Source organism: Calliphora vicina, chromosome 2 (assembly GCF_958450345.1).
Source record: "Calliphora vicina chromosome 2, idCalVici1.1, whole genome shotgun sequence".
Lineage (NCBI taxonomy): Eukaryota > Metazoa > Arthropoda > Insecta > Diptera > Calliphoridae > Calliphora > Calliphora vicina.
In genome coordinates this window covers 12777130-12921308 of record NC_088781.1, presented here as the reverse complement: position 1 = coordinate 12921308, position 144179 = coordinate 12777130, and the positions used below count along the sequence as shown (strand labels likewise).

Here is a 144179-nt window from a genome sequence, read left to right as displayed (position 1 = left end):
ATATTGAAGAGGCTCTATGCTACTCAAAAAGATAAGCCGATAAGAAGTAAATAAAATTTGATTTGAAACACCAAGATCATCAAAGGCTTGACCGACCATCAAGCGCTAATTTGTTATGACTAAGAAACCACTTAAATTTAAGAGTTTCTAGACCGACCGCACATTCTATTTAAGAATAATAAACAAATTTAGGCTCGTAAATTCTGCTACGCTCAAGAGTTTCCCATAATACTTAATCATTGGTTTTATGGTCATACACATACAAATCCTCCTCGTAAATATTAATGAAATTGTTTAAAAAATCTATTACGAATGAAATGAAGTGTGTGAAGAGCAGACTTTTCTCTGATAAAGATATTTACGGGATGTGAAACAATTATTTTCTAATACGCTGGAGCGTGTGTGAGCAAAAGTAAGAGTAAAACAGTAAGTGTGCACATTGAAACAACTTAATATGATCGAATGAGGGAGTTTGTGTGTGAAAGAGAAAGAGGTAGGTGGGTCCGTTCATTTATTTTCAAAATTGTGTAATTGGCCGTAAAATTTTATGAAAAGCAAAAAGCATATGTTGAACAACAAGAAACAGCCAGCAATATTGTCATCGTCAGCAATCATTTATATAGAACGTTCACCCAAAAGCAGAAAGAGAGCAAATCTAATGCGTTATTAACACACGATTTGTGTCTGTTAGATTGTGATTACTTTCTTTATATTTTTGGTTCTGCGAAATAATATTTGTGTAAGTGGATGGATGGCATCATAAATCATAATTTGAGTTTAATGCTCATTCTGTGAGAATTGCCATGTAATATGCTTGGTCGCTGTTAAAGCACGGATTTCTTACCACACTGCTGCATTCATTCACTCACTATACGTACCACCCTCACAAACATTCAATTTCATTTCGAAATCCATCCATATTTTCTTGTATCATTCTGATATTTGGTGGCTTCTTTTGTAATGTTTAGTAGTAGAAAAGAACAATAGAGGATACGAGGAGTGTAATATAGAAACGATTTTCAAACAATTTGTTTCATTTAGAGGATAATGATGTTAATGCAAACGTTTAAATTTCACCCCAAATACACAACGGTGGCAGTAATACTTATGTTTGAGTTTATGTAATGCAGGAGGCAAGAGAAGAAGCCTTCAACGTTCGTTCGTTCATTCATTCAGCAGCAACTACAAACATTTCTACTTAAGGTTTAAGCAAACCACTGATTCTTCCTTCCGCTACGGATGTTTAAATTGTTGTTGCTCTGTACTCTGTACTCCGTACTCCTCTAAATATGTAGTACATATTTCCATTTCAGCAACGGTTTTTATTATATTTTTTTTTTTTTCTTCTTTTTAATATTTTACAATTTGCGTCTGTGTTTGTTGGTTTCATTTAAAAAGCCCACCAGTACAATATTTTTACACACATTCATTCATTCATACCTACATTGAGCGGAACGGAAATAGCATTGTGGTCTTGCTTGACATCTGTTTTTGTGGATAAAATATCATCATGATACCAAATAATCATCGTCATCATCATCATCCACAATATTGCAGTTTGTTTTTTAAGTGAAATTGAAATGATTATTGTAAATTGTTTTGCAAACTTATTTTGCTAAATTATTTATAAAGGGAGTCACAAAATTCATGCAATATTTGAATTTGCCGCCATTTGTGGGGTAGAGCCAGTTTGATTGCTGACAGTTTGCCACTCACAGCCCCCAGGGACCGAAGTTGATCGGTTAATTACTGTAAACAATACAAATGATTCATAAAAAATATCAAAAACTAAACTAAATTAACAATTACAATCACAATTGTGAATCTTTAAAGTTGCAGATACATATAAAGAAACTTGAATCCTTTGCAATATGGATTTATCGAAGAATCCTAAAAATATCGTGGACATCATATATGTACATTTAATTACGAGAGAAAAATAAACCGAGGACGAGAACTATTAACTCACATTAAAAAACGAAAACCTGCTTATTTCGGATATACTTATTACACTGTACAACACCAACAAAAATTACAAGGGCCGACCAATAAATTTTGATAGAGGAGACAAAAACAAAAGACACGTGTATCGGCGCTTTGAAAGTTTACATCTGAATTTCATTTGAGGGGGGTTTAAAGTTTCCCAACTCTGGCACATTCTTATTGTTAATCGGCATAAGAAACCATGTGATCCTCAGCAAATTTATGTAATATATTACAGAGAACATTTTTGTAGAATATGTTAACCCTCTAAATCCTCAAGGCATGGGTCTTTTTTGTACTTATTTTAAAAAAGAGCAACAAACTCTATTAAAACTGGGATTTAAGGGGTTAAAATGTTTTGCAAAATTATTATCCGTGAAATTTTACTATAAGTCCCTGAATACACCAAAACGGAAAATTCAACCAGAAAGTCAGAAATAAGACACGACAATAGAGAGCTTATTTTAAAGTACCCAAAAATTTAGCATGAAACCCATGCCTTGAGGATTTAGAGGGTTAACATATTCTACAAAAATGTTCTCCGTAACATTTTACATAAATTTTCTGAACACATATTATACCTAAAATATAAGGATCACATAGTTTCTTATGCCGATTATAATAAGAATGTGGCAGAGTTGGGATGAAAACTTTCAAAACGCCGATACACGTGTATTTCTTTTTTGTCTCCTCTATCAAAATTTATTGGTAGGACCTTGTAATTTTGGAAAAAATTTGATTTTGTTCTATAGTGTTTAAGAAACCCAAACAATTATTCAAACCAAAATTAAAGGAAACAGTAGCAGGGTAGGAAGGAGATGTCCTGGATTAAAAATATACAATAATGGACCAGATATCAGAATGCAGAATTGATTTTTGGTCAGAGATACTAGTGATCAAAGATGGCGATCCTTTTTTCTATTAAATGCTTATTTACAATGTTATTGAGGATTTTAGATTTTTATGTTTTTTCATATGAAAAATTGATTTTTGTTCCGAAAAATTAGTGATCACAGATCGAGCTGCTATTCTCGATTAAACGCTTTTTTAGAATGTTATTAAGGATTTTAGATTTTTGAGTTTTTTCATATGAAAAATCGATTTTTGGTTAGAAATATGAGTGATCACAGATCGATCTCCTTTTTTCGATTAAACGCTTATTTACAATGTTATTAAGGATTTTAGATTTTTGAAGTTTTTCTTATGAATAATCGATTTTTGGTCGGACGTACGAGTAAGAGTATTTTCATATGAAAAATCGATTTTTGGTACGAAATATGAGTGATCACAGAACGAGCTCATTTTTTCGATTACACGCTTATTTACAAAATTCAAAGGTCAGAAGTACGAGTGATCACAGATCGATATCCTTTTCTCGATTAAACGGTTATTAACAATGTTATTAAGGTTTTAAGATTTTTTTATATGAAAAATCGATTTTTGGTTAGAAATATGAGTGATCACAGATCGAGCTCCTTTTCACGATTAAACGCTTATTTACAATATTATTAAGGATTTAAGATTTTTAGATTTTTTATATGAAAAATCGATTTTTGATTAGAAATATGAGTGATCACAGATCGAGCTCCATTTCTGGCTTAAACGCTTATTTACAATGTTATTAAAGATTTAAGATTTTTAGATTTTTTATATGAAAAATCGATTTTTGGTTAGAAATATGAGTGATCACAGATCGAGCTCCTTTTCACGATTAAACGCTTATTTACAATGTTATTAAGGATTTTAGATTTTTGAGTTTTTTTTTCATATAAATAATCGATTTTTGGTTAGAAATATGAGTGTTCATAGATCGAGCTCATTTTCTCGATTAAACGCTTATTTAGAAAGTTATTAAGGATTTTAGATTTTTAGTTTTTCATATGAAAAGTCGGATTTTGGTCGAAAATATGAGTGATCACAGAAAAGGTTTCTTTCTTGATTAAACGCTTATTACAAAGTTATTTAGGATTTTTTTATATGAAGAAATATGAGTGATCACAGATTGAGCTCCATTTCTCGATTAAATGCTTAGTTACAGTGTTGTTAAGAATTTTATTAAATCGATTTTTGGTTGAAAATATTTTCAATTTTCAAATTTTTTCAATTAAAGGTTTATTTAAAAAGTTATTAAGGACTTTGAGTTTTTTCATGTGAAATAGCAATATTATTAAGGATTTTTGGTTAGAAAGATGAGTGATCACAAGATTTAAAATTTTTGAGTTTTTTCATATAAAAAATCAATTTTTGTACGAAAAATGAGTGATCACAGATCGAGCTCCTTTTCTCGATTAAACGCTTATAAACAAAGTTATTAAGGAGTTTAGATTTTTTAAGTTTTTCATATGACAAATGTATTGAAAGTAGATAATTTTAAAACTTTAACTATTTCAATGTTAGTATAATTTAAAGATTCATATCTGCTGGTCTGAATCTGAAGCCTATTGTGTAATTTTTGGTCATTAATCGATCCTAGTTTATTTTGTATAAATTTTAGTACAACCTTTGCATGCATACATATCTTTAACAATTTGAAATTTTATTGCAATCGAAATAGTTTTACCCAGCAATCTTTAGATTGCCAAGATCTCTTGTAAATATCATTTATTTAACCATCATATCTTTTTGCATATCTTTTCGTTTTAATCCATCAAATTGATTTTAGTTTTAAATAATTGATTTTTAATACATTTTAATGATCTCCCGTTTTTAATTATTCATAATTTGCTAAACCTTTTTTTAAAGGACAGCAAAGTATCAATGTCATTTAACGCTTTTGTTGACGAACAGGGACTTAACGTTTATGAGTGACAGCTGTAGAACATCAAATTTTTATTGACAAACAAAAAAAAGAAAGGAAGAAAATTTAAAACACAAAACCTCCATATTTACATACAAATTTATGTAAATGACACCAAGTTTCGAAAATAATGTTTTACATTGGAGATTTCAGTGTCAAAAGTAACAAGTAGCTATCATAACAAGCGTATTCAAATGACAAACCTTTATGAATTATTTACAACTTTATGCAGGAGATTTAAATACAAATAGCAAATTGATTTGATTGTTAGATGAATATTATATTTATTGAAGAGTAGCTAATCTTAGATGGTTACAAAAAGAAGAGCTATTAGTTTCTTCCTTTTTATTTTTTGTTTATTCAGTATAATCAATAAAATTGACATTAACATTTCCATAAATAGGAAAAAAGTGGTCGTTTTTTTAAAATTATGCTACGAAAATGTGCAAAAATTTAATTTATTTTCGTGAGAGATTTTCGGAAGTGGGCCGAAGGCAGTTATTATGAACCGATTGCCATGAAATTAGGTCGCGTTATTTCTAAGATTTTAAAGAGTTTTATGCTCCTTAAAGTAATTTTCGGAAGTGAGCCTTATTTGGGAGCTATGTTCAATTATGGACCGATTACTATGAAATTAGGTCGCATGATTATTTTCTATATGAAATTGCTTTCTGTTAAGTTGTATTTGTATATCAAAATTTTTAAGAGATTTAAGCTCCTTAAAGTGATTTTGGGAAGCGGTTCGTACTGGAAGATTAAACGAATTTTCTTTTTGGCTGTTACATTTGTTAACTTTGTGTGATGATCCTAATTTTTTTTTTGCACATTTATTTAAATTTTTTACAATAGAATGAACAACTCTGGGGTAAATCTAATGTACACTTAAATGAGTGCAATAAAATCAGTTAACCACTAAACAATTTATATATTGTATGAGTGCTGGAAAGAGATGTGAAAGAAATAATAATAATAATGCAAACATTATTGAGGGGGGTTAAAACATGCAAATAATGTTTGTATGTTTTGATTGTGTCATGCATGTTCAAACTCGCATATGTACTCTCGGCCGGATATTCATTCAAATCGTGTTAAAGTTGTATTGTCAAAGGCTCTTTCATGGACTATAGAAAATTGCATGTGTATTAGTATCATATTTTATGCATTTACTACCCTCGTACCTTCTTATAATTCTTGTTTATTGTGTCTATTGTTTAATGGGATTTATTTGAACTTTCAACCTTTTTAATTGATTCATTTATATATGTACGTATAAATAGAAATATGAAACATTTAACAACTCTCCCACCACTTAGTTTTGAAAAAGTACCTAAATGTTGGGATTTATTGTAATTAAACGAAAATCAAAAAAATTGGAGAATTTGACTAAAAACCGGGGACAGTTATTTTGTGACTTTAAAACAATAAAAATCCATCTAAAACAGTTATTATTGATGTAACGTAAAAATTAAAGTTCTCTTAAAAAAAATAGTTTTAAATAGCCGCCATAAAAAACTCATTTGAAGAGTTTTATTTTTCCCTTCAGAAAAAAAACTAATTTTATGTAAATTGACACCTAAATTGTTGTTGTTTTTTTCTTAAACAAATAAATTATAACACACATTATATCTGATAGACTCAATAAAGGAAGATACTGAAAAGATGTAGAAAATAAACGAAAAGAGTTTTATTTTTTGACAGGAAATATAAAACTCCTCAAAAGAGTTTTTTTTCTGACGGGAAAAATAAAACTCAAATGATTCTGAAAATCAATACGAATCTATTAGTAAGAGTTTTTGAGTTTGTTTTGGTGAAAAAAATCGTGTTAAAAAATAATTTTCCCGATTTTGACCCATTGTCCGAACCCATTACCCCTCTTGGGAGCACAAAGCATCTCCATCATACACGATTTGTTGCATTTGTTTTCGCGTTTTCCCATGTAAGATTGCACTGTCCTAGTTCTTGGAGTGTCGTGCGTCTCCATATATTCTTTGGCCGACCAAAGCCTTGAGGATTCCACTCTAGCGCCATCCTTGTTATACTGTCAGGATTCTTTCTGATAGTATTGCCAATCCACCTCCATTTCCTACATTTTATTTGTGTTAGTATGGGTTTCTCGTTGCTAAGGTTCTAGAGATCCATGTTGCTGATGTTGTTAGGCCAGAATATTCTGCAGGCACTAGTTGATGAATACTTGTAGCTTTTGCGTGATGGAGTTTGATACTAACCAAGTTTTACTTCCGTACAACAGAGTAGACTTTACACATGAATTGAATATTCTAAGCTTGGTTCGTCAGAATATTTGTGTGTTTTTCCATACTGGTTGTAGTCTTCCGAATGCCGCTCTCGCTTTACGGAGCCTGTTATTTACATATGTTTCAGCTAAGCCATTCGTTGATACTGTAAATAGCAGAAGTTTTCTATATATTCAACTGGTTGGCCTTGTAGCATGATGTTATCGGTGTTAACGTTGTTGGTTCTCATAGCTTTGGTTTTCTTGATATTTATCTCAAGTCCAACATTGCGTGATAATCTTTTTAAATCTTCTACTTTTGCTTGTATGTTGGAGATCTTGTGCGAGAGTAGAGAGATATCATCCGCATAATCCAAAACCTCGAGTTGGCATGAGAGGCTCCAGGCTAGAGACTTATATTCCCGTTGTAAAGAACTGATAGTACTGCTTCCTCGTACATAGCTCTGATGATTCGAATTATTTTCTGGGTACTCCTTTTCTTCTCCATGCTTTCCATATGGCAGTCCGTCTGATGGTATCAAAGACTTTGTTGAAATCTACGAACAGTAGGTACAGGGGAATACGCCATTCTTGGGATTATTCTATTATAATGCGTATAGTGTTGGTCTGGTATACGCAGCTCCTGTTTGACCGGAAGCCTGTCTGTTCATCTCGTAGAAGCCATCCCTGGATTATGGTATTAAGCAGAGTAATTCCTCTCCAGTTGTTGCAATCTTTCAAGTCGCCACTTTCGAATGCTGCCATTCTTCCAAGTTGGAGGTAGCCTTTCCTCCACACTGACAGATGTTATGTGCGGTCGTAGAAGTTCAGCTGTGGTTTCAATGTCAAACCGAAGTTCTTTCAGCTGATATTTCATCTTCGACTGCTGCACTGTTATTTATTCCCGATGGCCTCTTTTATCTCAATTATTGTGGGGGCTGCTTGCAGGGCTATCGTTTTAAATTTCGTTGTCCTCAGTAGTTGCTTCTATGGCGACGTTACTAATTTCTTCGAAATGTTCTCTCCATCTTTGTGTCTGTGCATAATTATTTGTTAATAGTGCACCACTGCGATCAGCGACTGGTTGGCTCCTGTTACACTTTCGATTGGTGAGGCAGTTTATTGTCTGGTGTAGTTTTCTCATAGAATAGTTCTGGCTATTCGCTTCTTCTGTCGACATTGCAAGCCTTTCTTAGAACTTTCTTTTGTCTCTTCTTGCAGATCTCTTTACTTGTTTTGCCAATATTTGGTACTGCTTTTCACGAATTGCCACCGCTATCGAGTTCTTTGCATCGTTATTCTGGAGCTGTTGTAGGTAGAGCCGTTTTCCTCTTTGCCATTTCAGTTTGATCTTTATTTCGCCTGTGATGAGCTCATGATCACTACCGAGGTCAGCACCTCTTCTGTTGCTGGCATTCGTTAAGGTGCTTCTCCATCTTTGAAGCTTAAATTTTGAAGCAGTGATTTTATTTCCATTCACACAATAGTAAGGAATATAGTAGACACTATAGTCGACTATAATTTGTAGTACGTTTTATAGTGTCGTCTATAGTATGTAGTCTCGTCCGAAGTATCGTCTCGTCTTCTCTATTCTTTTCTCTTCTTTGTTGTTTCGTATATTGTTCCGCATATAGTCTCGTTTACAGTCTCGTCCATAGTCTCATCACCTCCTCTCGATTCCCTTTTAAAGTATCATCTATTGTATCATTTGTAGTCTCGCCTCCTCTTCGAAAATTGTCTCCTCTGTCTAGTTCATAGTCGCGTTTATAGTCACATCTCCTTTATAGTCTCGTTTATAGTAACATCCACTATGTCGTCTGTAGTTTCTGCTATATTCTCGTAGTATCGTCTATTGTTCCGATTGCGTGAGTTGCCATTACGTGATGTCCACGTGTATTTGTGTATCTCCTTATGTGAGAAGATGCAGCCACCTATGCGAGTTTAAATGTCTGGCAAATTTCAATTAATCGCTCTCCGTTGTTGTTTCCAACTCCACAGCCTTGCGTTGCAATAGCAGTGCTGATGTTGGTATTTTCACTTCCTATCTTCGCGTTGAAGTCACCCATGAGAATTGTGATATCTCCTCTTCGAAACTCATTGATTGTGGTTGTAAGTTGTCCTTCGAATTCATCCTTCTTAGTATCATCAGCGTCTTCTGTCGGGGTGTAACTCTGTATTATGGTGATATGTCTTACACTGCTCTTGAAGCGAGCCATTATTATTCGGTCTGATATAAGCTTCCATGTTTGGAGGGAGTTTCTGAATTTCTTTGATATTATGATTCCAACTCCGACCTCTTTATTTCCACTGTAGATTACAGTATTACCATTTACAGTGATAAGTTCGCTATTATCATTCCATCTCATTTCGCTTATGCCTAGGACTTTGATCTTAACTTGATGCTTGTTGTTGCCATAATATCCAGCCTTTTGTCAGTTTCGTTAATCAGTTGTTGTTCCAGCTAAGACCATTTATTTGATGGACTTTTAATGAAATTTACAGCATTAAAAGTTCATTTTCAATGAATTATCCTTTTTATTATTCTTAGGTATTCTTAATCCCATTTACAATTTCTTTTTTTATTTGCAGTTAACACAAATGGACCTAATAAGTGGACTCAAGTGTGTTGCCCCGAAATGTGGTTATATTTGAACCTTACCTATCATAAAACTAGCACAATTAAAAACTCACTTTCTTTGAATTTTTTTTACAAAAGCTTTTCTTTTAAATCATTATTGAAAAGAAGCCCTAATTTCCTTTCCCCTGATATACAATATGACTAACTTATCTTAATTTACATAACAAATGAATGGACACAAATGTTGAGATAAAATCAATTTATTTATTATATTTTTTGTATAAAATTTTCCAAAAGTTTTTAATAGGTTGCTTTGTCAATGCTACAAAAGACTTTTAATTATCTAACATTTGTCACAGTTACTTTAAAATTGTATTTTATTGTTGAAAACTCTACGATATTCTGCAACATTAAAAGAAAATTGAAAGGTTTCCTGCTTTCCTTTAGCAAAAGACAAACACAAAAGGCCAAAAACCAAAAAACCATTACCATCAACTGTCGTCATCTAAAGTACGAGTATAATAATAATAATAAAGTCATTCAAGTTACGCTACAGAAATCTCACTAAATCATTAGTTTTTGTTCCAAAAAAAATATGTAACAAGAAATCTAATAATAAACAAGTAAAAGAGAAAGAAGCCCTGGCAAAATATCTTCTCACTTAACTAATTGAGTTCACGTCTTGGTTATAACATAAATTTAACAAAAGGAGTTTCATTAAGACAAATTATTGTCTATCAATATGTTGCCATACAGTAGATTGTGCCACATGAAATAAAAGCAAAAATGAGCCACTAAGTCAGTCACTATCACTCACCCCCTTGGCCCACAACCTAGAAAAGACAATGGGCTGTGTTGTGTAGCAAGTGTCGTTGGTGGCAAACACAAAATTTACCCTTCTGTAAATTACGATTTTATTGTTTTACCCTTCAAAATGTAAAAGACTCAGACTGAGACTTTTGTTTGGCAGCATGCAGGATGCTGTTGCTACTGCTGTTATTGTTATTGTTTTCGTTATGGTTATAAGGAAATTGTAAACAATAATTGTTAACAACTTTACAAGTCACCTTAAAGGTATATTATCTTGTAAACCTGCCACACGTTTAGACGAAACCAAACAAAACAACCCTCCCTTCCTTGTCAGTTTCCTGATTATTTATGTATTATTTTATTAGCTGGAAATGTAATTAGTTGTTAACTGTTCAAGTTTATTTATGTACTAGAAAATAAGTATTGAAGATTTTTATAATAAATTTAAATAATATACAGTTTCTTGTAGATAACTTTATTCAATGAAATGTCTATTCAATGTCATGCTTCTTTCAGCTGTAAATATAGTCTGTAACAGTCATTGGTTTAACAAAACTTGGAAATTTTGTGTTTTCTTTTCATAATTACATTAATATTTAATGATTTTTGCTAAACCGTCGCAGTAGTCAATTCGTTAAATGTATTCTCTTCGCCACCACCTCTATCGCTGCCTTTTGTGATTTGTGATCTAAGGTTGACCCCTCGAAAGTGCTGCTGCTGTTGTTGTTACATTCAATTTTGTTGTTTATTATATTAATTATACGAGGGTTCGGTGGAAAATTTCACAGAACAGCCAAGTTTCATAAACAAATTTCTTATAAAGGGTCTTCCGAACTTTGACAATTGATAGCGGCCATATTGTTGAAGCTACATCTGTCGAATAGGCTGTCATTTATTCAGTTTATTTTGCCAAATCACCATTGACGAATATAGCGTTCAACAATACGTGCAAATGATAACATTTTTTTTATTAAAATGGGCAACGTTCTCTTCGCCAATTTTACGCGAAGTAGCATCATCTTCATTAACTATTACTCTTATTACAACCGATCTCAATTCTCAAAAAAGTTACAGTTACATATCTCTATATCCTTCCCTCGATGTCATCCACATTTGCGAGGAGAATGTTTGCTTTATAATCCTCAGCTTTTTCCAATATTTTCACCCTGCTGTCACGCTTTTCGAGACCTCTTGTAGTAGTGAATGGTTTGGGTAGATTGCTTCCTATCTACCAATTATATAGTTCCGTTAAGTGTTATTCTGCAAAACGTACAATATTTTCAAACTGTTTTTTAGCACAATTCTTACTATAATTCTTTTTCTTTTCGGATTATCAATCGATTTAATATTCGTGGGTATTTTCTGGCATTTGACGTTGGTGGTTTTTTCTGGCCACACTGATAAGGTTGAATTATTTCAATGTTTCACACGTACACTCAAGAGAACAATAACAGATGATACGTTCCATGTTCTCAATCTCGTACATCCTAGAACAGTAATTGGACTAGGGTCAACATACAAAGGACAATGTAAAATTTTCAATTCCAGGGCTTTCAATACCGCCTCTCAGCCTGGAAAATGCTGTAGCTCTCGTGAAGAATATATGACATCCAAGTGTCCTCTTAGGAGACATCATGATCCTGTCATCATCTTAGATCTATCTGTGCTAATAGTATGTCCGATCCCCTTCTGTTAACAGATGATATATAATCGTCAGGAATTTGCTTTAAGTACCTTAATTAACGTTTGTTGTATCTCTTATAAAATTTGTGTAAAGGGACTCAACATTTTTGCACACTAAGCTAACGATTTGAATTATTTGTTTAGACGATGAAATTGTATTATGGTGCATAAGTGTTTGACAAATATTCAGGAAAATGTGTCTCTATGGGTAGTGCTGGGGTTACAAGACTAGATTCTTTCTATGAACCATCTTCCCTTTGAATATTACCGAGAAATCTGGGATCTTATCGATGAACTCACGGTACTATAATCATTACGTTTTCGCCTTTTGAAGTCATCTTACTGTGGCACACTTTTCACCTGTTTTAATACTGAGATTGTTTCTAATCGATATTTATCCAGCGAACTGTGTCTCCATGAGTAGTACTGGGGTTACAAAGCTAGATATATAATCACAAAGTTTTCCGGCTTTTCAAGTCACCTTATAGTGTCACACTTTACAGCTGTTCCAATCCTCAGATTATATTGAATCGTTATTTATCCAGCGAACAATACGTGTATATGACTACCTGTTGGTGGATAAGAGTTGCACCAACAAATTGGGAATTTTTTTTAAGGAATACAATTTTTAATTCATTTAGATTCATAATAGCAAAAATATGAAGTTTCTTCAACTATGGATTTGAATTAGTTCCACAACAATGTAATTTAAAACGAGCATGCATTCTAGAACTATCGTCCAGACCAATGATTTCTGATTGACATTTTTACCTTTATCACTTGTTCTATGACAGCAAAAAAAGAAACGATTTTGTAACCAGTTCTTTAATCAATGATTTTTATTCGCAATTCTCGACCTCTGAACTAGTTCTAGGTAAGTTTGACAGAGCATACACTCCTTCTAAGCTTTATTTTGTCAGTAACGCTTGGAACTAGTTCCTAAAAGCAATTGAACAATTTTGATTGATTCTTTGGTTGAATTATAGAATTAGCTGTAAAAGCTTTAATTTTACCATTTTTAGATTCGAAATCTTAAAGCGTCTACTTTCCACTTGTAAAAGTATTTACAAACATTAGGGTCGATGCGGGTACCTGTTAATCACACATAGAAAACAGATTCATTGTGATGATTCTAGTAAAAGGATGTCAGTTTAGAAAGAAGAATTATGATTGAAATATCCGAATCCGACCTAAAATATAAATATTTTTTCTAATTACTTAATACTAAACGCACAAATCTGCGAAACATTACAGCAAAAACAGATGCTGCTGTTCTTAAGATAAAAACTGCTTAAGACCAAAACCCTCCGAGTTAATGTGACATTCCAAGAGTTATTTAAATTTATTTTAAGAGTTATTTTGCTACCTTGTGTGTATCATTTCAAAAAACTGCGGGTCGGGTGAAGACAACCGTGTACAGAAAGTGCGACAAACTTTCGGCCGTTTAAGACCTATTTGGTATTCGTCATCCCTTTTCCAGTACAAAGTTAACCATTTTTAACACAAATGTAAAATTCACTCTTTTTACGGTTGTGAGACGTGGAACGCTGCCCCTCATTCAAAAGATCCAGGTGTTTGTGAACCAGGATCTTCCGAATATTCTGGCCGAGGGTGATATGCTTTGGGAATAATCCAAATCAATAGCCCATAGCCTCAGAAATAAGAAGACGTAAATGGCGATCACAAAAAATTCAACTGAGTGAAATCCACAAGGCAACAAAAGAAGAGGATGCACCGCTCATACGTGGAGAAGGCAAATCAAACGCAGAAATATCCGGAATGGATAAGGGCTGGTGCGAAGTTAGAGCATTAGCACAAGACAGGAATATGTTCAACCAATTTATTGAGGCCCTACGCTCCTGAACCACTTTCCTAAACTTTTCCTTCGACACTCGTATAATTGTCATTGCTGCTCTCTTACTCTTTGTCCCGTACAAACACACACATTTCATTCAACCGTTTGTTGCACACGCTGACATTTAATTAAATGCGCCTAAAGCTATGTATATTATATCCATCATTCTGCTACTAAATCCACAAGATACATAAACATACGCATACAAGTAGTAGTACATACATTTAAACATACAATATGTATGTTTATATGTATGTATCGGATGGATACAAGTACATACTTACTAAGTATAGTATGTGTATATTTGTGGTTTGTTACATTATTGCTGTTGCCCAATGATGCCTGCCTTACAATTTCTCAGCATTTTGCTAAATATAAACATCAACCATCGACCGAACGAGCGACCGCTTAAATGTTTGCTGGGCATTTACATTATGTGGCTTATTGTGAGTTTCTATTGCCGTTTTCGTTTAACCTGCAACACACACTTGCCGCACATAAATACATACTACAAACATCACAGTCTTTCAATTATTTGCATTTTCTTTACAAAACAAACAACATGCCGTCGGCTATTTTACAGGTTGTTATTGTTGGCTGTTGGTTGTTTATGCAAAAAAAAAAGACAGAAAAACAATTATTAGACAATTGTAACACAAACTGCAATTGTTTGTCTTTAGAAAGGTGAAAAGAGACGGGGATTTGAGTGAACGAACCATGTGTTGATGCGCATTTAGTGGACTTTTACATTAGATTATTTATGCATACAAACTTATAAATATTCAATAACTCTGGTTTTACAATGAAATTGAAATTAACATAAAACCTGATTTTAATTAATGGCATATTTACTATAGATCTCCGTATACTATCGGAAATATTCCGATACTTACGATAGAATATAATTATAGGCATTTTAAAATAATATGTGAATAGCGTTATTAAATTCAAATGTGAAACTATAAATCGAATTTACATTGTTGCAAATTTCTAATTTTAGCTTTGCTGGGAGGAAAACTTTAAGTTACAAGCCAAGAGTTGGCTTTCCCCAGAGTTCTAGATGTTACTGTAAATACAACTAACGTTGAAATTGATAATGATCAGATATTGTAACCATAGCTGGTTATCTATAATATTTGAAATTGAGCTTAACACTTTTATGCCCGAATAATGAAAAAAGTACCTTTGCTTTTGAGGTTATAAAAATTTACAAAAAAGGAAATAATTCTTGTTTTCCTCATTTAAATATACACAGAGAAAACATATTCGTAATAGCAACCGAATTTGTTGTTAATCAAATGAATCGGTTGCATACATAGATTTTTTCGGTTCTAGCAACAGAATATCAGTGGATGAAGAAGAAATTCGATTGAAGCAACCAAACTTTTGTTTACACTTCTAAACTTTTGTTGCCACAACTGTAAAATTCGGTTACTAAGGCAGAATCATTCGATTGGCAACAAATTCGGTTGCTATTACGAATCTGTTTTCTCTGTGTAACTGAATCAAAATCTTTACCTACTAAATTTTCTTTGTAATAAGGCATCAACAATTAAAACCAGTTGACTAATATGCAAATTATTATAAATTTCCTGATCATTATCTTACTCACTCCTGTTTAATAAGAAATGATGATTAAATATGACAGGTTTTTCTAAATTTCTAAGGAAACACTATTTTTACTTTATGACCAAACAATGTAAATATTTTTTAAGTATTTTGAAAAATGTGTATTATAAGTGTTGTTAAAAAACTTTTATTATAAAATTTTATTCAGGATATTCGTAAAAATACAAAATATGAATGAATTGTATACTTAGGGAAAATGCCATTTTGCTGATTAAATACACTAACATATTTTCTTTTGCCTTATATTCAGGCACTGATCCAGGTCAACAATTACAAGAAATAATAATAATTTATTTTACATTTTTAATGTTTTCCTTTTTATACCCTTCACCATGAGTGGCAAGTGGCTTTCCCCAGATAGGCGGAGTCGATATTGTCGTGTCCGTCTGTATGTTGAAATCAACTTTCCATAGCCCCCAAATAACGTATTGTTACGTTTTAACCTTTCCAAAACGTTAGTTTATTTCCTTTAAATAAATCGGATACTTTTGATTGCAAATAAAAGCTGTTTAGTAGTTTAAAAATTGTAACAACTCTTTATTTATTCAAAATGTACAATAACCACAGAATTAAATAGCCACTCAATGTTTTTTATACACGTTTATAAATTCTCAGAAATACAGACACAATTTATAATGTACACGAATTTACTTGAAAAACACAACACACTTTAAGGCACTCAGTTGATGTTTATTCGAAAAGCGTCTCAGATAAACTGACTCACGACTGCAACCTCTGCCACTATCTATAACACTGCCATCTGCACTCTAGATTGCTCTTTAACTGTCAAAGTTCGAATATTCTAGATCTTACTAATACATACGCCATCTGTGGTGTACTTTCTACAATGTTCTTTAACTGAATATTCGAATTCGAATACAGCGTTGCCAACTTACGATCAAATCAACTGAAAGCTTTTATTTAATAATGCCCACAGATATGTTACAGTTTGCTATTACAGCACTGTTATTTGAAAGCATTATGCTACTTTTAAATCAGCCCTTAAAATCGTTATATTTGAATTCAAGTACAATTTCGTAACAGTATATACACGATTCATACATCAATATTAGGGTGTCCAAAATTTGAAAAACCGGTTTCAGGTTTAACCGAAAAAGTGGGTTTTTGAAAAAACCGGTTTTGATTATTGTCTTTTAAAAAAACCGATTAAACGGTTTCGGATTTTGTCTTCAAAAAACCGGTTAACCGGTTTATATTAAATTTTTTTTATTTAATATAAAAAAGGTCTCATTAAATTTATTTTTATTTGTGGACGCAAATAGGAAATGTGGTAAGAATTGTGTATGCAATGCTATAATTTTCTATAAAATAAATCAATATTTTTACAAATGATATCAAAGTTTTTTATAAATAAGTTTGAGTGAGCTTTAGAAAATATATTTCATTAAAACTGGTTAACCGTCTTACAAAAACCGTTTGACAAAAAATTTGAAACCGGTGGAGTTTACAAATCTATAAAATCGAGAACAACCTCGATTTTTTACCTATTTTTGATTTATATCTGGATTGCTAAGTCATTAATATAGACAATATGGATGGATATCTAATGATATATATTTCAAAGACCTTTACAAAGTCGTATATAAGGCTATAGCCTACGGACCTACAATGGCTCAAAATTTGGGAAAATATTTTTTAAACCAAATAAAAAAAAAAATTTAATTTTTTATTTCACCAATAAATTTAAAAAAATTTTGAAATACATTCTTTTGTTAAATTTTGTTTACCTACAAATATTTAAAATGTTTATTTTATAGTATAATTTGGTGAAGGGTATATAAGATTCGGCACAGCCGAATATAGCTCTCTATCTCTATTCATATTAAAACTTTTCTGTTTTGGGTAGGAATTTTACTTTTTTCACCCCCTGGATCCGCGCATGCTAATATCAATAAAACAATTTAAAAATGTTATGCCAGATATCTTCAAACAAACATATAAAATTTTTCCAAATTGAGCAAATGTAACCCTTTCAACATCGAGTTTAAATAATATTTTGAATAAGTCATAAAAATATAATGAAACTTTATGTATTTGTATCAAGGCTGGTTACCGTTAATAAAGAGTATCCCAAAATTCACGAAACATTTTAATTTGACAATATGTATTTGTCTAGTAAAGTGTTGTCAGTTCTGGTTCAAGTCTTGCTACCGATTCAAAACTGTAAAAAGGTAACGGTAACGCTAATTTGGATTATTTCGGTGGCGGTGATTTGTTTGTAACTTTATATTGGCTTATTTCAAAATCATCGTAAGCAATGAAGTACATTCAACTTGATAGCTCTGGTAATCGTCATAATTGCTGCATTTGGAGTTCAGTGATCCCACACGTGATCGTCGAACAAGAAATGGATCTATAACCGGGCACTGTTTGGGACTGAATTTGTGCTGGAGGTATCATTGGGCCACACTTCTTCGAAAATGAGGCTGATGCATGCTATTGATGCTTGATATCGCGACATCATAAAGTAAATTAGATTATATTAATGTGAACGGCATGTGGCCCGTAAAATCACATGATCAATGCAGTTAAAGATCTATGCCACATCAACCCGTATATTATGATATCACAGTTGTCTATTTAAATTAAATACATATTTGTATTGCTATATCTACTTGGTGAATAGACGACATTATGCTTGAGAGAATGCTGTAGAAGTCTACATTATCTGCAAGATTTGATTTTGCTATTGGGCAATTGTGAATGTTTCCATTAAAGTCCGGTTTTCAATCGATTAGCATATTTCGGACATTTCTCGAGAGTAACAATGCGACTTCAGAATAGAAGAATCTGATTTTGCTTAGTCCCATAAAAAACAGCTTATAGTTTTTCCTCTCTTTGTAGAGTTGAACCAGTTTGGTTTGGTTCAAAAAGTGATGGTACGTTTCGTTATACAAGTTATTACAAAGGAGTCCATCCAATGGAACTTTTAACATGGATTTGAATTTAGGGAAATTAAGATAGTTTTTCTTGCGACCTTTACATTTCATATCTGGGTCTCATACAATATTACTTGTTTTTTGAAAACTTGAAAATATGTTTTCAGAAAAAAGTATTTTTCACAATTAATTAAAAGCTACTGTATAATTACAATAATTTTGTGGATGAATCATCAGGATCTTAGGGACTGAACTTAAAACTACGAACGTAAAACCATGTTTAAATTTTTGCAAAAAAACAAAATTTGAAAATTGTCCTAAATCGTGTTATATACTGTTAGTTCAGCATTAACCAGCGAAATTATTTTTATTTGAACCGAAAACGGAAAAATAATTGTCGGTTTAGGTTTTTAAGAAAAACAAAACGTTTCGTTAAAACCGAACACGAAACTCTATATATCTTTTGTGCAGCCTTATATTTTTCATCCTAACAGATTTAGGCTACGTATGAAGCCAAGTATTCTATTTGGTGAGAGATCAATTACGTCCCCCGGGGCCATTAAGGCTCTTCCGAACCATCTCGACAACAAACGGAGGTTATCGACAACAACGGAGGTTATGCAAATTAATGCTTTTTGGAATCAAAAATATTTGAAAAATTCTATAGAATTAAAAAAAATCTGAATGTTCATTATCGGAAATAAATAATTGTCTACACCATTTGCAATTGAATTTCCGAAATGTCTAATATTCATATTTTAGAAAATTCCAATTGAATTTCAGAAATTTCCAATTATATTTCAGAATTCTCCAATTGTATTTCAGACATTTTCATTAGTATTTCAGAAAATTCTAATAGCAATACAAATGGAAAATTCTGAAATTCAAATGCAAATTCCTAAAATACAATTAGAAAGTTCTGAAATACAATTAGACATTTCTAAAATACTGTCTAATTGTATGAAATGGAAATGGAATCTTCTGAAGTATAATTAGAATTAGCTGAAATACAATTCTAAATTTCTGAAATACAATTGAAAATGATGTAGAATTTGGCACTCTTAAAAATTTGTTTGTTTTTTATTTCTAATTAAATCGTTAGGTTAAAGTGAAATAATTGGAAAATAAATTTAAATTGGAAACTAAATTTTGCTGCATATTTACATCAATGAAGCTTCGAGTAAAAGTTTCGATAACTAGTCACAATCTTGATTTATTAATAATGAATAACATATCTGTTGTCTGTCTGGATTATTCAATAACAATTCTCAGCTCTGGCGTCTACTAATTAGCCTGAAAATTAGAGATGGTTCGGAAGAGCCTTAATGGCCCCGGGGACGTTTCAAGGTCATTTACAGGGGGGAAGTTTCAAGGTCATTATATTCTTTAAAATTCTAGAAAAATTTTCAAATATTTTAGATTCGAAAAATATTTATTTTGCATAACATTTACTTGTTGTTAAATCTCACTTCAAGTGGAAAGTTTAAAGGTCTAAGAATTAAATGTTTATAACATCTTTATCTTTAAGAAAATTATCCTTAAACATACTTTTATTTTAACATAATTCATATTCGAATTATTACAATTTGTTGTCAAGAAGCCAGTTATTTTACGGCACATGTCATCTGTCATAAATAATAACAACTCCTTGGAAAGGTGGCGCGCAGAAAACGCGTAACAAAGAAATTATCTATGAAAATGTGTTTATTTTTTCTTCTTTATAAACTAATTTCATATTAAAGCAACATTATTTCACAATGCGCGTTATCTTTTTTCAAAAGTCTTGGAAAGACATCTAACTGTATGGTGATGGTAGGAGGGCGCGACTGAAGTAACTCCTTATTTTTGGCAGGGAAATAAAAGATTTGTCGCAGCTTACTTCTATAACACGTTCTTCAGTGCAACCACTGCTTAACATCTGTCGGAAGTTATTGACATTCAATTTTTGTTAATGTTGGTGGGCTCTTCTTGAATAAGTATTTTCTGAAGTTTCAATTTACGCAGGGTGCAGGAGAGTATGAATAAATGGCAGCTCGTGTTAAGGTGAAAATAATAACGAAATAAATTCATGAAATCAACCTTTTTCCAAAAAATGAAAACCTAATAAGTAAGGAAGTGGCTGCTTCAGTAGTAGATACAAAAACAAAAACACACGGAGTTTATTCCTTACTTATTGGTACAATGCAATTGAAATTATGAAAATTATATATTATTTTGACATTGTCACGGGTGTTTTGAACATTTACAGACACATTTATTACTTGTCCTATCGAATATTCTCTATTGTCATTTTAAATTTTAAGGTGGCTGTAGATGTCGGCATATCTCTATCTGACTGCCTGCCTGTCGTAATGTAGATGTCATGTTATGGTATGTCTGCCAGCCATAGCCATTTATGTTGGGCGTTCAAACATTCATACATATTTTGTTAGATAAAGACCCGTACAATTTGTTTTTATGTTTTTTGAGAAACAGAGAGTGATAATCAGATGTTATCTGGCAGCAATAAATATTGTTTTCTTTAAAAAAAAAAATAAAAAATAAGGGTTGTTAGCCAATATGTATCGGATTTACTAAAAGCAAACATCAAATAACATAAAAACAATCATTGTTACTTATTATTACTTTATCATTATAGAGTTTTTACCCTTTAATTTTGGCAAACTAGACATATGTTTTCCATCATTCACAAAAACACATCCATCCTTATCCACACATTTCAATATGTCAGAGAGTCAAAAAGTAAACGAACAACTTTCTCGCTTAGTCATTTGCAAATATTAGATAAAGTTGGGGAACATTTTCCGAAACTAAATGTTTCTAGTAACCTGCATCCATGTGTTGTTGGCAACATGAAATTATAAATTAAATGTCATCACTCATATTTCCCTCATCATTTCGTTTCAATTCATTTCATTTGGTTTTTAACTTTTTATTGTTGTTGTTTGAAATTATCACTGTGATAATTGTTTTTTTTACCCAAAAAATAAACCCTCATTTCTGTTGTAATTTGGTTGTATTGTAACAAATAATATTACATTTTATTATATTTAATAATGTTCTTTCGTTTAAATGTCCTGTTTGTGGAAACCGTGCAAGTGACATTCAATTTTTTTTTAAGTGCGTTAATACAAAGGACACCTGTGGTGTTGTTTTAATTACATTTGTTCAGTTTATCTCGCTCTGCCTTCTCTTACCCTCTCTCGCTTTCGCTACTTCAGCTCATTTAGCTCTCGTTGACATAATGAAGTGGAGTGTGTTGTGTTTGTGTGTTTATTGCCAAGTGTTAAACTTAAAAGGTCGTTATGACAGCTTTGTAGATACGAACTTTTGATTTCCTTGATAAGTCATCTTTTTTTTTTGTCAAAGTGTGAACTGTAATCAATTTCCTGTGGTGTCAAGAACATACAAAATCAATTTAAAGAAAATGTACAATATTTTAAATGGGAAAATTGTTTTCTCTATTCTTTTAAGATGAGTTTTAAAACAGCAATGGGAAAAGTTTTTTTTGAGGAACTTTTTTGACATATCTAAGAGCAATATGAAATTTTTATAAACAGCCTTCAAATTAGCTACATTTATAATAATTACTGATTTTAACACATCAATAATAAGTATTTTTTCAAGAACGATAATCTATTACTATCATTAAGAAAGTTACAATAGGTCAGTCAGCAATTTCCGAATAAGTTCCGGTGAAATCAGTACAGAATTTATACCGCAATTATCCCCATAATTATTCTTATTACTGTTAAACCTCACATATCACTAAACTGTTTACTAACACTTAGATTTTAATTTCCAGGATAATATAAACCTATTAGAAAACAAATCAGAGAGCTATATTCGTCTGTGCCGAATCTTATATACCCTTCACCAAATTATACTTCAAAATAAAAATTTTAAATATTTTTAGGTAAACAAAATTTATTTTTTAAATTTTTTAAATTTTTAAAATTTTTTTACATTTTAATTTTTTTTTTTTTGTTTTTTCAATTTTTTTTAATATTAAGCGAAACAAAATCTTGGTGAAAAAAATTTGGGTAAAAAAATATTTTTTCCACTTTTGACCCATTGTAGGTCCAACTTACTATGGTCTTATACACGTCGTTGCAAAGGTATTTGAAATATCTATCATTAGATATCCATATTCTCTACATTAATGACTTAGTAATCCTTGGTCTGTCTGTCCGTCTGTGTGTTGAAATCAACTTTCCGAAGCCCCCAAGCAATTTACATACACAATTCATACATCAATATCTCCGAAGTTCTTCCGGCGCGGAAAAAATTTAGTTTTTTATTAAAAACCTACTTTTTTAATATAAAAACAATTTTTTACTAAAAACCCGATTATGTACCGAAAACTTACTTTTTTAGCAAACCACCTATTCTTACTATAAAACCGATTATTAGCAGAAAATCCCATCAAAGATTATTTTTCTCCAAAAAAACGTTTATAAATATGTTACAGCGACATTTAGGAGTATAAATATATTGCAGCAACACTTCCTTGCTTGCTTTAAAATGCTTACTAAATGCAGCACTTTTTCACTGTATATACATATGTTGCAGCAATGTTTTCCTTAGCAAAATGTTCACTACCAACATGTTGCTGCAACATTTTTACTAGCAACATTTTTACTAGCAACATTTTTACTAGCAACATGTTGCTGCAACATTTTTAACAGCAACATGTTTCTGCAACAGTTTTACTACCAACATGTTGCTGCAACATTTTTACTACCAACATGTTGCTGCAACATTTTTACCAGCAACATATTGCCGCAACATTTTTACTAGCAACATATTGCTGCAACATTTTTACTAGCAACATATTGCTGCAACATTTTTACTAGCAACATATTGCTGCAACATTTTTACTAGCAACATATTGCTGCAACATTTTTACTAGCATTCCGTTTTTCTTTCGGTTTTTTGTGAGCCGTTTAATTTGAAATGTTGATTATCGGCTAACCGGTTTTTTATTTTTTTATTTATATCAAACATTTGGTCATTTAACATTTAAACTGCTGATATAAAAAGCTCTTATATACAACTTTTCAACCATTAGAATAATTCTAACTAATAGAGGACAATGAATATTCGGGCTGTGATGCATTGACATTCCGTATAATTGAAGAATATCAATGCTAAATCTACTAATGTATCCATTAGTTAAGGACGGCTGAAGAATTGTATATGGGTGTAAGTCCTAGAGATCCTGGTCATGAGAGACCTTAAAAGGCGATTTTGTATGTCTGAAATGCTACGATATAAAAGAAAATCATTTTGTAAAAGAAAATCATTTTGTAAAAGAAAATGTTTTTTGAAGCGCGGCCAACCTGCCAAATATCCATGACGCTGCTGCTGAAATCTGGACAGACCAACACAGGGAACCTGTACCGAACACAACTGATTCGTTTGAGGCAAGCATTGACCAAAAAGCTCCCAGAATATGCGGACAGATATGAAACCTTAACCTTCGCTTTACCAATACCCACCCGGGTGACCACATCGTTTTTATTGGTTTAATATTTTTTTTAATTTTGTTTCGATTTAAATGAAATTTTTACTCACTGAACAAATTTTAAGGTTCTATAGAAATTAATAGAAACATTTTAAACTTTTTATAAGGTTTTTTAAATTTTTTAAAATTTCATTCGTCGCATATATTTATAAAATTGTAGTGTCACCCGGGTGGGTATTGGTAAACCATGTACATAAAAAACCTTTGGTAAAGCGAAGGTTAATATTCCGTCATGACAACACAGCCACCTGTTAAGAACCATAGTGAATACACATAGAGCGGAACAGAGTATTCGATATTGGCTTGATTCGTAATTGGTCTCAAAAGATGAGCTGATCTTATGACTCGGAATCCACCCAGCAAAAATTTTGCGAATTTTTGTAATGACATCTAGTTATTTCATGCATTATTTTGTAATGAGTGGTGCTTATCCAGCACATTATTTTATTTTCTAGAATAAGTACTTATTTAAATACATTTTCAACTTTTTCTGAAGAGCATCATTTGTTATCGTGTAATATTATTTTGGCAATTCACCAAATTATTAAAAAACAAGTAAGAGTGCTATATTCGGCTGTGCCGAATCTTATATACCCTTCACCAAATTATACTTCAAAATTTTAAATATTTTTAGGTAAACAAAATTTATTTTTTTTTCCAGCTGTTTTTTGAATTTTTTGGAAAAAAAATTTTTTTGATTGTTATTTAAATTTTTTTTTAAATTTAAAATTTTTTTTTTTTAAATTTAAAATTTTTTTTTTAAATTTAAAATTTTTTTTTTTTTAAATTTTAAAAAATTTTTTTTTTTCAATTTTTAAAAAAAAAAACAAAAATTCGGGTTCAAAATTTTTTTCCCGATTTTGACCCATTGTAGGTCCAACTTACTATGGTCTTATATACGTCGTTGCAAATGTCTTTGAAATATCTATCATTAGATATCCATATTGTCTATATTAATGTCTTAGTAATCCAGATATAGGTAAAAAAATAGGTCAAAAATCGAGGTTGTCTTGGTTGTTTACTCATATCTCAGCCATTTGTGGACCGATTTTGCTGATTTTAAATAGCAAAATTCTCGAAAGCATGTCTGACAGAATTATTGAAGATTTGGATCCCGAAGATATCTGGGGTCTTCAGAAAACTGATTTCAACAGACAGACGGACAGACAGACGGACAGACAGACGGACATGGCTTAATCGACTCCGCTATCTATAAGGATCCAGAATATATATACTTTATAGGGTCGGAAATGCAAAATGTAGAAATTACAAACGGAATGACAAACTTATATATACCCTTCTCACGAAGGTGAAGGGTATAAAAAGAAGTTAAAACTAATAAAATATTGTAGATCTGGAAATGTTTCCGTAAGAAATGATTGTGAAATTTTATTTTTATCACATTGACAGTCTTAGGTTTAGAAACTTTTCAGTTTGCAAATAATTCGGTAGTTCATGAGCGATTTGAGATATCTTAAAGAAATGTCACACAGTCAGTGCTGAGGTGATTTTGAGTTGATTTGTATTTACATAGATTCGCTGTTGTAATGGGGGCTAGTAGGTGGACATCCAAATTTGTTCTGTTCAGGACTTCAAAAATCTAAAATCCTTAATAACTTTGTAAATAAAAAAACTCAAAAATCTAAAATCCTTAATAACTTTGTAAATAAGCGTTTAATCGAGAAAAGGAGCTCGATCTGTGATCACTCATATTTCTGACCAAAAATCGATTTTTCATATAAAAAATCGAAAAATCTTAAATCTTTAATAACATTGTAAATAAGCGTTTAATCGTGAAAAGGAGCTCGATCAGTGATCATTCATATTTCTGACCAAAAATCGATTTTTCATATAAAAAACTAAAAATCTTAAATCCTTAATAACGATCTGTGATCACTCATATTTCTAAAAAAACTCAAACATCTAAAATCCTTAATAACTTTGTATGATCACTCATATTTCTAACCAAAAATCGATTTTTCATATGAAAAACTCAAAAATCTAAAATCCTTAATATCTTTGTAAATAAGCGTTTAATCGAGAAAAGGAGCTCGATATGTGATCACTAGTATTTGTGACCAAAAATCGATTTTTCATATGAAAAACTTAAAAAATCTATAATCCTTAATAACTTTGTAATAATTATTATAATAATTATATGCATATGGTGCAAGAAAGAACTTTGAATTAATTTATTAATACAAATGTTTTAAAATAAAAGCTAAACATTTAAAAATGTTTAAGACATACACCCAATATTTCAGAATTTCTTAAATGTCTTTCAGAAATTTCCATTGGTTATAATTTTTAGAAATACAATTAGAAATTTCGGAAATTTTATTGGAAAATGCTAAATTCAATTGGAATTTTCTGAAGTTTAATAAAAAATTTCTGAAATATAAATGGAAGTAGATTTAATACTTCCTTCTCATCATTATTACACTTAATCTATTTACATTTCAATACAAACTGTTTTTAAAGTCAAATGATTATGTATTGTAAAAAATTTATAATAAATTGTTTAAACAAAAACATTTTGCATGTGTTGCAAAAATTGATAAATTGACAAACATTAAAATCCGTACAATTGACAAATGAAAGAAAAAAAACATTTTAAACAGAAAACAAATAAATAATGGGAGATTGCAAACAGTCTGACACACTTTTCAAACCACTAAAGGCACGTGACAAAACAGCATATTCTCTATATATCAATTTTAAGGTTTTTTGGCAAGGATTGCTTTTTAGATGTGGGAAACGAGGAGTTGTAAATTCACTTGTTTCCACAAAAGAAAAGCCCCAAAACTGGAAATTGAAAATAAAGATAACACACGCCTTTAATGTAAAGAAAAGCAGGGCACGTGTTGAAACTAAAAGTGAAAGATTGAGGACGAAAAACGGACAATGGTTTAGGTTTTAAGGTTAAGGTTTTACAGCTTTCACAAAGTGTGAACGGGAAAAAAAAAAGTTAAAAGGTTCTGCTTCAGTGATAATGATGAGTAAATTAAGTAAATGAACGAACGCTATTTTACAGTAATAGGGATGAGTTGTTATTGTATTGTTCATTAAGGAAAAACGTAACGAATGTAATTATTTATTGTAAAGTCTAAAATGTCAGTCTGTCTATGTGACACATTGCAGAAGGGTGGCAAGTCAAGTGTAAGTGTTGACAACAGCCCATTATCTTTAATTGTGGTGCAAACAATTAATTTTTGTTTTTTCATTTCAGAAATAAAGACAACAAGTGTATTTTATGGCCACTATTAATATTTTTTAAACCTTTTATACCTTAAACCGTATTGAGTTATAAATGTCACGAAATGAAATCTGGTTTGAAATTTTAAATGAGAAAAATTATAATAAAAATTTCAATTAATACAGTTTTATTAAATGCAAGAAAATAAAAATACATATGTATGTACAAAAGAACTTAGAAAATAAGTTTTATAATTTTAAAAGAATCACTACATCACTAAGGGTCCTGACTAACTGCTATATGGGGTGGGGTTTTCTTTTTTTGTGCCAAATAATTATGAAGAAATTTAAGTGAAAACTTATAAATACTAGATTAATTAACAAAAATGCAAGCTATTAAATTTATCACGTTCATTGCGCACCATATTATTGTACTTCCATTTGTCATTGTCCGAGGCATTTTTGGACCAAGAGTTATTTGCTGCTGTGGCGGAGCTTGAGCTAGCATTGCTGTGAGAGCCATAAGAGGATTTTGCAGCTGATGAAGAGCTCTTGGCTGCATTTGGTTCCTGAGTGGACAAACACTTTTCGGTGCGATTGGTGTAAACCATTTTGTCAGAAATTTTAAAAGTCTTTTAAAAAAAATCTAAAGTAAATTATGCTTCCGTTAGGTTTCACAAAATCTTAAACGATTTCAGGGCACGTATTGTATGTGTGTTAGGACTTTAAGTTCTAAATTGTTGGCGGAGTTACCAGTGCGGGAGCCTCGGTAGCTGGCAGGAACCTTAGTTGAACTAAAAAAAAATTTATTTCATTAAGAAATTAATCACTTTATTGTATCTAATTTAAACTCACCGTTGTTTACGTGATTTTGTTGACAAGGGTCTAAACATTGACACCAATGTTTATCTCATTCCACTTAAGTAAAATTTTAAACAAATGTTATTATTAAGTTGTGGCTTTTTAGGTTCCGAAAATTTATCCAATTTTTGTTATAAAATAATCCTTGTTCTTTGCTTAGCAAATTATTTAATTTTTTTAAATGCTGAAATTGTCTGGCCTGGTCAACAACTTTCTTTATTGAATTTTGAACCACAACTAATGCACTCTCTGTGTAAATTTGTTGTTTAAATAGTCGTTATGCTGAATAATAAAATACAAAACTCTCCTCTGCATTTAAATTTGTCTGAGATTTTTTTTTTATTTTATTATAAATTTTTGTCGTCTCAAATATTCTAATGAAATGCAGTTGAAACACCTGCCTAGTGTTTTATTTGTCTGCTGAAATGTCTGTCTGTCGTTGTTGTTTTTGTTCATAACGATCTGTTTTTTTAATCTGAACTGGTTTGTAACTAAAACCACCAGCCAATTTCATTTTAAAAATAATAAAATTTTTGCTCAAAAAACCTGCTTATACTCACGTACTCTACTCTTTAACGTTTTAAAGTGTCTGAAATATTTATGGCAAATATTACTGGTTTTTTTCTTTAAGTGCGCTAAATGCCGGTAGGAATATTATATCTGCCAGTTTTGTAAACACTTAATTGGGAGGTTTTTAGGCTGAAAATAAACATGTTTCATTTAAGAACATTCAATTATGTTTTTAGTGTAAATTTGTTTATTGTCTTTTTTTAGAAATTATATAATTAATTAACGATTAAATTAAATAAAAATTTGGCTTAACAACAATCGTTAAGAGCCGCAAATAAATGATCGCAGCATATACTTTCATTACCTAATAATTAAATAAATTATTTAAGTCATACAAACTTGCGGATTTTTTTTAAAATGTTTAGCTTTTATTTTAAAACATTTGTACAATATAAATTTATTCAAAGTATTGGTCATTGTTAGCTATGAACTTTTCCCATCTTTCTGGCAAAATATATGGATTCCAAGCCAAAAGAACTAATCATCTTTTGAGGCCAAGAACGAATCTATCCAAATATCGGATACTCTGATCTAAAGTGAAGCGTATCCCAGAGGGCGTGTTCTGCATCGTTCGAATAAATAGTAGTCGGACCAGGCAAGGTCTGGACTATAAAGCGGGTGAGGCAAAACTTCCCAACCACTTCTTTCTAAATAGTTTTTAACTGGTATTGCATAATGTGTCCGATCGTTGTCATGATGGAATATTACGGTCTAATGTCTAGTAGCATATTCTGGGCGTTTTTTTTGGCGAATTCTCGATTAAAACGAATCAGTTGCTTTCGGTACAGGCTCTACAGGATGGTCTGGCAAGATTTCAAAAGCTCATAATAGATAGCACCCTTTTAGTCTCACCAAATACAGAGCATTACATTAGTGCCATGAATATTTAGCTTTGGTGTCGATTCGACTGGTTGACTGGGCTTCACAGACGATCTCATACGCTTCGGGTTATCGTAATGGATCCATTTCTCATCGCCAGTAATAATTCGATGCAAAAATGATTTTATTTTATAGCATTCAAGCAGCATTTCTGACATACAAAATCGTCTTTCAAGGTCTCTCAGCTTCAATTCGTATGTAACCCAATTTCCATCTTTTGGATGAATCCTGCTGCTCGCAAACGTTTTTAAATTGCTGATTGAGTAGCTCCCAAGGATTTTGCAAGCTTTTGTTGAGTTTAGCAACAATCTTCATGGAGTAATGCTTCCAATTCTTGGTCTTGAAACTTTTTTGGCTGGCCTGGGAGATCTTTGTCTTCCATGTCAAAATCACCACTACTGAACAGCACAAACCATATCTCGCACGTTGAAACCGATGAAACATATTCACCATAAGCTTCGAGCAGCAATGCTTGGAGCAAGACCTTAGAGTCCAATTGACAGGTCTATTTCTCGAAATCAAGTTATGGAGATCGTTACCTCCGGCCTAATTTTTGAAGAAATAAGGGTATGATTCCGCCAAAGTTAATAAAACAAAGTGTGTGTGAGATATCATCGAAGTTTTTATTCCTTTGATCGGCCTATCGATGCCATTATGTATGGAATATAACATCGTGCAAATGTCCGCCGCGGCTTTGTTGGGTGGCGCGCATCCGAAATGTCCCCTTTTCCAGACATTGACGTATAAATCAGGCTTAATTTTACTGATTGTTGTTGTTAGTGGCTTATTCGCATATAACTGCGACTTATGAAAACCCCACAAGAAAAAGTCTAACATGATCTCGGTGGCCAGTTACATCATCTCCACCTGAGATGACCATGCCCTCAAATCGTTCGTGGAAATGTCCAATTGGACATGAGCTGAGTAGCATATAGTGCCGTCTTATTGAAACCACATGTCGTTGGTGTCCATATCTAGTCCATGAGCTAGCCAATGCCAGCCCAAAATCCACACCAAACAGCGACTTTTTCGGGATACATTGGACGCTCTTGGATTTCATATGGATTGGTTTCGTCCCAAATTCGCCAATTTGGTTTGTTGAAGTACTGATTCGTAAAATGGACGAAGCACTCGGAACGTTGCCCGAACAGAACGCCCATTTTGATTAAACTATTTTATCATTTGTGATTTGGCAAAACAAACTGAATGACAGCCAAGTCGATGGATTTAGTTTCAACAATATAGCTGCTATAAACTGTCAAAGTTCGGAAATTCCTTTTTGAAAGATCCTTTATATAAAAATTTTGATTTTTTGTTTTAAAATTTATAAAATCGAAATTGAAAAAGGTATAAAATTTAACTAAAAATATATGTGTGTAATTTCTTTTTTAGGAATCATCATGATTTAGAGATTATTTTAGCAGATTTAAAAATGTTCCGTAAGTTTGTGGGACAATGTCAAACCTGTGAGTCCGTCTCAAAGAGTTTGTAGCTTTTGATACAATCCTTTCTTACGTTGTGAGTCAAAAAGAAGAACTAGTTGACCCTGGTTAAATCTCTTGAATACATGGACTTTAATGTTTACTGGGATGAACACAGTAAGAATTCTAAAGAATACCTCTAGATTCCGTCAGATAGAATATTTCCTCAGATGTTCCTACCCTGGTCAAAGAGTAATTCTTAAAGAAAACCAAACCAAGGTGCTAGGTATGGAACGCATATACTTGTGGACAGTTGCTCAAATAATCACAAGTTGAACGTAACGATCTTGTTACAGTCATCGGCTATTCGCTCAATACCAACTCCGATTTTGAAAAATAGTCCTTCACAATATACGAAGCTGCTCTGGAACTCCTGCATGATGTGTATGGTCTGGTGTCATGAATAAATGGATTCTAACTGAAATCAGTTTTTCGCAGGGAGTGGCGAATTTTAAGAGTCGACTTTTTTAATGCTGAATTCACAGTTCTGAAGAAGCTTAATCCAATGGTTGATGAAAATCCGGTTTTACGGTGAAAAGTTTGTTTCGTGATTAAAAAAAGGGGTTTTTGGTTTAAAAAGACTTTTTTATATGAATCGTTTTATAAAAAAAAATAATAGGAAAGATCTGTGAAACATCCTAAGTCCAGAAGTTATTTGAGCATAAAAAATCATATGGAGCTGTGCTTTTTATAGCTTTTTATATTGCTGATTTTCAAAAGCAAAACTTTATCGAGTACCCAGTAAGCACCAAAGCCCCAAAAATTCAAGCACTTGAACATTTTGTTGGAATTTGATTTGAATGCAAATGTAATTATACATTAAACATGAAAAATATTTGAAAATTTAATTATTTTTCAAACAAAAAACATATGGCTTGAATTTATGTTTCCTTTTTACTGGAGAATGGTATTGAAATAAAGTGCAATACAACTATAATTCAATTGCTTACCTATAATTCAAAGCTTGAATTACACTTGCTTTCAACATGAATTCCAGTAAAAATGCTTATTGGGCATATTTCTCAGATTGATACTACATATGAATCCATAAAATATCTAGAATATCGGCCACCAACTTATAATGGTCAGTAATGAATATTGGGAAATTAGCATCTAAATAAGTATATAATCGTATCCCGAATAATCGTTATATATCTGATATATTTACATATAATATATATGCTGGCATTACCTAAAGATTTACTATTTTTACTAACTTAAATCCCATTACTTTTTCAGCTAACTGTACTTCGCTGAGCATTAAATTTAACAAAAAAAGTTCTAATCTACTTCTAAACTACCCAGTCATGCAGCCAGCCACCCAGACATACTTTCTTTTGTTTTTGTTTTAATAACCGAATAAAAATAGAAATAACCGGCTTGAAAACATTGGTTAATACTAACATCATTATTGTCTTAATTTTTGGCTAAACCCCATCTAATGCAATAAATATTTGCATGTCTCAAGGTCATGCGTTGAATAAACCAATAATACTTTTTATTGTTGGCAAATAATTAAGAAGATCTTAAAAAATAACAGCAATGCACTACAAAAACATAAAATAAAAACATAAAATCGGAGCATAATTATTAATTTAATGGATTTTTTGCGAATAAAATTAAAAAAATTTGTTACATTTTTTTACTTAATTAAATTTCTATTGGTTTTTGCATTACATTTAATTAAGGTATTTAGTGATTATATTAAATAAATGTACCAGTTTTTCTCTTCTCATATGTAAAACTCTCATGTCAGCGTGATTTTTGTAAAAAAATTACATTTTATTTTTCACCTGTTTGTACCCGATAAGAGCCAACACGACTATTGATTGCCTGAGTTTTTTTTATTTTTTTTTTTTTTTGTATTTTGTGTAAGAGAATTGGCTGATGCAATGAAACTTGTACTTTTCATCAGTTCTCACAAGACAGATTAAAAAAAAACAAGTCGCATATTATAAAGATATAAATACATATATTATCGATATGCAAATCATTTAAAGTGTAGAAATTCGGATATAACGACCCAAATGCATATGAATAATTTAGAAAATGAAACGGGCAGAAAGAACCAGGTGTGAAGTAGTCTCATAAGATGATCTATTTTGTATCTTACCTAGTACTGACAACCTTCTTGGTATAAGGCTTTTAGTTTTTCTGTACTCAAACCTGAAAGAAAGGCAAAACTTGGACCAGTTTTATCTAATGCCTTCACATGCTGCTTCATAAGTCCCAATTTGATGTATAATAGAGGACAAATTATCATATCTCTGGAAACCAAATGCGGTTTTATATCATTTGGTTTTCCAACCGTCATGTTTTCTCTCAGAGGCCAGTCTTTCTTGATCCAATGGTAATATTCTGCTCTGCTGTTCCATAAAAAGATGAAATATGGATGTTTAAAAAGTTAAAGTATTTCAAATAAGTGTTTCTCACTAAGTCTGTTATAGGTTTTCTAAACTTTTTCACTCTATTTTCCAAAGATGTAACAAAACACATTTCGGTCATTGTGAAAACTTTTAAAATCAACTTATTTATAGAAATATACGAGTAAGACTACGAAACTGGCACACGAATTTACTTATGACAGCCAATATTAAAAAATGAAGGTAGATCCAATGCTGCACTTAGGGAATAAATGTAAAAACATTATCGGTACAAAACCATTAAAGTTATCACATTATCAAAATTGTTTTCTTTATTTGTTAACTTGTGAAATAATGTTTATAAAAATAAACTAAAAGTTTTCTTGCATCAGCATAAGTGCTTAAAAACGACTCACGTACCCATTCCTAGAAAACTCAAAACGCATCATCAAAATAATTTTAATAAAAAAAATTTAAATATTAAAGCAAAAACACATACATACATATTCTGGTTTTGTTAAATTAATTCTTTAGACAAGCAGACTTTTTACTCAAAAATAACAACAAAAATATTTAAAAAGATCTCAAAAGTAAGTTGGTGTTGGAGAAAAAATATAGTTGTGCATGTTTACTGTAACCATTTCAATATTGTTACAAGTTTTTTATTATTATTATTATTATTATATTATAGTCACAGTAACTATTTACATGATTGTGGTAACCATAATATGCAAAATCAAATCTTAATATTTTAAAAAATCTAAGCCCAATTGTAACCAACTAAACTTTTCTTTTTAAAAAGTTTATTATGACATCGAATGGACAACAAGTTTGAATATTTTCTATTGCAAATCCAACAAATCTTAAAAAAAACATGTTGGCAATATTTACCAATTTACCAAAGGCGGGGCAAAAAATTCCTTATGCTAAAAAATTCACATATTAGGGCATATAAAACAGACTTTATTTTTTTAATTCCAGTTATGCGATTACAGAAAATTTGGCTTAAATTTATAAATTATATGAAATTTGTTAATGCCAGGACCAGAATCAACAACAAATTTCCAATAATTCCTATTAAGTTTTCTTTTAAAATTCGTAAATCCGTTATTCGTCAAAAAAAAAATTATTTTAAGAGTTTTTTGTAGACCATATTGTACAATATATAAATACAATAGGAGCAGATCAAAAACAGAAAGTAGTAATCATTTTAAATTTTGCATATCACCGAGATGGTCCACTTTTGGGCTCTGTGACCCTATTCCCGATATTCTTAAAGGTCCAAATTCAAAACATAAACTCAATAGCAAAGGGTTTTATTAAAATCGGTCTACCGATTTAGAAATTTCGGCTTTAATACCACTTTTTTTAATTTCGCCTACTGTGGGACATGAGAAATGGAGCAGATGTGTGATTTCTGATTGTAAATAAAATATACATATAAGGTATCACAATATATGTAGCATTACTACACAGAGAAAACAGATTCGTGATATCAACCGAATTTGTTGCTAATCGAATGATTCGGTTGCACACATGGAATTTTTCGGTTGATATCACGAATTTGTTTTCTCTGCTTATGCACGACTGAATACTCCCAAGTCTTCAGTGAAAAAATTGCTGGGTAATTAACTCCTAAAGTAAATGAATGCTGAAATCTATACTAAACTAAATCATCTTAACTAATACAATATTTTTAGAATGCTTGGTATACGATTTCTTTTAATTGGCTTTGTGACTTCATTTTAAATTCTATTTTTCAAAAAATAATGTTGAAAAATAAGAAAACAAATATTTTTAACTTTCTTTTATTTAAAAGGCAACAAAATAATGTTATTATTCATTACAAATATTTGGGGGATTCAAACGCTCTGCTATTAAGTCATAATGTTCTAATATATTATTTTAGTTTAACTATTTATACCCTACACCACCATAGTGGGGAGGGTATTATGCGTTTGTGCAGATGTTTGTAACGCCCAAAAATATTAGTCTAACACCCACCTTAAAGTATACCGATCGACTTAGAATCACTTTCTGAGTCGATTAAACGATGTCCGTCCGTCCGTCCGTCTGGTTGGCTGGTTGGCTGGCTGGCTGGCTGTCCATGTAAACCTTGTGCGCAGAGTACAGGTCGCAATTTTGAAGATATTTCGATCAAATTTGGTACATATTACTTTTTCGGCCCAAGGACCAAGCCTATTGAAATTGGCTGAAATCGGTCCATTATTTCACCTAGCCCCCATACAAAGTCCCCTCGAAATTGGACTTTATCGGTCATAAATGTTTAATTTATCTATGTATCTACACAAATTTCGCTCCAAATAAGTTTTATATATACAAAATTCATGTCACCAAATTGTGTTACGATCGGTCCATAATTAGTCATAGCTCCCATATAGACCCGCTTCCGAAAATCACTTTAACGTGCATAAATCGCTTAAAAATGTTGGTATACACACAAAATTCAACATAGTTAAATTTAATATAGACATAAATCACACGACCTAATTTCAAGGTGATCGGTCCATAATTGGTCATAGCTCCCATATAATATTTTTACTCATTTACTTGGTGTAGGGTATTATATGGTCGGGCTTGACCGACCATACTTTCTTACTTGTTTTTTATTGTAAATTTTTTTAAACACCCTAAATTTTAAGCTATTTTTTGATAAAAATAATATTTTTACTGCAATTTTGTTTGTATTACTCATTTAAATACATTGCATTTAATATTGTTTTTATGTTTTCGAAACAAAAAGTGAAGAGATTTTTTTCAAACGCGCCTATTTTATTGATATAAATTTGATACATTGCGACTAGTCTCGATTGAAAATGATTACGACTAACGGAGGGTTAAACATATTGTTGTTGTGCTGTTATTTTATGACAAAACAATAAACATATGGTCAATTCACAAGTTCTCTTATCATGTCATATTGTCGTAATGTCCTAATATTTCACGAATCGGCTTAACCGATTCTTAGGCGTTCGAAGCAGATCTCTGCTGGTTGCTTACGATAACACAATAAACATAGCATAGAGAGTAGTATTATTTACATTTTTAAACCAGTGTGAAATATTAGGACATTATGACACGATAAGAGAACTTGTGAATTGACCAATAGTTCAAAAATTCTTATTACAGTTTAGAACTTTTTTCTTTGAAACACAACAAAAATTTGTTTAAACTAAAATAATATATTAGAACATTATAACAATATGACCAAATAGTAGGCCGTTTGAATACCCCAATTATTTTAACATAACAGTATAAAGGTACGGTCACACATAGCAAATATTAACACAAATTCATTTTATTATAAAAGAGTTTTTCAAGAGCAAATAAACGTATTTTATTTAGTAGTTACCTCAATTTCTTTAAATATTTTCCTTAAGATTTGCATAATTTAGAGGGTTTAAACTAAATATTCAAAAACGTGTAGAAATAATATTATAAGAAATGCCATAGATCTTAATTAATAAATAATTTCTTTTACCAATAACTTACCACGTTTTTATTGTTTAAATTATACCACATTTTTAAATTTGTTTTATTTATTAGTTCGCAATACTGCGAAAAAGATAATAGTGCACAAATTTCAAATTTTTAAACAATTTTTGATTTAAATTTATATAAAAATTTCAGGCCAGAAAGTTCAAGAAGAATCTAATGATGGAGTAGAAACCTAGCACAGTTTGAAGAAATGCACCAATGGAAGAATACGAAACTAAGATTTAAAATTTTTAAATGTGGAAAATTCTTCAAAATTCTCCTTCTATGTTTATTAGAGATTAATTCTCAAAATATGTATAAATTATTCGATTTTTATTTTCATCGAATGAAAAATCATTTTTTTTAATTTTTAAGTTAGGTTCATTATATTGTGATATTTGTGTGGTACTCCAAAGTCGTTTGAAAAATGGATGTAGAAAAGTACCCAGCAGTTAACCAAGTACTCAATGTATCCCTTATATACAGTAATTGTCATTAGTATCTGATCACTTGACTAACACCAATTGATATATTTTGGATCATTTGGCTACTTTATACATTCCAGGTAAACTAGTGAGAAGTCAATTGCCACTTTAGTGTCGCTAAGTAATCGAGAGTGTAATCACTTTAAACATTTATTTTATACTGCTTTTTTTTGTAAGTATTTCGTGATATTCACATACAGTTTATTTTCTTTTTGCTTAATTATGCTGACATCTCATGCAATTTTGAGTGAAGTCAATTATCACTTTAGTGTCTCTTAGTAACCTATAGTGATATTTTACCCACCAGAAGTAATTTATTGGAAAGTTGTCGAAGGAAGGATTTACAATCAATCGGGTATTGGAATATCTATGAGATGTTTTTAACTGACTATTTGTGAACATAATATTTGCTGGGTCTCAGATCTAATTATTACAAAGTTGTTATTATAATACACGTCTTATTTATTCCTCTAAGAAAATTTTGAAAAAATCTTTAAATTTTTGGTTAAATGGCGTATTTCTTTATGTATTTAAAACAAGTAATCCTTTATAAATCGATTACGATTTATAACTTTTTGTATAAAACTTTTCTATTTTAACAAGTAATTAGATTTCAGCATCATTTTATGAAAAACAAAGTACATATGTTTCTGTTAAATTAAAAAATTATTTTCTTTATTTTTTGAATTCAGAGCAGGATGGAAATGTCCAGTGGAAACACCAAACTAATGATTTAACAGAAATGTAAATTATTGAACGCTTGGCGATTATTATTCACCATGTTATTGTAATGCCATTGACTAGATGATGAACCTGAGCTTCCCATTGGACGGCTGGGGAGCTCCAGTTTGTAGCCAATGCGTGGACTAGATGACAATTCATATTTATTGACCGAAGCAGTTAATGTATGACGTGATGGGCTGACATCCATGACGGGGCATGATTTGCGAGAAGAACAATTATGGACCATATTGAAACAGTTGTTTTTATTAAAATTTAATCAGGGCACGCTTTGTATGAGAGTAAGTACTGAAAATTCCAGACGATTAGCGCAGTTAGAGGTTCTTGAACCTTTTTTAGAACACAAATGTTTAGAGAGACTAAAAGAGTAAAAAGGGAAAACATTAATTAATTTCTGTTCATTTAATAATAAATAATAGTTTTAATTCTTACCTCAAATTAGCATTTAACTTGGCTTTAGTGTCGGCGCGGTTATTCATTGACACATAAAATGTTTTCGTTAGTTTTGAAAGATAATTATTTGTTGGTTAACTTCACTTTTTAGATGATGTATTCAGTTAAGTTGATAAAACTCAAATGATGCTGTAGCTTTTGTTTGAAAGTGTTTTTATACTTCAAAGGTATTTTGTTTTGTATTTCAATATCATGCAGGCCCAACGTGTTATTGTGATTCTGTCTTAGAAATAGTTTTAAGCAGCAGACAAAATTTTCGTTTTTTTCGCCGGTTTCGTTTCAAATTGTTTCGAAACTGGTTTGTGATATATAAAACTAGTTCCTCAAATACACTATAGTATTTTAAGTAGTTTATTTTGCTTCATAGAACCGGTTATAGAAGTGCTTGTGACATGCTTCTTTAATAACAACAAAATGTACTCGCCCCGTGACTAGTTACGAATAGTGAAAAGATTCTAATTCTATGTTTGTTAAGGGATTCTGAATAAGTTTATTATGATTAGATCTGAGACCTGTCAAAGATTATTTAAATGATATCAATTGACCACCTCCAATATTAAGGGAAATGTCCCCTTAATATAAAGTTTAGAACTAAAGCCGCTCCCTATCGCTTAGGAAGTAGTGATGTAGCTAGTTTTGTCTCAATTTCCATCCCTCTGGGTTCAAAATAAAGCCAGAACAATATAGAGTACCATTTTAATTACAGGTAGAAATTTTAGAGCAAATTCTAAACAATTTCCTGTGCACAACCTTTGTTATCGAAAAAAATGGATATATTTTAGACCTGTTCTGAATTGTTGATTGTTACGACTAGACTTTCTAAGATAATTGAACTTGTATCTAATTTATTATTTAAAATTTGTTTATTAATCTAAACAATTAGAATATTTTAAAGTTCAAGAACAGTAAATACGAGTATTTCTTAAAATCGACAGGCATTCAAATGTTGTTTACATCGGAGGTGGTAAACCTCTTATTCTCCACAATAATTCCATATTCCCACGTCAATTTGATGCTCTCTCCTGAACTACTCGACTAATGATTGTCAACTTAGCGACATCTGTATTGATGGGATTTTTCAGTCAGGAAAAAATGTTAAAAACAGGGAACTAAACTGTACTTATAGAATTTGTTTGCCATTGGGACCAAATTACAAAAATAAAAAAAAAAAATATTTGTTTATATTTACTCTACAATATCTATTAAATATGTTTGTTTCTATTAATGATTTTGTTAGTGGCTAATAAAGTATTTGTATGCAATTTCTACTACCATCATCCATTCATTAAATAGAATACGTCTGCGTAAAGTCTTTAATGCGAATTTTTAATTTGAATATTTATTAGCTTTTAATGACGCCTGCGAAAGATGCGCTAAAGTTTTCTTTTGTAAACAAAATATAAACAAGTAAGAAAGTCTAGTCGGTCAAGCCCGACCATATAATACCCTACGCCGATTATGTTTATTTGTTACATAAAATTTCCAAGAAATAATATTTTGTTTGCCTTCAACAGTCAAACAAATCGACGGAAATACCAAGATCGTATTAAAATTTAATAAGAACCCAAATTTTAAGTTATGAGCTGTACAACTAGAGTTTCCAAAAAACCGAAGAATTTCAAAACCGCGGTTTCGGTTTTAAAAAATTGAAAACCGATCGGTTTCGGTCGGATTTGTGATAATTTATTAAATATCAAGTGTTATTGAAACAAAATCCGTTCATAATATGGGAAAAGCTAACGAATTTAAAATTCAAACTTGACGTGAACACCCATAGGAAAATTGGTACATTTTCTTGTAATGGTACTTTTTTAATATATTAAATTAGTTGGATTATATACATTAAAGTTGAATAATATGCTTCTAAGTAATAAAATAATCAAGAATAGGAGGCTCAATGGTATTATGATACCAAAAAAGGAGAACTAAACCAAACTAAGAAGTACTTTTTCGTTCTTCAAAATGGTACTTTTTGAAGTTTTTATAATATTGAAACTACAATCAAGAAATTATTTTGATTTCAAACTTGACGGAGGTTCAATTGTGGAAAATTGGTACTTTATCTTCTAATTGTACGTTTTATTATATTAAATTATTTTACTTATGTACATAATAGTTGGCAATAGTGCTATTTCTTTATTGTAGTAGTAATTAACTAAATAAACAGTCATTTGAATTTTAATTGTCAGGAAATACATGGATGAATCTTTAGATGAAATAGTTTATTTCTCATTTCTCAATTTTTAATTTTTCTAATGAAAATAGATTAAAAGTAAAAACCGTAAGAATAATTGTCGGTTTCGGTTTTAGGCCTTGAAAAACCGCGGTTTCGGTTTCGATTAAAACCGAACACGAAACTCTATGTGCAACCGATATAAATCTGGCTGATTTTAAGTGGTTAGATGGGTTAGGTTGGCTTTTAGGGCCGCTGTTTGTGTCTTATTCGCATAGATCAGAGAGTTAAGAAAACCCCAAAAGAACAAATCTAACGCTAGTTCACATCATCTCCACTTGACATGACCATGCCCACATTCTGCTCGTGCAGAATGTCCTATGTGACATGAGCTGTGCAGCACTTAGCTAAACCACATGTCGTTGGTGTCTATTTCAACCAATTCATCCAATTCATGCCAAAAGAAGTTGGTAATCTTCGTCGTTATCAAACATATATGGACCTATGAAGCTGCTAGCACAAAATCAACACCAAACAATGACTTTTTCGGGATGCATTGGACGATCTTGGATCACATGCGGATTGGCATGTTACCAAATTCCTATCGGAAGTATTGATTTATCTCTTTAAATTGAAAAAAAGTGCCGCTGAAGCACACCGATTGTTCACCAAAGCTTATGACGAATGTATTTCATCGACTTTAACGTGCAAGAGATGGTGTGTTCGGTTCAGAAGTGGTGATTTTAACATGGAAGACAAAGATCGCCCAGGCCAGCCAAAAAGTTTGAAGGCGAAGAATCGGAGACATTACTCCATGAAGATCTTTGGATGCTACTCAATTTCAAAACGTTTGCGAAGAGTATGATTCATCCAAAAGCTTGTCCGGACATCACGAATTGAAGCCGAGAGACCTTGAAAGATAATTTTGCATGTCCGAGGAGATCAAACTCTCAAGTTTAAACTACATTTCAAAACTACTGGATCATCCAAATCCCCTTGCCAAGGAGTTGCTGTCATTTGAGGGTCATAGATAGAGTTGTCAAATATTCGACATATTCTAAAAAATAAAAAAAAAAGTTTGGAAAAAACTTTTTTAAAAAAAAATTGGAAAAAACTTTTTTTTATAAAAATTTAAAAAAAATAATTTTGTTTAAATAAAAATATTTTAAAGTATAATTTTGTGAAATGTATATAATATAGCTCTCTTACTTGTTGTATTAGAATTATTAAAAGTAATCGCATAAAATCTTAAAATAAATTTTAAAAAAATATTTGATTTTGTCGAATAATTCGAGACAAAAAAACCGGTTTGTCGAATAACTCGAAAAACGTCCTTTTGTAAAAAATGGTTTAAAAAAACCGGAAAATTGGAAAAAACCCGGTTTTTCGAATAATTCGAAAACCGGTTTGACAACTCTGGTCATAGACGACTGAGGCGATTGGAAACACTGGATCTTGCCAGATAATCATTTTAACGAGCACTCATGTTGGATATTACAGCGGCAATAACAACTTTAGTTTTAATTTAGGTTAAGATTTTAATACTTATTGTAAATTTCTCAAAAGAAAGATTCAATAATGAAAAAGATTTAATGAAAAAGAAAAATTTCCAAAATAATGTTTGAACGATATAAAATTACTTGCCATGAAAAATGGATCCATTACGATAATCCGAAGTGTAAGAGATCGTACGTGAAGTCCGATCAACAAGCTTAGGCAATGCTTTGTATTTGGTGGGACCAAAATGGTCATATCTATTATGAGCTGCTGAAATAATATTTTTGGGCGTTACATAAACTGATAATACCCTCCCCACTATGGTTGTGTAGGGTATAAAAACTGACGTCAGAATGCCAGACAAAAATAACGTGCCGTTTAGCATGAATTTTGTGCAAAATCTTCATCAAATAAACCCCAAAGGTAAACCCCACATGTCTTTGAAAATTAATAAATAAATAAAGAAGTCATTTATATATATTTACATATAAATGTTTGTACCTACGTCTGTTATACATACATATGTATATTGAAAATTTGTTAATGTTTACCAAAAATTTGAAACAAAACAACATTGTATTGTATAATTTAAATAAAAATTCAAATTTGTTATGATTTGATTTGATAAGATTCACATTAACACACGATGAGTAAGTAAGTAAGTCTAGATATTAGTAGTATTTTATAGTGTTGTTTTCAATATTTTATTTAAAACAAAAATTATAAATGCAAACGTTTTTGATTGCTCTTAAACTAGTTTAAAGTTTAAACAAAAACAAATGGATTTTTCGTGAATAAAGTTAAAAAAAACAGATAGACAGACAGAATAGAAATTTATTCACAATAACACGTTGGGACTGCATGATACTGAAACCTTTGGAGTATAAAAACACCTTCAAACAAAAGCTACAGCATCATTTGAGTTTTATCAACTTAACTGAATACATCATCTAAAAAGTGAAGTTAACCAACAAATAATTATCTTTCAAAACTAACGAAAACATTTTATGTGTCAATGAATAACCGCGCCGACACTAAAGCCAAGTTAAACGCTAATTTGAGGTAAGAATTAAAACTATTATTTATTATTAAATGACCAGAAATTAATTAATGTTTTCCCCTTTTAGTCTCTCCAAACATTTGTCATCCAAAAAAGGTTCAAGAACCTCCAACTGCGGTAATCGTCTGGAATTTTCAGTACTTACTCTCATACAAAGCGTGCCCTGATTAAATTTTAATAAAAACAACTGTTTCAATATGGTCCATAATCGTTCTTCTCGCAAATCATGCCCCGTCATGGATGTCAGCCCATCACGCCATACATTAACTGCTTCGGTCAATAAATATGAATTGTCATCTAGTCCACGCATTGGCTATAAACTGGAGGTGCCCAGCCGTCCAGTGGGTAGCTCTGGTTCATCATCTAGTCAATGGCATTACAATAACATGGTGAATAATAATCGTCAAGAGTTCAATAATTTACATTTCTGTTAAATCATTCGGTGTTTTGTTTTCAATTCCACCCTACTCTTCAAATAAAGAAAATAATTGATTAATCAAACTGAAATGTGTGTAATTTGTTTTTAATTAGGCAGTAAATAGGAATGAAGTCCATACGAATATTACGAAATACGAAAGTACGAATATAAAACCGAATTATATTCCGAAACATTTTAAAACAATTCCTCGAAACATTCATTAGATTCATGAATTATTTCGTATTTTGACGTAACGGTATTTTCGAATATTTCGCTAAAGGGGATTTAGGGGTATTATTTCGGTAACGATAGTACAATTGAAAAGGTATTTTATGGGTAACCATAACCAACCTTGTTAGAAAGTCTAATTTTTATAATAAATTTCAATATTAATTTCATGCAACTGATGAATATGTAATGCATTAAGAATGACTTCATATTTTCTTTTGCAAAAACATAAATGTTAATTAGCAATGCTTAGAAAAAGCAATTTGTTATTATATATTACATTTGTAGATGCCACAAATCTTTCGGAAATATTAAATATTATAACAATATATCAAAAATTGTTGCCTTTATGTAAAAGCAATGTCACGTGTCTTGCGTGCGTATTTATGAATTTACATTAAATGAAAAGTGTGTAAAAGAGAAAATCCCTGAATAAAATTTATTTGCAAAAACACTTTTTGCACTTTGACTTTAAACACCCATGTCAAAGTGTTTAAAAAACAAGGTTTAAGTAAGAAAAACAAACGATACACCACAGGGAGAGACCCCAATGTAAGTAAGGGGTGGGAGATGAACTCCTAAACACTGCAAATAACAAAAGTTTTAACGGGTTTTTTCTTAACAGTTAATATTGGGGTTTAACTGGTTCTATGGGAGCAGATTTGTTAACAGATTTGTATTTATACTTTTCTGGTATTTTTTTTTCGAAATAATTTTCAATATAATTTAAAATATCATATTCTGTTCTAATATTTTTCCAAATTCTATACTACCAGTCTGTAGCCCATTCAGAAATTCTTTAATAATGATTTTTAAATTTGTAAAATAAATATTTAGCTACCTTTTCCAAACATTTTTTTTTTTTTGAGAAATTTGTAAAAGATTGCTTCTTATTTCAGAGTTGTTTGTCTTTAAAATTAAAAATCTGTAAATCATTCTTACATTTTTATGTCCCAAACTCCAGCCATTCATTCACCCCTACTACAATAAGCTTTAGAACATATTTTTCCACCCAACAAAAGCAACCACTTATTCCTTACTCATTCTTCATCTAAACATCTCTGTTGTATTGTCTTTATAGCTTGGCCACATTACAAGTCAAGAACATGATTATTACATAAATACTTATGCAACAAAATAATCAAATTTGGGGGGAAAATCAACAACGAAAACAACATGCTTTTAAAGGGCAACATATTGTACAGATTTTACAGGGACAAAGGAAGCAAGAACTGAATGAATATAACGAATAATTGTCACTCTTCACCTAAATATTTGTCAACTCAATCATAATAAATAACGGCCAAGGCGTATCAACAAGGTGAGTGCATAAAATCAGCTGTTTCTTAATTCGCTGTGGTTTTATGTACACTATATGTCAAACTTTGTTTATGTTTACATTTGTTATTGTAAATAACATAGTAATATTTTAATTCGCCTTGATTTTGACATTTAGAGTACATTTTAACAAAAACAAATTGCCTGTTGTTTTTGCATTGTTGTATTTGTTGCCGGGACGCACTCACCTTGTTAATACGCCTTGATAACGGCTAACTCAAGGCGAATTTATACAATTCACTGCAAAGGCGAATTCTGGCTAATTGGAGCGAATTCATTAATGTTTTATGTATGGATTTTGACATTAACCACTGGATTACTAAGTCATTATTATAGACAATTTTTTTTTTCACCAAAAAAAAAAATGTCAAACTCAACAACAGCTTGCAAAATCATTGGGAACTACTCAAGCAGCTATTTCAAAATGTTTGCGAGCATCAGGATTCATTCCAAAAGCAGGGAAATTCAGTAACATAGGAATTGAAGCTAAGAGACCTTAATAGACGATTTTGTTTATCTGAAATGCTGTTTTAACGGTCTAAAAGAAAATAATTATTGCACCTAATAATTACTTACGATGAAAAATGGATCCATTACGATAACCCGAAGTGTAAGAGATCGTACATGAAGCCCGGCCAACCAGTCGAATCCACGCCAAAGACAAATATCCATGGCGCTAGGGTAAAGCTCTGTATTAGGTGGGAGCAAAAGGGTCCTATCTATTATGAGCCGCTGAAATCTGGCCAGACCATAACAAGGAATCTGTACCGAACGTAAATGATTCGTTTGAGGCGTCCATTTGCCGAAAAACGCCCAGAATATGCGGCCAGACATGAAACCATAAAATTTCATCATGACAACGCTTGGCCACACTATGCAATACCTGTTGAAAACAGTTTAGAATGAAGTGGTTGGGAAGTTTTGCCTCACCCGCCTTATAGTTCAGACCTTACCCCGCCCGACTTCTATTTGTTTTGCTTTCTCTGGGATACACCTCACTTCAGAACAGAAATTATGTTGATTCGTTTTTGGCCTCAAAAGATGAGCAGTTCTTTTGGCTCGGAATCCATATGTTGCCAAAAAGATGGGAAAATGTCAAAGCTAACAATGACCAATACTTTGAATAAATTTATATTGTACAAATGTTTCAAAATAAAAGCTAAAAATTTTAAAAATCCCCGCATTTTTAAGTCATACACCCAATAATAAATAGTTAATAGACAAAAATTAAAACATTTTGTAGAAAAATAATCCAATAATTCCCCAAAAATCCCAAAAAATCGAATTTAACACATTTGGTTGGAACACATTTAGTCAGAGGCAGTTTAGAACTATCCGAAATTACGATATAAAATGGGTTAAATTTGGATGGAGCTGTGATAGACCCCTATTTAAAATTTGAACACATATTTTGAGTATGAGTGTTATTGAGTAATATATTTTGATTCTGCTAACGTGGATACTGTTCCTAATACAACGTTGTATAGATAATATCTACATTTTGTAGTAAAATCTGTATGAAAAGGCGGAGACATAAAACACTTAAACTCCATGGCTCGTTTCGCAAAGGATGTTTTAGTAAATACTTATCCCCATTGCACAATGAACATGGGGCTAAGTGGGGAAGCAATTTAGATTAAATAAGTCGTATGTGTAATGCGATGATGATAATGTCGATGATAAAGCCTTTAAATTTGTCTATTAACAGCTCAATGCTTATATCAAGTTATGTTTTTGTTTTAAGGTCTTTGTAATATGATTATTACACATGTAATCACAGGGTGACAATGTTGTTTGAAATCGTTTTCTAATGCATGACGTTGTTGTTTATTTTCTTAAAATATTGTATTTTTATAATTTACACATTAAGTTTACCCATTTTTTGTGTGTGTAATCTGGTTTACAAAAGTGTGTTTTATTGTTAAGCAGTTGTGTGGAAAAAATCAGTTTAATGCAATTTTAATTCAAAATTCAAAAACGTAAACCACTTTGAATAGATTTTCTTTCTGAAAGTGGTTAATTTTTGAAAAAATCTAGCTTCCTCCGTGTTCCATTGGTTTCAACGTGCGAGAGATGGTTTGTGCGGTTCGGAAGTGGTGATTTTGACACGGAAGTCAAAGATCGCCCAGGCCAGCCATAATAGTTTGAAGACCAAGAATTGGAAGCATACTCAATGAAGATTGTTGTAAAATTCAACAATTTCAAAATGTTTGCGAGCAGCAGGATTCATCCAAAAGCAGGGAAATTGCGTATCATACGAATTGAAGCCGAGAGACGATTGCATATGTCTGAAATGCAGTTTGAACGCTAAAAGGAAAATCATTTTTGCACTGAATCATTACTTGCGACGATCAAACGATCTCTAAACCCGCAAATCCCGGTCAACCAGCCGAATAAACACCAAAGCCAAAAGCGCTAAGGTAATGCTCTGTATTTGGTGTTAGAAAAAGTTGTAAGTTGCAGAAATCTGGCCAGACCATCACATGGAACCTGTACCGAACGCAACTGAATCGTTTGAACCGAGCATTTGCCGTAAAACGCCCAGAATTTTCGGCCAGTCATAGAACCGTAATATTCCATCATGACAACGCACGGCTACCTGTTAAAAACTATTTAGAAAGAAGTGGTTGGGAAGTTTTGCCTTATAGTTCAGACCTTGTCCCGTCCGAATAGTCCGAATATCGATTCTGAACGCTATCTCTGGGTTATGCTTCACTTTGGAACAGAGCATCCGAAAGATGGAAAAAGGTCATAGCTAATAATGGCCAATACTTTAAATAAATTTATATTGTAAAAATGTTTCAAAATAAAAGCTAAAAATTTTAAATAATCCTGCATTTTTAAGTCAAACAAACATGGTGCATTTGGCTCCTCTATGACACCCCATTTGTTTATATTTTAATAACTGAAAGTTTTAATCGTTTTTTTTTTTTGCTTTTCCAAATTAGGTTGTAACCATATTTTCCCTCACAACTGTTAGTACACATTTCATATTCTTCCTAAAATTTATTTTGAAAATAAGAACATCAGAAGCTAAAACTTGTTTGTTCTCAATCTCAAGTCTTTTAAGTGAATATATTGTTATTTTTTATATTTAATTTTACAAAAATGACGATTAATCATAAACGAAACATCAATTTCAGCTCTTGACCCCTGCTGACATTACAACACTCACACTCGCTCTCACACACAAGGGCACAAAGGACCTTCTTTCAAAAACAACCTCAATTAAACACACTCACACACAAAACAGTGAACTGAACTGAATGAAATAGAACTGAAACTGGAACTTTATGATTGTCGTAATAGTTTTTATTTTATTAATACAAAAAACCACTCGAACAGTTACTACTCGTGTCCTTAGATTGCAAATGAAACCAATTGCTACTTATTTTATTGGCTCAATTTTTCTATATTAATGTTCATAAAATATATGAATTACATTCAATAACTATACAGGGATACTTACATATATATTTTTTGATGTCCTCTGCCCTGTCACACGTGATGTCCTTCTTTGATTTTCCTTTTTTACTACTTGTGTTCAATGGATAATCTGAGGTTTTCGTTTCAATTGACACACATAATTCTATTAGAGAAGAAATATGTTTGCTTAGTTAGGAAAATCGTTATTTTTTTCTTTGACATGGTGGTCATTTTGTTGAAGAATTTTGGAAAAGGTTGTCCTTTCTTATTGTTAATAGCTACATACACATGTATTAATAATATCAAGTGTATTTTGCTTGTTTGCCACCGCATGGTGTCTAAGTATGTTGGGATTAAGCTATTTATCAAAATTAAATATTGGCCATTGAGGTGAAAATATTTCCTTTGGACATCGAAATCTTAATATGTGGAAATGTGTGGGATACACGTACTGGGTGGGGGTGGGTGGATTCAATTTTAAAATCTGAGGGAAGGAGAAATTATTGCTATAAATTTATGTATCTAGCAGATACTGAAAATTATCAATTTTTAACTTTTATTTTGAAATATAGTTTTGGATTTTTCCATCTTTCTGACAACATATGGATTCCGCGCCAAAAGAACTGCTCATCTTTTGAGGCCAAGAACGAAACAAGCCAATTTCGGATACTCTTTTCTGAAGTGAAGAGTATCTTAGAGAGAGCGTTCTGCATCAATCGCAACAAAGAGTAGTCGGACGAGGCAAGGTGTGGTGAGACAAAAGCGGGTGAGACAAAACTTCCCAACCACTTCATTCTAAATACTTTTTAACAGGTATTGCAACATGTGGCCGAGCGTTTCATGATGGAATATTACGGTTTCATATCTGGCTGCATATTCTGGACGTTTTTCGGTCAATGCTCGCTTCAAACGCATCATTTGCGTTCGGTACAGGTTCACTGTGATGGTCAGCCCAGATTTAAGCAGCGCATATTTTGGTCCCACCAAATACCGACCATAACCTTAACACCATATTTGGCTTTGGTGTCGATTAAAATGTTTGGCCGGGCTTCGCATACGATCTCTTATGCTTAGGGTTATCTTAATAGATCCATTTTTCATTTGGTGTAAAAATTATTTTCTTTCAGACATACTAAATCGTCTTTTAAGGTCTCTCAGCTTCAATTCGTATGGTACCCACTCTCCCTGATTTTGAATGAATCCTGCTGCTTGCAAACGTTTTGAAATTGCTGATTGAATAGCTCCCAATGATTTTCCAAGGTCTTGTTGAGTTTGTCAAAAATATTCATGGAGTAAATCCTTTAATTCATGGTCTTCAAACTGTTTTTGGATGGCCTGAGCGATATTTGTCTTTAGTATCAAAATTTCTAGTCGTCAAAACCAGCAACGCAATATGACACTTCTAGACATTAGAGGTTGTGACACGCCCCTAAAAGGGTCGTTAACTTTTAACCGAAGTTATACAATCGTATAGCAGGCAAACGAATCATGGTATCGTTTTTCAAGCAGCAAAACTGGTAGTTGTTATTAATATTTAGTATACACAGAGAAAACATATTCGTAGTGGCAACCGAATTAGTAGCCAAACGAATGATTCGGTGTTTCCATTCCAGCAGCAGAAAATCAGTTATTAAGAAAGAATTTCGGTTGAAGCAACCAAACTTTGGTTATCCCTTATAAATTTTTGTAGCCACAACTGTAAAATTCGGTCACAAAGGCAGAATCATTCGATTAGCAACAAATTAGGTTGCTACTACGAATCTGTTTTCTCTGTGTATGGAAATCAATATTTCAATTTATTTCCTTTAAATAAACCGTATTCATTTTGATTGCAAATATAAGCAGTTTAGTAGTTTAAAATTTGTAACAACTCTTTATCTATTTAAATTTATTCAACAATTTAAATAGTCACTCTCTTTTAATACACATTTTAAAAACACACTTTATAATGTACAAGAATACACAGCTAATACAGTTGATGTTAATTCTAACGAAGCCTGTGGTAAACTAATCTAACTGCAACCGCTGCCACTAACTATATATAGTGACATCTTCCAGCAGTTTCATGAATTATCTTAACGGACAAAACTAGAATGTTATATTTCTAGAGTTTTTAGCAGCTTCAATGTTAATGTTAGCTGCTTTAACATTTAATGTTGCCATACTTACAAACAATGTTAATAACTGCGTGTTATCAAGAGTACAAAAATTTCGTCATTGAACCATTTAATAAACAAACTAGATTTTTTACCGCATTTAGGTCATTGGCAATTACAACCGCGGTGAAATTAGGAAAGGAGCTATTCTAAATCTTTTTCAAAACTTCATATACGCAAATGTTCTACACAGAGAAAACAGATTCGTGATAGCAACCGAATTTGTTGCCAATCGAATGATTCGGTTGCACACATCGAATTTTTCAGTTCTATCAACAGAAAGTCAGTTGACAAAGAAGAATTTCGGTTAAAGCAACCAAACTTTTGTTACCCCTTTTAAAATTTTGTAGCCACAACTGTAAAATTCGGTCACTAAGGTAGAATCATTCGATTGGCTACAAATTCGGATGCTATCACGAATCTGTTTTCTCTGTGTATAAATTGAGTGATTTCACAAACGAGAGATATTCCAAAACGACAAATTGATGATTTTGTACTTTGGAACACGTTTGTGTACTCGAAAGTAAAACGAGTAAATCATGTGCATTCGATTTACAAGACAACAAATCATGCTCAGAGAAAACAGATTCGTGATAGCATCCGAATTTGTTGCCAATCGAATGATTCTACCTTAGTGAACGAATTTTACAGTTGTTGCTACAGAATTTTGGAAAGGTTAACAAAAGTTTGGTTGCTTCAACCAAAATTCTTCTTTATCAACTGACTGTCTGTTGATAGAACTGAAAAATTCGATGTGTGCAACGGAATCATTCGATTGGCAACAAATTCGGTTGCTATCACGAACATAGAGAATAGACATAGAGCGGAAACTCTCCTGTCAAAGACCTAACTCAGTTGTCAAAAACCTAAGTGGAGAGAATGTATTAGTAGAAAAAACTATGTGAAAACAAAAACAATACTCGTATGTGTGATTATTTTGAGTAATTTTTTTGTTTGAGTTTTTTTTCTAGTTTCCGCTCTATGTTCTCTATGATCACGAATCTGTTTTCTCTGTGTGTGAATTCCTTTTTAATCGAAAACGTTACTCGGATTCGATTTACAAAACAGGTGGGATAATTTATTTAATGTGATTAATCTTAAATCCGAGAAAGTAAAAATATTCTTGTGATATTAGAAGATATATGACATTTTTGGTGGCATTTCCTATTTAAGAGGCCGTTAGCTTGAATCTTTCAGCAGTCTAATGAATTAAATATTTGTTCCTAACTTCCCTTTAATATATTCTATTATTTTCCATTTACAAAACAAAATCTGTCAAAAATATTTGTGTTTCTTAGCCATTCTACTACAAAAATGATTCACAAACCAATTAGCCTTTTTAATCACGCACTTATGTACACTACACTATATACTCCCTTCCACTTCTCACATAATTTCACCAAGTTGTCCTTTAGCCTTAAGATGACTTTTGGTTTTTTTGTTTGTCGTCGTTTCTGAAAATTTATGACTTTCATAATTTCGTTAATTTTAATGTTTTCAACAAACGTCTCGCATATCAAAATTACACTTTCCCACCTAATAACAAACAGAAAAAAAATATGGAAACTTCAACAAACACCCTCTATACTGCTCTTAGCCTTTTAATTTTTACTGACTTCCCTTCTTCTGCTGCTGGGAAAAAACTTCAAACTTATTTAATAATTATGTTTATTTTTATTAGACATGAAACTTATTTTCAGCTTTTTCATTTTCATTTACGTTTTTATTTTTATCGCATGATTTGCTTAGCGAGAGCGAGCGAGCGTAGGAACAAAATATAAAAAATAAATAAATGTGTTTTAATTAAAGATGTTTTGGATATTTGTGAACAAACTTTTTGCAATTATGTCGAAAGATATTGACACTTGGTGCCACATAGCATGAATGTCGACTGGATATGGAGAATAATTAAAACTGAATATATTATTTTGGCATTTAATAGGTTCAACGGAAAAACAAAATGTGTTATGTTCTGTTTGGAAATTAAGCTTATTTCTGCAATGACTGTATTATGCTGTGTAATTTTACTGAATATTAGAAATAAATTAATAAAAACTTTTCTTTTACTTACATTCAAATTGTTTTAAAAGTTACTGTTTCGTAATGTAATTAACTAGATCAATATTAAAATATTTTATTGCCGATTAAACACACTTGTGTTTGGATTTTAAAATATAAAATACTTTATAATTACACAGTACAACACATGATTTTGGGACTCAATTCTGATAATTGCACGTGAAAGTAGCCCCAAAAATAAGAACTTCTGCATCATTAGTTTTGTCAAGTTGGCTGCCGTATTAATTTAATGGCCATACGAATTTTTTTCCTCAAGGTGGATTTTTATCACTTTTCTATATTTTAGCACGGTTATATCTCGTATACCGTACGGAATATCTCTTTTGTGGCTGAAGCAAAGTTGTATATATTGAATAGTAGAAAAAAAGTACGGAACATACCTACCCGAAAAAGATGCATCCAGTGCATTAAAAATCGCAAAAATGCCCATTTTTTTTAATTTTTTAACCAATTTTTCACCTTTTTTGCTTAATAACTGGATTACAAATCCAATTATGGACTGATCACCATGAAATTAGATCGTGTGATTTGTGTCTATATAAAAGTTATTTATCATGAATTTTGTATGTATACCATAATTTTTTACAGATTTATGCACTTTAAAGTGATTTTCGGAAGCGTGTCTTATATGTGAGCTATGGCTAATTATGGACCGATCATAAACAAATTCGGTACATATAATTTGTTCGGCCCAAGGACGAAAACTGTTGAAATTGGCTTAAATCGGTTCATTATTTCACCTAGCCCCCATACAAATTTTTCCCGAAATTGGACTTTATCGCTCATAAATGTTTTATTTATATATGTATATACACAAATTTCGCTCCAAATAAGTTTTATATATACAAAATTCATGTCAAAAAATTTTATTATGATCGGTCCATAATTATTCATAGCACCCATATAAGACCAGCTTCCGAAAATCACTTTAAAGTGAATAAATCTGTTAAAAATGATGGTATACATACAAAATTCATGATAAATAACTTTTATATAGACACAAATCACACGACGTAATTTCATGGTGATCAGTCCATAATTGGATTTGTAATCCAGTTATTGAGAAAAAAAAGGTGAAAACTTGGTAAAAAATTTAAAAAAATGGTAATTTTTGCGATTTTTAAGGCACTGGATGCAACTTTTTCGGTGGTAGGTATGTTCCGTACTTTTTTCTACTATTCAATATCTACAACTTTGCTTCAGCCACAAAAGAGATATTCCGTACGGTATACGAGATATAACCGTGCTAAAATATAGAAAAAGTGATAAAAATCCACCTTGAGGAAAAAAATTCGTATGGCCATTAAATTAATACGGCAGCCAACTTGACAAAACTAATGATGCAGAAGTTCTTATTTTTGGGGCTACTTTCACGTGCAATTGTCAGAATTGAGTCCCAAAGCAATGAACTGAAAAATGTTGTACAGTGTTATTTAAGAAAATAAATATTAGGCTTCTTTTGTTATTTAGTTATGGTAAAAGTTAAGTTTTTTCTATTTGGAATATATGTATTTTTTTTTTTAATAAATGCCAAATATGAAAAATTAACATTCATACCGTGGTTTACAAGGGTTAAAGTTGCCCGATTTCCGTCAAATTATCTATAAATATTCTATAAATATAACCCTTAAATGCATAATTTTTACTTTTATTTTTCTATAAAGTATCAAATATTTAGTTGATTTTTGTTTATTATATTACAGTTAGCTTTAGTTTGATTCAGAATTTCTTTAGCTAAAACTTTTCGTACTCCATTTGATTTTTCTGAAGAAGAATCTGAATTAGTATCAAGCTTATTTTGGTCTAAAATTAAGTGGAACTGGAATGTAGACAATTGGCAACAATATGCATTAAAGGGATAAGATACAGATTAAAACAAATCAAGTAACCTCCATTAACACAGTCTTGTTATGTGTTAACTTATAGTTATACAGTCGTTTAAAATAATTATACCCTGATTTCTTCGAGAACATTTTAGGTTTGGGGTTGAGAGAAATAGAAAAGAAACAAACACAAATAATCTGGATGAGTGATTTATAATTTATTTTTTTCGTAAAGGTCAGCTTGGGACTTTTATTTGCGAACATGAAAAATAAATCGCAAAAATGCTTTTGATGCAAATCAACGCTTAAATATATAAAATTTATCAAAAGATTAATAACAATTTAAAAAAAATTATCATTTCTGTTACTCAGACTTCATTACTTCATACTTATCATATTATTTCCATAATTTGTTAAAAATTACTAATAATATGTTATTGCATGTAAATAAAAGAGAAAGTAACAGTTATTAAGAACAAGAACAAATGAATTGTTTATCTCACACCAAATCATTAAAAAACAGCAAAAACGAATAAAGGTCATACCAAACCATTTAAATAAAAATCATTTTGTAACTGTTATTTTCAGTGATTTATTTTTATCACAAAAATATAAATCACAATTTTGGTTTTTTGGTATATGGACGAGTTATTTTCGATCTCCGATTTAAAATGTTTGTATCGACATATTACTGAACAGAAATAAGTTTCATGTAGAGTCTACATTGTACTATATTTGATGGCGTTCGGTCCATAATTAATCATTGTTCCCATATAAGTTCCACTTCCGAAAATCTCTCACGAAAATTAAATAAATAAATTAATTTCCAAAAATCTAGGCAGTCGCAGTTTTTTATTATATCTAAGCCATTCATGGAACGATTTTGCCGATCAAACATTTATGGTCCGATTTATTCGAATATTTATTACAACAACTATTTAATTTGTTATCAAATTCAAAGATTTTTTATTTGAATTTTCTCCAACTAGTTCATTGTACTTGAGAGCATGAGACACCGAATTACGGTGTCCACGTTTTGCATAGCCCAGATGTAAAGGAACAATCTTTGCTTAAGTTATTGTATGATGTTTGTTTTCCTCCATACAATTTTGAAGCACTCCAATACCGATCAACTATCTTCGACTTTGGGCGATGAACTATCATTCCAGAACAATGTATAATTCAATTGTGGTTATTGTTCGGTTGTTATGTCAGAAAACATCACTGGGAAACTGGAAAAACAGGGCATTAATTGCATTTCCATACTTTTAATATAGTGTAAGCTAAAGTCTAATAGAATTATTCGCATTTGCTCGATACTTAACCTTTAACTTATGACGTGAAAATTTTTGACATTTTCACTGATGTGGTGTAAATTTTACACCTTATAATTTTTGCAAAAAAATTTTACTATAAAAATTAGAGACAACAATTTTAATTTAAAACAAAACTAACAAAATTAATTCGGCTATGCCGAATCTTATATACCTTTCACAAAATTATACTTCAAAATAAAAATTTTAAATATTTTTAGGTAAACAAAATTTATTTTTTTTTGCAGTTTTTTTAATTTTTTGGAAAAAAATTTTCGAATTGTTTTTTTTTTAAATTTTAAAAATTTTTAAAATTTAAAATTTTTTTTTTTGGTTTTTCAATTTTTTTTTAATATTTAGCGAAAAAAAACTTTTGCTGAAAAAAAATCGGTTTAAAAAATATTTTTCTGATTTTGACCCATTGTAGGTCCAACTTACTATGGTTTTATATACGTCATTGCAAAGGTCTTTGAAATATCTATCATTAGATATCCATATTGTCTATATTAATGACTTAGTAATCCAGATATATGTAGGTCAAAAATCGAGGTTCTGGTTTTTTCCTCATATCTCAGCCATTTGTGGACCGATTTTGCTGTTTTTAAATAACAAACTTCTCGAAAGCATGTCTGACAGAATTATTGAAGATTTGGATCCCGAAGATATCTGGGGTCTTCAGAAAATTGATTTCAACAGACAGACAGACGGACATGGCTTAATCGACTCCGCTATCTATAAGGATCCGGAATATATATACTTTATAGGGTCGGAAAATTATATTGTGGAAATTACAAAGGGAATGACAAACTTATACATATGTATATAACCTTCTCACGAAGGTGAAGGTTATAATAAAAAAAGAATTTATTCATTGTAGAATCTATCATTAAACTATTGGTCAATTCACAAGGTCTCTTATCAGTCATATTGTCATAATGTCCTAATATATCTCGACTCGACAGCTCGGCTTAACTGACTCTTATGCATTCGGCGCGGGTCTCTGCTGTGTGTGTGTTCGTAAATTCAGTATGATTGCATCACTGCAGCAAATTAAAAGTTTAGCGTTCGAAAAAGCATATTTGCGATTATTGCTTTACGTCAAACGTTTTTTAATGCAAATTGTTGGCAGTGATGCCGCAAATTTGTGCAACCAATGCATCATTAAGTTATATGTTGCAAAAGTTTGCAGGTCGTGGCATCAGTGATGCACAAATTTACTGCATTTACGAACACACCCTATTATTTTAGGACATTTTTTGCTTGAAAAACAATAAAAACCATTGTGAAATATTAGGACATTATGACAATATGACATGATAAAAGACCTTGTGAATTGACCATATATGTATTTTCTAATGGATTTGAATTACATAAAACTTAAATGATTCAATAAGTAATTAATTCTATAAAGAATGAGTTCTTTAAATCCCAATAAAAGTTTTTCGATCACAAGCATTTCGAAATAATGGTCGCGTGCAAAATTGTATTGATATTCATGGAAAGTATTTTCGCTGATAAATATATATTACACAACTCTATATTCCATTGAGTATTGTCCAGAATGAGTTTATTTTCAAAGGGTGGCATATTTGTATCTGCCTTTTAAAAAAATTTACTATTAACGAATTTTAAAGTTTAGTCAATAGATATTGAAAATCTTTAGAAATCATTTACACGTTTTGCTCATAAAATCATACGGTATTAAGTGTGCGAGAAATACCATAAAAAGGGTTGGAGATAAGATCTAATTTCTTTTTACACTCGTATTTGATAAAATTATCAATAAAATACAGTTAAATGTATTTAGGAAAAAGGAAATGTTCTTCAATTGATTTTAAATTTTAATTTAAAGCAATGTTAACTTTTTTATTCGTGCCAACGTGCATACCTCCTCCAAACAAATCAATTGTTATGCCAAAGGGTTGTACGTACTAAAAAGTCAACATACATATGTATAAAAAATAAAAAATAATTCTCCTTTGTTGTAAAGCTTATCTAAATTTTTTAATATTAAGTTAAATTACCTTTAGCTGAATACATACAATGTAATTGATGTTTGTCATTATTTCCCCAAAGATTTGGAAACAAACAAAAACAACAACATAAAACTTTTCACGTGTCGTCCTGTAAAATTACCTTCTCTAAGGCATTTTTCTATTTTAAACTTTTTTGGCAGACACTTGCTAGCTGTTTAAATTGAAAATAGCACCCTTTTATTAGGTACATAGTCGTATGTAGATGTTTTGCCGATTTAAGTTTTTGGAACTTTTTGTGTAAACAGGAAATTATACATTATTATGTATTTCGTTTTAAACCGTATTTTTTCTTCATTTATTTGCAACTATTAAATCAAAGTTTTATTGTTGCAGCAACTTTTGTAATGTAAATGTAAGTGTAGTACTTAACTTTTTGTCTATCTATCAAACACTTATTGTGTATTTCCAAATATCCTTGTCACGTGATCTATTAGTTTTTGTTTGGCTGACTTGAAATGGTACCTGTTTTGCCGGCTAAAATTTATTTATTGATTGAGGTGTTCCTTCGTTCGTTCCCTGTTCTTTAGCAGTATCAATATGTTATGGAGAACAATTGAAGGTAAAGTTAAAAACTAGTTTCGAAGAAGACTTATTTTTCTTTTCGTAATGCTTTCTTTTTGTGCTGTTACTAATCAATTATTTTCGATAACAAAAAATTGGTGTAAATATATGTATATTGAAAGAATATAAGGGAATGAAGATAAATATTTTAGTGTTTGTATTTAAGAAACAGTAAAGTTAGGTGAAAAATACAATAATATGGGAATTAGATATTTGCCCTATTCACAAAAGAAGTTGTTTACTATTAATTTTTTATCAGAAATATGAGTGATCACAGATCGAGCTCCTTTTCTCGATTAAACACTTATTTACAAAGTTATTAAGGATAGAAATATGAGTGATCATAGATCGGTATTTTTTTTTTCGTTTAAACGCTTATTTACAATGTTATTAAAGAATTTAGATTTTTGAGTTTTTTCATATAAAAAATCGATTTTTGGTACAAAATATGAGTGATCACAGATGGAGCTCGTTTTCTCCATTAAACTCTTATTTATCGTGAAAAACATGTGAAATGTATGCTCCCATGAAATATCCTTTTCCCTCGAAGGGAAAATTGCTATCGTGATATTCCCCTAAACTTTTCATTCACAATAGTTGATTTTGTTCCAAAAATTTCACAACATGGGGAATTTTTTCATGTGAACAAAGTTTATGAACGAAAAATGGGAAAAGGGAACATATTTCATGTGAAATATTGATTCCCGATAAGGGTGAAAGTTATTAAGGCTTTTAGATTTTTGAGTTTTTTCATGTGATCGATTTTTGGTATGAAATATGAGTGATCACAGATGGAGCTCCTCTTCTCAATTATACGCTTATTTACAAAGTTATTAAGGATTTTAGTTTTTTGATTTTTTTCATATCAAAAACCGATTTTTGGTACGAAATATGAGTATCACAGATCGATCTCATTTTCTCGATTATACGCTTATTTATAAATTAATTAAGGATTTTCGATTTTTGTGGTTTTTTAATGAAAAACCGATTTTTGCTAGAAATATAAGTGATCACAGATCGACCTCTTTTTCTCGATTAAATGTTTGTTTACAAAGTAATTAAGGATTTTTTTAAGGATCACTCATATTTCGGTTTTGGTCAGAAATATGAGTGATCACAGATCGAGCTTATTTTCTCGATTAAACGCTTATTTACAAAGTTATTAAAGATTTTATATTTTTGATTGTTTTCATATGAAAAATCGATTTTTGGTCAGAAATATGAGTGATCACAGATCAATCTCCTTTTCTCGATTAAAAGGTTATTTACAAAGTTAATAAGGAGTTTAGATTTTTGACTATTTTTAAATGAATAATCTATTTTTGGTTAGAAGTACGAGTGATTACAGATCGAGCTTTTTGAGTATTTTCATATATCGATATTTGGTACGAAATATGAGTGATCACAGATCTAGCTCCTTTTCTCGATTAAACGCTTATTTACAATGTTATTAAGGATATTAGATTTTTGAGTATTTTTATATGAAAACTCAATTTTTGGTACGAAATATAAGTGATCACAGATCGAGCTCCTTTCCTCGATTAAATGCTTATTTACAAAGTTATTAAAGATTTTAGATTTTTGAGGTTTTTCATATGAAAAATCGATTTTGAATGAAATATAAATGATCACAGAACTAGCTCCATTTTTCAATTAAACGCTTGTTTACAAAGTTATTAAGGATTTTAGATTTTTGGAGGTTTTCATATGAAAAATGGATTTTTGCTAGAAATATGAGTGATCACAGATCGAGCTCATTTTCTCGATTAAACGGTAATTAACAAAGTTATTAAGGATTTTAGATTTTTGAGTTTTTTCATATGAAAAATCGATATTTGGTCAAAAATATGAGCTTATTTACAAAGTTATTAAGGATTTTAGATTTTTTAGTTTTTTCATATGAAAAATTGATTTTTGGTACGAAATATGAGTGATCACAGATCGATCTCCTTTTCTCGATTAAACGTTTGTTTACAAAGTAATTAAGGATTTTTTTAAGGATCACTCATATTTCGGTTTTGGTCAGAAATATGAGTGATCACAGATCGATCTTCTTTTCTCGATTAAACGCTTATTTACAAAATTATTAAGGATTTTAGATTTATGAGTATTTTCATATGAAAAATCCATGTTTGGTTAGAAATATGAGTGATCACAGATCGAGCTCCTTTTCTCGATTACACCTTATTTACAAAGTTATTAGGGATTTTAGATTTTTGAAGTTTTTCATATGAAAAATTGATTTTTGGTACGAAATATGAGTGATCACAGATCGAGCTCCTTTTTTCGATTAAACTGTTTTTAACAAAGTTATTAAGGATTTTAGATTTTTGAGAATTTTCATATGAAAAATCGATTGTTGGTAACAGATTGAGCTTTTTGAGTATTTTCATATGAAAAATCGATTTTTGGTACGAAATATGAGTGATCACATATCAAGCTCCTTTTCTCGATTAAAGGCTTATTTACAAAGTTTTTGGTTATTTTTTATGAAAAAAAAAAGTTTTGTATGAATAATTATGTCTAGCTTTTTTTTCTAATAAATCTAATTTTGTTTACTTCTTCTAACAAAACAAATACAAGAATCAATAAAGTGTTTTTTTTTTAAATGATTGTAAGTACATAATTTCTTTTTATTTAAATTAAACTAGAGAAGAGAAATTTAACCTTTATGTTTTGCATTTCATTGTAAAAGTCCGTCCGTTCATACGTAAGGTCTCTGCAAAGGTATCCATCCGTACACAACAGATTACAATACAAATCTCTCGCAAATGATGTAAATTTTATACACAAAAACAAGTATTATTGTATATATATATTTTTTGTTGTTGTTGTTGTTTAATTTTATACATTTTTTAATGAGAAATATATATTTTTAGAACTTATAAAAAAGATGAGGTTATTTTAAATATATGTATGTATATATTATATTTTATAACTCTTAGATATAAAGTGTGTATGTAGCAAAATGAACAAAGTTCTGGGAATCAACTGCGAGCCAAAAACTTAAAACAAAATTTACGTTTATTTCTTCAATAATATATTAATTATTATTATTTTAACTTCTTAATCATATGTATATAAGAGAATACCAAAAATAAAATAAATATTTATACGGCGGCATCAATTTAAAAAGAAACACGATAGAGATTTTCAAGTGGTAAACAGAAATTGATCGGTTTCAAAACATTCTATTTGAAAAAGAGTGATGAATTTCGTTTGATTTTTACTAGTGGGTTATTATTTCCTTGATGATGACAAATATCAAGTAATTTGAAATAATTTGGCCTACAGAATATTATAATTGTAAAATTGACCAAACTCCGGAGGTCACAGAAAATATAAATTTATTTTTTATATTTTGACTAATTTCGAAGTATGGGTTGGTCAAAAAGCATATACAAAGTTTTTTATCAAAATAAAACGAAATAATCTTTTATTTTGTTAGACAGATTTCAATACTCTTCACTCCGAAACGACCCATGTTTCTCTCGGCTAAAGATTTTATATTCAATTGTTCAATAAATCATGAAAATGTGTATAAGTTCCACAACTAGTTCTAGAACACATGCATATAGCCAGTACTCATTCTAGTTTGGCATTGCGGCTAATGATTTTTGTTTTAAATTGGATCAAGTCATAGGGTAACATAGAGACGATACGTAATTTTCAAAAACCTAACTCTTGCAACAACAAAATACATGATAGTCAATGTATTTTGTTGTTGTATCAAACATATGATTTGTTGTATTTTGGAGTGTCTCGTCTCTATGTATAATTCTCTATGAATCATTGGAAAGGTTCTGGAACCAGTTCGATAATAAATAACACATATTCTTAAGAACGTTTCTAGAACTAGTTTGCTATCATTGTTTTTTATTCGAAATTGTCATGCTTGGAACTAGTTGTGGGAACATTACTTCGAATTAAAACCACGTCTCCCATGGCTAAATAATGCGAAAGTTTTTTCCCTCCGAGAACATACTTGAAACTCCCTTTTCCTTCATAATCTATTTAAATTGTTGCCACGGCAAATATATGTATGTATGTATACATATGCATTTGATGCATCTTTTTTTTAACTGTTTTGTTTGTGATATCATGTTACAATTTATATACAATTTTCCACGCAACCTTAAACCTTTTGAATACGTGTGACTCTATAATCTAATTCATGGGTGTTGTGTAGCCAATAATGGTGGAGGTGGTGGCCGATGTTGATGATGAATTAGATTGAGAGGTTGTGTTGGTTGTAGTAGTTATATTTTTCGTATCCATACTGGCCATTATAGAGCTCAAGAGATCTATGGGAGATTTTAGATTTTGTTTGCTGCTGCTGCTAATTTTCGAACTACTACTTTTATGTGATTTTGTTGCCGTTGGAGAAGGGGAGGAAATGGAGGAGGAAATTGAGTTGGATGTCGAAACTTTGGTATTTTTAACTTGTACAACATTCTTTTTAGGCGTGTGCTCAGTGTTTGCAGTGGGGGGTGGTGGTGGAGGTAAAGGCATTTGTATGGGTGGAGGCGGTGGTAGTGGTGGCAAGGGAGGAGTTGGAGGTTGTGGGGCACTTACAACAGCTGGTGTGGGTGGAAAATTGACAATTGGTACTGAAGCTGCATCTACTACTACCGCTGTAGTAGAGTCAATTGCATCTGATATTGTGACCTCTTCCTCGTGATCTACAACAAGTTGAGGTTGAGAAAGTAATACATCTTCTGCCATCACCGCTGGTGTTAAGGCTTCCTCAACACTGTTGATTATATGATTTTGAGCTGTAGCCGCCACATTTAAAGGTGTTGCTAGTTGCATAGAAGTTATTGAAGCCGCCGCATCTTGATTTGTATGTATTAACGAAGTTTGCGTTTTCTTGGGGGTTGTGGGAGGAGCAGGAACGGTAGTTGCACGAGGTTGATCGGAAACGATTTGTACCTGAATTTTAATTTCGGGTTCCTTTTGATTTAGACTATTTACATAAGCTTCTCGGTGTGTAAACGGATTTGGAGGTACTAAAGGCAAAGACAAAGCAGGAGGCACTATTGGTTCGGGTAAATTGGTTTTATGTTTTGTTGGCGTTGTTGTGTTTGTTGCCAAAGCATTGTGTGTGGGAGGTATTACTGCTGTCAACTCATGTATTGCCGACATTTTGGGCCGTTTAGAAGCTTCCCCATTTTTATTCTTTTTGTCAACTTTATCGCCTTCGTCCTTGTGTTTGCGCTTTTCCTTTTTCTCCTTACGGCCACTCGTGGGCTGTTTAACATTATTGCCTTTGGCATTATCATTTGGTGGCAAAGACACAATTTTAGCTACCACTTTGTTTATCAAATTGTGTTCAATTACCATTTTTCTCATGTCGATCTTGGGCTCGTCTTTAGTTAGTTTCTTTTTGGCCGGTGATATGTCCATTTTAGTGATAGCTTCATCTTTAATGACATTTGTTGAATCATCTGTGCCACTTTCACTGGAACGTCTACTCAAACCCTCCACTTCATTGAGTTTTTTCAACTCTGCTCGCTTGGCTTTTCCCTCTGACGTACGTTTACAGAATGTTTTCTTGGTATCATCATGTGAAATGGGATTGGGTAGTATGGTTTGTTTTTCCTTATACTGAGGAGGCTCTGCCAAAACTGGATTATTCTTTTCATTTATTACCTCTTGGCCCGGATAATACTGACGCAAACGCAAATGCCAAGCTGCAAAATAAATAAATAAATTATAAATGTTAGAACATCATTGAAATATAGATCTAAGTGATAGTAATTACCAACACTGGTTACTGCTGTTACGGTACGAAATTGATGTATAATATTACGCGGCAAAAAGTAAATGTCATTATCACATAATTTGATACGAGCATAGCGTATTCCATCGCGCCTTAACTGATTCAATTTGGCGTCTTCAATCCATTGTACACATTGGGATATTGGCGGTTCGTGTAAATCGAGTTGCAGAGTTTCAACCAACTGATTGAAATCTTGCGCTGCAAAAGCTACTACATCTTTGGTAATACGATTTTGTTCGTAAGTTTGACCACAGTGAACTGCTTTTAGAATGCCTGAAAAAAAAACAATTTTTATTTTTAATTTGAATATAAATTGTTTTAGATTAGAACTTCTTATGTTAGTAAAATTAAACGAAGCATGTAAGATTTTTGTTATATATACATATATTTTTTTTTCAATTTATTGAGAGCAACATCTTCCTGATCCGCATTCTTTTGGTGCGTGCCAGAATTGAAGCAAATCCCGGACTATGGTTCTGTACAGTTTGCCAAAACCGGTTGCACCATATGTCCACCCAATTAAGGTGTTTTTTTGGGCTGGTGTCATCTCAGGAACTGCTTCGGGCTAAACAACACATAGGAGTGGTTGGAGATTTTTGTCGCCCCATGCTGCCAGCGACAATACTCATCGGAGTCATCGACATCGTCAACAATTCGCAACAACAGCAGCTGCAATCTCCACATCAACAGCTGCAAATACCACCATCGCTGCTAACAACTGCGGTTACGTTCCCGTGACCTGGGATATATCACCAATTCAACTGCAGTGTTCTCCAAGGTAAATTACATGAGAAAACCAATTTTTGTAGCAAAACCTTATCGTGGTCGTGCAACAAAACAATATTCCAGTTTGCACATCTTCAACGGGTACAACTTCCTTTCGATCCAGACACTAGAGTATTGGTCTCCAGTCTCTGAAACACAATTTATTGCGGTCAGATATAGAGCTCTATAATGTCTTCGTTCCGCCAGTAGCCAGCTGTCCCACAGGCTACCGTCCCGACATCAGGACCATTTTAGACAGCGTCTGGTCCTAGGAGACTATAACGCGCACCATCTGCTCTGGCACTCCAACTTAGGGCATGACTGCCGATTCCACCTTCTGCACATTGAATGACGAAGCACTTACGACGGATAATGGGTAACAATGATTAGATTCTATGACAACCTTGAATATCAGTAATACAGAACCCAAAAAAAAAAAATATTGAATACGTCGCTATAAGGTTCTAACGACATTCATTTTATTGTTCCTAATCTACTTTTAAGCATCTAAATTTTCTTATGAGTTGCATGTTAAAAATCCAATTTAAATTCGTATGAATGTTCAACAGTCATTCCATTAGTCACCTTCAAATATAAACGGCATTAAATATCATCGTTTAAAAAGCTGGTAAAATTGTGTGAATGGATGCCTTCTTGTTCACTGCTCAATATATATTCTACTCAGTAACAACTTTTTGCGAAAGTTGCGGTGTTAGCATTATTCCTTACTTTTTAAACAAATTAGTTAGCAGCTTGTACAGATGCAAGGAGCAATAAGAACTTAGTATGAAACTAATGATCGTACATTACATTCATGAACCTTATTATTTTAGCACTTGAACATCTGACATCAGATTTATTTATAATGTCAGATGAAGATCGAGAGTATTATGTCTATGACTTTCATCACATTCAAAAAAATTAACTGTTGTGCATGAAAATTCTGCTTGTCAAATAACATATATGTATTAATCGAATGTTAAACCCGATAAAAGTATCGAACATTAAAATAATTGACAAGAACGTAACCACTGTTCGGGTATTTCTCAATACTTCGCATTTAAGTTGAATGCCTAAAAAACAGTTTGAAGTCATCTGGGTGTCGAAAAATTATCTAACTTGCATTGACCCTACTTCTGGGAAGCTTTTCAGAATGAAATAATGACCAGATACACTGTATAACGATGTAAAATAAGCTTTATAATAAAATTTAACATATTCTTTTGAAGTCCTTCTATTTTAGCTAGATAGTTATATGGATTGATTGACGAACGTGTTAGTATTAAATTCAAATGTAATTAGATTTCACTATTCACTGGTTGCTGAGTTGACAGCTAATGGACGAGTCAACTCGGGTCATTCCGGTGCGTAGAACCGACTGTCATGGGTATGTTGTAAATGTTGCCGATGGTTGTAAATGTGTTCGCAAACAGAAAATAAGTAAATTAATTTCCTTATTTGTTTACAAACTACTGCATTGTATTATTGTTAATTATTGTTATACCTTCGTCACTAAACAATTTGACAATTTATTAAAATACTACTTACCAACAGCAGCTGTCGTTATACGTTCATGACCATGTCCCACATGATCAGCATGGGCTTTAGTGCGGTCCTCAATCATTGTCTCACGAGCCTCCGAAAGTCGTGGTAAATATTGTAAATTGCGCAATTCATTGATTCGTGTCCTAAAAACGTATAAATTAAAATACCACACAACACTAAAAGAGAATAACTATATAACATACCTTTGCCTTTTTAATGGTGTTTTACTGTTTAATTCGGCAGTAGGTACCAACTGTTCGCCAGAACGAATCCATAAAATGGGACCATCATTAGATATCCGGGGATCAGTTTGCAAAATTGAACAAGGACCCCAAGGCATTGTCTAAACATTTAATTAAATTGAAAAAATATAAAAAAAATTTAACTTTAAAAACTACTAATAATAATAAATACCTTTTTTAAGAAGGGATTTTCTTCTATGCGTCCCAGTAAATCAGGAAAATAGCCTCCTACTTCTTCATGAACTTTACCAACTAAACTGATTTGATGTAGAGGACCATAACGAAAAGTACCTTGGGAATAATTACGTACCACCTGTTTAAAAAATAAACACCATTTAAATTAAGTAAAATCATTATATAAATTTGTAATATATAGCAAAATAAAGTACCTGTTCATAATATTGCGACATGGTACAGGTTTCTATATCAGAATTTCTGCCCAAAACACCAGCCTTTACCGTTAACGTTGAATAGTTCTCTGCCATATGTTCTAGCAAATCCGGCAAATACTTGGCCGCATCATGTACTATGCCCATAACATGATGGGCATAACCTTCATCATCTTCAGCAAAACAAATTTCGAAAAATTCATTGACCAATTCTTCCATTTCATCGGGCGAAAGATTTTGTATTTCATCTTGGTACAAATGTACTACTGAGGCACCACCATTCGGATATACTTCCACTTCAAAGTACTGTCCATATTTAAGATGCTCGAGTCCTATGGGAATATGATTATTGTTGCGACTGGTACGTGTGACATTTGGCGCTGGTGTGTGTTTTGCACTTTGCGTGCCCACACTAACCCGACGTATTTTCGATCTTTTATAACACCTAGAACATTCGCGGCTACGAGATGATGAAGAGGTGGAGGAGGAATTCAAACTACTGTGTTTGTTGGACGAAGACGAAGAGGACAATGAAGATCTGTGATGATGATGATTATGACTACTACTGCCCGAAGAAGAACGTCTTGATGATGTGGCCGAGTGTGATGATGAAGACGATGAGGTTGAGGTTAAAGTAGAGGAAGTGGAAGTGGAAGTAGATGAAGATGAAGAAGTAGTTGTAGAAGTAGATGTAGAAGAAGACGTAGAAGTAGAAGTAGCTGAAACGGACATTGAGCTGCTTGTAACTAGGGGGGAATTTAAAGTAGATGAATTATGGCCTGACTGATGATTGCTGGTTATGGTATGTGATGTTGCCACGGATCCTTGACTTAAGGAAATTGGTGTGATAAACGTCTTTTGAGACGGTGAAGGCATTATAATAGTTTCAATTTTTATTTTTGCATCAGCCGGCATTGTGGGCTTGATTTTTACTTCTTTTACTGTATTTTCAGATTTTATTTCCGGTTTTACATCTTCTATTTTTAGAGGTGCTGCTGTTGACAGAGTATTACCTGCATCTAATTTGTTTTCGATGTTAAAATCTAATTGTCTGGCAACTTCATTTGGTTTTTTTGTCACAAGACTTTTGATTTCAATAATGCTTTCATCTTTTAGCTTTTTGATTTCAATAATATTTTCCTCTTTTGGCTTTTTGATTTCAATAACATTTTCCTCCTTTAGCTTTTTGATTTCAATAACATTTTCATCTTTTAGCTTTAGTTTAAGGGGTGATGGTGCTACGACTGTCTCTGCTGAGGATTTGTCAGTTTTAATTTGGGATTGTTTCTCCAGTGTCGGTGTATATGTTATTGTTTTATCATTAATACATTTTTTGTCTTCTGTGGAGACTTTCCTTACTTCCTTTTCATTTAAATCTTTTTTGTCTTCTGTGGAGACTTTCCTTACTTCCTTATTATTTAAATCTTTTTTGTCTTCAATGGAGATTTTTCTTACTTCGGTTTTTTGATTTTCAACCACTGGTTTCCGCTCCATTGTATCATTTTTCTCCTTTAATGATATGTCATTGATTTTAGCCATCGATTGGCTGTTTATAATTGTAACTGCTGTAACTGTTTTTTCTACTACTTTGTTGTCCACCAGAACATTTTCAGAACTTATCTTTATAAGACTGCTTTGACTGGTCTTGCTGCTTTCGGAACTTCGCCTACGATTGCTGGACTCCACTGACGAAATGGATAGTGATGTCTGCAAATATATAGGCATATTATAAGATAATAACAAACATACGAGTGAAATATAATAGATTAAAATGTATATATAAAATCAATATTATATATATTATGTATCTCATTAAACGAAATGATCAATAGCGTAAAAACAAATTTTGGGCCATAGAATCCAGTGGTATACTCCGTTTTGTTAGATCCATAAATTAGAAAAATAAATGCTTAATTTCATGATTTTAGGTCAATTATTAAAAAATGCTCAAAATGTACTATTAGTAGAAAAAAGTACCTGTGAATTCTAAGTAATGCAGCATTATGTGTGTCTAATTTCATGATTCTAGTTTCATTATTATAAATTCTTTAAAATGTAACATTAGAATAAAGAAAAAGTACCACTCCTTCAGGACAATATATGCATAATTTAATGTTTATTGGTCCCTTTATTATTGAAATTTTTTAAAGAGATCCGAATAACACGCCGTTATCTAATTTTTTCTATGACTGGTGAAACTAAAATTTTATCAATATTACTTCATAAATTTGAATAAAATGTATTTTCCCGTTTTTGCCCCCTTTTAGGTACCTTTTTGCGTCATTTAGATTAGAAAAATTTTATTTAAATAAATTCCAGCTCGTTGTAAAATATTCATATGTCAGTTTATAGAAATCATATCTTGAAAAAGGTACCCAAAAAAAATACAATTATTTCCCTTTACGAGTTCAAATTTCTAAAAAGTACCAAATTTAAATATTTATTATATTAAGTATCTAATAGTAATACAAATTTATTTGTAAGTTTATTGGTTTAAAAGACATAGTATGCCATAAAAGTACCAAAATACAGTTTTTAACTGTTTACTCCTCTAAAAGGTGAGGATTTTAAAAAAGTACCAAATATACGGTAAGTTTTGCTTTACTTCTTAAATTAATAAAGAAGTGCCGCTGAATAACACTGATTGCCCACCAAAGCTTATGGTGATAGTGTTTTATCGGATTCAACGTGCGATAAATGGTTTGTTCATTTCAAAAGACAACGATCGCCCAGACCAGGCAAAAAAGTTTGAAGACCATGAATTGGAGGCTTACTCCAATTACTCCATGAAGATTGTTGTCAAAATCAACAAGAGCTTGCAACATCATTGGGAGCTACTCAAGCAGTAGGTTAGGTAAGCGTAAGAGATCGTACTTGAAGCCCGGCCAACCAGCCGAATCGACACCTCTGTATTTAGCGGTAGCCAGACCATCACATTTGTTTGAACTGAGAACAGATAAACGCTCAGAATATGCGGCCAGACATGAAATCGTAATATTTCATCATGACAACGCTAGGTCACATGTTGCACTACCTTTTAAAAACTATTTAGAAAGAAATGGTTGTCATGTTTAGCCTCACCGCCTTATAGTCCAGACCTTGCCCTGTTCGACTACTATTTGTTTCGATCGATGCAGACGATCTCTCTGGGATACGCTTCACATCAGGATAGAGTATCCGAAATTGACTTGATTCGTTTTTGGACTCAAAAGATGAGCAGATGAGCGCGGAATCCATATGTTGTCAAAAAATGGGAAAAGGTCATAGCTAACAATGGCTAATACTTTGAATAAATTAATATATACAAATGTTTCAAAATAAAATCTATGGGGAAAGTGGTGTATACAGTCCAAATTTCATTATTCTAAGTAAAGATACTCTTTTAAACTAGTATATGTAGATAGGTTGATTTATTCTCTATTTTCGATGATTATAATTTAAATAAAGGAGTAATATTCAGCCTTATCATGTAAGGCGTAGTCGTTTTACGACAACGACAGTTTCGTACTAGATTAAAGAAATTATTCAACCTGTTTCATTAATCTAGTACGAAACTGTCGTTGTCGTAAAACGACTACCCCTTGCATGATAAGGCTGATTATCTTGTAGCCTTTAATTCATGAAATATTCGTTGATTCATTGATTAGTTGTGCACTTAGAATATCTCAACAAATAATTCAAAGCATGAGCAGTCTACAGTCGAACAACTTAAATGTCAAAGCATCAAGAACATATATTTCATACTTATCAGGATATGAACTTTAACAAGGTTATATACTCTTTTCCAATGAATACTTTAAGATAACAATTTAAAACAATTTTTTCTAAAAAAATATTTAGGTTTTCATAGAAATCTCGTTTGCACTAATAGCCTAAGAACCAATTAGGTTTATACATTCATAAATTCCGTTATAAAGATGCGAAGCAAATAAACCCAACCAAATGTCTTTAGCTGGGGCCGAATTACCGCATTCGATATCGAGTAAATTCGATCGTAATTTTCTTATTTGAGATTACGGCATTCGATATCGAGCATGACATTTAGTACATTTTGTTATAATTACGATATCGAAATTATTTTTCGATACGATAGTTCATTCGATCACGAGTGCGAGTAAAATTTATCGTAATTTTCCTATTTGAGATTCTGGCATTCGATAACGAGCAAGAAATTTAGTACATTTTATAATAATTTCGATATCGAAATCATTTTTCGATACGATAGTTCATTCGATGACGAATGCGGTAATTTGGCCCCTGATTTAGACAAATAATCCTGATTCATTCTGTGCTTTATTATTGCAGCAAACGATTTTTGATTAATTTAGAAATTTTCTATTAACAAATAACTCCGCACCAAAAAATGGTGCGTTCGTTTAGGTTTACAAACAAGAGAAATTGGTACAGTTTTAGGCTTTACATTAGTCACTACTGTTAGACACGTCATGCTAAACCTTTTACAAATTACCTTTCACTTATTAGTTTACATTTTATTACGATAAACGTAAGTACATTTGTCCACTCCAACGTCTATGTTTGTAAAATTGGGCAAAATTTTGTGCAGAAATTGTAAAATTTCGCTACAAAATAAAAAATTCCATACTATGAAATTATGTATTGGATGTATGACTTAAAATTGCGGTAGTTTTTCAAATTTGTAGCTTTTATTTTGAAACACTGTTAGCTATGACCTTTTTACATTTATCTGGCAACATAAGTATTCCGAGCCAAAGGAACTGCTTATCTTTTGAGGTCAAGAACGAAGCAAGCCAATATTAAATACTCTTCCAAAGTGAAGCGTATCCCAGAGATAGCGTTCTGCATTGATCGATAGTATTCGGACGGGGCAAGGTCTGAACTATAAGACGGGTGAGGTAAAACTTTCAACCACTTCTTTCTAAATAGTTTTTAAGAGGTGGCCTAGCGTTATTATGATGAAATATTAGGGTCCTATGACTGGCCGCAAATTCTGGGCGTTTTTCGACAAATGCTCGGCATGTGATGGTATGGCCAGATTTCGGCAACTCTTTTCCTCCCACAAAATACAGAGCATTACCATAGCGCAATGGATATTTGGCTTTTGTGTCGATTCGACTGATTGACCTTCACGTACGATCCCTTACGTGTTATCGTAATGAATCCATTTTTCATCGCAAGTAATGCTTCATTGTAAAAATTATTTTCTTTTATAACGTTCAGGCATCATATCGGACATGCAAAATTATCTTTCAAGGCCTCTAGGCTTCAATTCGTTTGGTAACCAATTTTCCTGCTTTTGATGAATCCTGCTGCTTGCAAACGTCATGAAATTGCTGCTTGAGTAGCTCCCAATGATGTTGCAAGCTTTTATTGAGTTTGACAATACTAATCTTCATTTTTTCTTGGTCTTCAAATATTTTTGGCTGGTCTGAGCGATCATTGACTTCTGTGTCCAAATCACCACTTCTGAACCGAACAAACCATCTCTCGCACATTGAAACTGATGGAACACATTCACCATAAGCTTTGGAGAGCAATCGGTATGCTTCAGCGGCAATTTTTTCAGATTAATTAAGTAAAACAAAACTTCCCTCATATTTTTTTTTTTTAAACAAACTACGAAGCGTTTTGCTGCAGATACACCCAGAGTTTCTGGCGGGAATCGAACCTGCAACCCTCAGATTAATATTCAGAACACTATCGACTGGTCTATCGGGGCACCATCGACGCTTTGTTGGCACAAAATTCGAAATTTTCAAAGCAAAAAAACGATGTTGTTTAAACTATAATGTTCCATAACTAAGTGAGAATAAATGACAGATATGTACATTTCAAAATTACATATAAGTTATTAAAAACAAAAACCGTGTTCCAAAAATATGCCACCTATTGTAAATCACCCAATATATAAAACTCGATTCCATGGACACGAGTCGTCTCTGTTATTTCCTGAATTTATCAATGACAAGTGTCACTAATTACATGCACGCAGCTGTATATTTATACTACAACCATATTATTTCTAGTCTAATTGGCAATCTTATTGTCATAAAATCTAATCTAATAACCAATTTGCAATAAACCTCAAAATTACCTTTTCTTTGTCTTCATTCGGATTTGATGATGACAACTTTGGTGTGAAGGCACTACTGCTGCTGCTACATTTCGCCTTGGAACTGGAGCTAACACTAGAACCACTTCCCGCTTTACTGCTGGACACATGACCATCTTTAGAGCTTGATTTAGAGCTTGAACGATCTGAGCTTTTCGTTGAGGACGAAGAAGAATTCGATTTATATTTATCTTTATCTTTTTTATGGTGTGGATTTTTATCAGATGAAGAAGTCTTGTCTTTTTCTTTGGATTTTTTTGTAGGATCAGAAGAACGATCTTTATCACGTTCTCTATCATTGTCGCGATCTTTTTCTTTCTTCTTCTTTTTATGAGATTTATCTAAAAGAAACAAAATCAAATGAATACATGAGAAACTAAAAATGAAAAGACTATTTACCTTTATCACCACTACTGCGTTCTTTCACAGGAGTTGCAGAAGTAGTTGTCGTTATAGATGTAGACAAGGTTTTAACAACATTAGTTAATGTTACCGTATTAACTATTGCTGCCTTTGTGTTGTCCTTAACTAGACAGGACTTTTCTGGCTGCATTTGTTTTTCTTCAATTTTTTGTTCGCTTTTATTAATAAGGTTTTCTGGTTTCTCCTCTGCTTCTCCTACTGTTTTCCCTAGGAGTTGCCCTTTCTCTTTATTACTATCTTCAACATCTTTACCACCGGCTAAATGTTCATTATTTATTTTTGTATTCATTATTTTTGTTGTCGTATGTAGTTGTAATTTTTGCTGCTGCTGTTGTTGCTCTTGTTGCGACTTTGAGGACGTCACATGAGTTTCCACAATATTCGACATTGCGCGCCACTTCCCTACGTCTATGTCAGGACGTAATTTTTTTCAATAAGACAATTGCCGAAGTTCACACAAAAATCGATTTTATTTGGCCGCCTCGTTAATAAAAAAAAAACTCTGTAAGCGCGCAATTTACCATAAATTTATTATTTACGTTTGCTTTTGTATTTCTTGCACTGCATTAATATGAAGTTTTCATCAATATAGATTTATTCTAAGAAAAAATTTTCCATTTTCTTTGTGCAACGCATGCAATACATTCTTTTCTTCTGCGTCACTAAAAAAATTGATTTTTATTTTCTTTTGAAATATATATACTTTATGCGTATATAACAAGTTAATTTTCTAATTTCACTTTTTTACTTTAGCATAATATGACTTTGTTTTCTTTGCAATTAATTAGTTTTTTTTAGTATTTTTGCAAATTCCACTTCACGCGTCCATTTTTATCATAATAAAAATTACTAAACAACATAGTTGTATTCTGTACAGTGGTGCCGACTATTTATAATCAAAACACGCCGTTCAATACATCAAAACTCGCTAGAAAGTTCTAAAAACGTCGATTGCCGAGTTCATATGAGATCTTTGTTAAAAGTAGTAAAATATTTGTAAAATAAATTGTAATTGGAAACTAAAATTTCTTCTGAATTTATGAGATTTAACTATGATATTTTAGTCATTAAATTTTCGCAAATATTTTTTGAATTTGCTTTTACTCCAACCCTCTTGCCAACTAACTCATAAAGTCACAACAAAAGTCACCATATAATTCTCGTATTATTTTATCGAAGGTTTGAGTATATGTTAACTAGTACCAGCTTTGACAGGTCTAAACGAGGATATTAAATATAAAATTGCATATCTTTCGTCTCGATGATTAAAGAAAAATACTCATAAACGTGGCCAGTTTTTCTTCAGCTCTGACGTCGACCATTTTGCCTTAATATTTGGTAAAATCATAAGATAAAACTTTGCTATTTGAACAAAATTATATTAAAATAAAATGAAACATTACAATCTACCGCGTTTTTTTCTTTTGCGACTTTTGGGTTATTGAAGAGCGCTAAATTGGCAGCACTAATTCTGTACTGAAATTTTTAGGGCGAAAAAGTGCTGCCAATCATTTTGTTGGAGAAGTGATGCATTTGAGGCGAATTTAAGGCAAATTTGCTTCACACAGAGTTACCTACTTTTTGGTATACACATTTGATTGTATGCCAATGCATGGATACGGCTGTGGATGTTTGAATTTATATTATAACTATTTAAATCATTTTACATATTTTAATTAGTTTCCATTCTGATTTTTTAGTAAAATTTAAATGTTTGAATAAGTATGTTTGTTGTTGTAAGAGCTCTGTTGTTGTAAGAGCTCTTTTAGTTCTTCACTGGGGAAAAACTTCCGGTTGATACAATTGTCGCTGAGTTGACAATCTTCGTCCCTGTGACACTCGGATCTTTCCGGAGGGGGAATGGTTTAGTTAATGTAGTTGAATCTTGAATATAAGAAAATTCTATAGTTTTATTAAGCAATTACTTTACAAATATCTACATATACTTGATATTTTTTTTGTCACGATAAACTTTAAAATGGTTGTAAGAGAAAAAATTATCAGTTATATAGAAAATTTTCCAAAAATCTAATGAAATTTGTATTTTTTTTTGTATTTAATTAATATCATTTACTTATCTTAACAAAGAAAATAAGAACATAATTAAATTCTAAAAATAGAAATCATTCTTTTTTAGGAACATTTGCAAAACCTTTTAGTGACTCAGTATTTTGTTTTCTATTACCTTTTCAAAACGACCAATTAGAGATTTAATCGTATCCTTTGAAATATGGTGCTATTCGTTTGTAACTGCATTTAATAAAGCTTCTTTTTTATGGGATTGAGATCTAGCGAATTTTTTTAAAATAATTTTTGATTTATTAATTGGATATTTATCACTGATAGTTATTTGTTTTAATCTAGAATTAAAATCGTTTACTATTTAGGTTTTAAATTTTCGCAAATCACGACTCTAGCCATCTTTTTTTTTTTGGAAAACTTTAAAAGTTTCCGTTGTTTTGTCAATGTTAAGAATATTCTATTGTATTGTCACTCACTGTAAGTATTACCAAGTTTTAAATATCAACATAGTTAGGTCTAGATTTTAACATGTTAGTTAAACTCGACTTAAAAAGCAGTTAAGTTTAACCAAATACAATTAAAACTGGAGTGAAAACTTGTAAATATAATTTTAAATAAAGAATTCTCTTATGCTTTTTTCAGTTCAATAAAAATCGATAAAAGAAAATAATTTTTATTTGTTTTAAAAACACATCACAAAAATGCAACAGATTGTTGTTGCATTTTAAAACTCTTTTTCTGGCATCACTGCCAAAACGAATAATGCATGTGTTTGAAAACAAACAAAAAAAAAATGAAGAGTATCTATAAGATTTTGAAAGTATAAAAACGAAATTCTCTTCGATGAACGTTCAATATAATCTGAGTACGTACGCAGGCATTTCCACAGTTTATAGTAGAATTTCATTGTGAATAGATTAAATTAATTATAACACTTAAATAAATAGTCTACGGCGGCGGCTAATCTAATACTCATCAAAAGATACCCATAAAATTATGGAAATAAAAAATATATACAGAAGTGTATAGATTAAAAAAATATGTAATAAAACAAATTATAAAATATACAGTAGTGATCAAATGTACATACACATGAATATTTATACAAAAGATCATTCAACACTTTTCGTTGCATCACAAACGAAATTTTAGCAAAATCGTGTTTTTTATATAACTTGAAAAATCTAAATTACAATTTCTAGTTACATTTTCGTATTGTCATTGTGCATATTAATGTGTGAAAGTACACACAATGTAGGTACTCAAAAAAACTGCATTTATTTCAATTAATTAACATTGACTTTGAGTGTTATAAATGATTACAGAGAAAAATGGTTTTTCATTTAATGTTTTACTTTGATGTGTAATGAAATAAATTTTAGTTTGCTGCTTTATTTTTAATTATTGAATAATTGCCAAAATATATATACATATATATGTATATATAAAAAAAAACATGTTTGTAGTTGACTGACCTATTTCTTGGATGATTGTTTTTGTTTTGAAAGAAACCTACCAAAAACCAAAATATACACATTCATGTAGATATGTATGGACATTAGAGTGGTTCATTGTTATATGGAAACATTTTATACAAATAAAGTTATGAAAGGGGCCATTCATTCGTAATATATATCTACAACCTACGAGTATTGAAACAAAGAGATACATGATCGAATGTTTTGGTAATTTCGAAAATTTCAATCTCCCATATTTTGATATTTTTAAGATCAAATGCCAATTAGTAATCAGATTAATTAATCTAAAAATAAATTTAAGTTAACATTAATTCACTATCCGGCTCTGAACTAAAATTAACTAAAATGCTTTTTTTTAGTGATTCAGTTAAAACCAATTAAAAAAACACATTTATTAATTAATGAATTTGAAGAAAAAAATTGTAGCTGGCTTAAACTAGCAAATAAAACAAAATAATAAAGCATTCCTAGATTAAATTTAATTTAATCTGCAATTTTCAAGTCAAAAATCTAACCCTAATAAATTACATACATACTTTAGTTTTAACAATTTTACAAAATCTTTTAATATCACATGTGGATAACTGAGACCATTTAGCATTGTGTTTTAATAAAAGTAATAAATTTTAAACAATAATTAATACCGACTCTCCTAATTTAGTGAGTTTAAAAAATAGCAACATTGAACCAGCCTAATGTTTGCACCAAAGTAGAAAGTGATCGTTGTTTAAATTTGTGGTTTAACATATTTATTTTGGAAATGCACATTCCAGTATCTACTACTGGAATGATTAACAGTAATCAGTTTTTACTGATAAAAAAAACATTGTGGTTTTTGACTTTGCTAATTAAATATGAATTTCTTAAAATTTCGCAAACATTAATAATATTCTTAAATTTTATTTTGAATTATAGCTTTTTAATAATTGTTTGTTAGAAATCGTTGTTTTTTTATTAAATTTATGTACTTGTTATTGAAAAGTGCGTCATTTAAAAAATGAACAATTATATAATTAAATTAAATATAACTGGAATATGACAATTAAAAGTAATGCGTGTTTTAGATAAACATTTAATATATTCAAGGTAGGCTACCGTTACTCTTAGAATACCATTTCAGCTTACAATAAAAAATATTCAATTGGAGTTTTAGTTAATAATTTTTCATGTGAATTCAACAAAGATTTATTGAACAAATTTGTAGCTCTTTAAATATTATTTAAACCTCATTTCTGTGTAAGATGTTTCAAATATGTGATGTGCGTTATAGGAATATGTACCAGTGTATATCGATAGCCAACATTTACAACATATACAATTCGTTTACTTGCTAGTTTTTACTTTTTTGACTAGCTTTGGAAAAGCTCTCAGATAACGTATTGATAAAAAACACACAAATCTGCCTGAAATATTCTGTATGTATTCAAAATGGATTATAAAAGGCCGAGATATAAGCGAAACCCGATTTTCAATTTCTTTATCTTTAATAAAGTTTACAGTTTTGTTTAGAGATTATTTTTTTTAATGGATGTGGCTTTAAATTTCTCGTATACTAAGTTCTGTAATAGACAATATACATATGTATCAAATTAAAGGTATTTCAAAAGCCTTTTCAGCGAAGTCTAAACCGTTGTTAAACCGACTATTTGTTTTTATATTTAACCCAATTATATAAAAAACAAGTAAGAGAGCTATATTCGGCTGTGCCGAATCTTTTATACCCTTCACCAAATTATACCTTAAATTCAAATTTTAAATATTTTTAGGTAAACATAACTTAATTTTTTTTTTCAAAATTGGTTTTGAAAATTAATTATTTTTTTCAAATTTTTTTTTAATTTAAAAATTTGAAATTTATTAGCGAAAAAAATTTTGTGACAACAAATTTTTTGGGTAAATACTAATTCGTGTTAAAAATATTTTTCACGATTTTGACCCATTGTAGGTCCAAATCACAATAGCCTCATATACATCGTTGCAATGGGCTTTGAAATATCTGTCATTAGATATCCATAATGACTTAGTATGTAATCCAGATATAGATCAAAAATAGGCCAAAAATCGAGGTTATCCCGGTTTTTTCCTTATATCTCAGCCATTTCTGAGCCGATTTTCTCGATTTTAAATAACAACCGAGCCGGGTGAATTCCATATATATTAATGTATCAATCATGTTTGTATATTAAATTCAACAGATTGACATGGCTATATCGAGTTCGCTATCTATAACGATCCAGAATATATATACTTTGTGGGGTCGCAAATGAAAAATGTAGAAATTACAAACGGAATGACAAACTTATATATACCCTTGCCACTCATGGTGAAGGACATAGACAACAACTAGATAGGTAACTGAGAGCCAAAAACCTAAGTCTGTTGTCAAAAACCTAATTCATGAGAATGTATTGCATGTATTTTGTTTTTGTATCACCCGTATGTGTGAAAAGAGAGTAATTTTTCCTCTCTCCTTCCGTTCTATGCATTTATTCTATGGTGAAGGGTATAAAATTTATATTTTTTTATCTATTTAATTTATACTATAAATTAAATTAAATAGATAAAAGGCCTTATTCATAATACATTTTTATTATTTTTTACAGGTTTATAAAACGAAGTTTGTATGGAAATTTTGTTTTATAAACCTCTTATAAAATTAAAAATTGATTATGAATAAGGGGGAAAGAATATAGCACTTTAACTTGTTAAGAAATTGATAATTATATTAATAGTGGAAAGGTTAGATAATTGTCTATGCAGATGCGATATATAAACACTGGAAAGCTAAATTTAACCAAAATTCACATCAACTGTCAAAAGCTTTTGGAATTTTGCAAAAGAAGCTTTAAGGTTTTAACCATAGAGCATAACATAGAGCAGAGGCTAGGAAAAAACCCAAACTAAAAAATTCCTCAAAATAATCACTCATACGAGTTGTTGTTTTTGTTTTCACATACTTTTTTTGCTAATACATACTCACCACTTAGGTTTTTGATAACTGAGTTAGGTCTTATACAGGAGAGTTTCCGATCTATCTATGGTTTTAACGTTTGATAAAGGGATATACATATTTCTAAAAAATAGACCTTAGGAAAGTGTGTAAGTAAGAAAATCCATTGTTAGTAAGAAGCAACTTTTTAATAAATCTCACGAAGAAAAGTGTTGATGGTCTGGAAATATAAAATATTTATATATTCATACATTAATATATGATCATACGTAGCCACCTCCTAACTAGCAATGCAACGAGGTTTCAATTTATGAGAAGCGATATTTAAAATTATTTATAAATTTTTTTTCCAGATAACTGATAATTTTTAGTACAAATTAATTGGAACTAGTAAAACCAGTTTCAATAATGGCTTCGTTAACATGGGTCTGCATATTCGCAATAATTCTACTAACAACACCATCCATAGACTGTCGGCGTAAAAAAATCTTGGGTTTATTTCCACATCCCGGTGTAAGTCATTTTCATTTCTTTCATCCGATACTAAGAGGTCTGGCTGAACGTGGTCATGAAGTTACAGTTGTCAGTCATTTCCCAGACAAGAGTCCACCAATTGGTTATCATGACGTGCCTTTAACAGGTCGCGAAACGTTAACCAACAGTGTAGATTTGAAGGTATGTAAGCTTTAGTAAATTGTCGAAACATAATTTGTGATCATATTTATTTTTCTTTATATTTTCAGATGTTTGAAGATCGTAAATTTTACAATCACTTTCTTGAATTCTTTATGCTGTACGAATGGGGCATCCAGGCATGTAATCATACATTAAGATCGGATGCTTTGCGCAAAGTAATGACTCCAGGAGTACGTTATGATGTGATCTTAATGGAACAATTCAATTCGGATTGTATGATGGGTGTTGCACATTTACTGGGTGCCCCAGTGATTGCCCTTAGCAGTTGCGCCATGATGCCTTGGCATTACGAACGTATGGGTATGCCTATTATACCATCGTATATACCGGCCTTATTTATGGGCCAATCGGAGGAAATGGGTTTAGTTGGCCGCATGGGAAATTGGTTCACCTTCCATGGCATAAACTTATTGTATAAAATATTTTCAATACCAGCTGCAGACTCTTTAGTTCAATACAAGTTTGGCCGTGATATGCCTTCGGTAGGTGAATTGGTTAAAGAGACGAACGTCATGTTTGTCAATCAACATTTTTCGTTGAGTGGCTCAAAGCCTCTGCCACCATCTGTGGTCGAATTGGGAGGCATTCATATTCAAAAAGCCAAACCACTTGACGTAGACTTGCAACGGTTCTTAGACAATGCTGAAAGTGGAGTTGTGTTCATAAGTTGGGGTTCAATGATTAAGGCTGAAAGTATGCCAGTTGAAAAACGTGATGCTATTGTTAAGGCCATGAAACGCTTGAAACAGCGGGTAATATGGAAATGGGAGAACGATTCGCTGGTGGATAAACCCGACAACATGTATATAAATAAGTGGTTGCCCCAACGAGATATACTCTGTCACCCCAATGTTAAAGTTTTTATGACACACGCTGGTCTCATGGGCAGTTCTGAAGCCGCCTATTGTGGTGTCCCTGTTGTAGCTACGCCCATGTACGGTGATCAGTTTCTAAATGCAGCTGCCATGCAACAGAGAGGCATGGGAATCGTATTAAATTATGAAGATATTAATGAAAATAATGTTATTAGATCTGTGAAAAAAGTTTTGGAAAAACAGTAAGTTTTCTTTCTATCAATTAAATTACGGAATAATTAAATTTACATATATTTATTTTTCTACAGATACTTTGATAATGCAAAAATGGTTTCGTATTCCTTTAAACATCGCCCTCAAGCAGCTTTAGATACGGCAATGTGGTGGGTAGAACATGTTGCTAATACGGAGGGTACACCACTGGTGAAGTCATCTTCAATTTATATGTCACGTTTCATATACTATTCCCTTGATGTCTATCTAATTATTGGCTTTGTTCTGCTGACTTCGGTACTGTCTTGGTATTGGATAATCAACAAATTGACTTCGAAACGTTCTAAGCTTCAAAAAATTAAAACCAAGTAGAAGAGCATAGTTGAGGGCAGACAAATTAAATGAATTTAAATTTCTTGTTGACTTGTAATTTGTGATATTTTTGAAAATATAAATAAAATCCTTTATTTGTATCAACATTTTTTTGTACGAAATTCTTTAATGAGAAAAGAGCTTAATTCGTAATCTAAGCTCGTCAATAACTTTCTTAACATGCAAAGAATTAATTAATATGCGTCAAATCGAAGAAGTCTAACCTAAGTTTTGTAAATTTTATATTATTTTTTTTTTAATTTTTATAAAAAATCAACTTTACAAGGAAGGGAAAATAGCTATATAAGCGAGAAAATCGCCCCACAAATGTCTGAGATATGTATAAGGAAAAAACCAGGATAACGTCGATTTTTTTATGTAGTTTTGATCTACACACAGCCTCAAAAGTGAGTAAACACCAGCGAATTTTTTGATTTTATTAATCATTTTATCATCATGAAAATCATTATAGCCCGACTTAAATCTTTTTTTTCACAACCGAATCTATTATTCAACCCAATCTCCAACAAACCGAAAGTTTAACATTTTAATCGAATGATAAATTTTAGAATTTTCATTATCATAAAAAAATCAAATAAGTTTTTGTGTATACTCACTTTTGAGGCTCACTGTATATCTGAATTACTAAGTCATTAGTATGAACAATATGGATATCTAATCTAAAAAGAAATTTTAAAAAATTTGTTTCACTAATAATTTTTTTTTTTTTAATAATTTCATTTACCTAAAAATGTTTATTATAAAGTATAATTTAAAGTAATTAATTGAGGGATTCAAACGGTCTCCTATTACGTTGTATTGTCATAATGTCGTAAAATATTTTTTTAGTTTAAACAAATTCTTGTTGTACTGCAAACAAAAAAAGTGTTATTTTATGACAAACCAATAAACATAGTTTAAAAAATCTTATTAGTTTATAACTTTTTTGTTTGAAACCCAACAAAAATTTGTTTAAACTAAAAAAATATTTTATGACATTATGACAATACGACCTAATAGGAGACCGTTTGAATCCCCCAAATATATACAACCGAACATATCACTCTTACTTGTCGAACCTACAATGGGAAAAAATCTTTTTAATCCAAATTTTTATCACAAAAGCAAAATTTTTATCAGTAATGAATTAAAAAAAAATTTTAAATAATTTGTTTCATTAATAAATTTTTAAAACATAATTTTTCCATAATCAGTTTACCTAAAAATATTTAAAAATTTTATTTTAAAGTATAATTTGGTGAAGTGAATAAAGGATTCGGCACAGCCGAAATAAATTTGCCTTGAGCCGAATATAGCTCTCTTATTTGTTTCTAAGCTGTTTTCCAACTACATGTTCTAATCAAAATAGCTTTTATTCTTATCAGAACATAATGTAATAATTTATCGATTATTCACCATCACTGTTGCTAAGAAAAATTAACTGAAAAGTACCACCACTAAAGTAAAGTGTTGCCAAATATGTAATGTAAGTTGGCAACGCCTGTACTGAAACAAAATAAAGTAATTTTTCATCGCTAATCTTTATCTCTGTAGCGATAGTAATTATTAATGAAAAATTTTGCAATTGCTCCACTTCATTAAGTAAAGGGAGTTCCAACAATTAACAAGGAATTACCAAATATATCTTTAGAATAAACATTCCAGTAACTGTAAACATAAACAGAAAGAAATGGCAAAAACCCGTGTATATGTTGTTGGTGTAGGAATGACCAAGGTATGTAAAAAAAATAAATCCACTGTTGATTGCAAAATGAAAAACAACTTTTGAACTTTGATCACACAAGTTACTATACATACTAATGTTTGTTAAATATTTAACTATAAAATTAATGTTTTTTAATAATATCGGAAAATAATTAAGCTTTAATTTGATATTTAACTTTAAGTGGTAAGTAGAGAGGAATATTGTTGTTTGGACATAAAAACTGGACAAGAAAAAACTTCTTGCACAGACTGGTAAATGGACTTTGCTTTGTTTAACTATAAAGTTAAAAACAAAAGAAAATACATTGAAGATTAAAGTCTAGTTTTTTCAGAAACTTCTACAAACTGATTTAAAGGGTTTACTTTTGAATATTTGTTGGTTTTTAAGTTTTTGTTTAACCCATTAAGTGCCGGAATTAAACATTGTTTGAAACTAGTATCTCCGGTTTCGACATTCAAAGCGTAGTTTAAAAAAACAATGAAAACCTGTCATATTTTGTATACCACTGGACACGAGCTATAAATAATAAATAATATTAATTCAGGCTGGTTTTCAATTTCTTAACAATAATTTTATATCTTTTAAAGTCTTAGCCTACATTCGTTAGGTCTTTCAGTAACTAATTTTACGAATTGTTACAAATATTGCAAAACTTGGATAATCTGTAATAATTCGTAAGCCTATTAAGTTTTTTCAAAGTTAAAAAATATGTTTTTCTCTTTTTACTACCAGTTAATTCTAAATGTATTTAAATTTATATTTTATTCTAGTTTGAAAAACCTGGTCGCCGTGCTGATGTCTGCTATCCCGATATGGCCAAGGAGGCCATCACCAAAGCTTTGGCTGATGCTAAAATCTCATACAATGAAGTTCAACAAGCTACAGCTGGTTATGTTTATGGTGATTCCACCTGTGGTCAGCGTGCCCTTTATGAAGTTGGCATGACCGGCATTCCAGTGTACAACGTCAATAATAATTGTTCAACTGGTTCCAGTGCTTTGTATTTGGGTAAACAAATCATTGAATCTGGTAATGCTGATTGTGTTTTGGCTTTGGGTTTTGAAAAAATGGAACGTGGTTCTTTGGCTGCCAAGGTAATTTTATTTTTTTTTTTTATAAATATAACAAAAAGTACTTAAAAATGTTTATTTCATTAAAATTGTTAGTATTTTGATCGTGCCAATCCCATGGAACGTCACATCACCGAAATGGCAGAATTAACCGAAATCGGCACCGGTCCCATGGCTGCTCAAATTTTCGGTAATGCCGGCAAAGAACACATGAAGAAGTATGGCAGCAAACCCGAACACTTTGGTAAAATTGCCTGGAAAAACCATAAACATTCTGTAAATAATCCGTAAGTAAAAAAATATGTACATAATTTAATACAAAGGTAAAAAAGTTTCATACATTTCATTAAAATTTTATTTTATATAAAACTGTGTCTGCTATCTTATCAGTTCTGTAAATGAGTATGCATACATAATAAACAGGAACAAAGTTTACTTTAGTTATACAAGTTAATTATCGCATACAAAAAGCCTATAAATAACAAATAGCCTTGTCATTGGGTTTTAATAAAATACATATTTTTGCAAATTTTGTCCACAAATACATAATAATTCCTCCTTTTTATATAAAATCACTTTTCGCAGATAGTTTACAATATATCAGCTGGGATTTAAATGAGAAAAATTATGATTTTTCAAACATTTCGCACATATTTACATATACAATTAAGAAAACTACACTACTTCCCACAAATTTCCTAAATTGTTTTACTAAAATTATTCTTAAATATTCAGCCAAAATTCAGCACTCATTGCATTGTAAAAACTAAAAATTAAATTCAATCTTTATATTATAAAATCGATTAGATTGCACCAATAAATATAATTATATTATAGAAATTAGTAGAAAATTCTGATGATGGTGTGGCCTTAGCAACCTGTGAAATGCTCATAGGAACTAGCTTACCTCTCAACAATCAATTTCAGTGAATTTATTAATAATACTGTTCAACAAATTAAGACTTTTAGATGAGAACAGAATAGCGACCCTATAATTCTGAAAGTATATGTTGAGTAGATAATTGTTGTAGAATAAACTAATAGTCCAGCTGGTCGGAATTTTTTTTACAGTGGGTCAAAGTTTTAATGTTTTGATCGAAGGCAGCATTAAAATTAATTTACAACTGAAACAAATGTTGTAAGTTCTCTGAGATAATTGTTATTGTCAGAGTTATGTTGAGGAATTTAATGGGGATAATTTTTGTGGAAGATTTTAACTCTCTAGCTCCTCTCTTTAGGGGACAATTTGACCCTTTTTTTCGAGAAAATCAAAAAAGTCCTTTCAAACAGGACTTTTGATGATTAAAATAATCTACGAACATTTTTGGGGAAAAATTTCAGTAGGGGTCACCAAAGATACCAAAGTTGTAAATAAAGCTCTTTACTCTTAATTAGCAAAATTACACGCCACCTTGGGTTTCACATTTTTTTTTAATAAGGTTATTAACCTATGGTGAACGTGTTTCGTCAGTTTCATGATTTGTGAGGAAGACAAAGATCGCCCAGACCAGGAAAAAAAGTTTGAAGACCAAGAATTGGAGACATTACTCCATGAACATTGTTGTAAAACTCAACAAGAGCTTGCAAAATTATTGGGAGGTACTCAAGCAGCAATTTCAAAACGTTTGCGAACAGCAGGATTCAAAAGCAAGAAAATTGGGTACCATACGAATTGAAGCCGAGAGACCTTCAAATAAGATTTTGCATGTACGAAATAATGTTTGAACGCTGTAAAAAAAATGTTTTTTGTACCGAATCATTACTTGCGAAGAAAAATTGGATTCATTACGATAACCCTAACCGGCCAAACAGCCGATTCGAAACCAAAGCCAAATATCCATGGCGCTAATATAATTCTTTCTATTTAGTGAGAGCAAAAGGATCCTGTCTATTATGAGTTGCTTAAATCTGACCAGACCATCACAGGGAACCTGTACCGAAAGCAACTGGTTCGTTTGAAGCGAGCATTGGCCGAAAAACGCCCAAAATATGCGGCCAGACATGAAACCGTTGCAATACCTTTTAAATACTATTTAGAATGAAGTGGTTGGGAAGTTTTGACTCACCCGCCTTATAGTTCAGACCTTGTTCCCTACGAATACTGTTTGTATCGATTGATGCAGAACACTCTCTCAGGGATAGGGTTCACCTAAGAATAGAGTATCCGAAATTGACTAGATCCATTCTTGGCCTCAAAAGATTATCAGTTCTTTTGCTAGAATGATGGGAATCGGTCATATTGTACAAGTTTTTCAAAATAAAAGCTAAAAATTTTAAAAAATCCCGCATTTTTAAGTTATACACCCAATATATCGTTTGGTTAATTGGGTTGTTATTTTTGTAAAGTAAATTTAAAGGAAATAAAATGTATTTTAAATGAATTTATTATTTCCTTAAAAAAATAACCTTAAATATGAAATTTTTGTTAGTATTCCAGCAATCACTGGCTCGTCCATTTACGAACCTTTACCTTTCATATCAATCTGGGATTATTTCTCATTGTTAGAAGCTGGCCAACGTCCAGCCTTATCCCCCAATCTCCATTTATTTTGAATTCTCTAAGGTTATGGAGAGCTTATTATATCCTTCACCTTCGTGAGAAGGGTATATATAAGTTTGTCATTCCGTTTGTAATTTCTACATTTTTCCTTTCCGACCCTATAAAGTATATATATTCTGGATCCTTATAGATAGCGGAGTCGATTAAGCCATCTCCGGCTGTCTGTCTGTTGAAATCATTTTTCTGAAGACCCCAGATATCTTCGGGATCCAAATCTTCAATAATTCTGTCAGATATGCTTTCGAGAATTTTGCTATTTAAAATCAGCAAAATCGGTCCACAAATGGCTGAGATATGATGAAAAAAACAAGACAAACTCGATTTTTGACCTATTTTTGACCTACATACATGATACATCAATATCAATATCTGGATTACTAAGACATTAATATAGACAATATGGATATCTAATGATAGATATTTCAAAGACATTTGCAACGACGTATATAAGACCATAGTAAGAGGGACCTACAATGGGTCAAAATCGGAAAAAAAATTTTACCCGAATTTTTTTTTCACCAAAAAAAAAATGATAAAACAAAATAAAAATTTTTTATATTTAAAAAAAAAAAATTTTAAATTTAAAAAAAAATAAAATTTTAAAAATTTAAAATAACAATCGAAATTTTTTTTTTCCAACAACTGGAAAAAGAATTAAATTTTGTTTACCTAAAAATATTTAAAATTTTGAAGTACAATTTGGTGAAGGGTATATAAGATTCGGCCGAATATAGCACTCTTATTTGTTGAACTATCAACTTGTAAATTATTTAGAATCGAATAGACTTCTGAATGACAATTGTTCAACTGGAGACCTAATGACTTTTCTTTCAGAACAGTGGTATCAATCAATTCACCACATGGGGAAAAGTAAGGTAGTCACACTCAACATTTCGAAAACATTTGAGCTGGTGTGGCATGATTCATACATCACTATAACCGCTTTAGATCCAGTTCGTCTGCTATTTAAAATCGACAAACAAGGCCCACAAATAGCTGAGATACATATAAGAAAAAAGCCAGGATAATATCGATTTTATACCTAGTTTTGATCTATATCAGGATTACTGAGTAAAAATCTGGAATGATATTTTTTAACCCGATTTTTTTTTTCACCAAAAATTTTTTTTCGGTAATAAATTTAAAACAACTTTTTTTAAAAAAAAATTAAAAAAGAAATTTTGAAAAAAATATACTCAAAAATTATTTTTTATTTTCAAAAAAAAAAAAAAATTGAAATAAAATTTTTTTTTTTTAAATTTTGTTTACCTAAAAATAAGATTCGGCACAGCCGAATATAGCTCTCATAATTAATTTTTATTTAAGCTTTTATTTTATTAATTTCTTTCAATATTGGTTTACCAGTTTAACTGATTTTCTTATACTCGATCAGAGTTGGGGGTAGTGCACTAAATGTTGAGTGCAATCAACATTTCACTAGCACTAAATATTATTTTAAAAAATATAGTTTTAACTAATTTTCATCAGCTTTAGTGGTAGTGAAGCTTATATTTTTATCACTAATATTTTTTAGTGATAGTGATATTTTTTTAACTATAAATCAATTGAGTGGTAGTGTAGAAATAAGCACTAAACTCAAATAGTTAAAAAATTTAACAATAACTAAAAAAAAGCTTCAGTAATTTTCTTTGCACTAATATATTCAAAATTAGTGATCGTGAAGTTATTCCAGTTTAAACTAGAATATTAAATATACAGATGTTTGTTGAGCAAGCTTCAAAGTGTTTTTCAGCATCCGAAGAAATAATAACACAAAAAAACACTGATAATGTAGGATTCTTAGATTTTGGGGAAATTGACAGTAAGTGAAAAAGTTATTAAAGAAATTACTTAGTTTATTAACATCTTCAATATTAGGACCTTCAACCTTTGTTCAGAAAGATGGCATAGTGAAATACGTGCATTCCTTTTAAGCTCGGACACTGATATTTGCAGTCTCAAAAAATATCCAATAATAAGGCAAATGTTTTTTAAATTTAACACGCCTTTGGCTTCTTCTGCTCCAGTAGAGCGTTTATTTTCTTTTAGTGGAATGGTGGATTCTCCTCCGAGAAATAAATTAAGTGATTCGAATTTCGAAAAGCTTGTTTTACTTAAAGCCAATAGTCGCTAATTATTTTATGTGTAATTGCTTATTTCTCTTTTTATTGTAATTTGTATATTTATATACCGCTTTTACGTTTTTTCCTTAAATATATTAACTTAAACTATGAATAGAGTAAAACATTTCTTTGTTGAAAAAAATAGTGCAGGAATATTTTTTTAACTAAAAATTTTAGTGTAGAAAAAATTATTTCATTAGGCTGCAAAAAAAATATTTTAACTATTTTCAAAATATTATTAGTTAAAAAATTTTAACTACACTATCACTATTATTGAGTGAGGCTTATATTTTTCAACTCATCACTAAACATTAAAAAAATTAGTGAAATATTTTACACTACCACTAACTATTAGTGATAGTTAAAAATTAGTGCACTACCCCCAACTATGTACTCGATGAACCGAAAACTTGTTAATTTTCCAAAAAAAATATTAGCGGTATTCACAATTTAGAGGACTTGGCCTAGTAAAAAAGCAGAAGAGCTATTTACTGACAAACATTTATATTTCTATTTCTAATGTATTTTGTTTTTAGTTTTTTGCTATTGAGCTCTTTTACTACATTACCAGGCCAAGTACTCTACATTTCGAATACCGTTATTGTGTGAAAAATATAGTACTTAGAAAATTATTGATATTTATTAAAAATGAAGAAGTTGCTTATGAAATTACATAAAATAACCTAAAAGTTTTAATTCAATCATCATTCATACTCCAGCAGAATTCACTAAATCATAAACATTAATATATATGCTAATTTTACTCTGCCAAGAGTTAGACTTCCTCATACAATATAACATACGAGTTTTCTTGTTTTTTTTTTGCACAATGCCTTCTCCACAGCTACTCCCAGTTCCGCGATGAATACACTTTGGAACAAATTATGAAATCTCCCACTGTTGTGGAGGGAGTTCTAACAAAGTTGCAGTGTTGTCCCACCTCTGATGGTTCGGGTGCTGCCATTTTAGCATCTGAAGCTTTTGTGCGCAGACACGGTTTAGAGGCACAAGCTGTTGAAATTGTTGGCATGGAAATGGCTTCTGATCCAGAATCGACCTTTAAGGATAAGTCACTAATGAAGATAGCTGGTTATGATATGACTAAATTGGCTGCCTCCCGTCTTTTTGCCAAGTCTGGTTATAAGCCAACCGATGTACAAGTTGTTGAATTGCACGATTGTTTCTCGGCCAACGAGTTGATCACTTACGAAGGTTTGGGTCTGTGCCCTGAAGGTGGTGCCGCTGAGCTCATTGATCGTGGTGACAATACCTACGGTGGTAAATATGTAATCAATCCCAGTGGTGGTCTTATCTCCAAGGGTCATCCTTTGGGTGCTACTGGCTTGGCTCAGTGCGCTGAATTGTGCTGGCAATTGCGTGGTTTGGCTGAAAAACGTCAGGTTAAGGATGTCAAATTGGCTTTGCAACACAACTTGGGTTTGGGTGGTGCTGTCGTTGTCACCTTGTATCGCTTAGGATTCCCTGCTGCCGCTGGTGTTAAATACAATTTGACTTCTGCCTCCAGTGTGGATGGTTTCAAAGTTGCCCCCCTAATGAAACTTCTCGAAGAAGCTATGCAAGACGATAAAGACAATTTGATTGAGAAAGTCCGTGCTGTATACGGTTTCAAAGTGACAAATGGTCCCAATGGCCAAATTGCTTTCTGGACCATTAATGCCAAAGAAGGCAAAGGGAAAATCACCTTGAACGGTAAGGAAAAATGTGATGTTACCTTTATTATCAATGATGAGGATGTTACGGATCTGATGACTGGCAAACTCCCTCCCCAAAAAGCATTCTTCCAAGGTAAAATTAAGATTCAAGGTAACATGGGTGCTGCTATGAAATTGATGGATCTTCAACGTTCCACAGCTGGTCGTATTGAAGCTTTGCGCGCCAAATTGTAAATTTTTTAATTTTTAATGAAATTATTTTTTATTTTACATATTTTTTGTTTATAGTATTTAAATGTTTATAATTTTTTTTATTTACGGATGAGGATGTAAAATTAGTGTTTTTTATATACGATAAATTGTTAAAATTATTTTACTCTATTTTATGGTAATAAAAATTTATATAATTCCAACAATTATTTCTTAATGCTTAATTTTATTTCTTTATAAATTTAAGAAATGAATTATTACAGTAATACATAATAATATTACTTGATTCAATCTGATATACATGCGATTTTTCTTGGGGAAAACCCTTATGATCATACATCTGTCGAAGCGAATATGTCGTTGGAACGGACCATTAAGTTGTTATAAGTCTTCTTAAAGAAAAATTGTCTGTTGTTAACACTACCTAGAATCTATGGTAGAGTAATTGTATTGGATTCCGCAAATCTACCAAGTTGCTTTCCTCTTTTGCCTCCTTCTAATACTAATATTACGGCTAACTAAACTATAATATAAATCGCAACTTTTAACTCCACATAAGCCCAAAGAAAAAATCCAAAGGTAGGACGCCAGTTGACAGGTCAGGAACGCGAAAGAAAAATTGTCTGTTGTTAACACTAACTAGAATATATGGTAGAGTAATTGTATTGTATTCCACAAAGCTACAAAGTAGCTTTCCTCTTCCGCCACCTTCGATTTAAAATTCGGCCAACTAACCTGCGATTAGAGTTGTCAAATCGGTTTTCAAATTATTCGAAAAACCGATTTTTTTTCCAATTTTCCGGTTTTTTTAAACCGGTTTTTACAAAAGGACGGCTGTGCCGAATCTTCACAAAATTATACTTAAAAATAGTTTTTTATTTTTTTAAAAAAAGTTTTTTCCAATTTTTTTCGTACAAAAAAATTCCAAAAAATATTTTTCCGATTTTGCCCCTTGTAGGGTCCAACTTACTATGTATACATATGTATATGTCGTTGTACAGGTCTTTGAAATATCTATCATTATATATCTATTGTCTATATTAATGATTTAGTAATCCAGATATGGGTCAAAAATATGTAGGTCAAAAATCGAGGTTGTCCTGGTTTTTTCCTTATATCTCAGCCATTTGTGGAACGATTTTCTCGATTTTAAATAGCAAACGAGACGAAAGAATTCCCGATATATTGATGTATGAATTACGTATGTAAGTTATTTGGGGGCCACGGAAAAGTTGATTTCAACATAGTGGCGGACAGACGGACATGGCAATATCGACTTCGCTATCTATAGCGATCCAGAATATATATACTTTGTGGGATCGCAAATGAAAAATGTAGAAATTACAAGCCAATTGACAAAAAAAGCTAAAAACCAGTTATTCGAACCGGTTTTCGATAGAAAAACCCGAAAACCGTTTTTTAAAAATTATGCTTTTTCGAATTATTCGAAAACCGGTTTTTAGAATATGTCGAATATTTGACAACTCTACCTGCGATATAAGAAAATTCGATCATCATATGCAACTTCAAAATGAGTAATTCAAATTCACCACTATATCTGAGCCTAACAACTGTTCCTTTCAATTGAGCAACGAGATAAGGGGAGACGTAGATATTCCTGCCAACTTCGCGAATAGTCGACACCGACGAATCCAATGTCTAATCGAAGCCTGGATCTGTTGGAAAAATGCCAACATCTTAATTTGAATCTCTTCTGGTTTAAATCTGTAAAGTTCTGTGGAAAGGACTAGTGATGTTGTAAGCCTTTATATACATTTAGTCATGTCTCTGTCTTCAAAGACATTCGTAATTTCTAAAAATGGATTCTGAATTATGGAAATGGATTTGAGTCAACCTTCCTTCAACTAACCTTCTCAAATCTAACAATTTTGGGGATCACCTTTGACAACCTCTTTACCTCCTCAGCTGATGCTACTGCAATCAAGCACAAATTGTGAAGTAAAAACAAGCACTAGCTGCCAGCACATGGATCATAAAAAAACTTATCAATTACCAACTAGACGATTAATTTGTCCTTAGTCACCTTCGTTGAGTGATAGCCTGTGGAAAAATATTTATAGCTGCTTCGATCATCATCTTCACGAGGAAAATAATATTCTCCCAGTAATGGAACACAACATTACGTTATTGACAAAACAAATTCCTCCTCGTGATCGGAGGAGTCATCCTATTTTCTACATCACACAGCCGAAGTATCCCCCAAGACAGGAAACACCTACGAGAACATGCTCTTAAAGAGGTTTGTGCAGGATCCATTGAACCGGAATTTATATACGGCTGCTTTGAACGACATTTATAGATACACCATCAATACCGCGCTAGCAGGATACCGCATGAACGTAGTACTTGGAGGGTGCTTACCGCAGACACGGAGAAAAACCTACCACGCAAAGGAGTTGTTCTGGCTCAACTGAGGTAGGTATAGAGCAACATACTACTGGTCTCGCATAGATCGTGCCGACACAAATGTATGTCCCGATTTTGGTTTGGGTCCCCATGATAGCTCCCAAAACAGACCAGCCAACCCTAGATCACTTTGTCGAATGGTTTTATGGACCATACCAGTCGCAGTAGCACAATTCCTTGGCCTGGACCTCAAGGCAGAACCACCGGAAAATGTAAAGTTGTTGCTGTTACAATAACACCATTTGGAATGTTCTAAAATTTTGGATTTGGAGAAATAATCTTTCTCGATCACCTACTTACAAAACAAATTGAACGATCACGAAGGAGATTCTACCTATCTGCAACCATAATATTATGCAGTTCTCTCTGAAAACTCATAGGATGCGATACAAACCAAGCCATCACAATATTGGAGAATTTCTTGAATTGAACATGCCGCGAGATGGAACAACGAGGAGAACATACAGAGTTATTTGCAGGATCCATTGGACCGGAATTCGTATACGCCAGCTTTGAACGACATAGAGACACACAATACCGCGCTCGCAGGATACCGCATGAACGTCGTACTTAGAGGTCGCTTACCGCTCATAGCTGATACGGAGAAAAAACGTACTCGAGTTGTTCGGCACAACTCAGGTGTCTGGTCCTGCATAGACCGTGTCTACCCAAATTCATGTCCTGATTGTGGTCTGGGTCCCCATGATAGCCCCACAACTTGTACTGGTATGTTTTTATGAACCATACCAGTACAAGTAGTACAATTTCATGGAACCTGGACCTCAAAAAATAATCCTTCTCCATCATCTACATACAAAATAATTTGATCGATCACGAAGGAGATTCTTCCTGTCTGCTAAATTTCAGTTCTCTCTGAAATCTCATTGGATAGATACAAACCAAGCCAATCTTAAAGTTGTAGAATTATTTGAATAGAACATGCCGCGAGATGTAACAAGTGACCTAATGGTACATCAAAAACAGTTTCATAGTCCGTTCAACTACACTTTGCTATTACCATTGGACCATGAAATCATTCAGTAAAAGCAGGTTCCTTCTTGAACCACAGAAGACCTCAATTGAAAATAGTAAACTCCGACAACTAGCTATTGTGAGAAGGCGACCAGCCAGTAGCCTGGACTGTTACTGTGTAACTCAATCCGAAAATGTTCGAAAATGTGTGCTAAATACATTGTAATTCGAAAAGATTTCCTTGAATGTTCGGAGTAGATCTCAGAACTGTGTGCTGAAACTTGTCCCTAAGTTAAAAAACATAACTAAATGATCATCTAACTATGGTAACTTTGCCAGGGTAATCAAAAAATTGTCCAGTCTCGATCTTTACCTTTGTATAGGATGTAGGTACTATGAAATTACGGGTAACATCTGAGTTTTAATGATACTCCGATAATTGTTTCCTCTCCTAATCTCTAACCAAGTTACATTTTTAATTTTAATTAAAACACTTGAAATAGAATAGGAAGAACAATCTCTGGCATTTTTTTTTTAAAGGTAAAATTCAAATGTTAGCCGTGACTACGCCGAGGTTGTCCATCCGGATGGTCCAATTTTCGATCACTATATCCAGCATTCCCACCGGTATCTCTCGAATTACGAGAGTAATGTTGGCTTCCTAGTCTAAAATCGCAACTTTTGACTTTACATAACCCCAAAGAAAACAAAAGGTTTGATATCTCATTATCTAGGACACCAGTTGACAGATCAGGATCACGAAATTAACTGTTCACCAAAATGATTTCTCATGTTGCATTTCGCAGTAAAGCTGAGTAATTTGGAGACGTTTTTGCGGTGTGAGTCTTTCCATGATGAACTGTCAAACAATATCGAATAAAAATAAAATGACAGTAGCCACAAAAAATACTTCAAATGAATCATTCTATACATGAGCCAGAGCTTCTTTGGCACATGGGAATATACTGAGTCTATTGTTTTTATAATAAACGAAAAAGAAAAAAAGTTCCTTTTCAAATTTTCAAAATGATAAATACGGATTTCCGAAATGATCTGATTTTGGTAAAAGGTTTTAAGTTTTCCCTTAATTGTTGAGTTTTCCAAAATCACGTGTTAAAAATTAGTTTATTTTTATCCCTTTGAAACATCATTCCTATTTCATTTTTAAAATATGTATAATTTTCTACACATTTTCTGAAATGTCGTGTGTTTAAATTATTGCATTATTTCCAAAAAATCTGAATGTCTGTCAAGTGTATTTTATAAAAATAAAAAAGAAGAAAAATGTTCACATGCATTCCAATGTATTTTAAACATCCTGTTATATTCTTAATAATATTTCCTTAATATACCGACAATTCCTAAAGTCACTAATTAATAATTCAACTAAGGTCTAACCATAATTGAATAAGACATACCATCATGCGCCTTCAAAAATCATAAAACCTCTATATTTAAAATAAAAAAAACCAAATAAACAAAAAACAAGTTACTTTTAATGTTAGGTTAAGTCGATTTCCTAGCACTCTTCATTATGGAATTCTATTAGAAAATTGACAGAATGTTACAAACCATACAACACCTTTATTATAGCAGGTTCGCTACCATATTTTTTTACACCTTAACTTCTATGGAAAAATTTTAAGGTCCGCCTAATAAATCAATTGAAAGTTATTGTCTCTAATCAAATATTTTTAGGTTTATTTTATTTTTTATTTGTTTGTACATGATGTTAAAGTGAAGTGCACTGTATAATTTCTAATAATTTATAAATTTTAAGACATAAAATAATGTCTCATGCACGCGTTGCATATTTTTTTTTATTTTTTGTTTGTTTCGTTTGAATATTTGAACAGTAAATTTTTAAATGCTGTTAAAGAAATGCTTCTGTTACTTATTATGCACATAACAAACCAGGTTTAAATAATTTTTATGAGAAGAAAAAATATTCTTTACAAAAGTACATAAACATAAAAACGAGTTACATACTAAATAATACTTACAGTGTATAGGTTATTTAATTTATGCAGAGTTTTTTTTTTAACCTTTTTTCTTCTTTTAATTTGTTTTTTTTTCTAAATCCGGGTATTTTCTCTTCATTTTTCCTACTTTCTTGTCATAAATCTCAACTGGACATTATCGATAATGCATAATATGAGTACATACGAACTTCATAAAAACCTGCGATTGCTTTATACGAACTGTAAAGAAAAATTACAAAATTTATACAATAAAATTATTAATTGTGGAAAATTAGAATTTCCAAATCAATATTGTAATTCTTTCTATAACTACATTATTGATATGCTTTAAATGGTTTAATATCTTTTACACTTAAGTTAGTAATTTAAAGGATGGGAATATAATTCTAATAGAACGTCAAGTATTTACTGAAAAAAGCTCTAATTTGTTTGATGTGGTTTAGCCTTACAAGATTTTTGTAAGAGTAAACAGCATCAAATAAAATTAAGTATCTGCTGTGATTTGTCCTAACTACAAGGTGGCGCAAAAGTAATCCTCCTATCAGAAAATGCTATAAATTTTGCGATTGGCCCCTAATGTCAGTTCTGTTTTGACATTTGTGTAGTAAACACATGCGAAATACACGTTAATAAAGAATGTTACGCTACACTGCTCCAGAACGCGGAATATTGCTGACTATTTATTTGACCAATAATCGGTCGGTTTTTTCATCAAAAATAATCATGAGTGATGAGGCCCATTTCCATCTTAGCGGGTACGTAAATAAGCAAAATTTACGCTTCTGGGGCACTGGAAATCCGCGTGTAACCCACGAAGAGCCATTACACCCGCTCAAAGTCACTGTATGGTGTGCTGTTTTCGCTGAAGGAGTCATCGGACCTTTTTTCTTCGAAGACGTCGCGGGCAATGATCAATTGTTCTTTTTGCCGCAACTTGATGAATTGGGATTGGAAAACATGTGGTTCCAACAGGACGGTGCAACGGCACACAATGCACGTGCCACAACCGATATGCTGAAGGATGCATTTCCCGGGCGCCTAATCTCCCGTTTTGGCGATTTGCACTGGCCAGCAAGATCGCCTGATTTGACCGCTCCAGACTTCTTTTAGTGGGGCTTTTAGAAGTCGCTGGTTTATGTCAACAAGCCTCTTGCAGCTCTTAAAGACAATATCCGTCAAGAATGTGAGTACCTATCGCCGGAAGTTTTGGCCAAAGTTAAGGAAAATGCCATAAATGACATCATTTTCTCGACTTTATGTAAAAAAAATTAAAAGACCAAATTAAAATAATCCACAAGAAGAATCAAAGTTTTTAATTTTTTTTAATTACAGCCAAAAAACATCGGAAGTTTACTTTTGCGTCACCTTGTATTTAGCGGTTATATATTTTTCCTCAAATATTTTCCATGTGTGACCAGTAATTAAAGATTACTTGGTTGATTCGAATTGATCAGCTCAATTCGAAAAGTTTCATCATATTTTGGCAAACAATCATTTTTGGGGATACACACAACCTTAAAAGTGAGTGAACATCAGTGAATTATTTGATTATTTTGAAATGAATGAAATTCATGAAACCGTTTAAAATTTAAAAGTATCGGTTTGTTGCAAATTGGGCGGAATATTAGGATCGGTACTGATCCTAATTTCTCACATTTGAGGCCAACAAATCGGCTCAAACGTTAGACCCTTTGAGGACATAAAATAAAAAAATTCAAAATATATTGCGAGATAAAGGGTTTTCAGAGACTGAAAACTAATGTTTTGGGAGGTTCGAGGTTATATTGGGTGAATGACTAAAAATGGAGGATTTTTTTTTTTTTAGCAATTTTTAGTTTTTATTTTGAAACATTTCTACAATATAAATTTATCCAAAATATTGTCCATTATTAGATAGGACTTTTTCCCATCTATCTGGCTACATATGGATTCCACGCCAAAAGAACTGCTCATCTTTTGAGGCCAAGAACGAATCAAGCCAATATCGGATAATCTGTTCTAAACTGAATCGTATCCCCGAGAGAGCGTTCTGCATCGATAGAATCATATACAGCCCAATTATGAATAAAAATTCCCCGGGAGTTTTTTCCCTTTTCTCATTTTTCCTATTCAAATTCAATGGGAAGAAACTTCCGGGGAAGAAACTCCCGCGGAATTTTTTATTCATAATTGGGCTGAGAGTATTCGGACGGGTCAAAGTCTGAACTATAAAACGCATAAAGCAAATCTCCCCAACCACTTCATGATGGAATATTACGGTATCATGTCTGACCGCATATTCTGGACGTTTTTCGGCAAATGCTCGCTTCAAACGAACCAGTTACGATCGGTACAGGTTCCCTGTGATTGTCTGGTCATATTTCAGCAGCTCATAATATATAGAACCCTTTTGATCCCACCAAATACAGAGAATTACCTTAGCTCCATGGATATTTGGCTTTAATGTCGATTAGGCTGGTTGGCCGGGCTTCACATACTATCACTAACGCTTCGGATTAACGTAATTTTTCATCGAAATGATTCGGCGTAAAAACGATTTTCTTTTATAGGTTCAAGCAGCCGGGCTTCACATACTATCACTAACGCTTCGGATTAACGTAATTTTTCATCGAAATGATTCGGCGTAAAAACGATTTTCTTTTATAGGTTCAAGCAGCATTTCAGACATACAAAATCATCTTCCAAGGTCTCTCAGCTTCAATTCAACATCCTTTCGAATGAATCCTGCTGCTTTGCAAACGTTTTGAAATTGCTAATTGCTAATTTGCAATCATTATTTGGAATATGCGATCTTTGTCTTCCGTATCAAAATCTCTAACCATCTCTTGCACGTTGAAAACGATGGAATACATTCACCATAAGCTTTAGTGAGCAATTTGTGTGCTTCAGCGGTACTTTTTTCAAATTAAAGGACGCTTTGTTGGTACAAAATTTTCGAACCAAAAAAAAAAACTCCTCTGTATACATTACCAGGGAATGAAGTTTCACATGAATATCGCAGGCTCTTCCGAAGATTTTTCACAAATCGTACTCTTAAAAAAGTATCAAAATATTGAAGAATACAAATTATTTAAAATCAATTAATATTGTGGTAATTAAGTAATTAAGCCACGTAATTCCAAAATTTTAAAAGAAAATAAGCTTTTATTATTTCTATGATTTTTAAATCAAAAGAAATAAAATACTACTACAATTCAACTTAAATGATCATACAAACAATCCATGTATGTATGTATGTATGTACATTAGAGTAGTTCATCATTTTCTCGATAAATCGAATAGTATTTAGATTTGTAGTTTATATGCTATAAATATTGGAACAAATGTCAAAATGTTTATATTTCCTGTCCACTTTGACCATATTTTGTAGGAACAAGCTCGAGATCGACCAAAGACTGCCAGCCAAATCAGCAACAAGTATACAGATTTTAACTTCGGAGCAGCATAATTTGGCAACGTTGCTTGGAATCCTAGTGATCTTTGTTGGAGTTGAAAAGTGTTCAATTTTAATTTCCGACCTGAGTACCTACAGAGGAAGGGAGTCGAGTATCTGTTGAGCAGCCTAGAAAATGAGTCAGGTTTTGCTGCAGTTTAATCTCCGTTATAAAGCGATTTAGGAACTTTCAAATACAATAAAAATACATTAGTGAACTGAACCGACACTTAATATAATCTCATCACCAGCTCCACTTTAACAACTCTCTTGTTTTATATCGGCAAACACGTTGTCAATGTTAAGTTTGGGCTACTCCCGAATGTTCTACAGTCGCAACACAAAAAGATAAATTGGGAATTAAAGACACCTTTTTAGAATCATAAACGTATGAGGTCTGGTAAATGGTATCTCAGTGAAATTCCCAATTTTGTTTAAACTCCAGTGATATCAAAGGCAACTATTGTATGCCGATGTTAAACTTTGTCGATGGAGTGAACCAGTCCAAAATATTGGAAGATAGCTTCCCAATCCTTTCACATCTTCAATATATTTTCCTACAATCACGCAAAATGGCGAACGGAAATCTCAAATCAGAATCATCTCCGAAATTATTGTTTGTTCAGTAATTAATTCAGTTTGGTCAACTTCATAGAGTGATACCTAGTGGTATCAGAAAATGCAAACTTAAGGACCGTCACAGGCGGCTACATACATGTGACTTCTAATATATTGACCAATGAATACACTTGTATATAATGGTGTCAGGACGAAACTGTTTACTGGATTCTGTTGCGAAGAGATAATGATAATTGTTTCAACTATCACAGGTCACAGCATCATTGGAACACATGCTATGAGATTGGGCCTACGGTTAAAGATTACTGTAAATGTCATAATGAGGTGAGGAGCCGACTGAGTCCCACTTATTCTGCCATTGTCCGGCCTTGCCCAACGTGAGAAACTCCTTTCATCTCATTAGATACATCCATCCCTTCATCCTATAATCTGGTTGGTTCACTTTGGAAACAAGGAGTGTCTATTGAGAGCCCAGCTTTTGAATGGACCCAAGTGAGATGCTTGATGAGTGGCCGCCCACGGAACCTAACCAATGCAACAGTTAAACTTTGTGGCTGGAATTGTCTTGGCCAACTAGGAAGAATGTTATCAAATCAATAGCTGACATCACTTGGGTTAAATTATTGGTTGTCTCCGCAACTACAGTCATTCCTTGTGGAAAAATATTCAAATCTGCTAAATCGTAAACTTAAGGACCCTCAAAGGCGGCATACAAGAAACCTGAAACATAATTTTCATGAGAAAATAAAGGTTTTTACGGTCAGGGAGCATTATCCTTTTTGGAACACCATCAGAAGGATATCACGCTGTTTTCGGTACTCCATGACGTCCCAGTTGGCCACGTCTTCAAGACATCCTCAATGATAGGTGCACGACAATGTATATTCGTGGACGACATATGGGGGACAGCCAGAACAAATCGTCAAACTCTTTTTCGAACAAATGTTGCGAAAATCGTGGACGACTAAAAGAGAGACAATGTCGCTCAGTATGTCGTTTTCACAATAACAATGTAAATTTCGGCTATAAGTTAACCGAAGACCACATTCAAGACAATGTCGCTCAATTTTTCGTCAACATTCAAGACATCTTACATGTCTTACATAAATCGTCAAAGACAACGTCGTATACGACGACTTTTCCTACTGGGGTGTTAATAAGGATTTCAAGATGTAGAAGGAGATCATAGAGGGGTATGTATCTGATCACACCTAAAACTTGCTGCGGGAACAATAGCCATTCTGGTAAAATTGAGGTTGGGATATAACAACAAGCTTAAGAACAGTTCACCTGGTCCTTAATGAAATGAATATTACCATGGAACATCATTTTCCAATCATCTTAGGTTCTTGGAATTTCACCAGAATATTTTCAAATTACTCGTATCCTGAGAAATTTGAAGTAAATCTTCTTATATCTCAATCAATTTCGTTTCGTACATAAAATTTGCATCCTTTTCTATCCGAAAATTTCACAATTTTTCGGGCATAGCAATTTTAATTTTTGAAAAGGATGCTGGAGTTAGATTATTTATTATCCGACTTTTTATTGATCAGCTACAGAGGGGAAGCCATGGCATAGCAATAGGTTCCAATCAACATATAAACACAGTACGCATAATAGTCGAGCAATCTTACCTTTACAGCTTTATCCTTTATAGATTTTGAAAAAGCGTTTGCTACGATCGAACCCTAAGGAATAGGGTTACCGTATTAAACGGTGTTAGACAAGGATGTGTTCCTCGCTCTTATTATTCAACAACGTACTGATCAACGCGATTCTAACAATCACTGGTATTACATGGAATGCTAAATGACTTGGATTATGCGGACGACATTTGTGTTTTCGCTCATAAAAGTATCCATATGTCATCTAAGCTACAATCATGCGCCTTTTACTTTGTACGGCGCTGAAATAGAATCAGTAACCTCCTTCACATATCTCCAGTTCTGGCGGTTCCAGTGAAGATATAAAGTCACGATTATGTAAAACTAAGCCTGTTTTCGACTAACATCATCACAAACAATGAGTTGCGTAAACGGACGCGGCAGACACTGATTCGTATAGAAATTAAACGACGTAAATGGTCCTGGCTTGGACTTATCCCACGCAAACTACAAGACGATGTAACAAGACAAGGTATCGAATGGACACCTCAGGGTAGCCGAAGGAAGGGTCGACCATCCAAAACCTGTCGCAGACTAGTGGAAATGGAAGCATCGGGGGCTGGTGTAGCCTGGGGCGAAATCAAACATATTGCTAACGTCAAACCCAGATGGAAAACCTTTCTTGAGGCCCTATGCTACTAAAAGTAACTACGGGAAAATATATTTTAGGATCTTGAAATGTTTTCATTATTCTCATTATTTTAGTTACATCGAATGTTAGCTTAACATTGGATTTGAACCACTCTAATGTACAATCACATGCACGTACCGCTGTATGTACATAAATACTAGTAGTATGTGTGTGTACTATATGTAGTCTTGTTCTTTAATTTCTTACTTTTTATTTAATGTAGCGGTTAAATTAATTCTTTTGCATTTCCATCATTTTGAACAGCTACAACTACTACGACTACATTCAATTGTACTAAGTAAGTATTACGTACGTACGTAATCACAGCAAGTGCTTGTAATATAAATTTAATATTCTTCTGCATTGTGCATCTCAAACAAACTTATTTTATATATCTACATAGATACATACAAACATATATATGAATGTATGCATTAGGTATCTATGTATATCAAGTGAAATGATCGTAAACACTTTGTTAAAATGTGTTCATTTGCATTGTACACAACACATCAACATGTGCATACAAATTATGATCGGCAAATGCAACAATACAAATGCAGTCGTCAACAATCAACAACAATAATAATAATAATGCTAATAACAACAACAACAGCAATAGCAGCAGCAACAAAATGTTCAATTCCTTCACGTGCATGTTCTCTATAAACATTTATACGATACCGTGTGTGAGTGAGTTTGTGCATCAACAACTAACTGAAGCAAATGCGCCTGCGCGCACTGCTTACAGAATAATTATTTGTTCTAAAAGGTTTTTAAATAAAGTTCTCTGCGGTTACAAAATCCATTTGTTTCATTTCAACTTGGAATCAACTTAGGCCAGGCCAAAAACACACACAAAATAAAGCCAACAACCAACCAACCAACCCAAGAAAAGCCAATCCCTAATGAAAGTACACACATGCACAGTGGATGGCTACCATGTATTATTATGTGATAATAAATAAATTAAAAACAAAAAAACATTAAAAAAAAACTAAAGAAACAAGTGTAGGTGCAATGTCCGTTCGAACGTTTGTCCATCCGTGTCGTCTTGATTCTTTTCTTTTGGACAAATCGAATTATGTACATGTTGTATACAGCCCACGTCGTCCCCCTTTCAAAGCTTGTTTGCATACAAGATGATGCACCTTCACAATAATAACATTTCTTCCTAATCAAAAAGGTATTTGACTCGCTCGCTCACTCACTCTTTCTACTCAGTTACCCGCAGTATGGTTAGATGGATGTATGATATTCTGTTAACGTTTAATCATTAACTGTCATCGTCTACTGTCACACAATACATATATAGTGTGTGTGTGTGATTGCGGTTGTTGGACGATTTGCTTCTTTCTTGCATTTATTGGATTCTTGTTAAGATTTTGAATTTCACCTTTCATTCCATAGAAAATCCAGAAGTGTTTGTATGTCACAAAAGTTTTCTGTTGGGATTATGTGGGGACGTCATAAGAAGAAGGTAGGGTTTAAAAGTTTTGTATTGTAGTACAACGTAATGTACGTAAATTTAAAAAAGTTTTCAACCATGTGCCATGAATCCCTAATTAGTTCAACGAGTAAAATTATGGGAATTCTGAACGCCACTTTATATTTAAAGTGCACAGAGGAACAAATATTAAATGGAGTCATTCATACAAATACATACATTTCTTTAAACTGAATTGTTTAAAACTGTATACATATTTATTTTTATTATTGAAATTATTAAATTTTATGTTATTTGAACACTAAAAAGTTTAAGTATTTTTGTGTCATAAAATTGTTTAAATATGAAATCATTTTTATCTCCTTGAAGAATCTTTAAGAGGTCTCTAAAAATTATGATTTGTCAAATTTCTTTGTGTTATGATTTTTATATTCCTGTAAACATCGTTTTGGCTCCACAACTGTTTAAGTTTGAAAACAAATTGTAGTCACTGGAAGCAACATACACCATTTTCTATTGAAATTGAAATAATCCCATATAAGATTCAAGATTTCAAATTGAAATTGAGAAAATGCAAGTTAATTTTAGAATTTAAAATTTAAATCACAGGGTTACATAGAGACAGACGTAAAACCTAACTCTTACTACAACAAAATACATTATTATTATTATTAGCGAGGCTTTACGCAATGCGATCCATAAGATCTTTTGTGGATCCTTAAATTTTTTCATCCCAACAGATTCAGGTTACGTATGAAGCCAACTATTCTATTAGGTGAGAGATAAATTACGTCCCCCGGGGCCATAAATGCCCTTCCATGTAGTTCTGCACATTGCCAGCATTGGGCAGTTACATAGAACATGTTCAGAGGTTTCGGCATGAAGTTCACAAAACCTGCACTGTTCAATCTCAACATTACCTAAAATAAATAGGTGATACTTTAAACCACAGTGTCCGGTGAATAATCTCAATTTACCATTTCCGAGCGATAGGAACGACTGAGATCTACGTTTGGACTGTCCTTGTAAATTACTCCAAAATCGGACAAATTCCGATACAACCCAAGAACGAATACGTTCCGTAACCAAGTGGGATACCAAAGAACGATTCAGGACCTATAAACGTGCGTCGGGCGCCTCTGGCCTGACAATCGGTGCGTTCATTGCCAGCGTGACCTTCATGACCAGGTACCCAGCACAATGTGAGTTTATTGTACGCACCGAGTTCATTCAAGAATGTCCAGCGGTCCATAACAATTCCAGACCTCACTTCATATTATCATAAGGCTCTAAGAGCAGCCTGGCTACCCGACATAACAAATATCCTAGTATTCCTTAATCTCCTTCTTAATCATTCATTGGAGCATATAAGGATGGCGTTAATCGCCGAAAATTGGAATGTACCCATTGGGATCCCCCTTTGAAAATTGGGCCCATAAATACCAGTCCCAGTATCACCATTAGCGTGTTTAGAACCATCAGTAAACCACACTGATTTAATCACTCATCTCTTTTCCTATGTAACACCATTTCACACGGGATTTCCCCGGTAATCCGGATGCACTCATATAGGCCTCCTTCATTTCTAATAAATGTTAGGGTGCGATGTATAGGATTGCACCCAGAGCATGGGTGGATCAGGTCCTCATGGACCTATGAGGTGATAGACCTTATCAAGGAATGACCTCGCAATCATCTGTTCCATTTTATTCCACCATGCCAAGGCAGCATGTTATTATTGGCTTTATAACGTTTTACCAAAAAGTCTTTGGCAGGCATTTATTGCTCTCGAGCTTTTTTGATAGTGTTGGATAAGGGAGAATTCCAAGTGAGAGTGTAACCCAAAGATATTTTACCTTCTTAGAAAACCCTATAGATGAGTCATTCAATGTAGGCTCTATGAGACTAGTAACTCTCCGTTTGGTAAATAGTACATGAATTGTCTTGGCTGGGTTGATAGTCAACCCTCTTTCCAATAACCTTCGATGACAGCATTTTCAAAATCTATTTCCTTATAATGTACGGAACCTTTTGTCTATGCAGTGCTAGATCAATAGCACCGAATGATGTATTGTCGAAGGCCCCCGAATGTCAATAAATGCACAAAGCGATATGTAATTGGCACCTATAGCCTTCTTGATTAGCGTCGTCACATTATGAATTTTCCAGGTTGATAAGCAAACTAGAGACGGTGTATTGGATTCTCCATCGTTTTCAAGAAAAACGAGCTGAGACTAATTGGTCTGTACGACTTTGGTAGTTGTTCGAATAATTGTTAACCTAGAAAATACTCAAATTAAGGTAGAAACTCGCAATTTCATTTGAAATTTCCTCAATATCATGTGATTCTCAATTTCAATTAAAAATGGTTTAGAATAACAATTTGTAGTGATGGGATAGGAAGCTTTCTTTTGACAAAACGTAACCTTTTCACTGCTTTCCACCAAAAATTATTATAATAAAACAATATCTTCAATTTTTTTTTATAATTTTGTTTCAATAAATACAAGTTACACTGTAATGGCCTATAGTCTTTATTCTATTCAATATATTTATCATCGCTATACCATTTAGTTGTCAAATCCTTTAATCGTATTTGTTTTATTTTACCCGTACTACTTTGAACAGTCACAAATATGGCCGATTGAAATACACGGAAGTTGCTGGAGTCTTATACATTTTTTTAAAAATACACATAGAAATTCCTGTTTTCTTAAATACAATCACTGCAAAGGAGTTTTTGGAAAACGGAAGAAGTGTATTTTAAAAAAATGTTTAGCTAGAAATTTAAAGAAATTACTTTTATCACATTCTTTACAGCACAGAAGACAAAAACAAATTTATTAAAGTTTTGTTTTAAATTATTCGTTTCCTGAAAAGTTTGAAGTAATCAGTTTCGTTTCTGGATACATTTTTTCCCAACAGAATCATCTGTTCACCATTAACGGCCATGCCTTTTCAACTTTGTCCTCAACAGATACATTGTTCTCGTTGAGCTCGTCCTATAGATTATGATTAATTTTCTCATAGAATTTAGAACTTAACAAGAATTTTACTTAAATTGTTGGTTTTTGATAATTGTTTTCTTCCTTTTTACATATGTATCTTAAAACTTTGAAATGTTTCAGACACAGCTACGAAATGTTTAAGTTTCGTTCCCAAAAATAATACTTGATTTTGTACATTTCAATTCCAAACTTACACTAATCTCGAAGTCTTGGCGAAAATGATTGAAACTGTTAAATTAGCAATCAGATCCAAGATCTAGTTGGTGAATAAAATAATGCTAATTCCTCAATTTCTTATTTTCTAAAAGACTCTAATTCCAAATCTTTTAAGGATGACCACTTATTTACTGATTGGATTATTTACAAATAAACCACACTCTCCGGAAGATCTAACTTGAAAGACCAGCCGTAATTATTCCAAATATATTCTTTAAATATAAATGGGGACTCAAAAATACTCTCCCAATGATGAATTGCTATATCTTTAAAATGAAATGACAAGATTTCATATTTTTTCTCTTTCCGTTTCTTTTATTACTTTTTGATGATTGGGCGCCGCTATTGATTACGATTGTCTGGCAATAACCTATCTCACTCTTATCGTATATTATATTTGAAAGCTTCTGGAGTTAGTGTTCACATTTACCTATGACTTCTTAAATATCGAAGAAAGAAAACGAATCAGTAAAACAAGTCCACCTTAAATTGCCAAAACTAGAAATTAGGAAACACATTTTTCATAATGTTGGAACCACATATCCTTCTTCTTTCAAATTAATTGTGGCAATAAGTACTCATTGATCAAGGTTCTGTAGTATCCTCAAACAAATAAGGAGCCCTGACAGTTTAGGCGTAAATGTCGCAACATGCAGTAACAGTGAGAGCTTTTCCTGAATGGTACCGAGATTTTCAGTGCTCAAGTGGGAAAATTTGGTTGATTTACGTAACCGTTCAGATGAAAACTATTCTCGTTGTTCATGATAAATAAACTTTGACCAAAATCGTCAAAATCAATGACAAATTATTCCTTCTGTTCTTGAGGAGAATAGTTTTCAATAGCTTGCAGACGTGCATTCTTTTCTGTTTACTTTATGAATATCAAAACAATACAATACTGACTTTTGGAAAATTTATAGCGTTTTCTAATCGGTTGATATATTTTGTGTGATCTTGCTCAAGATCTCCTGAAAGGATGTTAGCGAAGTTTAACAGAAATAAGTGCTATTTTAGCATTTTTGACATGTGTTTGAAAGGATCGACTAACAACCCTCGAAATTATAGTCCAATAGCTAAAATTGTTCTGCTCTTTCTAAGAATTTGGAAAGTATGGCAAAATAACTTAAATTTTTAATATAAAATTTATATAGCGATTGATTGTAGGACACCGTTTACTTCCAATAGCCCCATATACTGCACTTTCTAAGGCAATGGAAATGAAGATTCCTAACTGCATTGGAAAATTTTATTTTCGTGGAAAGTATTCGTTCCAAAAGCACGAAGTCGCTTCGTAGGTAAAATTGTGACGAAATTTGCGAAAAAAAAACATCACACAAACCAACGAGGTTTTGCGCCATTTCGTAACCATTGACGAAACGTGGATCCATCACAACACACCAGAGTCCAACTAGCAGCCAAAACAGTGGGCGCCAAAGAATGCCAAGGTTGGTTTATCAGCCAATTTTTTTAGGATTAGGATTTTTTAGATTCACATTGACGACCTTTAAAAGGGTAAAACAATCAATGGCGAGTATTAGGCTTATGAAAAGAACGACCGAATTTGGAAGAAAAAAGTTAATTTTTACAAGCACAATGCATAGGTGCAGTTTCCATGGCAAAAATCCATGAATTAGGCTACGAAATGCTGCCTCTTCTGCCCTATTCTCCGAATTTAGCACCGACTGACTATTTCTTGTTTTCAAATCTGATGAAATGACTCGGAGGAAAGAGATTTGACTCGACGAAATTATCTCCTCTTCATGTTGACCACTGTTTTAATTAAGATAAAGTCAAAGGATTGCAAATGCGTAAAGTATTACGCTACCAAACGTTCTTAAAGATCACACTAATCCGTGGATTTATGTGGTATATAAAACTCATATTTACCAGTAGTAAAATGAGTCCGGAAAACTTGTTCCGGATACCAGTATGCTACCAAGTAATACTCCTTATTGTATTCGACTAACTATTGAATTTACAACACATTACGGACAATTTGTTTTTCAGTCTACTGTACGTATGTGAAATAAAGTTCCTGCAGAAACCTTTTCCTGTCGCTTGGAATAGAGACAAACACTTGTATATAGCCTCATTCCCACTTCCTATTTCCCTGCCATCAACAATATTAGTATTTTAAACAAGATCTAACAAGATGCCATAAAAATTCAAGCTTTTTTCATTGAAATCATCTGGCAGTCTTGTCCACCACTAATGTCTATACCGACTAAGACTTAAAAAAGTCAGATGTAAATACAAGCCATAAAGGATGCCTTCTCCGTTACATCTACCTTCTACACATAAATAAATATTCAACAACAGCAACAACAAAATTCACAGCAACACTACAGTAAAATAAAGAACAAACAATCACTTGAAATGAAAGCACGAGGAGAAGCAGAGATTGAGAGAGAGAGAGCGTGGACGAGAACGTACATACTAAATGAACTGAATAAATGAACCAACCAACGAACATGTGTATTAACATTGCATTACAAACAGGAACTGTCAGCAGGAGGTACAACACACGGAAAAAAGGATGTTAAACGGGTAAAGATGTGAAAGGCAACATAACTGAAAGAAGAAAGAAACACAAAAAAAAAACGAAAACAAATATTTAAATGTGGAAACAGTTATGGGGTGTTGTTGTAGGCCTTTCTTTCTTAATGTAAATAGTAAATGGTAACAGGGCGACGTACTTTGTTTCCTGAAAATGTTCTCGAAAATGCAAAATGTTACAATAAGTTGAGAGTATATCCCGGAAACAGGAAGTTGAACATTTTCAAGGAAGCGACAGTATTCAAAAGCCTTGAAGCAAGGAAGCAAATACAAAAGCCATGCACACACACATTTTATAGAATGGATGTATAAATGAACAGACATTATAGAAAATAAGGCTAGCTATCAAGCCAGTGAGTGGATGGATGTTGTTGTGTGAAGGAAGTTGGCCAAAACAAGTAGTTGGCTGCGTTGCACTTTACTAACACTTCTTTGGAAGTGGAAAGCTTATTAAATAAAACAGGGATCAAAATATAAAATTAGTTGTTTTTTCAAAAGCTAAAGTTTTCCAAGTGATAAATCCAAGCTAAGAAGATTTAAGAAACCTATATTCGTGATATTCCAAAGTTTATACAGATCGAATTTGTGGTTTAGATCTTGTTTAATAAGATTAAGATGCCATTTATCCAAAATTGGATTGTGTATTTTTCCAATCTCAATAATTCGGCTTTATCTAACGGTTTTTTTTTAGTTATGCTTCATGAGTTCTTGGATGGACTTCAAGGAATTAAGCTACTTCAACTCAATGGGCCCATAAAACCATTGGATTTTATAGTCGGGGGATATCATGGAGACCCCAGCCTCATGTTGGGCATATTTTCAGCATACATTGTGCCAACAGGAAACATTAAAATTTCTTATCTCACAAACAGTTTGATGAAACATAAAAGCCTATGTAACGTACATCCATCTCTTTATCTTTCCTGTGGTGTATGATGGCAAGAGTCCAAAGACATTTGCAACTTTAGCAACACATATACAAATAAGTAGAGCAAAAGCTACAAAGTGAAAGTGGGTGATGGATGGATGGTTGGAGTTTATGTTCCTGTTGATTTTGTCTTGGGTAAGGAAAACGATGTTAATGACATAAAGGGCGCTTTAAATGTACATATGTTTGTATGTTTCAGAGTTTGCATGCTAAATCATTCTACAGAATAATGTGCATTAAAATACAAGTACTATTACTTACTTGTACATAGAACTAGACATCCCCGTACAGAACTATTTACATATAAGAATGTACGTTAGGTTCAGGGATGGTGAATGCTAAAATCGCTTTGCTTGCGATTCCGTTTTGACAAGATCACAACACTCAGTGAGATCGTTGAATTAGATCAATACTAGATGCTAGTGAAATGAGTACTACGTCCAACCTGTTTAATTCAAATATCCAATAAAATCACCCAGTCTGGTTCCTCACTGATAGATCGTTCAGTCCAATTTTTTGGCTATCCTGAAAAGTTGTTTAAAAACACATAGGACTTCTAGTTGGAGAATCAACGATATCATGAAGAAATCTACATATGTCTTGTCAAACGAAGATCCTATTTTCTGCGGTCCCAGCGTCTGTAAGGGTAACTGTTGGTCCATGCAGTAGTAGTTTTTATGCACAGGAAACCAAACTAGAGTGATGTCAGATAGACGTGCTAGTCTACACAGCACTTTCTTGCATTGGCAGACTGATTTTGAAGAAGTGCCGCCAGACTGTCGACGAAGATGCGGTAGTCTTTTCGCGATGAACTTTACATTCCTCTCTGATCACCAATATCTCAGCGATAGAACTTTAACAAGAACTTTACCTCAAATGAGATCCTTTGTTAAAAATAGATTCATATTTGTATTTACAAATATGTACATACAGTGGTCGACATAAGTCTACGTACGACCACAATTTTTGCCACTTTATTAGAGAAAACCCGGTAAATAAAAAAATAATAATGCAGTTTTGTTTGAAATCTATTTTTATTGCTATGTACCAAAAAAAATGTTGCAATGTATACTTGCAAAATTATTCATAAAAAACAATAAAAAAAAACATTGACAAAAGTCTATATACGACCACAGCATGTCCTGTTTTTTTTTTTTTTGAATACTAACAGATAAGCATGCAATTTATTAAGTCTACAGTTCAAACAATATTCAGTAACTTTGAAAATACTGGTAGAGTTAAAAAGAAGCTGCGAGAAGTGGTCGCCTAAAGAAACTACATCGTAGAGATGTAATCTTCATTTTAAAAGAAGTCAACAAAAACTCAAAAGTAAATACCACAAAATTGGCCAAAGAACTCGCAACAAGATCAGAAGTTATTGTTCATCCACCAACAATTCAAAGAACCTTAAATAATAATGGTAATTAAAGCAGAACTCCTCGTAAATTAGCGAACGGATCACAAACATCTTTTGGAATTCGCCCAAAAGCACTTTGAAAAGGACATGTAATTCTGGAAGCGAGTTTTGTTCACTGATGAGTTGAAGTATAACATATTTGGAAGTGATGGGAGAGATGAAGTATGGCGCAAAACAAATACAGCAATGGATCCGAAAAACTTATTCGCTACAGTTAAGCATGGTGTTGGCAGTGTGATGGTTTGGTATACTGTCGCTGCTTCTGGAGTGGGAAAGTTAGTGTTTATTGAGGATAATATGGATCGTTATCAGTACAAATCCATTTTGGAACAAAATTTGATAGCATCCGTTGATATTTTAACTCTTGGTTAAAGTTGGATTTTTCAGCAAGATAACGATCCGAAACATTGGTCTCAAATTGTCAAAGATTGGCTACTCTACCATGCCCCACAACAATTGTACACACCACCTCAAAGCCCGGACTTAAATGTTATTGAGCACGTGTGGGAAATTCTACAATGGAAGATCCGAAAACATCTTATTACTTGTGCGCCAATGTTAAATGAGAACCTTCCAGAAGAATGGCAAAATATAACGTCCGCAGATCTGGAAAATTTAGTTGCTTCGATGTCCAGACGCTTGTAGATGCCCGTGGTGGCCCAACGAAATATTGAATTTAATGAAAATTTGTATTCGCTGAAAAATGTTTATTTAGTGTACAGATCGTATGTAGACTTTTGTCAACATATTTTTTTAATTTTTTGTGAATAACAGTTTAAATTAATTATAAATTTAGCGATATTTTTTTGTTATATTACTAAAACTGCATTTGAAATAAAACTGCATCATTACTTTTACTTATTATGGTTTAAAAGACCGCGAGTTACGAAAATAATGGTCATATGTAGATTTTTGTCGGTCATTGTATATTTTGAAAAGAAACTGAAATTGAAAACTAAGGTTTTTGACAATTAGCTTTTTAACGTAAGTTCTACTGATTTGATTGCTTCCAACTTAAGTCATTGAAGTTACGCGAACATAAATAAAGAAATTGCATAGACAAGAAAAATACTCTTAATTGCGCCCAGTTGAGCATTTGGCATTTGATGAAATTATTTTTAAAAGTCCACAAAGAGAAACGTCCTTATCTAGCGCGTTTTCCGGAAAGCGCGGACTGACAAAATGAGACTTATTTATTGTTGAAAAGTGTAAAATCTAGGGAGAAAGGAGCTAAATTGGCAACGCTATCTAACAGTCCTAAAACAGAACATAGAAGAAGAAATAACGATAAATTGGCTATGCTGACCTTATCCCGAGTTTATCTAAGCAGACTCCAGATCCTGTGACATCATACAGAGAGCAGCACTATTCCTTAGTGCCTATATTGTCTACATTTCGTTAATTAAAAAAGAAGATAAAATATTAAAACTAATTTGTTCTACTTTTGATACTTGAGAAAAATGGATTCGAAAGAGTTTTGTATTGGAAGTAAACATTGTTTTGTTGATGACAAATAATTCCACGTCACAAAATGTCCAGTCCACGCCGCTAAATTAACACAGTTTCTAATGGAAAACAAACAAATTTGCGGATTGTTTTGAATGATCAACATATTTTAGCACATGAGATTGCTGAAATCTCAAAACATAAAACGAAATTCTCCAGCGGGTTCAAAACCAAACATAGACTGGTACTTTAGTTCAATATTGTTATATTGTATTGAATTGTTTCATTGACTTTAAGCCATGTTTATAAAAGCTAACAACAAATATGTACGTACAGCACGGAAGTTGTTTTTAACATAAACCAAACCTTACCATCCCTGTCACTCAGTCACTGATGATGACGATGTGTTTGAGTGGTTTTCTGTTTCCAGTTTGCTCTTTGTATCGTTTAGTTTTGTCGCATTACAATAACTTTTTTTGATCTAAAGTAATGACAGTGTTTGGTTCGCCCTTGATTCTAATTATTTTTATGCTGTCTACATATTAAAACAAGTTTTAATAGTCTCGTGAGTTGTGCGGAAATAACGGAAGTTTCTCAGTTCCTTCTGCAGGAAATCATTGTCCTGAACGTAAATTAGATTCGAAAAATAAAGCAAAACAAACAAATAAATATTCATCACTTTATTCATAGCTGCACACACACACACAGCACTCGCAACAAACTGTTGTAAATTTATAAAGTCCAAATGAAATTATGACAACTTTTATTTATACTCGTATCTGTGGTAATATTTTGTAAGAGCAGATGAAAAAAAAACGTGTTGAAATAAAAAAAAAAAAAAGAAAACGTGTGTATTTATAAAAGTATATTAAGTGAAATGTGTTGACAGTATTAATAAAAGATCTGTCATGGTTGTTTGAATTATACAGGATGGTTTCGTTGAACCTTTGCTCTTGTTTGCAGAATTCAAAATTTGTAGTTTTGATGCAATCGCTAAGGAACATATTGCGATTCTAAATATGGCCCAAAATGTTTTATTTGTAATTTTAGGTTTCAGTAAGAGGGTTACTATTTATGAGATGTGTCAAACATGAGTCAAATATAAGAGTTACATGGTTCATTAGAGCAATGTAGAAATCTTAAGAAAAACAAAAAAAAAACTTGTCCACGAGGTCTTATAGTTTGACTTAATCTTTGATTTGATCGGGCATCCGCCGTATAGCCCTTAGTGCTGGTTCACATACGTCAAGTTTACTTGCGCAAGTCTTAAGTTTTAAGTTTGTAGATGAGAGAGGAGAGGAGATTGGATAGATTTTAATCTTTTTTTTCCTCTCTATTTCATAAACTCAAGACTTGCTCAAGTAAACTTGACGTGTGTGAAGCACTTATTTATCATTTATTTATCTCTCTTTAATCTCACGCGTCAAATGTAAATTGATTTAAAATACACGTTGAAAAAAACAAAATAAAATAAATAAATAAAAAATTAACCATGTTTCCAGGAGTTCGTTATAATAACATCTCAATATTTAAAGCTATTATCCACAGACTCACATAATCATCTGCATATTGGGATCCATAAGAGCTTTACTTCTTTCTTATCCATGTCAAAAGTACATATATCCTGTATTTAATAGACTTCTCATCCCATAATTGTTTAGTCTGCTGATAAGAATCTGAATCCTTGGTAATGATTTTTATCCATCCAAACAGCAGGGAAACTTCAACAACTTAATTAAAATTGTAGTCTAACACCATAGTTTAGAGATTTTTTGTTTCTCCCAATTATATACCTTTTTAAAAAAACTATCAGCCCAATCATGAATAAAAAATCCGCGGGAGTTTTTTCCCTTTTCCCATTTTTAACACTGAATTTGAATACTGGCCAAGCATTTTTTATTCATGTTTGGGCTGTATATGTCCCAATTTTTCTGACAATTTGACGAAACTTTCTATATAACCTTATTTTGGCACAAAGCCAATTTAAACTGGTTCCAATCCATCAGTCATTAATTTCATCAAATCCTGATTAGGTCTAAAAAGGCTTATTTATAATGGTATTAAATTAAAATTCATCACAAATAAGTTTTTTTATAGACAAAATCTTTCTAACAAATTTTGTGAGGATCAGTTTATAATTGGACAAACTCCTATATAATGCATTAAACACATTCAAGACAACAGGCTACACGAACACAAATTCAGCTGGTTACAGTTGTAGTCGTGTGGCAGCTACTGAATTATTTAAAAGACGACAGCTACAAAGAAAACAGCTGATTTATAATTCAGTGGTGCCACTTTAATAAAAAATAACCGTACAAAATTCCAAAGTAATTAAGATTGAAACAATTATTTTGAGTAAGAATATATATATATGGTTATAATTAATTATGTACCTGTTATTAATTTATTTCAATATGGTTATCAGAAACTTCTCTTAATTAAGTAAAAAAAATATATTTTTTAAGCACTAATATGATCTAAATTTTTTTATTATATTAGCAACACTATTTCTGTTTTGTAGTTAACAAAAATAGAAATTAGCCTAATTCGGCTACATCGGCATGAGTAGTCGTGTGGCCGTGTAGCTGTGCTGTCGTCAAAATAATCGTCTTCATATAAACGTGTGCATTTTATTTTTGACAGATTGAAGTTGGTAGCCTGCTGTCTCGAATGTGTTTAATGCATAAGACGTACTCCCAAAAAAAACTTTAACGATCATCAAGCAAAACATTTCATGATTACTAAAACATCTCCAGTTAAATTTTGTGAGGATCTGTTTATAATTGGCCATAGTCCCCTTATACAAATGACTTTAAGTGATTAAAATATTGAAAACCAATCGGTGTCGGTTTTTCTCATATGTAGAACCGATTTTGTGGCAGTTATAACTCAATTTGCAGTTTAATTGTCTAGAAGAAATTATTATTTGCGACTAATTTGAAATTAAGTTAATTTGGTACTCAATAAAGCTCTATGATTTTAATTAAATTTAAGACTAAATAAAGACATACGATTAAAGCCAATTTGTTACTAAATAAAGATATACGATTTAACCTCATTTAGGACTTAATCAAGACCTATGATTGATGTTAATTTGGGACTAAGGGAGATGCGATTGGAGCTAATTTGAGACTAAATAAAGACTAATCGCAGGTTTTTATTTGGGACTAAATAAAGACAAATGATTGAAGCTAAGTTGGAACTAAGTACAGACCTACGATTAATGCTAATGTGGGACTAAATAAAGCCCTATTTTTTAAGCTAAATTCGACCTACGATTGAAACTAATTTGGGGCTAAATACAGATCTACGATTAAAGCTAATGTGGGACTAAATAAAGCCCTATTTGTGAAGCTAAATTCGACCTACGATTGAAGCTAATTTGGAACTAAATAAAAACTAGGTCTTTATTTGAGATTAAATAAAGAAATTGAAGTTATTTTGGGACTAAATACAGATCTACTATTAAAGCTAATATGGTACTAAATAAAGCTCTAATATTGAAGCTGATTTGGGACTAAATAGTGACCAGCGATTGAAGCTAATTCGGAACTAATTTGGAACGAAATAAAGAGCTACGATTGGATCTAATTTGGGACTAAATAAAGACTAATCGTAAGACTTTATTTACGACTAAATAAAGACAAATGATTTAAGCTAATTTGGAACTAAATAAAGACTAATCGAAGGTCTTTATTTGAGACTTAATAAAGACAAATTGAAGTGAGACTAAATAAATATTGAAGTTATTTTGGCACTAAATACAGATTAGCTAATATGGTATTAAATTGTAGCTTATTAGTAACTAAATAGTGATCTGTGATTGAAGCTAATTTGTAACGAAATAAAGAGCTACGATTGGAGCTAATTTGATACTAAATAAAGACGATTCAAATTATTGAGGTTAATTTGGGACTAAATACAGACCTACGATTAATGTGGGACTAACTAAAGCACTACTTGTGAAGCTAAGTTCGACCTGCTAATATGGGACTAAATAAATCCCTAATATTGAAGCTTATTAGGGAGTAAATAGTGACCTGCGTTTGAAGATAAAGAACCTACAATTAAAAGCTAAATTTCATAAAAATATCCAGAAAGTCTTTATGAGCTTTATCTGTAATTAATTTCTTTGCGCCAAAATGTATGATAAATGGAATTTATAAAATGTTTCTAAAAAATATTATTTGAAATTATAACGAACCGATAACCATTGTTAGATCTTGTTCTAAAATAACTCCAATAAAGATCGAGTGTAATCATAACCATTTCTTTTATAACATCCTTAGAAGAAGTGGTGTCTCAACAACAATACAATAATGTGACTATAACTAGAGCTGAAATAAATAGGAATTGTGCAAATATTTATAATAGTTTCATAATTGTTGAAGTGATTTTCGTATTTTGTAATTAAATCAAGTATTCATTTGCTCAAAAACAAAATTTCTTGATATTTTCTATTGAATTTTAAGTTTTGAATTTGATTATTTTGACAATTAAATGTACAATTTTCGTTAATGGTTGAATTTCAAATACAAAAATAATTGAGTAGATCATTTTCGTAATTGAAAACACATTTTTTGTTATTTTTTGTGTTTCAATTACGAAAATTATCTATTCAATAATTTTTGTATTTGAAATTCAACCAATAACGAAAATTGTATATTCAATTGTCAAAATAATCAAATTCAAAATTCAATAGAAAATATCACGAAATTTTGTTTTTGAGCAAATGAATACTTGATTTAATTATGAAATAATTGAAACCAGTTCAATATGGGATAAATGTTTGAATTGAAATATATTTTTTTTTGAATTGAAATATAATCTGTGTATGTTAGTTTGTTGGTTTGTAAATTTGTAACTGAATCTTGAACCAGCCCGAATAATCTGAAATATGGTATTCATGCATACAACTGATGACATTGAAATATTATGTTCGAAAATTCGAAATCAATTTCGAAAAATTTTCAAAATTGTTAAAATAATCTCTAGATCATGCATAAACCAGTGATAATACAATATTATGTTCGAAAATTCGAACTTATGTTCGAAAATTTTGTAAAGCTGTTAAAATAAGATCTAAATCACGAGGATACTTAAAACAAGTAAGAGAGCTATATTCGGCTGTGCCGAATCTTATATACCCTTCACCAAATTATACTTAAAAATATTTTTATTTAAACAAAATCAAAATTTTTTTTTAATGTTTTAAAATTTTTTTAAATTTTTTTTCCAAATTGTTTTTTAATTTTTTTTAAAAAAAGTTTTTTCAAAATTTTTTTTTTAATTTTTTTTAATTTTTTGGAAAAATAATTTATCAGAAAAAAATTTTTTTATGAAAAAAAAATTTGTTCGGTTAAAAAATATTTTTTTCCGATTTTGACCCATTGTATGTCCAACTTACTATGGTCTTATATACGTCATTGCAAAGGTCTTTGAAATATCTATCATTATATGTATATCCATATTGTCTATATTAATGACTTAGTAATCCAGATATAGGTAAAAATTTTCTCGATTTTAAATAGCGACCGAGCCGGAATAATTTCGGAGATATTGATGTATGAATCGTGTATGTAAGTTATTTGGGGGTTTCGGAAAGTTGATTTCAACACACAGACGGACATGGCTATATCGATTCCGCTATCTATAACGATCCAGAATATATATACTTTATGGGGTCGCAAATGAAAAATGTGGAAATTACAAACGGAATGACAAACTTATATATACCCTTGCCACTCATGGTGAAGGGTATAAAAATACTTATAGTTTTATTTAAAGATAATTTTTGGTATTTTCCTATTTCAAACATAAAAATATTGAAAATAAAAATGGAAAATTTTCATGAATTTTAAAGTGTTTTTAATATAGTATCGGAATATATGCTTCTTAAAATTTATTCGAAAATTCAAATTTAAATTCGAAATATTCAAGGAGTCTTAAAAAGAAGAATATAAGGAGTGAGATCGAAAAATTCTTAACACACGTTTTTCATTACATTTTTTAACCCAAGTATTATTTGAATTTTTTTTTGATCAAGTTACCTTTGAAAAACATGTCAGTTATTATGTGTAATGTCAATTATATTAATTTTTTTGTTAATCTGATTAAAATGAGTGACCAGAAAAAAGTGCGTACTGAAATTATTAAATATTTTCAACAAAACCCAACTTGGTCTTACAAAAAGTTGGCCAAGCATACAAAGGTCTGCCGTCAAACTGTTTCCAATGTTATTAAACAGTACCGGGAGAACTTGTCAGTTGATAGAAAACCTGGTTCAGGTAGAAGGAATGGTCCACATGATGTTTCTAAAGCCAAAAAAATAGAACGCATTTTCAAAAGAGCTCCCAACACATCCGGTAGGAAAGCAGCCCGGTTAGCTCAGTGCTCGGACTATTTGGTACGAAAAGTTAAAGCTAATGCAGGTTTAAAAACATACAAGGCTCAAAAAGTTCCTGACAGGAACGCTACTAAAAATTTAGAGGCCAAAAACAGAGCACGGAAATTGAAGTCAAGTTTTATAAAAAAATATTCTTGCTGCATAATGGATGACGAAACGTATGTTCTGGCAGATTTTTCGCAACTTCCAGGTCAAAAATTTTATGTTGCTGATGCTCGAGGGAATGTTGAAGAAAAGTTTAGGACCCAAAAGCAGACAAAATTTCCCAGAAAGTTCTTGGTATGGCAAGCAATATGCAGTTGCGGCAAAAGAAGCCACTCATTTGTTACAACGGGCTCTATAAATACCGAAATTTACATCAAGGAATGTTTACAAAAAAGGCTGCTTCCATTCATAAGACTTCATAATGTGTCCACTTATTTTTGGCCTGACTTGGCATCCTGTCACTATGGCAAACAAGCCCTTGAGTGGTACAAGAACAATAATGTGGTATTTGTACCAAGAGAGGCAAATCCTCCAAACTGCCCGGAGCTAAGGCCAGTGGAGAGATATTGGGCTCTTGTTAAAAGAGAATTGAAGAGTACAAAAAAGGTGTCCAAAAGTGTGGTAGATTTTAAACGGAGATGGACTACATGTTCGAGCAAAGTGACAGAAAGCACTATAAAAACGTTAATGGAAGGGTTTCCGAAAAAGGTTCAAAATTTCATCACTAGTGATTAAAACTATAAAAATAATTTTTTTTGTAAATTGTAATAATAATTTCAATCAAATAAAAAAAAAATTAAAGCTGTAAGTTTAGTGGTTTCTTTTTTATAAACATATATGTATGTTAAGAATTTTTCGATCTCACTCCTTATTTGAATGCTCTGAAAATATGAAAATAAACACGAGAAATTATTTTAAAAGTCAATAATTATAAAAAACTCTCAAGTAACATATGCCGACAAAAAACACTTTTAAGACTATTTAAACCCTAATTTCGGAACATAACTAAAATAAAAATCCTCAATTTCATGCTCTGCCAGAGTTGATTGAATTCTTTAAAATTCCTGGTTCCTCTTATTTACTGAAAATGACGTCAGTTATAAAACATTGCTTCCTTAATGTCAATCCAAACACATTTCTTTCTTTTTGCTGTTGTTCCTTGTAATAAATGAAAAGCATGAATAATAACTATTTCTAAAGGATCCCCTCAGTGTCAGCGTGACAATCTTAACTTAACAAAAAAACAAAAAAAAAAGAGAACAAACACCAACGAAAATTGTCTAGTTATAAGCAAAAATCAGCAGCACCAGCAGCAGGTCCTTTACCGAGCACTTGAAAGGAAAGTGGAAACCGTGGGAACACTTAAAATGCACATGTGTTTAAGAAGAAAACAAAAACTCAATCCCAACAGTAATAAACAACATAAACAACCACCACAAAAACTATTATCGTCCTCTTATATATTAAGTATATGTAGTTAGTACCAATACCTAGGTATTGGAATTTATTTATATGTACATAGATACTTATAACTTATAATAATATTTCACTGGTATTTCTTATATACGAGTATGTATTGATATTCTTCGTACATTATATATAAAGATTACAAAAAGGATGACAAGCATTTACTTATGTTTATGCTGAAGGACTTATTACTTGTATTGTGTATTGCCTGCCTTTGGATCAAGTATGATCAAAATCAATAAAAATCTCTGTGTGTGTTAAGAGCCCTTAAGGAGTTACAGATACTTAAAACAGTTGCAGTTAAAATAATAGTATAGTTACTGTACTCAAAATATGTCAAAGTGTAGTGAAGCTATTTTATAGAAATTACAATTTCACATTAATATTTTCGAGTGCAAAATTGTACTTTCCTGCTGAATTTTTCAACTGTGATCATATAACAATGGACCAAGTGAATGTCATTAGTGCCTAAAAGTGGTAAATCATCCTCCACTAAGGCATTACATTCGTTTAAGGATTATAGACCGATAATTCTTACCTAATTTATACTTAAGTTAAGATGATATCCATGTTGAGTCGTCAGTGGACATGTTCCTTCTATCCTTCTTACATTCGCTTGTATAATATATTGAGAAATCTCGGGAGTACAGGAAATACACTCTATTGGTCATCCTTGATATTGAGGGGACTTTTAATAATGTCGAACCAGCTTGCTTTTCAGGAACTGGACCTGCGATCGAGTTTCGTGTTGGGGTCTTCCTTTCTTATCTATATTTGGAAAAATTCGTTAAAAAATCTTGACCATATCTCATGACAATTTAATATCATATTGAGTTAAGACTGCCACAAAATCCATCCTTTATATTAGCAACATTTTTATAGTATCACAATATTTATAAAAAAAAAACTAGCCCAAACCCGAAAAAACTAACTTTTTAAAACCTAACCCGATGTTATTAAATTTTTCGGTTATTTGGAAACTCTACTCTGGACCGATCATCTACTGATTTCGTGGAGAATTTTCTGTCAAACAGGGAGCTTATCTTCAAATTGGATATTAGGAGTAATATCACCACTACTGTGGAATATAGCTATAAATGGGCTGCTAATGAAACTGCGGCGGAATTACTGCATTCGATATCGAGTAAATTGGATCGTAATTTTCTTATTTGAGATTACGCCATTCGATATCGAGCATAAAATTTAATACATTTTGTTATAATTACGATATCGAAATTATTTTTCGATACGATAGTTCATTCGATCACGAATGCGGTAATTCGGCCCTGGATTCATGAGCTGGAGATTATGTCCTAAAGACTAGAATCAGCATAAAGAACTCACGCTGTGGTCTCAGTGTTAATCCTGAATTGACGGAGCTTGTATTGTTCTCAAGCTTGTATTGTTTGCAAGGTCGACATAGACGAGAAATGGTGCATTAGTCCGATAACGTATTTAAGGCGTATATTAAACCTATAGTTATGTATGAGATTGATAATTGGAAATTGAGGATATGTCCAAATTATCTCCCTATACTGTTATCCTATTCCTAAATCTGGCACTAGGGTTGCCGACATTAATTCATAAAGATATTTGAGGTATTTGAGGCAGTTATTAAATATATACTTTTTAGCTTCATCATTGTTTGGAGGCATGCTCCGGGAGAGAACATGACTTGCTCAAGGGTTTTAAAATCAGTGGTGCTATTTATTATGGGTGTTATGAGGACAAAGCCTCCTAGGAGTTTTGTTTGCCATTTGATCTTCTGGTAAAACAACTGGCTACGAGTACTGCAATCAAACACAGTACTATTGGCTGATGGAATCAATGAACAAAGAGCCACGCAAGGATCTTTGGGATCCAACACACCTTCAGGAGAGAATTTGGTTCCTTTATCTCGGAGGAATATGCAGAGCTTTTGTACTCGATTCGAAACGAAACACTTTCGAAATACAATGTATAAAGCATACAAATTCGAACGAATTTCTTTTCGAAACAAGTTACATAATAACCCCCCTGGTTCAGTTGTATTACAAGAGCTTCTGATGGTTTCAAAAAGAGTAAAGTTGATATCAAAATCCTGAATTCCGTTTGAAAACAGTATGGTTGCCGGTCAATCTTCTGTCAAAACAACTGTCAACGTGCACTGCAACCAAATTTAGTACTATGGCAGATGGAATCAACGATCGTCGGGCCATGCAAGGATATTTGGGATACTACGTATCCGCTCTGACAATATTTATTACTGTTCACGAGAGGATTTGTTAACTTTATCTCGAGGGATATTCAGAGCTCTCATCTTCGAACGGGACCAATATGTGTTTTATCACTGATGATTCTAAAATACTTAGGTATTGGCATTGCAGAGTATACACGAATCAAAATACCTTTAGGCTCAGTCATGGATCTAGTATTCTTCAGGCGATTATACTGATAATCAAGCGGCTATTAAATCCCTGATTGATATGTATACCACATCAAAACTGTCAATCAGCTATTAAGGAGTGATATCGAAAAAACTTTAACACACGTTTTTCCTTCAAACGTTTAACCCAAGTATTATTTGAAAGTTACCTTTGAAAAGTGTGTCAGTTATTACGTTTAATGTCAATTATGTTCATTTGTTATTAATCTGATAAAAATGAGTGACGAGAAAAAAGTGCGTACTAAAATTATTAAATATTTTCAACAAAACTCAACTTGCTCCTACAAAAAGTTGGCCAAACAATCAAAGGTCTGCCGTCAAACTGATTCCAATGTTATTAAACAGTATCGGGATATCTTTTTCGTTGATAAAAAACCCTGGTTCAGGTAGAAGAATGATGTTTATAAATCCAATTAATTGAAAGCATCTTCAAAAGAGCTAACAACACACCCGGTAAGAAAGCAATGCGGTTAGCTCAGTACTCGGAATATTCGGTACGAAAAGTTAAAGCCAATGCAGGTTTAAAAAAATACAAGGCTCAAAAAGTTCATGACAGAAACTCTGATAATAATTTAGAGGCCAAAGACAGAGCACGGAAATTGAAGTCAAATTGTATAAAATAATATACCTGCTGCATAATGGATGACGAAACGTATGTTCATCGCAGCTTCCGAATCAATATTTTTATATTGCTGATGCTCGAGGGAATGTTGTAGAAATGTTTTGGACCCAAAAGCAGAAAATTTTCGCAAAAAGTTCTTGGTATGGCAAGCAATATGCAGTTACGGCTAACGAAGCCAAACATTTGTTAGAAAAGGCTCTATAGATACCGAAATGTTCATCAAGGAATGTTTACAAAAGCGGATGCTTCCATTCATAAGACTTCTTAATGTGTCCACTTATAGTAAGCAAGGTCTTGAGTGGTACAAGAACAATAATGGGGTATTTGTACCAAGAGAGGCAAATCTTCCAAACTGCTGGAGCTAAGGTCAGTGTTGAGTAAATAACGACAGGATATAATGCTATAATATTTTTACTAATGTGTACTTTATAATATTAAGCATTACTATTATTTTTACCACAGCTGTGCAACGTACGCATTTATTTAAAAATCTGTGCGTGTATAGAAAGAAGTAAATAAATATTTTAAAGTAAACGATCATTTACAAAGTGCATAGAATATGATTTTTCGTATGAATAAAAACATGAACCCAAACAGCAACAACAACAAGTACAGCTACAACAACTTCAACAATAATAAACACCAAACTAACGTAAAAGGTACTGGTTGTAACTCAAGTTAGTGAAAGGTTTCAAATTTCATTGGAAATGTTGTACAAAAGAAAGATACAAAAATCGAGCACTGATCCCCTTCCATAGCTGGCTGAGAACAAAAGGTTATCAGCACAACGAAATAAATAAATATGAAAAGATGATATGAAAGCCAACAACAAACACCAACACTTGAACGAAACCCAAACTAATGCGACATGCTTAAGGATACAGAATCGAACAGAACAGAAAACACCATCACATCCTATGTAGGAATGTATTTGAGCTGGTGTTCTTGTGTATCTGTGTCTGTGTGTGAGTGTGTGTCTGTTTACCTAATGCAACATCCGCCTTGCCTCTTTATAAAATGAAATTTGTATTTTCTCTTTACAATTGATTTCTAATCATTTTGTGTCTTAAAAAAAAACAAAAAAAATAAATGAAATGCCACCGACACAATATCTAACAATGATTTTCGATCTTGTGAAATTCTTGGAAACCATTTAGCCATACCTTTACTATAATTTAGAACTAAATGAAACAAAAAGATTTTGAAAATGAATGAATTAAAAGATGAATTGAACAATTCTTTAAAAAAAAACATTTCTCTATGTGAACAATCTAATCTATGTGTTACGTTAGAGCGCCTTAAACTTCCCTGTACATAGTGACAATTTGTTACTCTATTGTCATTTGAAATATATTGTTTTATAGAAAATAATGTTTTATGGGTTCAGGTGTAAATCAAACAAACACTTGTTAAAGAAAAAAGAAGTGGAATTTGTTGTTCTTTCGCATTTTTTCACTTCTTTTTGAAGTTAGTTAAATGACCAAGTATTGTCAATATTAAATGTTCATAGTTTTTAGTATTACGAAGTTGAAATGCTAAATCAAACTACATATATCATACCCACAATAACAACCTTACTTCTATGTAGATTTGTTTCTTTCTTTTCTCTCCCTCACTAGGTTTGAACAATTGCAAAAATTCAATATTTTACTCTTTGGACCTGGATAATTTTTGGTCAGTGACAGTGTTTTTGTCACAGATCATGTCTCGATTAAACGCTTATTTACAATGTTATTAAGGATTTTAAATTTTTGGATTTTTTCATATGAAAAATTGATTTTTGGTCAGAAATATGAGTGATCACAGATCGAGCTGCTTTTCTCGATTAAACGCTTATTTACAAAGTTATTAACAATTTTAGATTTTTAAGTTTTTCATATGAAAAAATGATTTTTGGTTAAAAATAGGAGTGATCACAGATCGAGCTGCTTTTCTCGATTAAACGCTTATTTACAAAGTTATTAACAATTTAAGAATTTTGAGTTTTTCAAATGAAAAATCTAATTTTGTCACAGATCCAGCTTTTTTTTTCGATTAAACACTAATTTAGATAGTTATTAAGGATTTAAGATTTTTGAAATTTTTTCATATGAAAAATGGATTTTTGGTTAGAAATATGAGTGATCACGATTTTTTATTAGAAATATGAGTGATCTCAGATCGATCTCCTTTTCTCGTTAAACGCTTATTTACAAAATATTAAGGATTTTAGAGTTTTTTATATGAAAAATATATTTTTAATCAGAAATATGAGTGATCACAGATCAAGCTTATTTACAAAGTTATTAAGGATTTTAGATTTTTTTGAGATTTTTTATATGAAAACCCGATTATGGTCAGAAATATGAGTGATCACATATCGAAGTAATTTTTTCAATTAATCACTTATTTACAAAGTTTAGAATTTTGAGTTTTTCTTAATTCTTATTATTAGAAATATGAGTGATCACAGATCGAGTTCCTTTTCTCGATTAAACACTTATTTACAATGTTATTAAGGATTTTAGAGTTTTTAGTGTTTTCATATGAAAGATCGATTTTTGGTCAGAAATATGAGTGATCACAGATCGACCTCCTTTTCTCGATTAAACACTTATTTACAAAGATATTAACAATTTTAGATTTTTGAATTTTTTTCATATGAAAAATCGATTTTTGGATAAATATGGAGCTGCTTTTACAAAGATCGATTAAACGCTTATTTACAAAGTTAGTAACAATTTTAGACTTTTAAGTTTTAAGATTTTTGGTCAGAAATATGAGTGATTACTTTTCTCGATTATTTACATAGTTATTAAGGATTTTAGATTTTTAAGTTTTTCATATGAAAAATCGATTTTTGGTCAGAAATACGAGTGATCACAGATCGAGCTCGTTTTCTCGATTAAACGCTTATTTACAAAGTTATTAAAAATTTTAGATTTTTGAGTTTTTTCATATGAAAATTATACAGCCTCATTTTTCCTATTCAAATTCAATGGGAAAAAACTCCCGGGGAACAAACTCCCGCGGAATTTTTTATTCATAATTGGGCTGAAATTTTTTTTTTTAATTTGCTGTTTTTCTATATCGAACGAGTGATTTGAGTCGACGTTTTACATGTATTTTGTTTTTATTACAATAACAAAACACATGTTTAATTTCCACTCAAAGTACAGAAAAACAGCACATAATATTTTCGATTTTTGAAGTTTTTCATATGAAAATTAAATTTTTCGTACGAACCTTTTCACGATTAAGCGCTTATTTACAAAATTAATAAGAATTATAGATTTTTGAGTTTTTTCATATGAAAACTAAATAGTGATCACAGATCGAGCCCCTTTTTTCGATTAAACGCTTATTTAGAAAGTTATTAAAGATTATAGATTTTTGAGTTTTTTCATATGAAAAATCGATTTTTGGTCAGAAATATGAGTGATCACAGATCGAGCCCCTTTTTTCGATTAAACGCTTATTTACAAAGTTATTAAAGATTAAAGATTTTTGAGTCTATTTTCAGTTAAAAATATGAGTGATCACAGCTCGGCTTGTTTTCTCGATTAAACGCTTATTTACAAAATTATTAACAATTTAAGATTTTTGAGTTTTTTCATATGAAAAATCTATTTCTGGTCAGAAATATGAGTGATCTCAGATCGAGCAGCATTTCTCGATTAAACGCTTATTTACGAAGTTATTAAGGATTTTAGAGTTTTTAGTGTTTTCATATGAAAAATCGATTTTTGGTCAGAAATATGAGTGATCACAGATTGACTAAACACATATTTACAAAGATATTAACAATTTTAGATTTTTGAGTTTTTCATATGAAAAATCGATTTTTGGTTAAAAATATGAGTGATCACAGATCCAGCTCCTTTCTCCATTAAACGCTTATTTACAAAGTTATTAAAGATTATAGATTTTTAAGTTTTTTCATATGAAAAATCGATTTTTGGTCAGAAATATGAGTGATCACAGGTCGAGCCCCTTTTTTCGATTAAACGCTTATTTACAAAGTTATTATGGATTTTAGATTTTTGAGTTTTTTCATATGAAAAATCTATTTTCAGTTAAAAATATGAGTGATCACAGCTCGAGCTTGTTTTCTCGATTAAACGCTTATTTACAAAGTTATTAATTATTTAAGATTTGTGAGTTTTTCATATGAAAAATCAATTTTTGGTCAGAAATATGAGTGATCACATATCGAGCTGCTTTTCTCGATTAAACGCTTATTTACAAAGTTATTAAGGATTTTAGAGTTTTCATATGAAAGATCGATTTTTGGTCAGAAATATGATTGATCGCAGATCGAGCTGCTTTTTTCAACTAAACACATATTTACAAAGATATTAACAATTTTAGATTTTTGGGTTTTTCATATGAAAAATTGATTTTTGGTCAGGATTATGCGTTTTGCTTAGAATTTTCTATATTAACTATTTATTGTACAAATATATTTACTGCAAATTACCAAATTTTCCTCCCATACAAATAAAAACAATCCTTAATAGCAACTTAATACCACATAGTAAATAAACATTATTATAAAGAAGACAACAACAACAACAAAAACGCGTTACATATTATTCAATGTTTGTAACACATGAACATTTATTGTTTATCTGGTACAAACTTATATACTCGTACCACTCACCTGGTATTTGTTAAAAAAAGAAAAATATAAAAAAAACTCACTGACTTACTGACTGATTTTCTCAAATGCACTTTTTCCTTAAAAAAAAAAAAAAGAAAAAAAATGAGCAAATGATTCCGCTTGTATAATAACTGAAATCAGGTGCGAAACTAAGAGGAGGAATAAAAGAAAATTCCCCTACTGTCATGGCATCGAAAGAAAAAAGAAAGTTAAACAAGTTGCAAACGACCCTGCATGCAAGTGTATTAATAATTGAAGTACGAATACATGCAATGAAATGAAATACATACGATACGATACGACGATACATAACTAACTGTAATATTGGTTACTAAATAATGCGAGTACGAATGTAATGTTTTGTAATTGAGGTATGGATTTCAAAATGTTATAATGTAAGCTTCTCTTATTTTTGTAGTTTTGAAATTTTAAAGAATTGTTATGATTTTTGAGGTTTTTAGGTAGTTGTTAATTTGTTATCAAAAACTAAATTTTGATCTCTAGGTCCTCATAGGGCAGCTGACTACAAGAACTTTAAAGTCATTTGTTAGACGTTTCTTTTCCAAAAATCCAAATCTTGCTGACAAAAACCTGCTCGGTTATCACAGTTATTAAGGATTTTAGATTTGTCGTTTTTTTTCATATGCAAAATCGATTTTTGGGTAGCAATATGAGTGATCACAGATCGAGCTCCTTTTCTCGATTAAACGCTTATTTACAAAGTTATTAATGATTTTAGTTTTTTGGGTTTTTTTTCATATGAAAAATCGATTTTTGGTCAGAAATATGAGTGATCACAGATCGAGTCCCTTTTCTCGATTAAACGCTTATTTACAAAGATATTAAGGATTTTTGATTTTTTTTCATATATAAAAACGTTTTTTGGTCAGAAATATGAATGATCACAGATCGAGCTGCTTTCCTCGATTAAACACTTATTAACAAAGATATTAACAATTTTAGATTTTTGGGTTTTTCATATGAAAAATAGATTTTTGGTTAAAAATATGAGTGATCACAGATCGAGTAGATTTTTTGAGTTTTTTCATATGAAAAATCAATTTTTGATCAGAAATATGAGTGATCTCAGATCGAGTCCCTTTTCTCGATTAAACGCTTATTTACAAAGTTATTAAGGATTTTAGATGTTTGAGTTTTTTTTTTACAAATATGAGTGATCACAGATTGACCCCCTTTTCTCGATTAAACGCTAAGTTGCAACGTTATTAAGGATTTTAGATTTTTTGAGTTTTTTTAAATGAAAATCGATTTTTGGTTACAAATATTAGTGATCACAGATCGAGTTCCTTTTCTCGATTAAACGCTTATTTACAAAGTTATTAATGATTTTAAGTTTTTGGGTTTTTTTCATATGAAAAATCGATTTTTGGTCAGAAATATGAGTGATCACAGATCGAGTCCCTTTTCTCGATTAAACGCTTATTTACAAAGATATTAACAATTTTAGATTTTTGGGTTTTTCATATGAAAAATCGATTTTTGGTTAGAAATATGAGTGATCACAGATCGAGCTACTTTTCTCGATTAAACGCTTATTTGCAACGTTATTAAGGATTTTAGATTTTTTGAGTTTTTTTAAATGAAAATCGATTTTTGGTCAGAAATATGAGTGATCACAGATCGAGTCCCTTTTCTCGATTAAACGCTTATTTACAAAGATATTAAGGATTTTAGATTTTTTTTCATATATAAAAACGTTTTTTGGTCAGAAATATGAATGATCACAGATCGAGCTGCTTTTCTCGATTAAACACTTATTAACAAAGATATTAACAATTTTAGATTTTTGGGTTTTTCATATGAAAAATGGATTTTTGGTTAAAAATATGAGTGATCACAGATCGAGTAGATTTTTTGAGTTTTTTCATATGAAAAATCAATTTTTGATCAGAAATATGAGTGATCTCAGATCGAGTCCCTTTTCTCGATTAAACGCTTATTTACAAAGTTATTAAGGATTTTAGATGTTTGAGTTTTTTTTTTACAAATATGAGTGATCACAGATTGACCCCCTTTTCTCGATTAAACGCTAAGTTGCAACGTTATTAAGGATTTTAGATTTTTTGAGTTTTTTTAAATGAAAATCGATTTTTGGTTACAAATATTAGTGATCACAGATCGAGCTACTTTTCTCGATTAAACGCTTATTTGCAACGTTATTAAGGATTTTAGATTTTTTGAGTTTTTTTAAATGAAAATCGATTTTTGGTCAGAAATATGAGTGATCACAGATCGAGTCCCTTTTCTCGATTAAACGCTTATTTACAAAGATATTAAGGATTTTTGATTTTTTTCATATGAAAATCGATTTTTGGTTAGAAATATGAGTGATCACAGATCGAGCTCCTTTTCTCGATTAAACGCTTATTTGCAAAGTTATTAAGGATTTTAGATTTTTTGAGTTTTTTCATATAAAAAATCGATTTTTGGTTAGAAATATGAGTGATCACAGATCGAGTGCCTTTTCTCGATTAAACGCTTATTTACAAAGTTATTAATGATTTTAGTTTTTTGGATTTTTTTCATATGAAAAATAAATTTTTGGTCCGAAATATGAGTGATCACAGATCGAGTCCCTTTTCTCGATTAAACGCTTATTTACAAAGATATTAAGGATTTTTGATTTTTTTCATATGAAAATCGATTTTTGTCAGAAATATGAGTGTTCACAGATCGAGCTCCTTAACGCTTATTTACAAGGTTATTAAGGTTTTTAGATTTTTGAGTTTTTTCATATATAAAAACGTTTTTTGGTCAGAAATATGAATGATCACAGATCGAGCTGCTTTTCTCAATTAAACGCTTATTTACAAAGTTATTAAGGATTTTAGATTTTTGAGTTTTTCATATAAAAAATCGATTTTTGGTTAAAAATATGAGTGATCACAGATCGAGTCCCTTTTCTCGATTAAACGGTTATTTGCAAAGTTATTAAGGATTTTAGATTTTTTGAGTTTTTTCATATAAAAAATCGATTTTTGGCCAGAAATATGAGTGATCACAGATTGAGTCCCTTTTCTCGATCAAACGCTTATTTGCAAAGTTATTAAGGATGTTAGTTGTTGATGGTGCAGAGTTCCCATAGTCTTTATCACTTTTAATTTTTTTTCCAATTTCTCTTCAAGTCGCGAGGTGGTCTGCTATCAATGGCTGTCAAAAACACAAACTAAATGACGCAGCTTGTTTAAATTTTGACAGGAGTCAACTGGCAGATGTCTGTTGACAGGAGCTGTTTTGCCCTTTCAGTTAAGAGCCTGGAAATTAAAAAATTGGCAGACTTAAATATCTCTTGAACCAAAAGATATAATCCACACATTTTTAAGATATTTTCAAGTACCTAGTATCTAAATATCGAAATTCCTTGACATTCGAATTAGAACTGGGTTTTGGGTGATTGTTTAAAATTATGTAGATTCGAGGTGAACAACTTTAGGTATGCACCCCTCTTCCAACTACGAACCCATGTAAATATAAATCAACTTAAAAACACCTCAGCTCTGACTATTCTCTTTTATTCCTTTTATGTCTTTAAGATATCTCCAATCGTTCACGAACTACCGAATTATTTCCAAACTGAAAAGTTTCTAAACCACTAAATGCTGACTGTCAATGTGATAAAAATAAAATTTCACAATCATTTCATACGGAAACATTTCCAGATCTACAATATTTTATTAGTTTTAACTTCTTTTTTTTCTTCTTAATATTTTGGTGAATTGCCAAAATAATATTACACGATAACAAATGATGCTCTTCAGAAATAGTCGAAAATGTATTTAAAGGCAAAACAAACAGAAAAATATCCAGTAGCATCTTAAGTGAGAACACGAAAGAAAAAAACTTGTGTGAAGAACAATTTAAATCTTTAGAATTTAAATTAAAAATAACTTCTCGCTTCATTTATGGCAAAATTTACACACGCCTTATGTAAATATAAGTGATAATTTGTATCGCTGTGCGTCTAGTCTTTATTGAAATCCCAAAATATTTAGCAAAAAATTTACTTTTTGTTTCGATTTTGTTTTCCGAGTTTCTTTCAGTGTATACATTTTCTTTTGAGTATGCGAACAAGTAATAATAACCAATAAATAATACATACAACAGTGTGTGAAGATTATCTTTTTACAAAGAATTTAAATAACATTTAAAATGTTGGTTAAAAAAATATGATATTTTTAACTGAAATAAAATAATAATTTTAATTTGTGGTGGCTGCATTTTTTAAGTTCTACTGTCGATTCGGCTTCACATACGATCTCTTATGCTTTGGATTATCGTAATGGATAAATTTTTCATCGCAATTAATGATTCGGTGCAAAATCGTCTTTCAAGGTCTCTTAGCTTCAATTCGTATGGTACCAAATTTTCCTGCTTTTGAATGAATTCGCAAAAGTTTTAAAATTGCTGCAAGCTCAATCTTCAATACCCCACAATTCTTGGTCTTCAAACTTATTTGTCTGGCCTGTGCGATCTTTGTCTTCCGTGTCATAATCATCACTTTTCTTTCCTTTTTTCACCCCCCTGGATTCGCGTTATTATAGTCATTATTTTGTCTAAATGTGAATATCCCTAGATGTTTTAATGTTATGTACATCAATAATTATCTTTAAAACTTTAAAATTTTAAATTTTTATTAAGACGAACTACTTGTAATGATAATTTTCCTGCTTTAAATAAAATTTTTTATTGTTTTGGCCACAGAGAGAAAATAGTTTTAGTTGTGATAACTAGTCAAATGATTAAATCTAAATTACCATTTTTTTCTATTGTGGCAAACAATTTTTAGCTTATTTAAATCGTAATTCTTCTCTGTCAACTGATTTGTTATAGAAATCTACGGATATAAACGAATCATAATGAATCTGTACGGAAATATTATTGTAACTTAAAGAAGAAAACTTTTAAAAATGTTAATTAAATGGATTATAAAACTGGGGTGATTATCACTTCAATAAGTATTTAGTTAATATTATTTGTGTTGAGCGTGCAAACAAAAATGAATAATGGAAATAATAATAAAAAATCGTAAAACTCGTGGAGGGTAATTAAAAATACAAAAAATTATATATTTTGACATTATTTCTATAGTTTTGTAATGCGTATTTATTAACTTATATATAAATAATTAATTAGTTTACGTTTAATATATTAATGAGTTTTAGAATTTGTGCAATATGGATCTTTTTTATAAAAGTTTCTTATAAGGGACTTTATTCTTATAGGTTAGTTTTTTTACATCACTGTATTACATTAGCTGAAATATTGAAGTACTTGGAAGAATCCTTTAATATTTTAAAATAAATATATATCGAGCCCTTAGCGCCAAATTATTGTAAGCGACAAATCACAAATTTTACAGGAGAAGGTTTTTTTGATTATTTTGAAATTTATACATAGAATTAAAAATATTGTGATGCGATATAATATGATTTCGTACAAGCTATTTGTCTATTTTTCAAAAATATTTATAACTTTTTACAATTATTAATTTTTGGCTATAATATCCATACCAGGGTCGAGGTTATTGGAACCCTTTACAAAATAATTAGAAACATATTGGGCCACCTATGCGATTTGAGAATTTTTGCCCTAAAGTTTAATTTTACATAAAAATTAGGGGTTTTTTGAATTGACCTGGTCCCCTCGATAAGAACAATTTTTAAATTGTTTTTTATTTAAAATATTTTATGAAAACTTAACTTTCAGAAAGTATAAATTCCTTATACATTCTCTTTTTTTGCGATAACTTAAAAAGAAAAAAAGTTCTTTTTTCCCAAAAAATTAGCGAAAAATCGCCTTTTTAAATTGTTTAAATTCAAATGCATATAACTTTGGACTTAGTCATTATTTTTAAGCAATTATTTTTCTATTTGACACATACATATGTTGTTAGTCCAATAAAAGAGAACTGGAGAAAATCGGGAAATATTTGGATATGCTGTTATCAAAAAACTAGAGTAGGGTGGGTAAAAATGTTTAAAATTTAGATTTCAAATGCGAATATCTCCAAAGCTATAAGAGATAATTGATCTTCTATGAGTAAAGTTTCTTAAATTTTTAATCTGTTCCACTAGTCAAGATTATTTAAAATCAACAACATAAAGGAAACTAGCTGAATCTTGTCGTTTTTTAAAACATGTATATATTTTTTGATACTGCATTGCCGACCACTGCATTACCAAACATCAGAGAAAACCATAAGATGCGAGTTATATATTTTCAAGTAATTAATAAGACTAGTGGAAAGGATATTATATATCACCGTGTAGGAAATTGTGTCTTCTTTTCCAAAATGTACAGTGCCGGTCAAAATAATAGCACCACAGAATCTTAAAGCAATCAATATGGAAAATATTTTCATAGTAGTATTAATTAAATATAATATAAGATCGTTAATTTATCTTTATTTCTTCTATAAGTAAAGTTTTCTTTTTTAAAAAATACCCACATTTTGTGCAGTCAAAATAATAGCACCATCGTAAGAAATTGTCGAAAAAATAGAGACTATTTATGTTTTCGATTTAAAAAATCGCCATAATATTATAATTTGAATTAATTTATATCGAAATGAATAAAATTTTAAACAAAAAAATTAATTTTACTTTTCTAATTTTTTTTGTAACAAAATAAGTGGTCGGCTATTCCCGAAATATATAATGATACTGTGAATTAGGAATATTATAGACAAATTTCATATAAAAACTTATTAGTGTTATAATTATTAAATATCAGAGCTTCGAATTAATTAATAAAATTTGAGCTTAATTAACTAAAATCTTAATCCGTAATTAAAGAATGACAGCCTTTCATTCCATAAATCCATTCATAGTATTGCATTTTTTAGATTAATTTCAAGCATTTTTTAAACTGAATTAAATTTAAAGTTAATTAATAACAGAATTTATTCAAACTTTGAATGATTAAATTTTTGTTAAATCTAATCATTTACAAAATTTATTGAAAAAATTGTCTTAAACCTTTTTGTACTAGATTTTAATTGAAGAAAAATTTAATCATTTAATAAATTTTTTAAGCAATTTTGTTATGGATTTGAAGAAGAAATTTAACGAAATTAGAATGATTCAGTATGAAATAAATTCTATAAATAATGAATTCTCTTTTTAAATTTTCATACGAAAAATCCCAAATAAATAATAATAATAAGCGGTCTATTATTGCCAAGATATTAGCAAAAAACCGTAAAAAACTTTTCACTGTTTTTTGGTGAAAAAATAGAGTTCTAACTTGTTTTCTATGTATTTTCGTCAGTTTTTAATTCCCGGGATTCCAGACTAAAACTCCCGGGAATCGGGTAGTGAAAAATTGGCAAAATTCCCGGGAAATTTGTACCGGGAATTCCCGGGATAAAAACCCTACTCTTGGCCCACCATTTAGAAAACCAGGCATTTATGTTGTGCACGGTGGTCAAAAGTGGCGACTAGTGTTGCAGTTATTCGCTGACCATTACAAGAACAAAATTTAAATTATTTAAATCCTAGAAAAGTTTTACCAATAACAATATAACATCCTCTATTAAAGGTAAAATTTCCAAAGTCACATTACCATTTTTCAACATTCAAGTACCAAAAAACTTCTTGGTCAAATAATTAAACAAATTATATTGTTTGATATCAGACTTCTATAGAATGTACTCCGTATCCAATTTCAATCAAAATTTAAGATAATATATTCATCTTTTCTTACAAACACATTCATACAACAACATTCGAAGAATATATTGAATTTGTGGAATAAATTATTCAATATTATATGATCAAATGCTTGATAAAATCATACTCAGATATACATCAAAGAAATTATGACCCTAGGAATGATCTATGATAAATTTATATAAATTTGGGTTTCAAGCTTAAAGGTCAATGTCGTGGCACAGGATGCGATATCCCCAAACATAATTTTATTAAAACTAGATGGCCAAGAGTCAGAAAAAGGGTAAAAGGAAACTAAAAATATTTAAGAACTAGCTGACCGTACGTATTATTGAATGATAATTTTTACTCATATAGGACATAGAATAAAATATTCATAGAAGCGCTACTGAGAGACAAAGAACCCAAGTTTGTTGTCAAAAACCTAAGTTTTGCAACAACAGAATACATATTTTGAGTTTTTATATAAATAATCGAATCTTGGTTTGAAAAATGAGTGATCACAGATCGAGCTCCTTTTCTTGATTAAACGCTTATTGGCCAAGTTATTAGCGAATTTAGATTTTTTGATTTTTAATATAAAAAATCGATTTTTTTGTCAGAAATATGGGTGATCACATATCGAGCTCTTTTTCTTGATTAAACGCTTATTGGCGAAGTTATTAGCGAATTTAGATATTTTGAGTTTTTATATAAAAAATCGATTTTTGTCAGAAATATGAGTGATCACAGATCGAGCTACTTTTCTTGATTAAACGCTTATTGCCAAATATTTTGAGTTTTTATAAAAAAAATCGATTTTTGTTAAGAAATATTTGTGATCACAGATCGAACTCCTTTCTTTGATTAAACGCTAATTGGCCAAGTTATTAGCGAATTTAGATATTTTGAGTTTTTAAATAAAAAATCGAATTTTGGTCAGAAATATGAGTGATCACAGATCGAGCTCCTTTTCTTGATTAAACGCTTATTGGTCAAGTTATTAGTGAATTTAGATATTTTGAGTTTTTATATAAGTAATCGAATTTTGGTCGGAAATATGAGTGATCACAGATCGAGCTCCTTTTCTTGATTAAGCTCTTATTGGCCAAGTTATTATCGACTTAAGCTATTAGGAGTTTTTATATAAGTAATCGAATTTTGGTCTGAAATATGATTGATCATAGACCGATGTATTTTACAGATGTATTTAATAAATGGGCGTATTAGTGGACTGGACAATTTTTATTTATGTAAAAACTTATGCGGACTATGTATGGCGTCAATTTTTCTTTCAGTAAAAACTTAAATTGGATTACTGATCATTTAAACAAAAAATTAGCCAAATCGATGTAGCGGTATTCCGTAAAAACCTAAGTTGGGTTATGGCCAAACTTTTAAAAAAAATTTGTCTAAATCGGTCCGGCAGTTCTCTACTAATGCAATTACCAACGAACGACATTTGATTTTTATACCCTTCACCATGAGTGGCAAGGGTATATATAAGTTTGTCATTCCGTTTGTAATTTCTACATTTTTCATTTGCGACCCGACAAAGTATATATATTCTGAATCGTTATAGATAGCGGAGTCGATATAGCCATGTCCGTCTGTCCGTCTGTGTGTTGAAATCAACTTTCTGAAGCCCCCAAATAACTTACATACACGAATGATACATCAATATCTCCGAAATTCTTCCGGCTCGGTTGCTATTTAAAATCGAGAAAATCGGTTCACAAATGGCTGAGATATAAGGAAAAAACCAGGACAACCTCGATTTTTGACCTATTTTTGACCCATATCTGGATTACTAAATCATTAATATAGACAATATGGATATCTAATGATAGATATTTCAAAGACCTGTGCAACGACGTATATAAGACCATAGTAAGTTGGACCTACAATGGGTCAAAATCGGAAAAAATATTTTTTAACCCGAATTTATTTTTTTTTACCAAAATTTTTTTTCCCTAAATATTAAAAAAATAAATTAAAAACTAAAAAAAAAAATTTTTAAAATTAAAAAAAAAATTATAAAATTTAAAAAAAAACATTTTAAAAGCAATTTCGAAAAAACAACTGGAAAAAATTTAAATTTTGTTTACCTAAAAATATTTAAAATTTTTATTTTAAAGTATAATTTGGTGAAGGGTATATAAGATTCGGCACAGCCGAATATAGCTCTCTTACTTGTTATTTATATAGAAGATTTATTTTGGGGAATAAAAAAATATATTTGGCATACAAGTTCTCTTTTTTGCCAAAAAATACGAAAACAAAAGGCAGCAATATTTAACTTTTAATAATAACGTGTTAAGAACGTTACAAGCCATAATAATAGGTAGTTATATATTATGTAGTTTTTCTTTAAAATTTGCATCTAATTTTCAAAATTATTTTTAATGTTTGAAAGTTTATTGAATTAAGCATAAATTAATACAAAAACAACAAAAATGAATTTAACAGTTTTTACGTAATATTATTATATAACAATATGAATGTCGTGGTGCTATTATTTTGACCGCAGCTGTATAAAACTTATGGTTTATTTCGGATTAGGCTGATTAGGATGATCATCATTAAATACATTTTGAAAGCAACGTAGAACAAGACTAAGCTGGTCCAACAAGTGACCCTTTGAAAGCTCAAAACATCGAGCTGATAGGTCATTTACCATAACTGTTATTACTGCACATCTAATATGAATAGATGTAAAGGATCAAATTATTCAGTTAACTTTGAGAAAACCAACATACATTTTAAAAATGTCCTAAATGTAGCAATACTTCTTTGACACACTGTAACATAATGATTGTTTATGCCCAACATGTTGCTCATTTAAAGATCACCTGCAGTTAACTTAAGTATCTTCTAAATGCATCTACAACACATGTATGTATGGATGTATGTATGTACCAACAACGTTCATAAAAACCGTACACACATAATTGTTCAGATACTAATACATTAATATATGTAAAAGTGTGTGTGTGTGTGCGTGTATGGGGTTTTGATTTTTGTATAGTACAAAAGATACTGATGCTCATTTGTTTTAGTTCTTGCAAACGTAATGTGACGGAATTTCGAGAGAAATTGGATGAGAATATAGCAAAAAAAAAGACAAAAAACTACATATTTTTTAAGCATGTAAGTACGAGTACACATTTCCTTTTATTTTGTTTTAGTTTTTGTACTTGCAAGTAAAAATTTTGACCCGCTATTTACGCATATAAACTCGCGCGCAATGGCTTAAAATGATGATGAAGATGGAACAGATGACAGTCTGGTTTGTGTTGCGTTGTGTGTTCACACATGTAGTTCTTTTGCTTTCCACATCTACTTGTATTTTATGTGATTATGTGCTCGATTTGTCTAGACCTTTAGACAAATGGAGGGCGTTATCGTATACGGAAGTAGTTTTGCATTTTGTAATAATAAATTTTGCACTTATATGCCTGCATATGTATTGTATGTACATTTTCTATGTATAAGTATAAAGTTATTTTTTTCAATTATGATGAAAATCTTAAATTAACACTTAAAATTTTTGTATATCGGGGTCTCGGGGGAATTTTATGGGGTCATTTGTACTCGTTCTTTAGGTCCATATTGTTAACGGTTGTTCATTTATTCTAGCTGTCTAAATATATGTTCATACTTTTCATGTAATTGCAACAAATTAAAAAAAAATTCAACTTTCAACGAGTTATTTCCTAAAAGTGTTTTAAATAAATTTGTCCCTTTTTCAGGAGACGAAAGACGTTGAGACGTTTTGTATGTGCAGTAAACAGAAGTCATTGAGTACCAAATCTAGGAAGTATGATAAATGACCCATCAGCTTGATATTTTGAGCTTTCAAAGGATCACTTGTGTGACCGATCAGTGAGAGTTCCCATTGTTATTCTGGAAAATAATCAGAGTTTGGTGGTTTCTTTTACTTGCTTCTCTAAACCATGGTATATTGTTCGTTCTACCTTGCCTTCATTTCCTTAGAATGTATTAACTATATATTCACCTAAGGGCTGCGTGTACAAAATCTTAATTGCTTATCGTTAATGACGATCATGGAAAAAGAAATATATATGTGACATTGGAAATTTAGATACTACATGATGCCCAAGGTGGAGCAATTCGGTTCATAATTGTACGCAATGCGGAAGTTCATATTGAATGTTGATATGAAAATAAAGGGAATACATAGTCACCTTTAGGTACTAGCAAAAAAGAGAGACTAAAAGATCTTAAATAATGATAAAGATCCTTCCTACTCCTAAAAGCAATATAACCATTTAAGGAAGACAGGTCACATATAAGTGGTTCAGCTCTTCAAATCATTAGGCCTAGTAACATCAAGAACAGTCTGATGTCACGATCATATAAATAGCATTTAATAGTAATTTTCACAGTGTTTCACCAGTAGTCAATGTACATTTTATACAGTAATTTCAAAAATTTCTAATTACTTGACTGACTCCAATTTATTTTGGTTATTTGTAAAGAGAAGTCAATTGATTACTTTATACATTCCAGGTAATTAACTGTGAAGTCAATTGTCGCTTTAGTGTCTCTAAGTAATCTAAGGAGTTGTCCCTTTTATTACTTCACTTAAGAATGTAGTTATTTTACCCACCAGAAGTAATCTATTGGAGAGTTAATTGTCACTAAATGTCGTTTTGTAATTGACTTCTGCATAAGACATCAACATGTTAAAATAACTAGTCACATTGGTAATTTTGTACCAGTGAATGACAGAAAAAATCGAGACAGTTTCCCAAAACTGCTGGGAGTGTTTTTGAACTGGAGTCCGACCGAAACTGGATAATTTAAGGCCGAAATGAAATCAAATTTTTAAATTTGATTGGCCGTTGTTAGCTATGATCTTTTTCCATCTTTCTGGCAACATATGGATTCCTTGCCAAAATAACTGCTCATCTTTTAAGGCCAAGAACGAATCAAGGCAATTTCTGTTCCAAAGTGAAGCGTATCCCAGAGGGAGCGTTCTGCATTGATCGAAACAAATAGTAGAGGAACGGGGAAAGGTCTAAATACTTTGAACAGCTATTGCAACATGTGGCCGAGCGTTGTCATGATGGAATATTACGCTTTCATGTCTGGCCGCATATTCTGGTCGTTTTTCGCCCAATGCTCACTTCAAACGTTACAGGTTCTCTGTGATGGTCTGGTCAGATTTCAGCAGCTCATAATAGGTAAGACCCTTTTGGTCGCACCAAATACAGAACATTACCTTAGCGCCATGGATATTTTGAATTGATATCGATTCGGCTGGTTGGCCGGGCTTCACATACGATCTCATACGCTTCGGATTATCGTAATGGATCAATTTTTCATCGCATGTAATAATTCGGTGCAAACATGATTTTCTTCTTAGGACTGAGATCGAAAAAACCTTAATACAAGTTTTTCCTTAAGACTTTTAACCCAAGTATTATTTTATTTTTTTTTATCAAGTTACCTTAGAAAAATATCTCAGTTATGTTCATTTGTTGTCAATCTGGTAAAAATTAATGACAAGAAAAAACTGCGTACTAAATTTATTGAATAAAACGGTTAACCGGTTTTTTTGAAAAACAATGAAACGCCTAGAAATAAGAAATAAAAATTTTTTGTTTATTAAAATAATAGTGATTAAAACAATTTTGATTACTTCTTTTATCCTTCACAAGGTCTTCGGTTAAAATTTGACCCATTTTGAAATTAATATTTAATTTTTTCTAAAAGTGAGTGGTTGATCAAATGTCAACAACTACGTTAGGTTTTTAAAAAAAATATCTATAAACTTGTTTGGCCTTAAGGTCTTTTGTAACGCACAATTAAGTTACATCTTTTCAGAGCTTTGGTAGCACTACAATATATCTTAGTAGCTCTAATATATATCTGTCTATTTTCATCATACTTGCTGAACATTATACTCGAACTACTGTTTTTCTTATCCTTTATAAGGTCTTCGGTAAAATTTTACCCATTTTAAAATTAAAATTGCATTTTTTCTAAAAATGAGTGGTTGATATTTTATGACTTTAATTTAATTTCAAAAGTCAACAACTACGTTAGGTTTTTTGTAAAAAAATCTATTTTCTATTTGGGTCAAATTTGACCCGAAGAACGTTAACGTCAGTAAATTTGAAGACCTTATGAAGGTAAAATAATCTCTTTGGAATAAGTAAAACACAGTTTAAATGCTTTGGAGTGTATCGATTTTTTTTGTTTTTATAAAACTAGACATTGACAATCATCTTTTACTCGGTGTATTTGTAGGACATATAGAAAACAAAGCATTTAGTAAGTTTTCGGGCTCATCACTTGTGACATTTTCTAAATATAAAAAGTCTTCTAAAAAGTTCAATTATTTGTTTTAATTTTTTTTTGAATTTTGAATATTTTTTAAAGTTTTTAATACACTAAAACTCATAGAAACACACTTTTAGAAAAAACCTATTCGAGGAGAAACCCCCGGT

The 144179-nt window shown here is 31.6% G+C and overlaps 6 protein-coding genes across 6 annotated transcripts; 3 read left to right on the top strand and 3 right to left on the bottom strand.

The window, feature by feature from the left end:
* Nucleotides 1-27358: 27358 nt before the first annotated feature.
* Nucleotides 27359-27798, bottom strand: LOC135951051 (uncharacterized). The gene has a single exon (XM_065500616.1). It carries the CDS (start codon nt 27796-27798, stop codon nt 27565-27567), a length of 234 nt encoding a protein of 77 aa, XP_065356688.1. The 3' UTR covers nt 27359-27564.
* Nucleotides 27799-27881: 83 nt separating this feature from the next.
* Nucleotides 27882-28080, bottom strand: LOC135949886 (uncharacterized). Its single transcript, XM_065499338.1, has 2 exons — nt 28043-28080; nt 27882-27981 (listed from the first exon to the last, which is right to left on the bottom strand). Exons 1-2 carry the CDS (start codon nt 28078-28080, stop codon nt 27882-27884), a joined length of 138 nt encoding a protein of 45 aa, XP_065355410.1.
* Nucleotides 28081-43094: 15014 nt separating this feature from the next.
* LOC135951060 (uncharacterized) lies at nt 43095-43755 on the top strand. The gene is made up of 2 exons (XM_065500629.1): nt 43095-43250; nt 43316-43755. Exons 1-2 carry the CDS (start codon nt 43204-43206, stop codon nt 43413-43415), a joined length of 147 nt encoding a protein of 48 aa, XP_065356701.1. The 5' UTR covers nt 43095-43203; the 3' UTR covers nt 43416-43755.
* A 17689-nt stretch (nt 43756-61444) lies between these two features.
* On the bottom strand, nt 61445-74735 carry LOC135949875 (uncharacterized). Its single transcript, XM_065499323.1, has 8 exons — nt 73840-74735; nt 73423-73781; nt 67350-69056; nt 67133-67273; nt 66922-67061; nt 66722-66861; nt 64391-64681; nt 61445-64319 (listed from the first exon to the last, which is right to left on the bottom strand). The coding sequence occupies exons 1-8, from the start codon at nt 74249-74251 to the stop codon at nt 62794-62796; spliced, it is 4716 nt and encodes a 1571-aa protein (XP_065355395.1). The 5' UTR covers nt 74252-74735; the 3' UTR covers nt 61445-62793.
* A 2034-nt stretch (nt 74736-76769) lies between these two features.
* On the top strand, nt 76770-82512 carry LOC135950222 (UDP-glycosyltransferase UGT5-like). The gene is made up of 4 exons (XM_065499752.1): nt 76770-76927; nt 80667-80988; nt 81057-82066; nt 82133-82512. Exons 2-4 carry the CDS (start codon nt 80722-80724, stop codon nt 82407-82409), a joined length of 1554 nt encoding a protein of 517 aa, XP_065355824.1. The 5' UTR covers nt 76770-76927; nt 80667-80721; the 3' UTR covers nt 82410-82512.
* Nucleotides 82513-83921: 1409 nt separating this feature from the next.
* ScpX (Sterol carrier protein X-related thiolase) lies at nt 83922-91980 on the top strand. The gene is made up of 4 exons (XM_065499332.1): nt 83922-84144; nt 84906-85229; nt 85302-85492; nt 90733-91980. The coding sequence occupies exons 1-4, from the start codon at nt 84100-84102 to the stop codon at nt 91793-91795; spliced, it is 1623 nt and encodes a 540-aa protein (XP_065355404.1). The 5' UTR covers nt 83922-84099; the 3' UTR covers nt 91796-91980.
* Nucleotides 91981-144179: the final 52199 nt, after the last annotated feature.

Excerpts from the sequence above, each read along its gene's own strand:
- LOC135949886 (XM_065499338.1), bottom strand. The coding sequence starts at position 28,080 with ATGTTTAGACCCTTGTCAACAAAATCACGTAAACAACG. Across the intron at positions 27,982-28,042 it reads ACAAAATCACGTAAACAACG|TTCAACTAAGGTTCCTGCCA; the intron begins GTGAGTTTAAAT and ends ATTTTTTTTTAG.
- LOC135951051 (XM_065500616.1), bottom strand. The coding sequence starts at position 27,798 with ATGGTTTACACCAATCGCACCGAAAAGTGTTTGTCCACTCAGGAACCA.
- LOC135950222 (XM_065499752.1), top strand. The coding sequence starts at position 80,722 with ATGGCTTCGTTAACATGGGTCTGCATATTCGCAATAATTCTACTAACA. Across the intron at positions 80,989-81,056 it reads CCAACAGTGTAGATTTGAAG|ATGTTTGAAGATCGTAAATT; the intron begins GTATGTAAGCTT and ends TTATATTTTCAG. Across the intron at positions 82,067-82,132 it reads AAAAAAGTTTTGGAAAAACA|ATACTTTGATAATGCAAAAA; the intron begins GTAAGTTTTCTT and ends ATTTTTCTACAG.
- LOC135951060 (XM_065500629.1), top strand. The coding sequence starts at position 43,204 with ATGAATAACCGCGCCGACACTAAAGCCAAGTTAAACGCTAATTTGAG. Across the intron at positions 43,251-43,315 it reads AAGTTAAACGCTAATTTGAG|TCTCTCCAAACATTTGTCAT; the intron begins GTAAGAATTAAA and ends TTCCCCTTTTAG.
- ScpX (XM_065499332.1), top strand. The coding sequence starts at position 84,100 with ATGGCAAAAACCCGTGTATATGTTGTTGGTGTAGGAATGACCAAG. Across the intron at positions 85,230-85,301 it reads GTGGTTCTTTGGCTGCCAAG|TATTTTGATCGTGCCAATCC; the intron begins GTAATTTTATTT and ends TAAAATTGTTAG. Across the intron at positions 85,493-90,732 it reads AAACATTCTGTAAATAATCC|CTACTCCCAGTTCCGCGATG; the intron begins GTAAGTAAAAAA and ends CCTTCTCCACAG.
- LOC135949875 (XM_065499323.1), bottom strand. The coding sequence starts at position 74,251 with ATGTCGAATATTGTGGAAACTCATGTGACGTCCTCAAAGTCGCAACAA. Across the intron at positions 66,862-66,921 it reads ACACCATTAAAAAGGCAAAG|GACACGAATCAATGAATTGC; the intron begins GTATGTTATATA and ends ATACGTTTTTAG. Across the intron at positions 64,320-64,390 it reads AACAGCAGTAACCAGTGTTG|CTTGGCATTTGCGTTTGCGT; the intron begins GTAATTACTATC and ends TTTATTTTGCAG.